The 121,896-nt window shown below is 41.7% G+C and overlaps 11 protein-coding genes across 15 annotated transcripts; 9 read left to right on the top strand and 2 right to left on the bottom strand.

The window, feature by feature from the left end:
- Positions 1–2,802: 2,802 nt before the first annotated feature.
- Positions 2,803–19,464, top strand: LOC310858118 (uncharacterized protein; the record flags this gene model as incomplete). The annotated part of the gene is made up of 8 exons (XM_083764184.1): positions 2,803–3,289; positions 3,579–3,722; positions 4,313–4,971; positions 14,703–14,840; positions 14,971–15,113; positions 15,308–15,475; positions 16,302–16,410; positions 16,751–19,464. 8 exons carry the CDS (start codon positions 2,803–2,805, stop codon positions 18,485–18,487), a joined length of 3,585 nt encoding a protein of 1,194 aa, XP_083620310.1. The 3' UTR covers positions 18,488–19,464.
- A 383-nt stretch (positions 19,465–19,847) lies between these two features.
- LOC310857507 (transmembrane protein 60-like) lies at positions 19,848–21,368 on the bottom strand. Its single transcript, XM_083763207.1, has 2 exons — positions 21,242–21,368; positions 19,848–20,999 (listed from the first exon to the last, which is right to left on the bottom strand). Exon 2 carries the CDS (start codon positions 20,920–20,922, stop codon positions 20,518–20,520), a length of 405 nt encoding a protein of 134 aa, XP_083619333.1. The 5' UTR covers positions 20,923–20,999; positions 21,242–21,368; the 3' UTR covers positions 19,848–20,517.
- Positions 21,369–22,412: 1,044 nt separating this feature from the next.
- fam185a (family with sequence similarity 185 member A) lies at positions 22,413–27,638 on the top strand. The gene is made up of 8 exons (XM_083762636.1): positions 22,413–23,050; positions 23,142–23,254; positions 23,349–23,441; positions 24,106–24,244; positions 26,189–26,230; positions 26,366–26,464; positions 26,853–26,987; positions 27,233–27,638. The coding sequence occupies exons 1-8, from the start codon at positions 22,600–22,602 to the stop codon at positions 27,343–27,345; spliced, it is 1,185 nt and encodes a 394-aa protein (XP_083618762.1). The 5' UTR covers positions 22,413–22,599; the 3' UTR covers positions 27,346–27,638.
- Positions 27,639–27,770: 132 nt separating this feature from the next.
- fbxl13 (F-box and leucine-rich repeat protein 13) lies at positions 27,771–40,859 on the bottom strand. Its single transcript, XM_083762729.1, has 14 exons — positions 40,673–40,859; positions 40,426–40,561; positions 35,281–35,333; positions 33,016–33,116; positions 32,148–32,277; positions 31,493–31,591; positions 31,100–31,220; positions 30,142–30,304; positions 29,908–30,027; positions 29,683–29,806; positions 29,486–29,566; positions 28,452–28,586; positions 28,134–28,297; positions 27,771–27,997 (listed from the first exon to the last, which is right to left on the bottom strand). The coding sequence occupies exons 1-14, from the start codon at positions 40,841–40,843 to the stop codon at positions 27,811–27,813; spliced, it is 1,785 nt and encodes a 594-aa protein (XP_083618855.1). The 5' UTR covers positions 40,844–40,859; the 3' UTR covers positions 27,771–27,810.
- LOC310857804 (leucine-rich repeat-containing protein 17-like) lies at positions 32,074–40,386 on the top strand. Of its 4 annotated transcripts, none has more exons than XM_083763698.1 (7): positions 32,074–32,207; positions 35,670–35,867; positions 36,044–36,517; positions 37,330–37,553; positions 38,269–38,424; positions 39,714–39,855; positions 39,946–40,386. In XM_083763698.1, the coding sequence occupies exons 2-7, from the start codon at positions 35,743–35,745 to the stop codon at positions 40,217–40,219; spliced, it is 1,395 nt and encodes a 464-aa protein (XP_083619824.1). In that variant the 5' UTR covers positions 32,074–32,207; positions 35,670–35,742; the 3' UTR covers positions 40,220–40,386. The 4 variants fall into 4 exon arrangements, with proteins under 4 accessions (XP_083619824.1, XP_083619823.1, XP_083619825.1 ...); XM_083763697.1 differs by having other exon boundaries at positions 32,074–32,202; positions 35,705–35,867; XM_083763699.1 differs by having other exon boundaries at positions 32,084–32,207; positions 35,705–35,867.
- Positions 40,860–44,859: 4,000 nt separating the features above from the next.
- LOC310857425 (uncharacterized protein) lies at positions 44,860–48,742 on the top strand. Its single transcript, XM_083763084.1, has 5 exons — positions 44,860–44,951; positions 45,052–45,095; positions 45,188–47,388; positions 48,536–48,577; positions 48,687–48,742. The coding sequence occupies exons 1-3, from the start codon at positions 44,935–44,937 to the stop codon at positions 47,341–47,343; spliced, it is 2,217 nt and encodes a 738-aa protein (XP_083619210.1). The 5' UTR covers positions 44,860–44,934; the 3' UTR covers positions 47,344–47,388; positions 48,536–48,577; positions 48,687–48,742.
- A 4,638-nt stretch (positions 48,743–53,380) lies between these two features.
- Positions 53,381–59,074, top strand: armc10 (armadillo repeat containing 10). The gene is made up of 6 exons (XM_083763701.1): positions 53,381–53,905; positions 54,149–54,294; positions 55,257–55,391; positions 55,503–55,679; positions 55,977–56,048; positions 56,532–59,074. Exons 1-6 carry the CDS (start codon positions 53,638–53,640, stop codon positions 56,781–56,783), a joined length of 1,050 nt encoding a protein of 349 aa, XP_083619827.1. The 5' UTR covers positions 53,381–53,637; the 3' UTR covers positions 56,784–59,074.
- A 502-nt stretch (positions 59,075–59,576) lies between these two features.
- LOC310856948 (DENN domain-containing protein 5B-like) lies at positions 59,577–86,539 on the top strand. Of its 2 annotated transcripts, none has more exons than XM_083762529.1 (21): positions 59,577–59,791; positions 65,278–65,387; positions 69,846–70,563; positions 71,255–71,442; positions 73,342–73,845; positions 74,390–74,639; positions 76,898–77,048; positions 78,496–78,586; positions 78,674–78,793; positions 78,901–79,053; positions 79,270–79,345; positions 79,443–79,518; positions 79,914–80,042; positions 80,173–80,294; positions 80,975–81,120; positions 81,405–81,523; positions 82,108–82,307; positions 82,493–82,575; positions 83,647–83,773; positions 84,175–84,349; positions 85,107–86,539. In XM_083762529.1, the coding sequence occupies exons 1-21, from the start codon at positions 59,683–59,685 to the stop codon at positions 85,288–85,290; spliced, it is 3,831 nt and encodes a 1,276-aa protein (XP_083618655.1). In that variant the 5' UTR covers positions 59,577–59,682; the 3' UTR covers positions 85,291–86,539. The 2 variants fall into 2 exon arrangements, with proteins under 2 accessions (XP_083618655.1, XP_083618656.1); XM_083762530.1 differs by having other exon boundaries at positions 74,390–74,621.
- An 843-nt stretch (positions 86,540–87,382) lies between these two features.
- Positions 87,383–96,943, top strand: LOC310857497 (SIN3-HDAC complex-associated factor-like). Its single transcript, XM_083763195.1, has 6 exons — positions 87,383–87,499; positions 89,814–89,941; positions 90,270–90,369; positions 91,406–91,529; positions 93,048–93,198; positions 94,149–96,943. The coding sequence occupies exons 2-6, from the start codon at positions 89,814–89,816 to the stop codon at positions 94,471–94,473; spliced, it is 828 nt and encodes a 275-aa protein (XP_083619321.1). The 5' UTR covers positions 87,383–87,499; the 3' UTR covers positions 94,474–96,943.
- Positions 96,944–97,542: 599 nt separating this feature from the next.
- On the top strand, positions 97,543–103,372 carry kxd1 (KxDL motif containing 1). The gene is made up of 5 exons (XM_083763069.1): positions 97,543–97,703; positions 99,315–99,422; positions 100,521–100,673; positions 101,278–101,324; positions 101,677–103,372. The coding sequence occupies exons 2-5, from the start codon at positions 99,325–99,327 to the stop codon at positions 101,931–101,933; spliced, it is 555 nt and encodes a 184-aa protein (XP_083619195.1). The 5' UTR covers positions 97,543–97,703; positions 99,315–99,324; the 3' UTR covers positions 101,934–103,372.
- Positions 103,373–106,951: 3,579 nt separating this feature from the next.
- ergic2 (ERGIC and golgi 2) lies at positions 106,952–119,178 on the top strand. The gene is made up of 13 exons (XM_083762415.1): positions 106,952–107,425; positions 108,868–108,976; positions 109,158–109,204; positions 109,972–110,039; positions 110,331–110,371; positions 110,965–111,066; positions 112,594–112,689; positions 113,216–113,271; positions 114,650–114,748; positions 116,430–116,527; positions 116,626–116,788; positions 117,504–117,583; positions 118,075–119,178. The coding sequence occupies exons 1-13, from the start codon at positions 107,320–107,322 to the stop codon at positions 118,171–118,173; spliced, it is 1,164 nt and encodes a 387-aa protein (XP_083618541.1). The 5' UTR covers positions 106,952–107,319; the 3' UTR covers positions 118,174–119,178.
- Positions 119,179–121,896: the final 2,718 nt, after the last annotated feature.

Raw genomic sequence — 121,896 nt, forward strand, 5'->3', positions numbered from 1 at the left:
GATGCACAGTAACTGTTAATGAAGTCATTAATAGTTGGCTTGTGAAAAGGTTTCTCGAGATCCATTTAATCCACAATTGCTGCACAGCACAAGCATTTCGTTTATTATGTATGCCCCATTAATACCTCACTCTTGGCTGTTCCCATTTATGGGCAACCATTTTTTTCTCTCCTTATGGTGCCCTTTTGGAAAACAGTGTTTTGAATTCCCTCAGTGAGATGCTTGGCCCGCTCTCTGTCCTACATCGTGTAAACACTGTGGTTTTTCCATTTGCACTAGAACAAACATCTGACCATCAGTCCGACTTTGTGCATTGATTTACTGGCAGACCACTCCATCTCCATCCACTTTGGGCAGAAGAGCCATTGTCGTCGGCCATGTCTGCTATATGCATAAGTGTCCCATTTCCAGTCGAACTGGAATGAATCCCCTGTCTGTCCAAAACACCATACCAGCTTAATATTGAAACCACCCTCAGACTGACTCTCTGATGGTATAAACGTACTTGTTAAATGACTATTTTTGTTGCGTCTGGGGGACATTGTAAAACTAAAAAGACCATCAACTGAATAAAAACACACGCATAGCAGTGCAGTCATGTGATCCAACACCCACCTTGTCTACTGTATGTGGGTCAGTGCTTAAGAGCCTATAAAATATAGGTCGCATTGGCTGTCTCTGTCTCTCTCACACTAAAGCTGCATGCATTGCTGTCAGGCAATTCCTTATTGTAGTACAGTAACTACATTCCATCGAAATGTGTGAGAATGCTTTCCATTGGTTAACAGACTGATAGTGAAGTTTAGAAATGAAAGGGATGGGCCAAGTGTAGCTACCTCACATCTGGGCTGGATTTTCGATGCACAGCCAACCCCAGATAACGACAGGTCAATTTGTTTCTGTTCCAAAAACCTGGACTTCATTAAGATATTGTTTAAATTTTATAGTCAAGACTTTTTGTACTGAAGAGCGGAAAATGTGTGAATGGGTTGTTTGCTTCTGTCACACTCCGGGGAGTCTTGCGTACTTTAAGGCTGGAGTAGACGGATGAGGCCCAGCCGTGCACGAAATCAATACAAAACAAAAGGGCCAGTTCCCCCCTGGAGGAAAGATTGTGGTGCATTCGAAAAATGTGTTTTGCTCTCTTCCTCTTGTAAACTAATTTGCATAAAGCATTGCAGGACCTTTCTTCAACTTTAATGTTTGATGTCCTCAGGTACCCTCACACTGACTGAATTAGTTTGGACTTTATTCATTTCCCGGCAGTGGGTCAGATATCATACATGTCATAAATAATACAGACAGTGATATTTAACCTGAAGGATTGCATGCTCACCACTGTATTACTGAATGTTCATCTACAACACCTGTTTTAGAAATATCTTTGACTACACTCAATACCAGCACTGTGTTTACCAGCATACTGTTCTTTGGCTTTTGAGATGATTTTCTTTACATTAGAGTAGCCAAAAGCATTTGTCCTATAATATTCAAGCTTTTCTAAAATATTATACATATTTGCCGTTGTTGGCTCATATTGTCTCATATTGCTGGAGCGCAAAATAGCTCTTCCTTTGATGCTGTAAACATTTTCTTTCTCTCCTTGGTGATCTGACTCTGTGTCAGTGCTCTGTGTAATATACACCTACGAACAATTTAGTGTCCCTAAAGAAATAAACATGTCTCATTTTAGAGTAACTCACTGTCAGCACGGCTGAACAGTGTGTATACTACCTCTCCAATCACTTTGGTAAATTAGGACTGCTACTTTAGTTGCTAAAAAAAAGGAGTAGCCAGATATATAAACGGATGTCTCTAGACCGAGGGAGTGCAATTAAACGGACTGTTTCAGAGAAGTGTCATTTTACACATCTTTACTGGATTTGTGTTGTTTTGTGTCATAACAAAGTCATCTAATATTAGAGAATTATAGAAGAGAAAGCTTCAGCATTGTGTTAAGATTATAAATGCATATTAGAAAAAGAAATAGTGGCAACTTGGATGAAATTTAAGTATGACTAATCAATTAAATAGAAATGTTGTGACTTGGAACTAAGGAATATGTTTAAAAAAAGGTGTGTAATATCTTTATATTTGGTTGTGCAATAGAAATGAGTCATGTCTAAGCTGACATCACCCAACATTTACGACTGTTTGGGTTTTCATAAGAGTCGTAGAACAGCTGTGTGGGTGAATATTTGTTATGTTCCATTGAGAAACGCCACTCCCTGGATTTCCACCACAATACCTCCATCTAGTGGTGTAATGTAGAAGAGCCTCGGGATATTACTTGCATAAGTCTGGTGACGCGAGGTTAGCGTATCAGTAGGCCAATGTAGGGAGGGAGCATTTAAATCAAGTAACATTTCCTACATTCCAGTAACGGCCGGTGGTCAAGTCATTTTTTCCATACAATTCACATGTATTTGAATACAATTCACATTGTCACATACATTTGAACACTCTCGTCTATCAGTAGGCTATATATATATATGTCTCTCTGTGTGTGTGTGTGTGTGTGTGTGTGTGTGTGTGTGTGTGTGTGTGTGTGTGTGTGTGTGTGTGTGTGTGTGTGTGTAAATGTAAATTGTGTGTGTGTGTGTGTGTGTATATATATATTACTACCAAGCTTGCAACAGCCCAACGCATCAATGTCAATGCCAAGTGTGTCCTGCAATAATGTAAACAATCGTGTTTACCACTTGTGATCTCCCTCCCCCATTCTGCGTCCCCAAGGCCCCGCCCCCCTCCTGCCTCTCACGCACCAGTTACGTATGACCGTAAAAAATAGAAACTTCCAAGATGGCCGAGTCCGTGGACTCCATGCATTTCGCAGCAAATAGCAAAACAAATTCTCCCAAAGCCCTGATACCTAAACGGCCACCAGAGAGCCGACCACAGTCTTCCGGTGACATTTATTCTCCACCCTCCAAGAAGGTCCGCATCGAGGAGAAAGGCTCGAAACACAAGAAAGTGAACGGGGAGGTCTGCGCAGGAGGGGAAAAACACAACGGGAAGCAGAGTTATGGAAGCCCAGCGAAATGGAGTTTCGGCCCGGCCAAGGCGAGCAACTCCGCCGCGGCGGCAGCTCCCGCTCGAAAAATCTTCAAGATCAGCAACTTCCTCGCGTCGCCTCCCAACAAAGTCAAAAGGGCTAAAGAGAAACGACACAAGGAGAAGAGCAGAGCCGCCCAGACGCAGAGTTCACCCATCGCTGCTGTGGAGAAAGTGAGCCCTGCTAGCTGCCATACAAAGACGGAGAACGGTGACGTGAAAATGTTACAGAGAGGTAGGGCAAGACAACACAACACGTTTACTCACTGCACAGACGCTGTTTGTCCATTCATTTACGATATGGGCACATTCACACGTGAAAGTTAACGCTAAAGAATAATATTAATATAGGTTATTGCATTATTTTTGTAATATTTCAAATTCATGGCCCCGTTATTTATTTTAGGCCCAAGTGGTGGCATGCACGTGCCAATGTTTGCCCATTATTATTTATGTCACCAGTATGAATGCGCAAGCAGCAACATTACCTTTTCTTACATTCTCTCTGTAACATTGCATTTCAGACCACCGTGTCAAAGACAAAGACACGGATAAGAAAAAAGAGAGGGATAAAGAGCAGTGGAAATATCATGCATTGCCACCTCAGCCACCTGTGAATGACATTGCTAGAGAAAACGGAGACGTGAGTGCTCCAACTCCAGAGAAAGGTATTTAAGGACGAAATATAACAATTATTAATCCCTTGTGCTCAAATCATTATTGATATTGCTATTATGATATAACTTTACCCTGTGTTTACATAACAAAAAAAAAAGAATGAATTGTTTTATATCCCTCTCTCCAGCAGTCATAAGTGACTGGAGTATTGTGGTGGTGTTTACCTGCAGAAATACACTGTCCCCACTCTGTATTTTGGTGTTTTCATTGTTTGTTTTGGTAGACAGGGATGTTTTGGGGCTACCAAAACAAACCGTGAAAACACCCAAACAGCGTGGGAAATGTGTTTTCTGCAAGTAAACGTCAACACAACACAGTGAAGACACTACTAAAGTGGCTGATAACTGCTTCTATAGACTATACTTTTAGAGGGAAAAGATGGGTACAAATGTATATTGTTTTGTTATGTAATCACAGGGCAAAGGTACATGGTGTACCATTAATGATCTTATTGTCAAATCCAGTAAACTCTTAGAAGCCACTTGCTTTACATGGCTGCATTCAGAGTTTTCTAATTGATCAAATTAGGGGGAAAAAGTTAATATATCCCTTTTTAAAATTATGTATCTTTTACCTGCAGAGCCAAAGGAGATGACTATTACTGGTTCAAAGGAAGAACTTCTGCTGAAGAAACTGAAAAAGAAGAAGAAAAAGAAGCACAAAGATGGGGAGAGAGAGAAGGAGAGACGTAGCCGGCCCAAGATGCATCATCGCTCAAGCCAGACAGTGTGCTCAGGTGTATCTCTGGACTTCCCTGACTTCCTCAGCAAAATCAACGGCGGGAGCAACAGCAGCCTCCTCCAGCCATCAGCAGCACCACACCAGGAGTATCAAGAGTCTCCCTTTTCTTCCTCCATGGCCAGGGAGAGGCTGGGCTACAGCTCCCCTATCCACTGCGCCCTATCGCCAGGATTGGCGGGTCTGGAATTTGGCCGTCTAATCCACATTGAACAGCATGCTAACGGAGGAGCATCGGTAGCACACGCCTACACTGAGCAGCTCTCCAGTCTATCTCCAGCCGAGATGCAGCGGTTCGCTGAGGAGTTTGTGGCCCTGTCGTTCCTCGAGAACGAGAACCAGGCGGCGCACTACGTAATGGGGATCATCCACGGAGCGGCCTCCTACCTCCCAGACTTCCTGGACTACTTTTCCTGCAAGTTCCCCAATTCACCAGTGAAGGTGGAGGTGATCGGGAAGAAGGACATAGAGACGACGACCATGGCCAACTTCTACACTCAGGTGAGAAACTGAGAAATGTTTATTTCTTCTCAAGATAGGATTTGAAAGTTGGAAATCATGCAGATGTCCACCACCACAGGGTGCAACACACATCGTCTCAGTGCATTAGTGGTGCATTAGTCACTCTACTTCAGCTCAGCTCATGAAAGTCACACATTGGTAATTTTTTTATGTAAGCTTAACGGCATCTCAGATTTAGTCATTTAACATATCCTTATGGTCAGGATGCATGTTTCTATTAAACGGTTCGGTTGCATAAAGACCCACCTCCGCCTGTCTCTGATTGGCCTACCTAACACTGACTGAACATTTGCCTCTAGTCATGTGTCACATTCTACGAGGATAGCAGCACTGCCGGCTTTCCTCTGGTGGAAAATAGTGCTCGGAACTGTATAGGGGGAGACGATAATGTACGATTCTATCCCTATCGGTACGTAACTCTAATGGTGGTGAGTTGGCTCTAACGGCCATCGCAACGCTCAGCACAGCGAGTGGGCACTGGGGGGGACAAAAACTATGCCCTAAACCTAACCTTAATCCCAATAAAATGTGAGACGAATTTTAGATAAGATACCGTAGCATCGTCGGTAATAATAATAACTTTATTTATATAGCACTTTTCTGGACAAAGTCACAAAGTGCTGTACAACAAATTCACAGGAAAATCGAACACATTTAAATGGATGCATCATAGCAAATCAAGAACTTACAGCCAGCTGGCCTACAGTAGAAAGCATATTTAAAGAAACAATATAAAAACAACAACAATGTAATAGATAAAAATACCGACAGAGTTCAGTGAACAAACATTCAACAGGGCTGGGGGGGAATGCTTTTCTGAACAAGTACGTTTTGAGAAGAGTTTTAAAAGATGCAATGGTATCTGCTTGTCGGATGGTTTTGGGTGTTCCAAATTTTAGGGGCATGGACAGAGAAGGCTCGTTCTCCCTTGTTTAAGCGATGGTAGAGGGATTTGATCCCGGGCACTAGGATTGGAAGTCGAATGCTTAACGGCGCACGCCACAGCCAATCAGAGGTAGGCAGGGGTGGGGCTTGCGGCCAGGATAGGGTTGTCAAAAAACATATAATCTTAATATAATCTTGTTTTAAAGTTCATAATATACCTTTTTGAACAAATAGCCTATTTGTACATTCCTTTACTCCATTGAAACCAAAGTATATATAAAACTCGCAGCGGAAATGAAAGTATTATGCGAGAGACTGTGACTTGTCTGAATAGAGATATTGGTTGAAGTCTTATTGTTTGACTGTACCAATAAAGTATTTTTACTGTTAGGTGTTTGGGCTCTACCTCTTTCAAGTTAAGCCTTTTTAGCCCAACACCCATAGTTTCCTTGGAAGTCCTACTGTGTAACATTTATTTCAGTATCCGTTTGGTTACAGTACACCTCTTGTAATGCCGTTGTCATTACAGCTTATGTCTATACGTAAGTGCTGCTCAAAATGAAATTATGCAGGGCCCTAGCGTCTGAGGTTATTTTGGAATGTAACACATCAAAAACGTTATTTATAACGTTATAACTGCAAAATACACAAATAAAACATGTTCATCAGGTATTATTATAATATAAGGAGGAAGAACTTGTTCCAAAAAGTGCACAGTGTTTGTTAAAATCATGCTTTTATGTGGACACGCCCACCAGTTCATTAAGTATGCCTGGTTTAATACAAGTTAATACACCATTGCACATAAAAACGACTCCAGGGTGTCTAATGAAGTACTGTCACCTCATAGACACATGAAAAAATACAAAAATTGTGGCACTCCATCTTTAAGCGTCTGGGGCAGACACCTAAACACAAAATAGTGTTTAGTTGTGAGAAGTTGTCAAAAAACAGATTTATTTAGGATGTTGTGAAAAATAACATCTCCAAAATGTAATGTGCACATTCTAAAGGGGCATTGGGCAGTAGTCTCTCAAAACAAAACAATATGCAAAAGCAGAAAACCGTGTAGGTAACAGGAGTACACACTAGATGTTTTGATACTCAGACCAGTCTCAGATATCAGTCTTAATTTCTTTTCCACCAATGGTCAATCAAGACACAAGTTTACTTCTGTCTGAAGATAGTCTTTCATCTCCTCTGTGCTGCAGCATCTCCCACTTAATTCTGTGGAAACCAGGTTTTCTCATTTTCTTTAAAGGTTTCATGACATTCATTTTCTTTTAGGTTTTATGACCTCAATTACATCCAAAAAACCTGAACTTTGAACATTCAGTGGAAAATTCCATATTATATGGGATTTTCTGTATCTTACATCACAAACAGCAGGAAACTCAAAGCACCTGTTTGAGCCAGAAAACCCCACACCACAGAAAATCTACTGAATGTTAAAAGTTCAGGTTTTTTGGGTGCAATTGATATTGACCTCAGAAAACCTATTGTTTTTGCAACCGAACACGCATCAAAGATCATCAGGATTCGAACCCTTGACACGCTGTCAGGCTGGATTACCAGCCTGGGTGCCCGGACCGCTAGGCCGGCCTGGAAACCAGCTTTTCAGCAGCATGGCAATCTCCTTCTCCTTTGCAGTTTCTTCAGCTAGGGCTTCACGGGTGCCTCTGGTTGTAGGAGACCATTTAAAAAAACTGCTTGTGATTGGTTGTCATTGGGGTAGAGAGCGCTCTGCTGTGTTCATCTTGACCGTACGCAAGTAAATTTAACACTAACACTAACCTCAGTCTTTTACCTCATATCAGTTGTAACTGGCAGAACATATCAGTTGTAACCGGCAGAACAGATTGGTTGTTGGAAAAATAGTGGCGGCATCAGGAGTCGAACCCTGGCCAGTGGGTTGAAAGTCGAAGTAATAGTGACTACTAGACTGGTGAGGTGGCTGCCGAAATTGGGATTAGTGACTAGAAGGTGAGAAAGCACATTGTTAGCTACTACTAGTAGCCGACAGGGTAAAATGAGCGCTCCCTTAGAAATTGTCTCCTATGAATACAATATTAGCCGTAATAGCCTACATAGAGCAAAAACCCATGCCAGATCTTTAAGAGCGACTCTGATTCAGATTTTGTGGGTTCCCTAACCACTGATAAACTATTTTGACCAATATGTTATCAAAGTGCAAAATCTGTTAGTAATTTGTTTCAAAAATAGAAAATAACAAAATAGCCAAAATACAATACAAGCTTGTGACCTTTGGAAGGTGTAGATCAGCTATTTTTGAATATTTTTTAAAACATTTCTGCTGCATAATTGCAGATACAGATACTTGTCTGAATGTCTGATATATTGGCCAGATCCTTGGTTGGCCTCTACTGTATTGTATAGGCCATCAAAATTGTATTCAGAAATGTGAGCTTCTGAAATGAAACGACAACTAAACGTTATCCAGATATATTATATATATAATGCTGGTCATCATCAGTCCCGCCTATTTATTTGCATATTTTATTTTTGGCTGTCATCTGTAAAGGCCAGGAGACGTCTTTCCAAATTTGCCAGTAATAGTATAGTTGCAGACAGGGAAGTGTTGTCCTTTTCAGACAGTAGTTCAGTCAGAGTTATCATGGGTTTCAGCTTGGTGTGTGTGTGTGTGTGTGTGTGTGTGTGTGTGTGTGTGTGTGAGATATCCAGTGTACTGCTCTTGTTCTTCTTTGTAAAGTTTAGGTCAGAAAGGACTGGTAACAAATAGGCCATCATTACTCCAATATTGAATAGTGGAGACCTCCTGAATCAGCTGCAGTTTTTTTTGCTTTATATATATGTGTGTAATACTGTAATCCTACGATTTTGAAACCATTATTCACCCGGTGCCAATTGCCTAAACCGTAACCCTGGGCCGGGCGTCAACTTGGGGAGAGCCCCGAACTGAACTGAGCTCATGCTTCCTTCGATGCATGAGGAGTGAGCAGGCCGCTTCTTATCACCTGATGGGTGAGTTTCCCCGGTAGGACGTAGCATGTGGAAGGAACACGTTATTCCAACCAGCTCCTTTCCTCTCCATTAGGCTGACCAGGTAGTATAGAAGATCAGGATTACTGCATGTTTTTACGAGGGTACCTACCCTAGGGCCTAGGGGACATGGGGAGAACATGCAACAAACTCCACACAGAAATCTAGGCAGGGCTTTAAACTGACAATGTGACATAATATGCAAGTTACTATGTAACTTCAATGTCCTACCCTGGATTTGAAACCCGGTCCCCAATGCAAGTGCTGACATTTTGTACCACTGAGCTAATGGAGCCTGCCTGCCTGCTTGCTCAGGGAAGAAATTTAATTTTGACCTTCAGGCAGTACGACTAATAAACAAGAGTAGTAAGTAGTCAAACTAGACCACAGGATATACATTAGAAGAGCAGGGAGACCAAATACGGTGAATTACCACCACCCCAATTGTGCAACTTGTATTGTATACCTTGTATACCTTTTAGCAAAATAAGATTTATTCCCCCCAAAAGTTACATAGTGCAAAGTACTCGACCCATTAAAACCAGGAACGAAAGCATCTGTGTCATTTTAGATTTTGGCATTGGCTATTAAAAAATAGTAGATATAAATACAAGTGGGAGAACTAACTGATTTAGAAGGGGTTGTAGAATGTGTGTGCACCCTAGACCTCCTAATATCATAATTTTGGGGGGAAAATGAAAAACATCTTTCTTAAACTACTACCCAAAGTCCTGTATTTTAGTTTATTATAGTGTTAAGAAACGGTTTAATTGCATGGTACGGTAAGACTACTAGACTAGGCAAGTTTTGTAATTTATATAGCATTTTGATATTTCAACAAGGCAATTCAAAGTACTTTACATTAAGAGCAGAAAAAATTACTAGGTTAAAAGAAAAGGTAATTTACAGTGGTAAAGAAATGATTAAAAATCCTCAGTAAAAGGCAAACAGAGATGTCTTCAGTTTGTTTTGAAAGAACAGAGTTGTTAGCAGACGGTAGTGCAGACCTGCATTTTTCTGGGAGTTCTGGATAGGATGTCTTGTTCAATCCCCACATCAGGTATTTTTGTCTCTGACCTGTCTTAGTGATAACCTCACAAGATCAGAAATTTATTCTGTCCCATAACCATTCAGTGCTTTGCAATTGCAAGCCGACAGTGGTATTGTGAAATATTGTTTGACAGATTGAGCAGTGTAAAGATCTGGGAATTGGAGTGATATAATCCATGGTACTAGAAAGTACTCAAGCATTAGTGTTCTGAATCAACGGCAGCTGTCTGATCAGTTTTTAGGGAGACCTGAAAGAACAGCGTTAAGAGTTGTCCAGTCTACTGAAGACGAATACATGGACACGTTGGCAGCGAGCTGTCAGTCAGCAAACTGTCCTGATATGTAGCATCTGCCTTGTCTTTACGACATACCCTGAACCAAATTAAGTAATGAATAACTAATGAGAGGTGGAAAGGAATTACTCCGCTTCATGAAGCTACAACACAAACGCACGTGCACACAATCTCCTGCACAAACACTACGCCCTCCCTTAAATATAGGACATTCTTTCAGTAAAAACAACCACCAGAGATGAGGGTCTCATACTGTTTGACTCTTTGAAGTTTGAACCATGCTGAAATATTAAATATGAAGTGACAAACTATTCTCAAATAATTATATTAATATTACTTTTTTTTTTACGGTGGCAGTGTGCGGGTCTCTCCTCCTTCCTTAAAACGTTTGCTGTTCTGCCAGAACCTATACGCACCTGCTATAAAATTGAACCGGGTGTGCGGAAGTCATCTCTCGAATATAGATTTTTGACAAAATTATATATATATATATATATATATTATAAAGACGCATACTTCGTACTACATACACTAAAAAGAAAAGAAAAGACATCTATCTCACTTCCACCTCAACTAATTAACCTAAAGGGATATTTCACGTTCAAACATATTTGGGGTCATTTTAACTACTCTGGCTTTTGTGAGCACCCCAGACCGTTTTTAAGTTGCTTGATTTAGTATTTAGATATTTGATATATATATTTGATCAGACACGCCCCCTTCCTATAAACCCATTGTAACTTGGAACTCCATTTTAACCATGATAGATGGTATTATTACATGGCTTGGTTGAATGCTTGATTCTGATTGGTCAATCACCGAATTCAGCGGTTATTTCTGGATAATGACCACTCCGCTCTATAACAGACCAATGCATAATCAAACCCTCGAGCACCCTCCGCTTCGCGTCCATGGTTAAACCCCCCTATCGGTGAATTATCTCCCGACAATGACCACCTAGGCAGATATTATCCCCTACATAATTGATAGATGTAATAATTTAACTCTTTGGGTGTAACCAATTTACTTTTGTATCCTCTTGGCGTTACAAAAACACCCAAGACAGCTCTGTTAAGAGCCACCTGCTCATTATGTTGAACATAATTCCTGCTATCCAATCTATGTTGTGTGTGGCAGCAAACATCAGTGCAACATCGTGCCGTAGTCGTGTCTTTGCATTGACTTTGTAAGCACGACGTACAAACAAATGTTATTTCTCAGTGAACACACCTTTAGATTTAGCCTTCCTCCAACAACACACTGTCTTGCAGGGAAGTTAAAGGTTTTATGACATTCATTTTCATTTATTTTTGAGTGGTGCAACCACTTCTACATCCAGCTTGCAATGTCCGTGTACCTGTGTACCTGTAACTATGAGCACGAGTATGTGACTTATTTATACCAGTAGGGGGCGCCAGAAACAGAGAGAGGGTAGGTGCTGTGTCTCTAATGAGAGAGAGAGAGAGAGAGAGAGAGAGTTCACACGTGTGTGATTTTTCTTTTTCTTTTAGGTTTTATGACCTCAATTACACCCAAAAAACCTGAACTTTGAACATTCAGTGGATTTTCTGTGGTCTGAAGTTTTCTTTGGGGTTTTTTGGGCCTTTTGAGCTACAATGAAAACAGGCAACACAGTGAAACAGTGACATCTGCTGGCAAATCCCATTGACATATATGGGATTTGCAGTAAGTGATGTCACTTACTGCCGGCAAATCAGAGCACCTGTTTGAGCCAGAAAACCCCAGATCACAGAAAATGTTTTTTGGGTGCAATTGAGATTAGAAAACCTAAGAAAAACAAGAACAATTCCAAAACCTTTTTTTTAATGTCACAATCCCTTTAAGATAATGACTTCAAGTCATAAATGGTTTGTGTTGCATCTAAGTGATATGACATGGAGAGGCACAAGAAACAATGTTAAAGCAATAATTCATCCAGCGAGGATGAGTTTCACAAGACTGTTTGTAACACACACTCTAGGAATTTAATTGAAGGAACTATGTATATTCCGTAAATAATTGTAATGTTAGATTAGATGTGTTCAGTTTTTCACCAATGTACATGGCCAGGTAATGTTTTGCTCAGGTTAGTTATCCTGTGTATTGAGTGTTGCAAAACCTCCTCAATAAAGGGGAGAAGAGGAAAGAGTTCTCAACGGGCCTGAAAATTAAAATACGAGTGAGTTTAAAACTGAGCCTAATCATAACATTAAATTAGGAGCCCAGCAGGTGTTGACACTTGACACTAAGGGTTGCCCACCTGCATCTGTCAGGTAAATAAAACTTTCGGGCAGGTGGAGTTTGCTTTCAGGTTTCCCGACCGGGCAGGTGCTCGTTTGCAAGGGGGCATAACTGTCTATAAACAAAAAGATATCTGTATAAACACCAGAACGTAGTAGCGCTCTGTCTTCTGGTCTGTGGACTGTAAAATTAGAGCACTGTTTTACCTATGTGCTGTTTTCACTGTTGCTACACTTAAAAATATAAAATAACAAGTGTGAACCCATAGTCATATTCATAGTAGGTATCTGGCATAAACATGTAGGTACATTTTTATCGCACGACCCCAGAAAGTAAAAAGAAAAAAAAGTTTTGAATTTAACGGTAACAAAATGTACATAATTTGGATGATATATATGTGGCACTGGACATGACCTTTTGGCAAGTAGAACATGACCAGTACATGCCCGACAGGCAAGTGCCACCAGCGTATCACTATAATGCGTATGTCAAAACTGATTCATTAACTAATTCTTGGAGCTGCTTGTAGCAGAACTTCAATATAAGACTGAATTAGCTGGTACTATGTTGGTCTCTCAAGCCAGACAACTATTTTAGAGTCAACTATGTAATGTTATCATTTGCAATTTCTGTCATTCTGAAAATATCTTTTAAAATATCTCAAAACTATATTATTTTCAAATTTCCATTTCTGCTAAGCAGCAAGCCATTTATGCTTTGACTAATTCGATTTATAGTAGGAATTATTATTATTTGCGACTGCAAAGACAAAATGAAGGTAGGGGGGAATCGGACATCTGCTTTACAGCACTCATGATCCATTTTAGTGCTACTCTTGTACAGATTGATTGATGGGAGCTTTTGATGGAAAATTGTGTGATGCAACTGTCTGTCTCGAGAGACTATTACTAATACCATGAGAATCATATAGTGTCAATGCAGGTTTTGTTTTGAAGTTCACCTACTGGGAAGTCCATGAACGCTATTCATTGAGTGGTCTATTTACATTGTGTTTGATTTATGTAACTCAAACTACTTTTAGACCTGGTTTGTCTGTTTACTTAAAACATTCACTCGTTGCTTGCACTTCAGGGTCCGACAATAAGGATTGCTCGATTGCCCTGGGCATGTAAAAGGCGAGCACCTGCGGGCAATTAAAACCTGTCCAGACATGCCTGTACGGCCAACAATTTGGTGCAATGTTTTGTTTCTCATCCTTGATTTCACTCTCTCTGTCTCTGTAAGTGTCCAACTGTCCCATGTGTCTGTCTGTCTTGCTCTCTCACACCTGTATGCATGTGTGACTGTGAATGAGCCCACTGCAGTGTGCAGAGCTTTAATAAGTTTGATTGGTTTGACCTACTTTACAGAGACCACCAGCTTAGTCCAAAGTGTGCTGTGCTGCACAACACAAATCTTAAAACATACTCAACGTAATGTTGAGTATGTTTTAAGAGGAAGCTAAGTATTGATAGTTTGTCTGAGGATTTTTATCCTTTGACAAACTATCAATACTTATCTGCCTCCACGAAACACTAATGTTGTGTGAATTCACTAATGTTCCTCTAATGTTGTCATTTATCCTACTTTCAGGCCGCTGAATGTTTTATTCAACATAACGTACAGTACTTTGAATTAACTTGCGAGGGCTTTTAAAATGATGCAATTATTTGGGAATCGGTTTAATCTTCCCAACATTGTCTGTGTCAAATCAGAAATGCACATCCTGTAACTACTGCTATATAAGCACAATTTAATTTATAACATTAAAACTTAGCCAAGTAGTATTCATTTCTGTCATGTACAATAATGCATAGATGAGGTTGTAGAATAGGCGTACTTGGAGAGATGGCAAAACACTGAATTGTAAGAGTCTAGGAAGGGTAGAACAAATCACACTTGTGTGAAGTGAGGGGCACTCTTATCATCATACATCATCACATTCTGTGCTCAGCCAATCGAATCATCACAAAATGTGGTACACATTCCGTGCTCAGCCAATCAAATCATCACTATTTTGTACACACAAACACACAACACTGGCCAATCAAATCATCACAAATGTGGTACCCAACAAACACACAAAGCTGTGTATAGTTAGGGCTAGTGCCCCTCAAAAATAGAGACCTCCACAAAACATTTGTTATAATTTATTTTTGCCCTACCCGTTAATTAGGTGTTATTATTTTGCCTGAGCTGTCTGCTGTGATCCTGCTACAGGTCAAGAGGACATATTCCCAGGGAACGTACCGTGCCGGGGCCATGCGGCAGGTCAGCCTGGTAGGGGCTGTGGACGAGGAGGTGGGGGACTACTTCCCAGAGTTCATACACATGCTGGCGGATTCTCCCTTTCTGGAGGTTAGTGGATTTTATGCATATAACATAATTATGTACATGTGCTCATATTCTGTAGCAGGTGGATGTGTTAATGTCTTTTGTGATCATTCATTATTATTTGACCATGAATATTTTCGGTGTGTTTGCGTAGCGGACCCTGCCATGGGGGACGTTCTCCAACTTGCGGATGCAAAGCCCCACCGAGAGTGACGATGGCCCCATCATGTGGGTCAGACCAGGTGAACAGATGATCCCCATGGCAGATATGCCAAAATCTCCCTTCAAAAGAAAAAGGTGGGTTTTGAATGGTTTCTTTATGCTATCTTTCATTTTTATTTGCTGTTATTTGCTTGTTTTTAATGCTACTACTATTTCTATTTTAGTTTTCAGTTCTGCTATTTTAGCAATTTTTGAAAGTTGAAAGTGGGTGTTATTTTTTCTCTTTGCACCCATCACATTCCTGAACACAATTGATGAATGTATTGCAGGTCCACTAATGAGATAAAGAACCTACAGTACCTGCCTAGAGCCAGTGAGCCCAGGGAGATGCTGTTTGAAGACCGGACGCGAGCCCATGCTGACCACATTGGTCAGGGGTTCGAGAGACAAACCACTGCCGCCGTTGGTGTGCTGAAGGCTGTACGCTACGGAGAAGGGTGGGTGTACAATGACAGTCTAATCTTCCATTATTTGTTTAATATAGAATAATATTAATTAATTAATATATCGCTTATACCCAACGGGTATCCAGTACAGTCCCCATAATCCATCTCGCCCCCGATTTATTCCGCCGACCACTCGGTGCCGCGGTTCTTGTATTCTTTATTTTGTTTTACTGGGAATAAGGTTAGAAAGGTTAGGATTAGGCGGGGTTAAGTTTAGGTATAGGGTAAGGTATATGCATAGTTTTACTGAAGTTAGGAATAGGGTTAGGTGTAACCGTTTAAGCATAATTTACTTGGGTTACTTTAGGAATACCAGCACACAGTTCGCCGGCTGTGAGCCCGGGCGGGGTTGGTAAATGGGCGACACTCTGGTATTCACCCAAAGTTGCCTTACTTGGGGGGGAGGAGAAAACAAGAAAAGAAGAACAACTTTATTAGGAAAAAATAATCATTTAAAGGGTACACTAGAAGGTTCTGTATTTGCAAGAATCTGGCAATACAATCCATAATTTATGACGATACAGTGTTTACAATTCAATATATTGTGATATTGTAAGCAAATTCAAAATTTAGGATAACTCATAGTATAAATAACACACCATCTGCATCAAATCTGAGTAAAAAAAGTTTATGCAATTAGAACATGCATTTGTATTTATCACAGCGCCTGGTGCTTTTTGTGCAATCTGTTCAAAGGAAATTAGTTCTATGAACATTTGCCTACCATATATCGGTACATTTTTGTTTTTGTTTTTGAGAATGAATACTGTATCGCAAAACGTATACATTCACACATTGGGCCTCTGTCTTTTTACAGTGGTATTCCCTCACGGATCACCAAAGATGTTGTATGTTTCCACGCTGGAGATTTCCCAGATGTGGTCATGAGGCTCCAGCTGGACCTCCACGAACCCCCGCTGTCACAGGTGAGTGACAACACCATTGAAATCTTCAATCTGGAACTTGATGTTTCATTTGGTACTGTTTGTGGAACTTGATCCTCTACTGTTATTAGGAACTCATGTAGGGATATACCAGTAATTCTTAAGGCTTTTGCACACCATGTCCACTGTTTCAAGCAAAAATCATCCAGATAATCATTCAGATACCTACTGTATACCTGATTTAAAAAGGCCAGCAGGGAGCTTGAAATAGAATCCCACTTGGACATGTTCCAGTATTCCACTCCTTTCACATTTACCATTGTCCGTCTGTTGTTACCGAGGTGATTGAATTTCCCTGTGCCTCCCACCACTCCCTTCACAGTGCGTGCAGTGGATTGACGATGCCAAGCTGAACCAGCTGAGGAGGGAGGGGATCCGCTACGCACGTATCCAGCTCTATCACGACGACATCTACTTCATCCCCCGGGGAGTGGTCCACCAGTTCAAAACGGTGTCGGCCGTCTGCAGCCTGGCCTGGCATGTCCGCCTTAAACAGTACCATCAACAGGAGGAGATGGAGGAGGAGGAAGAAGAAGAAGACGAAGACGACGAAGAGGGAGAGGGGAGGTGCATGCCTACACACACGCCAGTTCAAGTCAAAGAGGAAGATGAGGACGAGCATCCCATTCCATCTGGAATGAGTGAGTGTAACAGTCCCGCTGAGAAGCCACTGAAGGTGATAGACGTGGAAGCTGAGGTGCCGTACTCGCCAGGGCCGACGCCGACATGCAAGGACGAAGACCTGGAGGAGGTGGTGGTGACAGAGACGGAAGCAATGGACTCGTCACCTACAGAGTCTCTGACCTGCCCCAAAACTGAGCCGAATGATCCACCTGCAGAGATCAAGGCCGAGGAGGGAGAAAGTAAGGCAGCGAGAGATGGTGGCACAGGTCCCCATCAGACACCATATAAAGGGGACGAGGAGGAAGCTGGAGACAGCAGTGTTTCCTCAAAGACCCCACAGCACTTAAGGAAAGATTATGATGTGGACGAGAGGCCACAGAAGACAGCCGCACAGGGCCAGGGCCCTAAAGAAAAAACAAAAGACATTGGCGTTTCGGCTGTATACACAACAATCCCAATCAAGAAGGAAAAGGAGAAAAGCAGAGGGAGGGACAGGGAGAAAGATGACAAAGAAAGGGCCAAAGAGCGAGAGAAGAAGGAGGAGAGGAGTAGAGATAAGGAGAAGGAAAAGAAGGACAAGGGGAGAGAGAAAGAGAGAATTAGAGAGCGGGAAAAAGCCAAGGCAGAAGGTGGGAAAGAGGGAGAGCGGGAAAAAGCCAAGGCAGAAGGTGGGAAAGAGGGCGGTCTAACGACACTTACCAGGAAGAAGGAGGATGAGGACAGGTCAAGAGAGGGCAGCAAAGCTCCACTGCCTGCTCAGCGAGAGGAGAAGGGTGTCAGGGAGGCAGAGGTGCCACCTCAAATAAAGCGAGAGAAGGAGCATGACAAAGACAGGGGTGGCATACAGGCAGCGTCTCACACAAGGCATGATCGAGAGGAAATAAGAGAGTCTGGTGTGCATAAACACAAGTCGTTGCACAGGAAGAAAGACAAGAGTGGCCATAGAGAGGCCAAAGAGAGCAACATATCATCCGTACATTTGTCACACACCAAATTGGGGCGAGAAGATGGGAAGGCTGGTGCTCAAAAACACATGCATGCTGTTGTTAAAAAGGAAGGAAAGAGGGAGAAAGACGTGAGCTTCAAGGAAGAGAGGAAGAAGTTGAACACTACCACAGGCTCTGCTCCCCCAGAACACAAACCTCCAAGGACGCTCATCCCCTTTGACCTCTTTAAGCCAATGGACATTCACCAAACTCTGTCTCACTCCTTCACAGACAGTAGATTTAAGACTCACCATCACAGTGAATCCAGAGGCACATCTTCAAAGTCTGGGTCTGACAGCCGGACAATAGTGCCCTCCAAAGGACCAAAAGTAAAGGACACCATGCAGACAAAGCCTGTAATGTCTGTACAGGACACACGACCACAGCACTCATTAAAACACCAACTTAAACCACACACACCCCAAGCGCAGAAAGACTTTTTAATATGAATGTCTAGATGTGTAGTCTTCTTTCTACTGTACAACTTACGTTCAGGTTATGTTGCAATATTTGGAAAATGCATCCTTATTTCACAATATTGGTTTCACTTTCAAGCATTGACTTTTTAATATAGCTCCCCATTGTATTACTTGGCATTACACCAACAGAGCCATGTTATTTCAGTGGTATCATGAACAGAGGATGTGCTTTCAAAGTATTTCAACTACACCTATGTAAGAATGTAAGCTAAGTAGCTCACTTCACGTTTGTTAGAGAATGTACGTAGGCTGTATATCAAACCTGTTATGTGACCCGTGTGTCAGTGCCTGTGCACTACTTAGCTACGCTCTTAAAGCACCTATTTTAGGTACTCTACTAGTCAATCTGAAAACAACCCTTCTTACTCCACGTATATAGGAATGACCTCCATTCATTGTTAGGAACATGATAGCAAGTTGTTGCTGTCCAAAGGAAATGCTCTTTTTTGCTATATTGCTTTAATCTATCCTGGTTTATAATTTGATTATCACTTCAAGGTTGGAGCAAATGGTTGTTTTCAGATTTGACTGAAGCCTAATTTATACTATGACAGCACGACTGTTGCTTGCCGCTAACTGATTTTCAAGCAATAAAACATGTATTGCCTGAAAGTCAGTTATTGCGAGTGACACTGTTGCACAACAAAGTATAATGAAGCTTTAATTTGACTCACACAGGGCTGTAAATGATACTGTATGTACTGAAACTGTACAGTATAGATGTATTAGCACCAATGTGAGAAAATGTAAACAGAAATTGCATATATTTTTTGTAAGACGAGTTTTATTTTCCATAGAACTTATTTATATCATTTACTGTCTGTTTTTATTTGAAAGCAACTTATGTGAGAATTTTGCTGTAAATACATTTTATTTCTTAAGATAAGACTTGGTAGTGTGATTTATACTCTGATCAGAACCTCCCAATAAATGGTTCGTAATATTGACTTGGCTTTCTCATGAGTCTTATATTTATCCTCGCTAGGTTTAAATTTGTTTATTTGCAAATGTATTCATTTAGACTTAGAGGAATACAAAGTGCTTGCAGCTCGTTATAATGGGGGTGGTGGGGGTTAATGCTGCAGAGAAAATTCAGTTTTCACTGATGGCTGTTCAGATGGTTCTAATGAGCGCTTTGGGGGGAGCAGTAAGGAGTCACGTGTCTTGCTCAGACACCTCGCAGGGGGTGGGGGGGCAAAAATCAAACCAAAGACCTTCTGATTCCCTTGCTACCTGTTTTGCTATGGCCATCGCACATGCTGGGACCAGGGACCTTATGAAAAAAGGCGGCGATCCGAACACTCAAAGGTAAAAATGAGGAGAGGGTGGATAAAATCAAGGTACTTTATTTAGAAAAGTTAAAAACAGCCAACATGTTTCGACTCACAGGAGTCTTCATCAGGGCAGGTATGCTGAGACCTTATGTTTCCGAGGCGGCATACCGGTATGTACCCATTCAACTAGTCGCCCCATAATGAGATCAAAGAAGATTCCTTCCAAGGATGTAAACATTATATTTTACAGAAGGCATATGAGGAATCAAGGTAGCATTGTGCATTTGCATTCTAACTTTGCCACTGACATGGATCTTTTAAAATGCATGAACACAAAAGCCACAAAACAAAGGCATGAGGTCAATTGTATTCATGCTTGTGAAGCCTATGTTATGTGTCACAGGACTCATGTTTACAGTATTGTAGATTGTTTTTCACGCCCTCTTATTCACCACTCTTCCACTCACTAAAGACATTTGAGCAACATACAGAATGAGCTGACTATGATCTGAAGATAAAGATGACATGTTGGTGCACTTGAAAAAGCCTTCATTAGAACTACCGTAAGTTCCAAAGGTATTGCATAAAGGTGTGTATACAATCAGTACCCCGTTGTGATAACAGAAAAACTTCTTTGCCTCCATTTACATTCAAAACTCAGCCCAGTCTCACAACCCCAGCTCCTTCCTTCTCTTGGGTGGTCATTGTCCCAGCTTCATTTTCAGTTCAATCCCTCCTGTAGCGGAATACATTGTGACCCAGCTCTACCAGCGCCCCGACCAGCAGAGCCCAGAGAGGGACACAGACCACGCTGAGCCACATGTCTGTGAGCTTCTCCAGACGCAAACACAGTGTCAAGCAGAAGCCCAGCTTCAGCAGCAGAGCTATGAGGTACCACACCCTCCGCCCCAGGTCATGGTGGCCGTCTCGCAGGTTGACGCTGGACTTACAGCGCCCTGCCATCTTCACCACCAGCATGAGGATGAGAACTGTGTCAAATGTCCAGACGGGGAGAAAGATAAGGAACCAGTTCCACTGGATCTTGGAGTCCAGCTTGAGGACCAACATGATGAGAAAAATTAGGAGGAAAATCCAAGAGAGGAGGACTCGCTGGACCAGAGACATTTTCATCTAAAGTCTGGTAAACATCTGGTTCCAGGCAGGGTATCTCAACTTCTCAAGGAGTCGGGATGAACTGGAGGTGGTGCCTAACACAACAAACACACAATGTCACCATAGCATTAACTACTAACTTCTCTCAGGTGACGTAATCGTGTAAACGGGCAAAAGGCTGCAGTACAAACATATATATACACTCGATAGACACAACGAATAGTATGGTTACATGCAATGGATGAGGTTTTTCTGTGTGAGATTTTACTTGTAGACGAAAATAGCGAGACTAGAAAACAAATATAAGTTACTATATTAAACAAATATTATGTTTTACCACGCTCACGGAACAGGCCAATGTGTGTATGCGAAAACTCCGTTTTAAATCATCAGCCACGCTACTTAACGAGGATACAAATGATGTCGACTTTGTTTTGTTTTCGCCCTGGCATTCACAATGACGTCAGACAACAACTTCCGTAAACGGTAAAAGTGCAAACAGTGACGCTTTCACTTCCGTTTTGTCAAAACAAAAGCACAGGTTTGACCCAGAGCCATAAGTAAGATAGCCATAAGTAAGATGGCTCTGGTTTGACCAATGTGATCCCCTGACCCGATCATGTGTTGCTAAGCGATCTCAAAAGCTGACTATTTTGAAGACAACAGCAAATGGCCACAGTATGGTTGCAACCACTACTTCCTGACCTAAAGCCTAGCTTACCATTTTCAAATAGTTATAGTTTATTATTATTTTACAAAAAAATATGTATCATTTGTTACATTTTGGACAACATTGTCAATTTAAAATCGAGGTGCCCAGATCATTGTGCCCAGTCTTGCCCAGCTGTATCCGCACGTTGTGGGATTCTTGCAACAGTTTGGGTTTGTTTGCTCTTGCTGTAGTTGTTGATCTGGAACGCTCTCAATTTCAACCTGACCCGGGAGAGAGATGGGATGGCCTTATTAAACCTGCATTCCCCGGGCCTAATACAAGTGGTGTGGTTTAAAGCGTATGAAGAATATTCTAACACTTTATCTCCGAATTAAATTAATTCGAAAGAATCGCAACTTTTGCTTAAGACGGTCAGCGATAGATTTTCGTTGGTGTCGTTCGAAACAGAATTAAGAATTAAAAACAAGACGCACCGCGACCTTAGAGTATATAAGGTCGCAGTGCGTCTTGTTTTGAATTCGTAATTCTGTTTCGAACACACCAACGAAAATCTAGAATCAGGTTATATTTTCGTTTTAAATACCTATTTCTAAGTTTTTAATTAACAATTTCTAAACAGTATTCAGAAGTTTACAATTTATATATTTGACAAACAGTTTTCAGAACACCAAACAGTATTCTGAATAGGCCTACTGTTTAAATGGCCGTAAAATACACGGACCGAAAAAACTCACAGTTACAAGACTCCAATTCCCAACATTCTGTTCGAAGCGTGTCGGACTCCGGCTGCGTGACGTGCGTGTTGATTGGAGGAGACAGTGGAGACACAAGTAATGGCTGCGACTTTGAAGATTACCTAAATACATTTGTCTATTTCCCATAATAAGGTTATTGTCCTCTGATAAAGAATGTGTCTTGTTTACTAAAGTATTTTGTTTTCCACGACAGATGGGGCTAGTTTTCCACTAGCCGACGGAAATGTACATGCTTTATAATAATACTGTTTACCAAAGGTGTCCGTGATGTTCTGGGGTTCAGTTGCGTGTCAGCGTGCATCATGTGTTGGACTTCTTCTGCGCTGGCAGTCATTAACAGCACGGCAACAAACACCTTCAAGGCCGTGGTCCTTAACAACGTTACGGAATGTATCAGCATCTCCCTGTGTGAAGTCAGAGGCTCCAACAACAACAACCAACACCAAGGAGGCAGAGAAGACTCTGAAGCAGTGGGATTTTGCCGTTGACCCGTTCAGCGTAGTGCGCGCACACCTGGGTTGCAACATAGCAGTGTCCCCATTGGATCCACTTGCATTCCCTGAGGCGGACCGAGCCTTTATTACAGTCCACGGTGACAACCAGGGTGTTCTCCTAGACTTCCAAGTCCAGTATGATGAACAAAACAAAGAGCTGTCGGTGTTGGCTGAAAGGGCCAGCAGCGACCTGTCTGTACTACTGACTGCACCCACCAAAAGTAGTAAGTATAGGCATCACACACTGTGTTTGGAAAGGCACGCATCAGATAACTCAACTGCTAGTAATATTAAAGCTGTGTATTTGTGTGCCAGATCTCTACATCACCACCAAAGGAAAGGGCAATGTGCACGTCCAGAAAATGGAGTGTGCTGACGTCTGTAAGCTGCAAACAGAGAAGGGCAACTGTGTGCTACACTCGGTCAAGGTAGACGTAAAAGAAAATAATTACAATCCTTGCAATAACTAGTCAACATTGAAATGTCCTAATGCTGAACTGAGTGTTGTTTGTCACATCATAGGGTCACCACATTGAGGTGCTGTCTCACGGAGGAAATGTGACTGGTATGGGCACCATCTATGGCAATGTGGACATCTTTACATCAGGAAATGGTGTAAGTCAAAGTTACATTACTTGACTCGTTTACAAATTACAGGCTAGTCTGCTCTTTCAGTCAGCAGTCATTAGGGGGCAGTGCTAGCCTATATTATTTTAAGAGAGTATTATGTATGTATTATGTAGTTGCAACTTGTTTTCACAAATTATAGTACATTCCCGGCCGGGTCATACCAAAGACTGTAAAAATGGGACCCAATGCCTCCCTGCTTGGCACTCAGCTTCAAGGGTTGGATTGGTTTTTTTTAGATCAACTACAAATGATTCCCAAGTGTGGAACGGCTGCGGCACACCACTCCAAGAGATGGGTCAAATGCGCTTATCCGCTTATCCGTAGTCAGGTCGCGGGGGCAACAGCTCCACCAGAGAGCTCCAGACTTCCCTCTCCAGAGCAACATTAGTGACTTCCTCCTGGGGGATCCCGAGACGTTCCTAGGCCAGTGAGTTGATGTAATCCCTCCATCTGTGCCTTGGTCTGCCCCGGGGTCTCCTCCCAGTGGGACGTGTGACAAATACTACGACTTTGACACTTAAGAGAGACAGGAGATTGAGTGAAATTGTTTACGTTGACTGTATTCTCTTCTACAAACATTAGCACCTTGGTGGTTATTGTAGAACTTTTTCAGTGCCATTTAGTAATCCATCTGTCTGCACTTTTGTAGGCAGTGGACGTGAAGAAGCTCCAAGGAACCATAATGAATGTGTCAACAGAACATGGCCCTCTAAAAGTCAAAGCCATCTATGCTGAGTCCACCTCTGTCACATCCTCCACTGGGAGAGTAGAGCTGGGTCACGTACATGGTAAGCTAAACCAGGGGTGGGCAACTTTGAAGATGGAGAGGGTCTAGTTCCACACTCACTCCAGAGGGAAACACTGCATAATACTGTTGTAGCTAAAATAGCTGATCTAGTGCGACGTGTTTTGAGCTTGTAGATCTGCTATTGTTGCTATATTTGAGATGAAATCCTGATTGTTTTTGCTATTTTTGAATTGGAATCCTGAAAAGTAAAATGTTTATTTAATTTCAAATGCATTTATGTCAACTTTATGAACTTAATTGCAAATTCAATGGACCAAAAAAGACAATACTTTTTAAATACTAGTCATTAAGCTACTAATATAGACTGGTCATGTTTGCATGTTTGGAATTGTAACGGCTGAAATCAATAATATATCAGTATTCCGATATTGACCTGCATTAAGTGAAGGTGGGGCCGCAAATGTGCCAGATCAATCTCCCCAGAGATTTATATTTTCCGATGGCAGATTTGTCTGGTTTCCACTTTCCAGGCTTTGGCCACCAGTTGCCCACGTATGAGCTAAACAACGTTACCATCATCATTTTAACCACATGCATGGACAAGCAATCCTTCTGTCATTATAATCTAAGATGGGGTGAGGAAGATTTCAAGTGTAAAAACATTCATCAGATGCATTGAAAGAATCCTATTTAATTTGAACCAGGAGATGGTTCAGAGTGACATACATTAACTATCTTGTGTCTCCACTCCAGTAATCTTGCTTACTGTAAATCGCTCTGGATTAATAGCGTCTGCTAAATTGTAAATTGTTTGTGCTTTTGTAGTTTTGTTCTGGGTGTACTACACACAACAACATACATTATATTCAATTAAAGTTGAATTAATTTGAGGTTATGTATTGTAGGTCAACAATCTTCCACAAGTGCTTTTTTGGTTCTGTGTGTCACAAAAGCCTAGCGGTCCAGGCGCTGTTCATGACGACCTTTACAATTACAATTTAGGCATTTAGCAGACGCTCTTAATCTAGAGCGATTTACAATAAGCAAGAACAAAAAAAATGGTAATACATCATGAATCCTACGTAAGCTTAAGAATCTAAAAGTGGGCCCAGGCCGTAGCGTAACGGTCTGGGCACCGGACTGGTAATCCAGTCGCAGTGTGCCGCGGGTTCGACTCCCGGACCCGACACGGCCTTTACTGCATGTCATCCCCCCATCTCTCTCCCGTTTCCTGTCAGCCTACTGTCTGTCCCTTCAAAAATCAATAAAAGGCGTAAGCCGCAAAAAAATATCTTAAAAAAAAAAAAAAAAGAATCTAAAAGTGCAATATCTATCTAAGGAAACTACCGGTATGTGTATACACTATAGAGTGCGTTTTCAGACTGCGGCGGAAGATTGGGAGTGAATCTGCAGTTCTGATTGTAATGGGAAGTGCAGACCTTTGCTGTATGTCTCTCTGTCTCTTCCTCCGTCTTTCCTATCCGTCTTCACTTGAACCTATCAATAAAGGCAGAAAAGCCCCCCCCCCCCCCCCCCCCCCGTAAAAGAAAGACACTAACCATTCCAAAAAAGGCAGATTGGGCCAAAACATCATGGCTTTGAATAAACAAGATACAGTATATATTTTATTATTTTAATAGTAAAAGTGTCACGCCTATTTTTGGATCAAGAAGAGAACGGAATTGAATGCTAGTGTGATGCCAAGATAAGAAGATGAATCATCCACAGAGAATTTTGACTTATTCCTGACATACTGTACAATATACGGTCCCCTCTCTTCCCAGAGGGCATGGAAACAATTACCCTGTTAGCTTCAATATGGAAGGTTTAAGAAAGTTAGACAAGTCTGCACATACAAAGTGTGTTGGCGCCCACCGCCCATCTATAGGGAGCTGAAAAGTACAGTACAGTATGTACGCAACATTGACAGCTTGTCACAGTAACACTGTCGAACACTCACTTTTTCCCTTGGTTTTATTATCAGGTAATGCCACTGTGAAAAACATCTCTGGAGATGTAATTGTAGGTAAGCAAGTGTGTTATTCAATTCACAAACATTGGTTATATACAGTAAAACAACTGAATAACAAGGCACAATGAACTGTGTATTTCATCTTAATCACAAAGACAAAAGTACCAGAGGCTTGCTTTGCCATTTCAGATGGTTCAAATCATGGCTGTCTAAAGGTTTCCTCAAAGAGTGGAGACATTGATATATACGTTGGCGACAGTGGCAGTGCTGACCTTCACAGTCAAGAAGGTAAACAGATTGAAAAGTTCAGTTGTACATTATATTAAAAACATTTAATCGCTTTTAATTTTTTTTGGATATTAGTAACTGATACACAAATCACGTTAGGTTAGGTAACTTTGTATAATCACAGACTAACCCAATTATATGAATCCTGTTTTTTGCACCTCCGTAAAAATTTAAAATTGAATTGAATTCATCCAACTGATGAATTGAATTGAAATTGTATCTTATGCCATTACCACACTGTAATATTGGGAATAAACTACAGCTATGAATGAGTATACAAAACGAGTATGAGTCATATATCTCAGACTCAACTGCCTTGGTCCAAAACTATTTCTTACTCTTTAATTGATGTTTCTCCATTGTCTTTTTACAAACTCATTCTCCCTAGGGACAGTGTGTATACGTGTACCCTCATCTATAAGAGCCAGAGTGGAGCTGAGTGGAGCATCGGTGGACATCAGCCCAGAGGTCATCCTACAGAGCACGGAGCACAACACAACTGACAGCCAAACCACAGTCACTGGTTAGTCTTCATTTGTCATTAGACGCTATCCTAAAACGCTGTGTAACTACTATTAATAACCACAACAATCTGGTGTCCCTAATATTTGGACAATTCTACAAGCTTACAACGTGGAGTGCCTATTTTTGCTATTTTTGAAGTAGGGCTTGAGTGGCTATACTGTCAACAAGTGATGCAAAAGTGGCATCCAGCACCACGATTTAACTGTCTTTCATTACTCTTGTCTATTACCCCCTTATTCTCAGGCCATGTGAATAGCAAGCCCCAGGTGGACCAGTGGATTAAGGCTCAGGCAGACCAAGGCCCCATCAAGCTGAAGACACAAAGCTGGTTTGAATCCCTGAAGCTCGGGAGCTGAGTCCTGAATGAAGTGTTTTATGGAAGGTTGTAAAAGCTCTTAGTTTGTTTGCAGGAGCTTTAATTCTGTGAATGAACTAGGTTCTGGACTATGTTCTTCCAAACTTAAGTTTGTGCTTGCCGGGAATATTATACACGCTTCATCTGTCTCAAAAACTAAGCATAGTTCATTTGTCTCTGCATGCCTAAATGCAGGGACTGCTATAAGTTACTGTGATGACAAAATGGTTATGTAAAGTATGTATTGTGTATATGTGTACTGAATATGATGTAATACAGAAATACCTCAACTCTGATGACCGTATCTAATTGGATATAAAACAGAACAATTCTGCTAACCACGGCAAGATGATTCTTTGAAATGATGGGGTCATGGGCATCACTTCATGTTATGTACAATATGTACCGGTATGTATTATTATAAAGCCATGTGTGAGGAGTTTCGAGGGTCAGTCTTAATCTCTCTTCAGTTCCTGCTCTTATTGTCGCTGAGCGCTCGCTCCCCATCCTCCTCCCAGGTGTCATCAGTCTTGTCGGCCATTCTTATTGAATGCGCCATCTGGCCCATGTTGTTGTATCCAAACCAATAGGGAGGGTCATCACTGCTGTGCTCCCAGTGCTGCACACGTGGCTGCAGCCTCAAGGCCGCCAGCCTGATGGAACACATATGTGCATTTATCACAAACAAGCCTCCACTGCAGTGCACCAGAAGCACATGCTGCATGTAGTTCAATTAAGTAAAAAAGTAAAAAATGCATTTTTGCATGCAGTGTACAGTGTGTTGCATACTTGGAGATGCCAGTGCAGTAGGCCATCGTGATGAAGCGGAGGGGAGGGCAGTTCCTCTCAAGGTATCGTAACGTGCGGTCGGTGAGAAGCACACAGCCGCTCACGTCCAACTCTCGCAGGTAGTGCAGCCCAGATGTCAGGTACTGCATCGCTACATCTGTCATCTGGTAAAACGTGGCGTGGAATGAAATGGGGGGGGGGGGGGGGGGGGGGGGGGGGGGAGGGGGTTGGGAGCACAGAGCACATAGCACATAGAAGTCTGAAGATTCACTGAACTGACACTTCAAATAACTTAAAACTGATGTATTTGTGTTTTACCTTGGGACAACCCGACATTTGTAGTGTGACTAAACCTCTGCAGTAGAAGGAGAGAATTTTGATGGCCTGGTCAGACAGCGCTACGCAGTGAGACACATCAAGGTGTTCCAGACCTTTCACTTGCTTGCAGAACATCTCAGAGAAAAATACGTAAATGGTGATTGTAATAACAGATGAGAGATGATCAAACAAGAGACGGCAATGCACAGCATATAAGCCCTCTTGTTGTTGTTTGACATATTATGTTCATGACTCATAGAAGAATTATAAAGGACTCCCACCACTCCAGCAATGTAATGTTTTGCTGCGGTCAGGCAAACGCCTACACTGCCAGCGACTCAGTTTTCCCTAAATCTATTAGAGCTCTGAACAAGGACCCAGCTGTCTTTAACCTATAATTACACACTCACCAACAGCACCTTTTTGCCGGTTTGTTTGTTTTGGACACATTAATAAATGTGTATATCTTTATACAACAGTTTTTTGATCGTATCTATCTAGCTCAGGATTGCATTAGCTCACAAGTGTACTTACTGCTATTTGCACTACTACTTTGGTCATCCTGCTGCATGAATGTATATTATGTATATGTTTACTTTAGTTGCTTATTATCCCTGCCAGATTCTGTCCAAACCTCTGTACATCCTCTGATCTTTCATATTAGGTTTATGGTTATTTGCACACACACAAGGAAAGTATACAGGCTGACAATTATTACATAAAGTATGCAGAAGAGGTATGAAACCTAATTGGTTAACCCAATTTGTGTGTGTGTGATCTATGAAAAATTGTAAACTAAAGGAATCAAAGGACAATAAAAGAGAAAAACAGTCTGGCAGAGTCTGTCACTGCTGCACATGCATTAAATAAAGTCTTTGAATCTCAAATCTTGGCACCGTGTCTGACCTTTGACGTTTTTACGTCTCTGGAATACGAGTGTATGCTAATTATAACAAACTAAGACCAAATGAGCACACTCATGTAAAAGATACAAATATGACTCACTTGGAGTGTCAATATAGCTAGAATTGTACCTCTATGCCAATGTCAGTAATATTGGCACACTCGGCGAGAACCATCTTCTTCAAGTGAATTCCTTCCAGTGCACTCAGTCCCTAAACAGGCAAAGAGTATTCGCTAAAAAGGTGCACACTGTCATTTTACAAAGAGAATTATTTTCAATCAGATGTTTACAGTGCACTTGTGAGCACACATAGCTTACACACACTACCTGATCTTGGATATTACATCCGCTGATGTCAAGAGAGGTGATGGAGCTGCCACTCAGCCACTCTAGGGTATTGTCACTCAGGCTCTCACAATAGCTCACATTGAGCTGGTACAGCTTAGATAACCTGGTGATGAATTGGTCACACACACAGCACTCAGTATCTTTGCACAGCAGACCATGGTGCAAGGTGTGTGTGTGCGTGTGTGCGTGCTCGCAGACAAATACCTCTGGGCAATCCTCTTGACAGAGATGTCATTGATGCGGCTGCAGTGACTCGCGTTCAGCTCTCGCAATTTAGTTGCCGAGGCGCCTTCAGTCAGGTAGCGCATCCCCACATCTCCTACCCTTAAACAATAAACATTCATTTGCGAAAGAATAATGCCAAAGAGTGGGGTTTCTTATTTATCATTCACAGTGCTGCATCATCAAAGGGTAAATGTCAATATGTCATAAACATACCTGCTGCAATGTGAGATGTCCAGGTACTGCAGGTTCTTCAGTGTGCTCATGGATTTGAGGCTGGCGTCGGTCATCCTGGGGCAGTCTGCGGCGTGGAGCCTTCGGAGTCCCTGTGAGCTACGACAAAGGGCCTTCCAACTGACATCCGTCATGTGGTCATTGCCTGCCGCAGAAATAGGTATTCATATGTTTCAATGCTAGCACTGAGATTTGGTTCAAATGTAAGTGCACTATAGATAAAATGTTTTTAAAAGATTATATTGATCGTTCAGAAAAGTAATTAGGTATGCTTAAGCTACTTATGCTTGTGAATAAACATGCTCTGACTATATAATATAAAGTCCCCCCCCCCCCCTCCTTGAAATAGCATAAATTATGATCATATCCTACTCTGGTTTTGCATAACCAAGTGCAGTACAATACCCCTTTTTACATACAGTACATACATAAACTATTGTCCAATTTTTAACACATCTATTGACTTTAATTTGTCTACTTTTGAGGGGATAAACATAGATTACATACAGTGTACGTACACACACACACACACACACACACTCAAACTGTTCCAAATAGGCCAGTCAATCTAAGCTAAAAAGGGGAGTGACCCAAAATAAATTGCAATAGTAATCTTTCAAGGTTTTTTATGATCCTTAAAAATAGATTATTATATACATTTTGGATCATGGTAAACTCAGGGGTTGAATGTTGCGTACCATTGAAAACCTATATAAGGCAAACATTTCACTTTTGAATTATGCTTTAATAGCATGTGACATGTCAAACTAGGGGTTATTCATGATTCTGAACCCATTCTGAACCCATTCTCAATCTTAGATTGAGTGGCCTAAAAGGCCAAGCCTCTGCTCTTAGAAGACGACAGCACACACGAGAGGAGTTAGGGTACTTAAGTGGGGATAGGTTTTGGAATGTGAATAACAGGTCATAGTTGTCTCACCCTCTGTGCTGAATATTCTCAGTTTGGCCACTTCAGCGATGGCTTTGAATGCATCGTCTGACAGATGAGGAGTGTCTAGCAGTGAGACAGCAGACAAATAGCGGCACTTGGCAACCAGTGCCTGTTGAAAAAGATAGGATTCAGATTAACGTCTTCTTTTATTGTAACATTGAATTGGTATTTTAACAAACTATTATTTCCAAGTAGGCAATATCATTATTCTAAAGAGTAGTCTCTGTTGAACATTCCAGAGTGGATACATTATGCAATAGCATGTTTACGTGAGGACAATCTTAAACCACTTACTCCCTAAATACTTTGTTGTAAGGCAAAAATACAGTGTATTTAGAAATTGCTTTATGTGGTTATGGATACAGGTGAGAACATCCTTACCATGACACATTTATCTGACAGGGTGGGCATATCATTGATCACAATATGTTTGAGTGAAGTGCATCCAGCTGAGATATATCTGAAACCATCCACCGTCATCTGGGGAAAAGAGGAAACCAGGCAAGAATGTGGAGTTGAAATCTAAACTATTTCTCTGGTTACAGTTTGTCTTTATTTCATCACTTTATCATGGCCAGCAGAGTGAAACCACACCACCTGGAACCAAACCAACACTCACTCCAGGGACGATATATGTTTATAAAAGTTGCGGTGGATGTGTGGGATGTTATGTAGTGTGCACGTGGTGGGTGGGTGGGTGTTGGTTTGGTGTGTATAATCTAAGCCCTCCTCTTGGCTACAGTCCCCTTTTTTGCTCTCTCTCTCTCTCTCTCTCTCTCTCTCTCTCTCTCTCTCTCTGCACAACTTCCAGAGCTCCTCTGACTAAACAGAGTTTGAGCACTGTACGGCACTGACCTGTGTACAGTAAGAGACCAGAAGGCCTAACCAGTCCAAGTAGAGGCGAGTGACTCAACTTATCCCAGGGAAACTGAATACTCGGCTTGTTGGGAAAGGCAAAAAAAAAAGCAGGGACCTGACTACAGCTGCAACTCATGTGGAGAGAACATATAAGACGAAGAGGAGCAGACCCACTGACCTGAGTGCAGCCGGAGAGGTCGAGGTGGACGAGATTGTGACATCCCTTCCCTGTGGTAAGGTACTGTAAGCCTTTATCAGTGAATTGGTAGCAGTAGGCCAGACTCAGGTACTGCAAGCTGAGACAGATCCTGGAAATCCAGCAATAGCATTAGTAATACGGTAAATAAAAGACCAAATGTTTTCAGTTGTTCTAAGATATTTTCTGGAAAAAGGATTTTAGATGGGCATGTACTCTGGAAGAGAAGAGGTGACAGTATCTATAAAGGAATGAAAATGCTTTCAAATTCTTGTCCTGTAATATGAATTTCTCTTTGAAGAGCATTAAGAATAACTATAAGAGAACCAACACGAAGAAAGAAAAAGTTAATAACTTCAGGTGACCACTGGTGCAGACATGCATTGTTATGAGAATATTTTGAATTTTGAATTAATGCTAAAATGCCCTGGGGAAAAATGGGATAACATGGTGGTCTCAATCGTGGTCTGCTATTGTAGTCACCCTCACTTTCTGGGTGTTACTGTAGATCCAACCCTTTTAAGTTAAAAGGGTTGGTGTTGGTGAAACATTCTGCTAGGTTCGAACATGTTTGAATATGTCTAACATGCCCAAAATAGGGACGTCAGGTTCAAAGTGGTTAATCACATAATGGCACTATAGGCAGCAAGCATTCGTTTCTGACATGAAATACAAGTTGAAACAGAAACAGTGTCTTTTCTGGGAACACGATAGCAGGAGGCCAATGAAAAGGGGCAATTTGGTTCAGTTGGGTGGGCTTAGAGACAATAGAAAAATGATAAAAACCAAAAAGTCTAGAGGTTGGCAACAATGAGGTCTAATGTCAGATCCTTAGACTGCAGAGATTTACCTGGACAGCTCTCTCAGACCTCGGTTTGTCACATGTGTGCACGAGAGGTTCAGGTAGAGCAGGTTGGGACACCCTTCAAGAATTCTCTGGACCATCATATCCTATTAGACAAGGCATGGACGTCATGTTTGTAACCACAATAGACGGTATAAACCACAGTGGGTACAAATAATTGGTACAAAAGTTCATTACATTGAATGGAACTCCCTGGTATTGAGCTACCTTTTGAGAATTGATTGATTGATTAAAATATTTATTAACAGTTTGTAGAATTACAGTATATTTCAAGCACAAACTCAATACAAAGACTGTTAACTGTGAGTGGACGACCCAATTAAGCATTACACTTGTTTACAACAGGGTCCACATTGTTCAATTCATCAAAACATTTAGAGACATACAATTAGACACTTCTATGTAGTTAAAGACCAGAACAGGAATTCATCATATAGGAAGCAAAAAGGGAAAACATACATATACAGTGAGGGGAAAGGGGGGGGGGGGGGATTCAGATTTTACAGAGGCCAGTTTCGAATTGCAGCCATCCGTAGGTGCCCTTTGAGAGCGGTTTTGAAGGAGTCAAGGGATTCACAAGTCTTAATGACTGTTGGTAGGGCGTTCCACATTTTGGTGACATAGGAGCGAAAATCATTTAGTCCCTTGTTTGTGCCGAATCTGGGTTGTACATGGTTTGTTGGACTTCGTTTACATTAAGGAAGTACTTAGACAGGTACATGGGTATCTTGGTGGTGTATCGAATCTTGTGGACCAGACCCATTGCAAGATGCTGTACTCTGTCGTCGACCCTAAGCCATCCCAGCCTGTCAAAGTGGGCAGGGGTGAGGTGGGTTCGGGGGGTGAGGCCAAGAAGGAGCCTGACCAGTTTGTTTTGGGAGGTCTGGAGCCTTGTTTTAAGGGCCTTTGAGGTGCTGTGGTACCAAGAGGTGGATGCATAGTCAAAGAAACCTTGTACAAGGGCTCCTGTTAAGGTCTTCAAGGTGTTTTTGTTGACCAGTGAGGAGATCCTGTAAAGGAATCTTGTTCTTTGATTTACTTTTTTGATTACGTTGGTGGCCATTTTATCACCGGAAAGATTGGCCTGGTAATTTCATCTTTTCGTGTGATTATATTGTCACCCACTCTAACCAAGAAGCCATCTGCCTTGCTGAGATTACTATTAGATCCGAAGAGAATGGATTAAGTTTTTCCCAGGTGTAAGGATAGTTTGTTATCAGCGAGCCAGGTACAGATTCTACCGAGTTCAGAGCTGAGGGTCTTTTCAACCTGCAGTTTGTTCCTGTCCGAGACCAGCAGTGCTGAGTCATCTGCGAACAGGAACAAGTTGCAGTCACAAGCTGATGTCATGTCGTTAACATATATTAGGAACAGTAAAGGCCCTAGTATGCTTCCTTGTGGGACACCACAGCTCACTGGGAGGGGGGGGGGGGGGACAGTGTTCCGTTCACCTCCACCATCTGTTCTCTCCCCTCCAGGTAGGATTGCATCCAGCTCACTGATGTGCTATCAAAACCAATAGCTTGTTAACCAGTATGGAGTGGTTCACGGTGTCAAAAGCCTTTTGGAGGTCCAGCATGACCATGCCGCAGTATTTTACAGCATCCACCTCGTGTTTGATGTGGTCGCTCAAATAGAGGAGGCATGTGTCAGTGGAGTGGGATGTTCTGAAACCAGATTGGAACTCGTACAACAATTTATTAGTGGCAAGATACTTTTCAACCTGTTCATAGACTATTTTTTCCATCACTTTTGAGATGGAAATAGGGCGGTAGTTGCCGGGTTCTAATTTACTCCCTTTTTTGTACAGGGGGGTTACTTTGGCCAGTTTAAAATCTTGGGGGACCTGTCCCTGTTTGATGGAGAGGTTTACTATGTGGGTGTTGACTGGAGCTATGGAAATGGCTGAGTCTCTGAGAAATTTGGAGGGAATATTGTCATGGCCAGTGGCCTTGTGGGGTTGGAGGGCACTCAGTTTTTTAAGTACCTCCTCAGTTGTTACCATTGCCATTTTAAAATCATCTTTACAAACACCTAGGTTTTTGTAGAAGGCTTTGATGTGCTCTACACCAAAACGCCCAGAGTGGGAGGGCAGTTTGTTAAATGATGGTAGGCGTACTATAAAAAACCAGATTACTAAGAGCCACGTGTCAGGATTTCACATGTGGTCTTAATTTGTACTGTATCACCAAGCATACACAGGCATGTGATTATAGGCATTGTCAGTAATGTGTGCAGTGATTCACTTACAGTGATATTGGAGCATTCTGAGAGGTTGAGCTCCTGTAGATTTCTGCACTTACCTATGACAGAGTAAGAGGAAGAAAAGGGGAGAGAGAGAGAAGCAGAAAGTGAGAGTGGGATTAGTAGCCTATACTTTTAAGTATGACAAATTATGTGTTAGTGTATAGCACATGACAATGTAATACATTTAGCTTCACAGCTATGATTTAGTGCTCTTAAATAGCCTTCCAGGTCAGATGATAAGGAATGTAGCCTTGTGGCTTTTAGGCTGCACATCAAAACAATGTGTACATTCTGGAACATTCTTATATAACATGCTGTCTGCAGCAGCAGCAGCTGTGTCTCATCAACAATAACACTGTTAACCCGTGACCCCTTTTGCTTCTGTTTCCAAGTCTATTTTCCTAACAGTCCTTTCCAAAATCTCCAGCTCTTCCCATTGAAAGGAGAATAGCAGCTGACCTCAGAATGCACATGAAATCCTCCTTATTGGCACTCTTTTTCCTGCTCCTGCTTCCTCCATCCACCCAGATCAAAAGAGGAGGGAGGGGCAAAGGGCTCAAAGGAGCCAGGCATGGCCTCACCAGAGACAGGTAAAGTCTAATTGAAACCCAATTTATACTTCGTTGAATCATCGTACACAAATTTGATATTACTTTGTAAGAGTTTACTGTTGAGTCTGAATCTATGTACTGTTCAATCTAAATTATTTGACACCATTATTTTGTTCTCACAACTATAGTAAGAAATGTTTTTCATGTCATAACAGGGTAAGAGGTAGTGGGCGCCATGGCAGATCAGGCCCAACCAGACGGCTGCCTGCCTGCTCGGAGTCCAGAGACTCCACCGGTGTCTTTGTGGACTGCCAGGGTCAACGCATTGTCGCCATCCCTGCCTCAGACTCCTGGTCCCAGAAACCCAGCCACCTGCTTTTAGCCCGCAACCGGATAAAGGTCCTTCACGACGGGGCCTTTGTCGGCTACGAGGGCTTAAAGAGCCTGGACCTGCAGCAGAACCACATCTCTGTGGTGGAGGAAGGGGCCTTCCAGGGCCTGACCCACCTCACCACCCTGCTGATGCAGCACAACAAACTGAGCACGCTGAGCGAGGAGGCTCTCATCCCCATGCCAAACCTGCGCTACCTCCGCATCTACGATAATCCCTGGAATTGCCTCTGCACGATGGACAGTCTCATACGCACCCTACAGGTCCCGAGCAACCGCAACCTAGGAAATCATGCCAGGTGAATGATTTGGTCAACTTGGTACAGACAGCAATCCATTATTCTACTGGGAAACATGTTCTTTAAAGGATCGTACTGGTGGTCTGGCATGGTTAGCCCATTGACTATGACTCATGGCATACAGTATTACTGTCAACCCTTTTCCGCATACTGTGGTTTGTGATTTGAAAAGTGTGGCTGAAAATATTCCCTCGAGCTAATAAGATTTATGAACTAAATTAAAACATCCAGAAAATGATGTTTAGCCAACACTGACTTGATTATTCAGGAAAGTTTTGCAATGTTTAATGACTATATGAATTAAAAGTAAACAAACAGAATCTAAAAATAAAGGGTTTACTATATGTCGAAGTTGTGAATAGACAACAAAATGGCCAGTATGGTTCTTTAAATGGTAAATGGTGCATTTATATAGCGCCTTTATCCAAGGTGCTTTACAGAGAGTGTGCATTACATTCACCCATTCACACACACATATACCGATGGCAGCGGAAACCATGCAAGGCACCAACCTGCACATCAGGAGCAATTAGGGGTTCAGAGTCTTGCTCAAGGACACTTCGACACTAACTCTGGGGGAGCCCAGGTTCGAACTGGCAACCTTGCTGCAACCTTGCGGTTACCATCTGGCCACTCTACCCCTGACCCACCACCGCCCCGTTCTTTAAGACAAGTTCCTTGGAAATATGTATTGCAAACAATACACCCACCAAGACAGAATCCCATTTTCCTCATGTGTCACATGATTTCCTCGTGTATCTTATGAGATGCACAAGGATGACACTGTGACTGATTATCATTTCATCTGCCAGGTGTGCAGAACCACTCAGGCTGAAAAGCAGGAAGCTGAAGCAGGTCGACCCTGAGCATCTGTGCCGCAAGCCAGACCCCGCCAGCGATGCCCAGGGCGATGAAACAGAGCCGGTTTTGGGACCTCTGGACCTCCTTCCAATTCCAATCCGCACCAAGCCAGATGCCACCACCTCCTGCCACACATACCTCTTCCCCCGACCACGTCTGGACTGCAGAAACAGAGGTTGGTTCGCAAGCGGCAGTGTAATGTGCATGCATTAGTGTGCAGGTGTCGAACATGTGTTTGTACGTCTTGGGCTCTGTTTCAAAAAACGCGTACATGATTAAATATCCCAGCAGTCACCCCACTGGAATGACAAACCCTCCACTTATTTTAGAGGGTTGTCAGAGGCAGACTCATAGCTGGCAGACAAAGACTGTTCGTTTGACAGCATTTTCCAATTTATTGCTATGAAGTGTCATGCTTCATTTATCATGATCAATCATGATATGGACTTATGGACGGTAGTTGAAATAACACTGAGGATTTTGCTGTGTACGCTCTTCGTTTCTCATGATAAATAAGCTATTGGTCAAATAAAGTTCTCACCAGCATGTGAAGTACATCTGGTAAACTAAACTGCCTAACTAACTATCTGTTAGATTGCTATAATGCAAGAGTATTGGCTGAGCGGGCCTGGATGTACAGTAAGTATGCAAGGTATGAGCTTGAATCTGGCCCAGTGCCAGTTTTCCAGTTGCTGTTCCTGCCAAAGAGCCTAGGGGATGTCAAACTGTTATGTGCTGAACTGTCTTCGACTATATTGTCCCAAGAACACTGTCATACAGATGGAAAATGCAACAACGCTAATTACGCAATAAATATTAGAACCACAAATGACAAATGAACAAAAGCAACGTGGTAGTGTGATTCCTTTCCCTCTCACTCTTCTCTCCAGGTCTAACAGAGGTTCCTACAGGTATTCTAGATGATATTGTTGAAATGGACCTGTCCCATAACAGCATCAATCACCTCAGAGCCAGAGATTTCAAGGAAGCCAGGAGTCTGAGGACACTCAACCTCAGCAACAACAACCTGACGCGCATTGACACAGGTATGCAAGTTTGCGTGCGCACGCTTTCGGGTTCCCCTTCGAGGAGGGAGAGAGAAAGGTGGAATAGAGTTCAGTACAATAACCTATATGTTTTCTATTCATAATACTGTAAAATGTAGCCTGCTTGGGTTTATACTGTGTTTGAAAAGTATGCGTTGTCTTTTCAAATTGACAAAAACAAAAGACTGTCAAGTTTCAACATCATGTGATGCATGAGTCAATGCCAGAACTTCATGGGACGTTTCTGGGAAGGAATGTCTCAAAGTGACAGTGACAGAAAAACACATGTTTACAATTACTCGCCTAAGGGCGAGAAGCATGCATCCGCCTCGTTGGCGGCAGACTGCTGGGCGAGCTCTGGCGCTTTGGCATGGGGGGTTAGATCAACATGGAATGAATTCTGTACTGGACATATAAGGAGCATGTCTTGAGTGTACAGGGTTTGATGAGGTCAGATCAACATATGGAATGTCAGAACAGGTCAGCTCCATATATGGAGATCTAAGGGTGGTAGCTGGTACATTCTCTTGAGTGTACAGGGTTTGATGAGGGCCGGGCCTTAATCTTCAGGTCTGTTGAGAACTGTAGTTTTTGCCGCCTGCCGGGCACGGCTGCATTAATAACTTTGACCCGTCTAGAGTTTGAATGGACAGGTATCAGTCAAAAGGGAGACATCGAAGAGGAAGGATGTCACATGATGTCACGAGACCTGGGCACCATATATGGGGGAATTCCCATGTATGGGGACTGACGGGAAATGTACGATTTCATAGTAAATGCGACCTGTGGTCGCAACTACTACTACTACAGTACTTTGGGACGAGAAGCGGGCAATTAAGGTCGCGTGCAAGCATCCGCCTGGGTGACGGCAGACTGCTGGGCGAGCACTGGCACTTTGGCATGGGGGGTCAGAAACTCAAAAGGGAGACATCGAAGAGGAAGGACAGGAAGGATCAACATACGGAATGTCAGAACAGATCAGAGAAGGGTTTGAGGTTTGAGGTCAGATCCATATATGCAGATCCAGGTGATGATCCAGTCTTCTATCCAGGGTTTGATGATATATGGTGGTGTGACGTGTCACAAGACGTGAGGGATTGACGGCCATATGTGGTGGCGTGACGTGTCACGAGGCGTGAGGTACTGGCGGCCATATATGGAGGCATGACGGACAGATCGACAGACTTACAGGTTTTTCAGGTTTTCATAGTAATCTGCGCAACGAAATGGCTTTATATACACCCTGTACTCACGCTTACTCCTCTATTTTCACTTCCCCTCTACTCCAGGCTCCCTGTCCGGCCTCCTGCATTTGCGTGATCTAGACCTGTCTGAAAACAGTCTGCACTCTTTCCAGTATGGGGTTCTAGAAGATCTTTACTTCCTGTCCAAGCTCAAGTTGGAAGGAAACCCCTGGGTGTGTGACTACAGGTGGGTTCCACTGCTTATAAAGATCCATTAAGGTTATGACACAAATATAAACACATAATGATTTTTTTTTAAATATGATTATATTCGCAGCATTCACTACATGGTGTACTGGCTGCGCCTGCACCCGGGAGTGTCCCACTCTGGCCTGCTGTGCCGCTCCCCTGTTGAGTACGCTGGAGAGAGTGTGGAGGAATATGTGCATTCCTACAACAGAGAATGCCCCAGACAGCGTGGCCAGACAGACCCAAGTGAGACGGACCCTGAACTCTGGGACACGGCTATGGAAGCACAGGGAGAGCTGGAGGAAGAACTGGAGCCGGGTCACTTGAGAATGCCCCAGAAGTACCAGATCATCAGGCTATGAACTTAAAAAAGGCTCTTCATTTTCCTTTTTCACATTCACGGAAAAGCAGTCTGTATCAGATGGAGAAACTAACTTTTTCTGTATTTTTGTGTGTTGTATTTTTCATAAAAATATTAAGAATATATAAACTTTTGTACTCTTAGATGATGATATTTTAGTGTGTTCTCATTTTAAATATCACAGGTACAGTGCCAGAATGCACTTACTGATGCATGAAAAGCTGGTCCACTTTAAAGATGTGCATCCACGCATGTTGAGATGGATCACAAATGGACGGTACTGCTGTAGAATCTGTTTCACTATGATGTCTGTAATCCAGTCTTTCTCCACGGAAAAGTTGATCTGAAAGGCCCAAAATGTACAAATTATTTTGTTTGTTGTTTTGTTTGAAAAATAATATTATATTACAAAAACAATTAATTATCAGTTAAATACTACAAGCATGATACAGACCCGACTCCACAGTGAGCCTGACTGAATGACTGCTTTCCATTTGCAACACACTTCAGCACAGTTCATCTGGTCTTTCAAGTCAAGACACTGAAAGACCTGAAGACAAATAGACATGCAACATGTTGAGAGGACTGATGAGTGGAGATGTACATTTTGGAATGCTTTATACATCAGTAAAAGAGGATACCCTGCTGATTGTCATTATTTTTTCACAAGACAGAACCCAGTCAACAGTATACTATTACTGTACCTACAAAAACATGTACAGTACTGTTAAAAACAATTATAGTGACAATTTGAACAAGATTTGTCTTGATTTAGACAGATGGTCGTCATTGCCCAACTCTCTTCGAGCTCGAATATCAATCATAAAGATGAATGTCCTTCCTAGGGTTAATTTTGTGATTTCTATGCTCCCACTGCCACCGCCAGCACAGTATTGGACTAAGATTCATTCTGCTATATCTAAATTTGTGTGGAATAGGAAACGCCCACGTCTCAAACTTTCCTTGTTACAGCGGACCAGAGCTGATGGCGGTCTCTCGTTGCCTAACTTCAAATTATATTATTGGGCTTTCACTCTTCGCCCCCTTTTAAGATATTTCGACTCAACTATAAAGGTTTGTTGGCGAGAGCTTGAGGAGAGTTTGGTTCATCCTGTTGAATTGAGAGATCTGATCTATTCAAACATAACGAATAATCAATGCAAAGTTCGCTTTGGGCCAATAATTTTCATTTAGTAACAGTGTGGAGAGCGGCTGAAAAATTGCGCAAGTTTGATTTGAAATGGAATTCGTTTTCCCCAGTGTTCAACAATGATGGTTTGCTTTTGGACAATCGTCCTATTCGTTTTCCCAGATGGAGTTCCAAAGGGATTCATACTTTGGGTGATTTATTTGATGTTAATGGTTTACGTTCTTTCCAGAATTTATGTGATATTTTTAACTTGCCTGGTAACTCTTTTTTTTTCTATTTACAATTGAGAACTGCCATGAGGACATATGGGGTGCCATGGCAGACCCCCCTTGCAATGCACCCTTTGCATAGACCTATCTGTGATATTGGGTCAAGAGGTTTTGTTTCCGTATTGTATGATTATTTATTAGAATCTAGTTATGGGACCTTGCTTGTCGATACTGTATGGAGGAATGACATACCAAATCTAGATCCAGATTGGAGCTGGGATACAGTGTGGTCTAATGTTGTCCTGTCTTCTAGGAATCCTGATCATCAACAAATTCATCTAAATTTTGTTCATAGGACATACTTAACCCCCCGTAGATTGTGTGCTATGCGGATTTTAAATAATCACAACTGCACTTTCTGCACTTCAAACACCATAGGTACATTCTTTCATATGGTGTGGGAGTGTCCGACAAAAAAAACAAAAACAAAACATGTACAGTATGTTAGAAGTATGTACCGGTAGTATTGTCTACTCTAGACTATATCCACCAAGAAAGTACACTACAAATCAGAGCCTGAGGTAGTGCTGATATGGACCCCTAATGTAGTAATATTAAGATTTACATGTAGAATTAGAATCACAGGTTTACATGTGTAAAGAAGTGGGTGACGTTATTCTTTGTATGTAAGGGTTGTGGAGCTATTGTGTGCTAAACATTTGCAGTCCATATGGCTGGAAAACCAAGTCCAGATGAATTGATGGTCCCTTGGGAATGTCTGTGAATGTCTGGCTAGCCTAAAAGAGGCACCTAGCCACCAATAACAAAAAGGGCTGGGCTGATTGGCCCCTCAGCCACCGCCCTGCTGTACCCACTGCATACAGTACCCTGCCAACTCCATTGGTACAAAGAGCCACTTTCTCTCTCCAAACATAGTAATAGTAAGGGGATATATTCATTAGGAGAGGTGTTTGATGAAAACAGCAGAACAATCAATGACATGATGATAAGATGACTATGCAAGAACATTGTAAACCCACTGAAACAAACAGGGTGTTAAGACAGACTGGTGTAACAACACTTAAGGTACAACCCTCTCTGGAATCTTAAACATAGGCTACTGGAAGATGTTAAGTATAATACCACTGGCAGTCAGTGGCAGTAATCAAGCAGTGAAATCAGATATTATTTCTCCTTAAACAACCCTGCAAACAATCATCTAATCAACAGGTGAGTCATCCAAAGCAATTCTAAAGTCATTATTTGTATGTAGTATGCACTAAACTACAAGGGCAAGTATTGCTTCATAAACAGAACCTTTACATTACAATAATAATGGATAATAGGCCATAATGGACCACATGATAGACTACAACTGACTTAGTCCAATTGACCTTAAATGGACATGGTGCATATTTTCAGCAAAGTCCACTTGAAGTTTTGTGCAATATGTATGACCTAATGTATACATGCCTGAAGTCTTATTGAGCTCAAGTAAACAGCACAGCTTTAAATCCATGGCCATCTCTGTGTGATTGAACTAAACTGTCTCATGGGAAACAAGCAATAAGGGAAATGTGGGCGAGGGGCTACCTTTAGCAAAAGCTTGCTTGGGAGCATGGAAAGTCCTTCCCCAGTCTGATGTTCGTTGCTGTCCATTTCAAATAAATCCAAGTCCAACTTCTGGTTGAGGACACACTTAACAAGCACAAGCAAAAACATACAATATACTGTACATACCGGTACACCACAGTACACAACTTCTAAAAGGGCATATTGTATGAGAATGGCATACCTCAATGTACTCTTTGGTCTTCTTTGACTCCTGTACAATGTGGCACCATGAAACTATAATAGGTTTAAGGTGGACGTGTCTTAAGACCGTTCGAAGCTTCTCAATGGCAGCTAAATTGAAAAAAATTATCCCAAACTGTGATGTCATTCCAAAAGTTACACTACACATTGAATGAAATTGCAGTAGCACAGAATTCTGCCACAAATCTCTTACATTTTGGATGAGAATATATGCCAAACTGTCTACCTACCAGCCTGTGATGTCTTGTGAAATTGTAGCCAGTTCAACCATTTGATGAATGCCACCTTCTGCTGTTTCCTCTCATAGTGCCTCTGTGCTATCTCCATCTTCACATCCAGCTTTAAGCCATCACTCTTCTTCTTGGCAGTGAGCCTCTTCCATCCTCTGTCCCCTCCCACAAACAGAGCTCATTATTAATTCAGTCAACAGCGAAGCTGGTAACCTGTTGGGGAACTCAATTTGACTAGACCGGAATGTTGAATAAAATAAAATAAAATCTGCAAGAATTTACAGGTAGCCTATTATATGTTACAAGATTATATCAAAGCAATTATTAATCCTATTAATGGAATTAGCTGTTTAGATATCCAAATTCAATGTGCTTAGTAGCTGACAAACAAGACCTTGACAAATAGCCATGATAGTGATATGGGTCTCGACACAAAGCAACAGAGGAGGTGAAAGGGAATCTGTAGGATAGAGTGACCACCCTAACCCTCCAGCTTGTTAACCAGCGATCCAGAGACAATGCACTGGACTTTCATTATCATGAGTCAAATTTCTACTCAGCATGAATACTATAGTTTAGTCTCTCCTGATAATAGCTTATGTGTTTATAATTCTTTTTAAACATTTACAGTTTTTGTTGGACTGCTTTTTCTATTGTGAAAGGTTACTTCAAAATGCATTAACTCTAAAAATGACAAGGTAGTCCCAATAGACTACCCCCCCCCAAAAGAAGATTTATTCACATGAATCTGATTTACACAGCTGTTGTGACATAATGGAAAAATGTAACACCAACTAATCAAACATCTGAACCATCCAAGAAACATATTTATGCTTGCAGCTTGCATCTGCAAATCAAGTTTTGTATGACAAATGAGTGAGATAGTTATAAATGACAAGTTATGGCAGAGGCATTTTACCATGTTTACTATCAGGACTATCCTCGCCTATTAAAATATTGTGATGATCTCAACCTGTCATGTATGTCAACTTGTTTAGGTTCTACTTGGGCACCTGTGCTTTTGTAATTAGATTGATCTTCACGCCCAGCCACAGCTGACATTAATCAGCTCAGCTGAGCTCACAGCAACAGCAAGCACTGGGTTGAGGTTTACTATCCTTTGATTCCTTGCTCATATTTTCTTATGATTCCTCCCCTCACAGAGAGGCACATACAGTATTTTTTTTCCTCTGAGCACAGCCATGCTGTTCCAAAGAAATGAGAAATAGAGTGACCACCAGTGTCTGAGCTGTTAGTTTGAGTCTGGAGCTTGCTGGTGGGAGTGGGTGCTGTGGAGTGTGGCCTCATTACTATGGCTCTTCCTTTTGGGTGAGTGGATGATAGTTAGATTCCTGTGCATGCATGGCAGATGATGGCACATTGTTGGCAAGAGTTTTCAATTTCATTCTCTACCTGTAAACATTTTCAGGGTTTCTTGGCTGTTATGGGGCTGCATTTGTTGTGTTCAAAAAGGTAGGAATTTCAGATCTCAAATGATACAATTACACATTCCATTGATTTGAACAATAACACATTTAATTTGATTATAAATTGTCTGTTTTTAGGATACAATATTGTACATGGATATCCTCTTGGTGCGGATGACTCCAACAGTAAAGGGTGGGTGTATGCCCCACTACAACAGTTATATACTGAAGTATCTTCAAACGTCCCTATGCAAGGTTCCCCCCATAACTCCAGGGAGGAGTTTAATGCCCCAGAAGATAAATTAAAGCAATTGTATGTGACCTCCACTGAACCTGTGGTAAGAAAACCTGCATATGGAAGTACTAGCCATGATGTTAAACGGCCCCTTCATGGTTTTATGCAACGACAGAAAACAAATGCAGATGCGATGGGTATCCGTTTTCCAACAATAAGAGACTTTAAACTATTTGTGGACTCTATGAAGAACACTTTCCTGAGGCCAGAAAGTTCTGTGAAAGTACATTTTCAAACAGCCCGGGACATGATAGAAAATGAAAGACTTTTGAACACTCAACAAGCTAGCAACGAGTTCCAAGCTGGTGGTGGGCCTTATTCTAGTAAAGAAAACCCTGACCAAAATAAAGTCGTTCCAGAACAGGACTGGAATGAAGTTGAACCTGTGGATATGGTGTCTGAAGAGACTGAATGGGCCATCGTCTATAAGCCTAGTGAAGGCGCATCTATTAATGCGAACCCTCAAACCATCTCTACTCAAAGTCTCATCTCCAGCACTAGTGATTATGATACTCAACAACTGTTTGGCAGAGGGCCTGATCCTGGACCCCATTTAGCAAGAAAGGAATATGCCCCTAGTTATTACGCAAGTAAACCATTCGGCAGAGTGTCTGTAACTTATCCAAGATCAATTCTGTCTAGTGTGTCTTCTGCACAGGATCCTTCTTTTAGTGGCCATGTGGACAAACACCAGGTTAACACTTTGAGTGTCTCTGATGGTTTCAGTCGCCCTGTAAGTGAATCCTCTTTGGAACTTGACTCTGAGTCAAATATCCAACAGTCAAACTATGCATCTCCTTCCAGCAGTTTTGAAAGCCAAAGTAAACAAATGGCGCAACAGACCGAAAGCAATACAAATCAAAATGGTTACATCACCTCTGCACAAAAGCCCTCAAGTTATTCTGTTGAAAATAATCATCCATCAAGTTATTGGTTTCAGGTCAAACCACACGGTCATCTCTCCATCCCAAATCTACTGCCCAGGGGAATGGGGAAAGCAACCTCATCATCTCAGAAATATCAACCCCCCCCGGACAAGGAGACGGTAGACATCCAGTGGGGCATGTCAGGTGGTTTTGATTCAAGCTCAGGCCAGGCATCACCTCAGAGTAGCAGTGGCTATGTGAGTTTTCAAACTCCTCCAATTAATTCAGCTAATGTGCCAAAGATAGACCAATATAATGAGTTGGCTATCCTCAATCCCAGAAACGATGAAAGTTACCCATTAAATAACAATTTAGTCTATAGACATGTCACTGATCCTGCTGATTATCAGAAGAAAGTCTCATCTATAAAGCAGCCAGTCAAAGCACATGTTGGCAATGTGAAACAAACTACCTCTCTCTTCGGCCAGAGGGGCCAAGATGGCTACCTGGGTGACCAAAGAATCCATCCTGTTCATCCATCCATCACTACTGCACAGGAAATGGGTCAGCAGAAACCGGACAACTCACTGCAGAAACGCATCAGCCAGGAACCAAGACCAAGATCCATGACAAACAAAAGCAGTATCCAGAAGCCTTTTATATCTAATATGCTGCCAAATACACTGCAGCCTGGTATACCCAGTGTCTCAAGACAAAATGAAGTTGGTTCTCAAGAGAGTGGTGGATTTGTAAATGTAGCCAGCATGAACCCTATTCCACCTGTCAACCTGTTTCTACCTGTACCAGCCAAAAGTCAAGGAAAAATGCCCCCCTCCATGCTGCAGAATCAGGCCATCATCAGAGCCTATAGACCTTCTCCAAAGCTGTTTGAATACAAACATTTTTATTCTAGTCCTGTTCAGGATGGTGCTCGTCATCAAAGTGATAAATATTCAAGTTCTCAAAGGCTTAATTCTCCATATGACCCATATATGCCCAATTATGTGGTCCAGTCCAGAGGCAACTATGCAAGGGGCAAAGTGTCTTTCTCTCAAACCCGCTACAGCCAACTGCACCTATCTGATAATAAGGCTACAAATGACGAATGGAAACCTGCCCAGAGGTCATCGTAGAAATAACACAAGATCCCATTATGTGACAGCCTAGGATCTCAAAAGGTAATTCCTTTTTAAACAGTTAATATACCGGTAACCTAAGATAGAATTATGTACTGTAGTAACCCTCCTGAATTGTCTGTGAACACTGCTGGACATTCCACTTTTTTCTTCATTTGAACACTGCTGACTATACCATTCCTTAAGCCCAAACCACACCAATGCAACTTAAGGTTGACCTAAAACAGTTTTATTGCAAGGAGTTGCAACTGGTGTGGTTTGGTAGCTGCAATCTGTAAATTTCATATCCTACCCGGGATTGGAACCCCAACTTCTACCACTCTTTAAAGACATAATTTTTGCTTGGTCAGGGAATATTACACTTATGAGTTCCAGGCAGAAGTAGGGGTCCAAGGCACCAGGGCCTACATTTATCAATAACTGTGGGGAACCGACCTACAAAACCACTGCTAGTTATATTGGGTAGTATTCTCTCTCTCACACTCACACACACTGTAACATAACATGTTACAGTGGACACCATTGAACATTTAAAATTATGTTTTATGTAATTGGCACCAAAGGGAAAGTGTACAAGACGCTGGTGAGACCAGCTATGTTTTATGGTTTAGAGACAGTCGCACTGAGGAAAAGACAGGAAGCAGAGCTGGATGTAGCAGAGACTAATGTTGAGGTTCTCTCTGGGAGTAAGGATGGATAGGATCAGGAACGAGTACATCAGAGGGACAGCGCATGTCAGATGTTTTGGAGATAAAGCCAGAGAGGCCAGACTGAGATGGTTTGGACATGTACAGAGTGATGGTTTGGACATGTACAGAGTGAGTATATCGGTAGGAGGATGTTGAGGTTGGAACTGGAGGGACCAAAGAAGATTTATGGATGTAGTGAAAGAGGACATGAAGTTAGTTGGTGTGAGAGAAGAGGAGGCAGAGAACAGGGTGAGATGGAGGCAGATGATTCGCTGGGGCGACCCCTGAAGGGAAAATCAGAACGGAAAAGAAGATGATGTAATATATTGGAACATATCATTTCAGCCACATCGGGAGTTTGGGAGGAAGTTGTCTCAAACTGTACCTGAATCATAACATGACCATTTGAGGCAACAATAAGCTAAAGCCAGATTGTATCAAGTAGAGGTTTTTAATATTGTAACTATCTGTAGTGCATTTAATCCCTTTTTTATTTTTAGGTCAGCTGAGCCGGTGATTGACATACTCTCCTTTGTGTTTAGGTAAGTATTGCCATATTACAAATTAAATTACCATTATACATTTTGATAACTAGTTCTGAACATGTATAGTGTGTGAGCCATGACTAATATATTTTTATTCTTTCAATAGGAGCTGTTGCTACATCTTCTGGAGTGAATATTGTACCTTGTCTTTCTGCTCTAACCATAACTAATCAATAAAGGAATTACAGATGTGTTTTTCAAATCCTGTGTCATGACTTTATCACTCAAATAGCTACTGATTAAATATTTCAGTTTCAAAGTTTCTGGCATAGGTCCCTAAGGGTCAGGGTGCCTGTTTGGGGGGTAGCATAGCGTACCTCCACGTGCGTTATACCCCCTAGTGAGGCCTTTCACTGTCAGGTGAAAAGAAGGTGGTTGGCTTGATGGCTCAGGTATATCAGAGGAGACTCATGGAAGGATCAGAGAAGCAATGAATTGGAATTGGCTTACTAAATTGGGAATATGAAGGGGAGAAGAAATATGTTTTGCCTTTTACAGTATATGCAAATGGTACATCTCAGATTTTGTTATATCTGCTTTAATAATTCTGTTATTTATTTTACTTTAGAAAGATACAAGATTAATGTCATTATGTATGCCTGCCCCTGAGATTTCTGCCACTGAAAATTTGAATAAAAAGATTTTGAAAAGAAGAAAGTCACTGTTTTTAATTAAGGTCTGTATACGTTCCAGAAGCATTTGGACAGTGATTCTGTTGCATAGTCTATCCAAATGACAAAACAGGAAATATTTGTTCTAACTCGGATCAAAGAAAGATCAAACAGTCTGGTGACTTTGTAGTCATTCTGTCAGTTCTTTTCCTTTTTATTTTGCCAAAACAACGCCACTGTACAACTGCTTGTGGCTGTCATTCCTCTTCTCAAATTCTATGAAAGAAGAATTAATTCACCAAGATGTCAATCATGGGCTTTACTGCAGGCCTACCTGAAGCAAGAATTTAGTGCATTTCTTCTGTAACAGGAGTAGGCTTTCTCAAACCGATTATAGGGCAGCTGGAAGAGAATATGGAATAACATTGTAAAGGGCACCAAAACAACCATTCTAGCCACATTTCTATTTGGACGTATTCTGGGATTTACACAGTAAAATCCCCAGTGTACCTTAGAGTTAGACTGTACACTTAACAGGTCCATTTACATGTGTATACTTCTACGTTCTACCCCAGATTTGAGGCCCGGGTGATGTTTTTCTGAGCTAAATGAAGCCTGCCTGCTTTCTCTAGGGAGAAATTAAAATTTGACCTTCAGGTCAAAATTCATGTCAAACGAGAAACGGGGTCGTGTCCAATGTAGACACGGGATCTAAATGTCTCAATAGTGTCACCTATGCCGGGAATCCAGCCTGACGGCGTGTCGTGGGTTTGAGTCCCGAGCCCGTCGGCCTTTGCTGCATGTCTTCCCTCATCTCTCTCCCCCTTTCCTGTCCAAAACATTACTGTACCCTATCAATTAAGGCAAAAAGTCAAAAAAATAAAGAAGAGCAGGGATGCTAAATACAACCATGCCAATTGTATTTATATTAGCCCTACATTATACCACATAGATTGGACAAAAAAACATAATAGAGCTTTAAATTAACACTAAGGATTTTACTGTGTGTAAGTTGACTTGACTTGTGATCGCATGTGAGCATGGTCGAACCATACTTTACCTCATCTTGCTCCACAATGATGGTGTCCACAGTGCTTTTTTCCATGGAGGTTATGTGTTCTGCATCATCAACAAATTTTTGCCTCAAAATCGAATTAAAATAATTAAAGGTAAAGAAAAAAATAATTAGCCTTTGGCACACTGGCAGTCGGTATACAACAATCAAAACATCATTACATAAAATACACAAATGCATTAAAATACTATATGCATTCCCATAATGCATCAACATTTGATGGGATGTAGGGATTAGGTGGTGGAGCTATTTATATTAAACATTTTCTTATTTAAAATGTCCACTGCAGTTGGCACAAACGACGTCTTGTAACCCTTCTGTTACTGTTCAATTATATAAATGTAAATGGTTACATCCTCTGACCTGTACCTGTTTATTATTTTCCTGCAAGTGATATCTAGGAGGACACCATAAAGTTAGTAAATTATAAAAAGAAATGTGCTAAAACGTGTGCTAGAACTCTCAACTGTTCATTATGATTGCCATTATCAGTGTCAGAAATTATGTGCATAATAAGACATTTGCAATAACGTAAAACATATAAACATCATGCATGCAATGAATATATTCAGTTCCTGAATCAGTGCTTCCTGGAAATATAAACGTCTGGGTTTCCGAGGCTGGTGCTTTAAAAACTTGACAAAGTGGGCCACCAAGTGTCCAATTAGGGAATTTCACATGTTGCACCTACCAGTCAATGGAGTCCACATTCAGATGTCCCTGAAAGGCCATAAGTTGACTTTCAAGAACACGTAATGGGTCTTCGGGACAGGATAGGGAAGAAGCCGCCAATAAGGCCTGTTGACAGAACAGAAAACACTGTAGTTGTAGCGAGTTGACACTTGACAGACACATTAGCACAGAGAACGTTAACGTTTTGTAAACTTAAGTTACTTTGGCTATCTATATAGTTACCTCATATATCTGTGGCAAGAACTGTATGTACTCTCTCGGAGCAGACTCTGTGTTTTGTAAAGATGCCATATTATGCAATGATGAAAGGAGAATATCCAGGTATACAAAAATAAATGATGGCAATTATTCAAAGATAGCCTAACTTTAGCCTACGAACTGTCAGCTCATAGTTTACTGTTGCCTGGTAACTACCGGTACACCCCCCCTCCGAAAACATGTTGGCCAACTAAGATGTTCCAAGGGATATTTAATAAAGTAGAGGTCCGGAGGAAACATCATAAGTCCAAAATCATTTTTCAGGAAATGAAAAATATAAAATTTTAAGGAAATGAATAAAACTTTTTTAAACGATGCAATACTGCCTCATCAAAGTTGGTGTTGTGACATTAGATATTGTCAATAACTTGCCTAGGTTCCATCCTGGAGGCCAATCTTTCCGGTGATAAAATGGCCACCAACGTAATCAAAAAAGTCAATCAAAGAACAAGATTCCTTTACAGGATCTCCTCACTGGTCAGCAAAAACACCTTGAAGACCTTAACAGGAGCCCTCGTACAAGGTTTCTTTGACTATGCATCCACCTCTTGGTACCACAGCACCTCAAAGGCCCTTAAAACAAGGCTCCAGACCTCCCAAAACAAACTGGTCAGGCTCCTACTTGGCCTCACCCCCCGAACCCACCTCACCCCTGCCCACTTTGACAGGCTGGGATGGCTTAGGGTCGACGACAGAGTACAGCATCTTGCAATGGGTCTGGTCCACAAGATTCGTTACACCACCAAGATACCCATGTACCTGTCTAAATACTTCCTTAATGTAAACGAAGTCCACACCCACAACACCAGAGGGAGTGCAACAAACCATGTACAACCCAGATTCGGCACAAACAAGGGACTAAATTATTTTCGCTCCTATGCCACCAAAATGTGGAACGCCCTACCAACAGTCATTAAGACATGTGAATCCCTTGACTCCTTCAAAACCGCTCTCAAAGGGCACCTACGGATGGCTGCAATTCGAAACTGGCCTCTGTAAAATCTGAATCACCCCACCCCCCACCCCCCCATTTCCCCTCACTGTATATGTATCTTTTCCCTTTTTGCTTCCTATATGATGAATTCCTGTTCTGTTCTTTAGCTACATAGAAATGTCTATTTGTATGTCTCTAAATGTTTTGATGAATTGAACAATGTGGACCCTGTTGTAAACAAGTGTAATGCTTAATTGGGTCGTCCACTCATAGTTAACAGTCTTTGTAATGAGTTTGTGCTTGAAATGTACTGTAAATTCTGCAAACTGTTAATAAATATTTCAATCAATCAATCAATCAATCAATCAATAGGAGAGAGGTGGTGGAGTTAGCTGTTTTAGCAAACAGTTTGAGGGTCCAATGGAGTTCTGAGGTTTTGTCCAAAGCTTTTTTTACTACTTTCCATTGGTTCAATATGTTCGAAACAACACACAGACGTAAAGGGTGTTCAATAGCACTGATTTATGGAAAAAAATCAAGAACCTCAAAAATGGAATTATGAGTTTTCCTTCGGACAGAGACGATTATATATATATATATATATATATATATATATATATATATATATATATATATAAATGCGCCACATCTCTGATCTGTAATCCAGGCTCTGGACAGAGGCCCTAGAGTCTTTTTTCTTCTTCTTCTTTTTTGAGGCCCTAGATCTCCATATATGGAGCTGGCCTGTTATGACATCACAATATGTTCTGATATCTGCATAGACTCCAGACTCTAGACTGTACAGTACAGAGTGACTAGTACAGTATGGTACCATTCCAGTACAGTACCATACAGTGCAGTACAGTATGGCACAGTACAGACTAGTAGCCTACAGTACAGTACAGTTCAGTACAGTACAGTACGGTTCAGTAAGTAGGCTACAACAGTACAGTACAGTGAGTAGGCCTACACTCCAATGCAGTGTGCCCTGTCAGCATGGCAACAGTCATAAACACACACACACACACACACACACACACACACACACACACACACACACACACACATTGACCACTACAGCGTCAGCAGCAATGTTAGTACAGCGTAGTACAGTACAATACTAGTCTTTCCAGCCTGTGGGATTCAGCCAACTCTGTGAAACTTTTGGTCGGCCACTGTATCAGCGCAGCTCAGCTGCCTCACTGTCTGCTTGGGAGTTGGGACCAAAACGGAGCATAAAGTGTTGTTGACAACTCTTGCTAGTCGTGTTGTTGAAAGTGAGCTTATGACAGTGTCAAAATGCGTCTGGTTGGGTTAGAACGATTTTTGCTCGAATATTCTCAACGCTAGCGAATTAGAAGCCCGGGGTGGTCGTATTAGAAAGGGCATTTGATTCACAAGGTTGAAACAGGTTTAAACATTTGTTGATCCAGCTAGCTAGTTACTATAGCTAGCATCAGCTGGGTACCAGACATCACGCAGCAGCATGGGTGATGGCGGTGTCACTCCCAAGCTGGGAAATATGAAGACGCTGCTTGGGATCGTAGCCGGGGCTGGAGCCTCCTATGGGATCTATAAACTGATCAGTGGAGAGAACTTCAGGAACAAGAAGAACGCTGCCAATGAAAGTCGGGCTGTCAAAAGTAGCCAACCCGGCGAAGTAACCTTACTACCCGGGACCCTGTTGGCCAAAGTGTCGGGTCTGGAGATGGTTCGTCCCCGTGGGGGTGACAGTCCCGAGGACGTTTCATCTAGTACGTATAGCTTAATAATATCTCTACTCTAGCAAGATGACGTTATTATAAAGTGTCAGGTTTTCAAAGTTGGTCTCTCACAGCTATGGGCTGAATTGAATTCACAATCCAATCCGTGTTTTGTTTTGATTGATTGAAATGTCTATTTCACAGTATGTAGAATGGTTACATTTCAAACGAAATTTCAACGACATTGTTCACATTCGTCATCATGTAGAATAAATATATGATTTTGTTCTATAGGTGACATCATCTCAAAGACACCCGGGAGCCTGGAATCACAGCATCTGAAAATGTTGTTGTCACTTCTTCAGTCCAGCAGTAATCCATCTGACACAGCTCAGATCCTACTTACCTTAGGGAACAGTGCTGCCTTTACTGTAAACCAGGTATATTCAATCTTTGCCCTATCAACAAGAACAACGGACTGAACAAAAATGTGAAGGATTGAATAAAAATCATATCCGTGTGAAGTGAGGGGGGCTCTTATCATCTTATGATCTTACAACATCGAGGAGGGAATTCGTATTAGCTTGGAGCAGCTATAAATGTTAGTTTATTCAATGGTCATCTAATCCATGTCTATTCACTTATAAGAACAATTATTTTTTCAGGTGATGTAATGATGTAAAAAAAAAACTGTCAAAACAAACATTAAGTTCTCTTTATTGTTAATGGGATTTAATGTTTGTGTTAGGGACAAAACAAACATTAATTTCAATTCTCTTCATTGTCAATGGTGTTTTAAAAAAACACTAAACTGCCTCCAATTCTCTAAACTGCCTCCCCTGGCCAGCCGGGGCGCCTGATGCAGGGGAAATGAACATGTTCCTTCCACGGCGTGTCCAACCAGGGAAACTCCTCCCTGTCAGGTGAAAAGAAGCAGCTTGGACTCCTCATGCATAGAAGGAAGCATGAGGTCAGTCCGCTGCCCCCCCCCAGGTTGATGGAGGGTGTGTAGAGCCCAGGATCACATTAGATAATTGACACAGGGGTGAAAAATGGGTTACAAAATCTTGGGATAAAGAAATATTAAAAAATGCATTCAATACTAAAAACAAACATTAACCCTGTATATAGGACGGGCGCCCCTCAAAAATGTAGTCCAGTCAACCCCCATCCGTATGCGTAGCAGTGCTTCTGTAAGATTGCTTTGGGAAAACATGGTACTGGCTGAACAACCGCTTTGTAAGCGGTTGTTTTGTAGTTGTACCAGTTATTTGTGCTATTTAACTCCACTATTTCCCTTATAATCCTTCCTAACTGATGCATATACATTTGAGTTTTGACATATGTGTGTGACACAGCTTTGTTACTCCCAAAATGTTATTCTGCTCTGCTCCTCACTCAGGATCTCATCCGAGAATTTGGAGGTCTTCACGTCATTGCTGGCTTCCTTTCAGATCCCATGCCGGAAGTTAGAGTACAAACTCTGAACGCCTTGAATAATTTGAGCATGAATATTCAAAACCAAGACCACCTGAAGGTGATTGTGGTTATCACATTGAATGGTGCCACTTGAATTCTGGTATATCCAGCCATTTATGCATTCAAACATGTTAGACACGACAGGCTCATGATCTCTTGCCTTTTGCAGGTTTATGTACCACAAGTGCTGGAGCTGATCGAGATGTCTCCAGTGAATTCTGAACTTCAGCTAGCAGCCCTTCGGCTGCTGACCAACCTTTCTGTCACAGACAATTACCATCACCTGCTGAAGGGATCAGTCACTCTTTTACTTTCTCTGCTCATTGTGAGCAGTGAGGCGTTACAGGTTAGTTGGCCCCTTCCCTTTTTTCATCATACCTGACCTGTGGATGTTTACTTTAACCCTGGCATCCCTATTATTTTGGTCATGTCATAGGTGAAAATTAAAAAAAAACATACATTCATAAATTTTTGAGAAAATGTAAATAAATGTAAAAAATATCGAACATGGGTATTTTCACATGGTTTACGTGGTTAAAAGGTACCTCATATATCATAATCTATAATGAATCACACCTGTTCTGAGACAATTGGTAAAAACTTCCCAATAATCTGTTGGTAATTACAATGGTTTGCTTTTCAGATTCAAGCTTTGAAAGTCCTTGTAAATTTATCATCTAATCCAGATATGATGGATGACATTGTACAAGCTCAGGTAGGATTTATTTTTCCCTAAATTAACAACATGCTGATGAATGTTTTAGTTTTGTTTTATTTTTTTGATAGTTTGTAGTAAATCCAAGTAAGCTTTCATCAAACCAGAAATGTCCTTATGACTTTTGTTCTGAAGTTATTTGATCTTGTGTATTGCTCACCATTAGTAACCGTATTTAAGCAATAATACTGGAGTAGTATTGTCATTGTGATTATATCACGGCTGCTACCTGCTGCTATCTGTTGGCATGACTTGGAGTGCCTTAAATGCATGTAGTCATGGTATAATTTATATATCACAGGCTGTTGTGTAATTCAGTTGCCAGTGATTAGCAGCCAGATTCACCCTCAATTTTAATAAAGCATAGCAGTGTCTTATTGTGATTATAATGGAAATATAATGGGGAGTTCCAGTATAATTTGGAAGTATTTTAAAATTAGTTGTGAGCTACTAGAACTTCCTTTTCCTGTATTCTTGTCTCAGGTGCCATCCTCCGTTGTACTCCTGTTCGATGCACGGACAACCTCATCCGTGCTTCTGCGGTTGCTTAATTTTGCAAGTAACTTGAAGGCCTGGAGGCCCTCTGCCCAGGTGGCTGATGAACTGAGGAGGAAACGGGACTGTCTGTTTCGGGTTCTGCTAGATGAGTCCTCCCCACTCCACAGCAGGCTGGTCCAGCTGCTCTCACACCCTGATGGGGAGGTCCAGGCCCAGGTGGCCTGTATTTTGGCATAGAAAGGCAGAGCAGCGGGAGGGCTTTGCTTCCACAACTTTTACTCGGATGCCCTCCTTTCCCAGAGCTTTATGACGCACCATCACTCACCTAGGGCTGGGCAATATGGTCAAAATATAATGTCATTATATAAAACATTGATCGATATATTGGGGGGATGACTTGGTATTTACACATTATTATTATAATTAAATTTTTTGTAGCTTCATTTCATACAGTGAGAGAGAGACAGGGAAGACGTGAGAGAGAAGGTGGGTAATGACATGCAGCAAAGTAGTGGGTTGTACCCAGATTAGACTGGGGTAAATTGCTGGAAGGACTATACGCTCTGTCTGCAAAACAGCAACAATGATTCGCCATGCAACTCCTGTCCTTGCAACATGGGCGTTCCACACCCCCACAGGGAGTGCAGTGCCCGGCATCGAGTCGGTTGGACCCACGGTTGTCCACAAACACCACAAAATGCTCTGGTCAGTCTCTGCCAGTGGGCCAAATTAGCCCAATGTCCAGCCTCTGCCTTAGCCAATTGATTGCCATGGCAACCCCACACCTGCCAATTGATTACTTAACCAGTCCACTTTTCACAGTCAATTTGCACTCTTTAGACACAGGCACACAGACAGATACAGAGATCTCCATGACAGACAGATACAGAGATCTCCATGTGGGACACAGACAGACAGTTAAAATAGATGCTATGACAATGGGTATTGCATACTACAGAGATCTCCATATAGGGCACAAAAGGGACACAGACATCATTCCCAAGTAGGCCAGAGGCCGACGGGCACGTACAGGTCTAGTCACTGTAATGCAGCCTTTAACCAGACGATATCTAGTCTCATGTCACAATATCTATATAATATTGATTGCCTAGCCCTAGCATTAACCATAGTTCTGTCAGCATTAACCTGAAAGCACCCCTCTATTATTTTCAGTTTTTCAGCTCTATACTGCAATGCAAACTGCAAACGGAAGTAAGGAAGGCACGCTGCCACTGGCCATAGCGGCCAATCTCAGCGTGTCTACCAACGTCCCCTTCTGTGACCCACGTGGAAGTTGGGTTAGCTTCTGCGTGCGTCCTGTGAGATACAGATGGCCCAGAGCCGAAGGAGACATCTACTTTTCTTTGTCTATGGTGGCAACGGCGTGGCATTTCTTTAACTTAATAGCAAGATGTCCAACATGTGAACATGGTCTACTGACCATCTTTGACAAATACTACATTTTGCGTGCAAAGTGCTACATTTCCTAATCATCCCTGCCTCCAAATCCTCAAGATCTCTAGGTTAAGGTGAGGTTGAGTAATTTCTCCTGTCTCTCACTCAACACTTTTGTGAGAATTGACCTACTGCTGCTGCCTGTTTGTCAGATGCAGTTGTCCTGCAATGTTCCACTGTGCCATCTTTGCCTGCAAAGGCATCAAGAGAAATACTTCAACCCAAACCCACTGCCAAAAATGGAATGAGAAGTGGTCACTACAACCTGTACAAAAGCTTCCAATTGAATATGCCTGGTCTGAAGAGTCATTCTGCTAGAAAGATGGTTTCTTACTGCACATACCTTTGAGACGGATGCACAGCTCCAGTGCTCATACTTTGTGTTGGGCTGAAAACGCTGGTCCATACCGATAAGGATAACCTATAGCATTTATACACTGGATTCTGTTTTGTTTCTTTGTCACTACAAATTTGACAAAAGATAATGCATGCACCTTTACCAAAGCACTGAATAACAGTGACGCACACATTTCACATGTGTGATATTTATTCTTCCTTTGGAAATATATCTTTGTTTTCATGGCAAATTACTGAGATCTAGTCACATCCCAGGCTTGTGTACTGCCCTGCTGTCATGAGATGGTAAATGACAGAACCACATGTTGCCTAGCTGGAGAACTGGAGCTGTGGACCCACACTGCTGCCTTGATATATACTGTACACTAGATTGTTTACAGAATGTGGTGGGGTGTGGGGCCTGTCAAACCTCTTGTTTGCATGTAAAATATAAATATTTGTGTTTTGAATGGGTTTTCTTTTAAAGTGGCCATTTTATGACATGATGAGCCAGTCCAGGTGTATGTAAATGCTGCACAATTTTGATGTATGGACACTTAATGGACCTGAATCCAACTTCTCAGGCATATGTTAAACCAAGACAGATATGGTAGGGGGGGGCATTTACTTACGTAGTCGTAGCTTATATTGAATATTTATTTTTATTTGAGTTTGTTGCTCTAGGAAGGCAATACATACCTGTATATTTGTTTTGTCTGCTTGTTCAATAAAAATATTCTGTTTTATTATTTCACTTGTGTCATTTGGCCTACATTATATATATTATTGTCTCCTTTTATCTTTAGGTTCTAAAAATCTTACAATCATGAAATATGAATAGTTAGAATTTGGTTTCTGTCGGGGTTACATAACTGGAGAAATGGGAACAAATATAAGTGAGCCTATTTGGTATCATATCATGTCTCTTTCTTTAACTTACAAATAGATTACACTTCCACATCAATATGGGATAAAAACACAGACGGATGATACGGAAATGGAAAATATATAGAAAATCGAGACACTGGATTAAATCACTTGTAATGACTGTCTCACACACTGTCACACAAACACGCACAGCCCTACAGCCTCCTCCCCCTTAGAACAAATGCTGACCAAGATAGCCTACACAACTACTACAACACAGCACAATCACTCCACTGAGCAGCGCAAGTGCAAGCTGACAGCGAACCATCCATCGCGGCGTGCCGTCACTGCCGTGGTGGGGTAAGACGTAAAGTAAAAGGACCAGTGGTAATTTTTTCACACCACACCACCAACAGCTATGATGATCATCCACAGTGTGAAGTAGAAGTGAACCGATCGACCCTGTGTAACAACAACGATGAACGGAATTGCCACGGCCACGGGATCGGCTTCATGTCGCTTCGCCCACTATTTTGTTGTGTGCGGAGTAGATACGGAGACTGGACTTGAACCCGATGATTTAGCAGGTAAACTCTGACTGAAATAAACAAACAGCAAAACGCACCGAGAAAATCAATGTAGAACATGTCCGTTTGCTTACTAAGGCTGATGACATAATATTTTTGATATAGGCCTAATAACAGATTTGGGGATGGGAAAGCGTTTATTGTTTATTGGGGACCGTGTTAGATGGCTTACTGTCTTTAATATAGAATCATATTATTTATAACGTCGACTCGGCTACATGGGGAAATCGAAATGTTCATGATTATTGTTGTTTGATAATAATCAATCAACGTAGGACTATGCACCTTGTTGTTTATTACTTGCATTGGTTTTTCTATAGTGTCGATGAATGTAATTGAATGTTATGTTTGTGATTTTTTACTCAAGACATTTTTTATTCTAGCTTGTGGCATTGCATTGGATCAAGATTGTCATTAGTGTCATATTTATTTTATCGAGTCTGATATGCAAATGTCAGACTCGATAAAATAAATCTATTGTTTCTTCATGTTCAAGCTCTCAAGAAAACAGAAGAGTCCTGTTCACTGATGTGATTCTCCATATAACACATGAAGCTGCTGGACTGTGTGTGTGTGTGTGTGTGTGTGTGTGTGTGTGTGTGTGTGTGTGTGTGTGTGTGTGTGTGTGTGTGTGTGTGCGCGCGCGCGCGCCGTGCTTGTGATATCTCAGATTAGACCCTTCCAGACCTCAAAAAGCAACCATAATCTATATTAAATCAGAGCCTGGATGGTCCTATTTTATCATCTGTCTGTGACAGAGAGAGCACCATGATATGTCCCAAAATGACTTTAAAGTCACACAAACCAGTGCTCAATGACTGCATGTCAATGAGGAGGTCTAAGCTAAGGCTGTACTGGTGGCATTGGTTTCGTGTTACCACAGTGATGATGACATACACACAATGACGTGTCCTTTTGTTAGTCTGTGTGATGGATTGTATTGTTACAACAGACATCATCATAATGGCTCGCTTTCTGTCTCAGCCGTCAGTTGCAAAAAGGGACATGTCTTTGTTTACGCCAGGATAAAGCGGGAGGGTGCTGAGGAGAGATTCACGTGTGTGTGTGTGTGTGTGTGTGTGTGTGTGTGTGTGTGTGTGTGTGTGTGTGTGTGTGTGTGTGTGTGTGTGTGTGTGTGTGTGTGTGTGTGTGTGTGTGTGTGTGTGTGTGTGTGTGTGTGTGTGTGTGTGTGAGAACCATATCAGCAGCGTACTGTGGTTGTCTCAGTCTCTGCTACCGTATCCCTGTTTAAGATGTGAGTCATGGATCTCCCATCACAATAGTCACACCCTGTATTCTGACAAGGAGTAGGAAGGCGCTGTGTTCTCTCAGCAGAAGATTGTCTCCTTATGTAGAGCACATCCTCCCCTCTGGGACGTGGTGTGGTGTCACAGGGGGCGTCACACCATGTCTTTTTTAGGATGACACCTACATTGGATGTTAAAGGGCACAACGGAGTATAATATAAATATGGGTGTCTTGGTCTTTTATTTAACAAACTCTGTCCTTCTGATACTTAATTGTTTTGCCAAAATGGATGTGCATTGCATCTCCTATTGTGAACTGGTGTTTATTTAACCTACCATTGAGAGGACAGTGAAAGGTAGCTTCTTGCAGAGTTTGACACGGACTCTAGTTGGAATATTTAAGCTCCACCAATCTGCTTATGTAACAGCAGGTCATCTCATCTCCACTGCAGCAGGGGGCTGCTCTTTTCACTGTGTGTGTGTGTGTGTGTCACATTGTGTATTTGTGATAGCTATTGTTTCTGGATTATTGTCTTCAGTCGCCTGTACATTTGAACAATAAACTGTGTGCGAGGGTGCGCGCACGTGTGTGTACGTGGTGTGCATGTGTATTTGATGAATGATTGCCGAGAGACAATCTGCTCTTGTTGGCTTCTCAATAGATGCCACTGTGTTTTCTGCAGAAAATTTCACATGACGATCTCTGTTGGAATACTGGCCTGCCCAGGGCTTCAGGCCTGGCTCAGGCCAGATGACTGTCACAGGGGATGATATCATCTGTGAAGGGTAGAATCCCAGAAACAGTTTACCCACATGAACCCTAGCCCCTATTTTAGGCATGTCACAATAGGCGAACATTCTGCAAACATAGGTAAAGAGATTTAGTGATTTAGTGTGAGAGGGGGAGAACTAGACCGTTTTGGATCAAGGATCCTGGTCAACAAATTATATATTGCTGTCGTAGCGGTCCGGGCACCTAGGCTACACTGCAGCCTTCGAGTTAGAGACTTCGGTTTGAGTCCCGATCCCGACAGCCCTTGCTGCATTTCACTCCCCATCTCTCCCATTTCCTGTCAGCCTCCTGTCCTATAATGGCATAAAGATAAAGATCTATTGGTTTTAATCAAGGCAAGACAACTGCTTCCTCACTGCATAATGTATTAGGAGTTTTTCTAAGATGGCTTAATTGTCTTATTTGAAGTATAAATGTGTCTTACTTGAAATACCCTGCTACAAACTGCTTACTAAACATAGGTTCTATCACCAGGTTACAAGGGACAACATTTTTGTGAATTTCCCTCATTGGATACTCACAATTCATGATGCCAAGATATGGGGCTTCCAGTTGGCTGAGCCAAGTGATCCACTTCCCAATTGAATGCCAGTTGGCACTGGCTGTCATTTTAATTTCTCTATGTTGCTGTATCTCTCTGGCCCGTCTAATGATGTGATTGAATGTGATGGAAGGGTTCACAGATTTGACCTCTATGCCTGTTCAATCATTAATGTGGGCCTGTTTTTAGGGACTGACATTAATTTCTCTGAAGCTCTCACCATGCAAAGCTCTATAAAACTCATTTAGTGTTTGTTGCTCCACAGCCTACTGTACCTTGATGTAGATTTACAGGACGCAGTTATGACAAGGCTCTCACAATAACATGATATGAGGAGCAATCTAAGAAATGGACAAATCCCCAAACTGAGAAGGTTGGTGAATGAAATGCACATTATCAAGCATATTGTATAAAGGTGCTATATAAATGCACCATTTACCTCATGCAGAGCGCTCAGTGTCCTTTTGCACAGTAGATCTGTGTGGTAGTAGGTACTAAAGTGAAATCCTGCATGCATAATGGTAGTGACAATATGATAATTCCAGCCTAACTGGAACAACCAATTAAGCTTTGAATAACCAAAACAGAAACAGTCCACATCCCCCCTCCCTCTTTGTCTGTTCGTAAAGCATGAAAGAAGGTAGGGAGCAGAATAGACAGGGTGGGAAGAAGGGAGGGCTTTAAATGGGTCAGCTGATGAAATTTACGATGAAGCAGTCAATTGACGCGTTTCCGCCCGACCGCCGTCCTCAACAACCATGGTAACACAGCGGAAATGGCTGCCATGGCAACTACAGTAGATGTCTTTTACTGAGGTCAATCTCTCTGTTTCACCCGTGTGCCTTTGCAACATTTCAGCTTGGCTAGTCATCATTGAATAAACCCTCAACTGTGACTGTCTGTGAAATCTGGATGTCACATGGTGTCACGTATCACTTCCCCTGTCTCTTAAGAACACACTAAGCTTCTCTCTGCTACCCACTCGTCTGGCACCCTTTCACTGTATGAGATTTCAAATCACTTGTGTGCTGAATGTACAGCTTCATTTGCGGTTTGCTGTGCGTCATCAGTGGCAGGTGGATATTGCTAAATAGATTGCATGCCATGTACGTCAAAGTAGAGTGGATAATTTCTTCTGTAGCACCTTTTCCTTACCACGTGTGATTATGACAGCTATGTCAACCATAGATGTTCAACAGTGAGGATCTGCAAAATGCAGCTACATTAACTGAGGAATACAGAAAGCAACACAAGTACAAGACCATCCCCTTAGAAATGGCAAACATATATATTATTTTTCACTTTTCCAAAAAACAGCAAAAAAAAAGGAAAAATACACACAAAGAGCTTAATTTTTCATATATTACAATACACAATAAAAACAATGTTTGAAATTCTGCTTAATACATGCAATACTTGCAATGGGCTGGAGGAAGTGATCCCACTTTTCCCATTTGTTTTAATAGAACTTGTCCTCTTGTAGTCAAAGAATGAATGTTAGTTTTTCCATGATGTATATTTGAATTGGCAAACATTGAGTATCTTATTTACATATTCACACAGATTGTCTTATCTACATTCTTACAACTGACCATGTTCATGAGTGGGAAGTCGGCAGGGGAGGCATTCTCTGTCGCTGCACTAGCGACTCATGCACACTGGTCAGGCAGTGAGTGGAACTGAGAAGTGTTGCGTCGTTATGGTTTGAGAGTTATCTGATAGTCCAATAAACAGGCTGTAAACATAAGTCATGGAATAATAAGAACTGGCATATTTTAATTGCCCGGGATCCCAAAATGAATGGTCCATGTGATATGCATATGAACAGCAAAGACATAGATGAAAGCAAATATGACCTGTTACATCACAAATCAGATTGTTCGATCATATCAATCCGTTGGTCGGGCGCCCCTTGAAGCAGGCCAGAGGGGTCGTCTGTCCTGGAGAGCTCTGACGTGTCTCTACTTTTTCAGACACTATAGAAATCTTTCTGTCTCTCTGTGACCTTGCTTGAGCACAGCTGGGTTAACTGCTTAAAAGGTCTGCTTTATCCCATCAGAAGAACAGTGTGTTCCTCTGCAGGTGTTGTATCCTCCTGGTAAAACTCCTCAGTCCTCACTGTCAGGTGAGACACGTGTAGGTACACCCTCCACAAGACCATCAGTATGGGTTGGCACTTGGCAGTGACGGGGAATAGACACTATACGCACAGGAACTGGCACACTCACGAGGGATTCGAGGGAATGAAATTAGATTTATTTCATGACTTTAGTGCAAATTTAGTTATCTTATGTTATAATTGTAATAATCTCATAGTCTCCCTCCAGAACACAATGTTCACTATGATGATGAAGTTTTGTTTTGATTCACTCCTAGAAGATGAAAGGGCTTCCTACAGCAAAATGATGGCAATGGGGGTGCTGTGTTGGCCTCTCTAGTAGTCTATTTCTATGTTAATTAGTTGAGTTACATAACTCCTGTGAGCTCTTCCCTCTCCCTTTGCTGCAGAATTGTCCCTACAGTCACTCTCACCTCTGTATTGCTGACAACACAGAGAAGCTGGTGTCAGACAAGGCTGTGCTGTCCTTTCCATGAATCAAAGCACTGTCTGTCTGTCTGTCTGTCTGTCTGTCTGTCTGTCTGTCTGTCTGTCTGTCTGTCTGTCTGTCTGTCTGTCTGTCTGTCTGTCTGTCTGTCTGTCTGTCTGTCTGTCCCATCTGCCCTCTAATGTCCTCTCGTCATGAATTCTGTTTTCTGAAGTGATAAATGAAGGACATATTGCTCCATGGTAATATGACACCATGCTCTCTCTCGCTCTCTCGCTCTCTCGCTCTCTCTCGCTCTCTCTCTCTCTCTCTCTCTCTCTCTCTCTCTCTCTCTCCTTAAAACTGTCCTCTTCTCTCAGGGGAAGGCTTTGAGCAGAGTCCCATCCGAAGATCCTTTAAGTCGAAAGTGTTGGTGCATTATCCTGAGAGTACAGACAGGAACCCCTTCAATAAACATGCTGTTAACATGGTGAGATACTAACTGGACTTTCTGTTATCCTGACAGATGACACCTTTTTGCCAAAGAAAATATGTTAATGACGGTTAGAAGATTTAGAACACTTTCCTGGGGGTCTTTATGTGTGTAATATGTGTTTTTAGAAATTTTAGATTTTTGCAGTGAGCCCAGTGTCTCTGATGTCATAGACACTGGGCTCACTTACTTCCTGGACTACATGTTGTCTCAGCGTATATATCTATTCTCCCTCCCAAAAAAGGATGAAATTTTTTATTCCGGTACCTGCTCTCCTGTGTCTACTGTCTACTGCTCCTGCTGAAACCATCAGTTTGTTCTCTTGTTCATCAATGTGTTGCTTATGAAAGGGCGCTTTAGCCCCTGCCTTTTTGACCTTTTTGGAGAAAAGTACCCTCTCTGTTCTGAGGCTCTGACCGTCATCAGTGCAATGAGTACATCTGCACCAAATCGTTCTTAATTGAGCACGGTGCTGTGCAGGTGTGCACAGTGCGCACACTCAGAATTATAGCAGATCTACAAGCTCACAACGCGTCGCAGGCGACGCATTGTGAGCTTGGAGAGCGGCTATTTTGGGTGTGCAGTACCGCCGCCGTGCAACGAAGTTGAAGTATACTCAATCAAAACTAAAATGAGCACATGAGATTAATTCATTTCGCGTGGAGAGCTACACTGCTGCAGTGCGCACACAACCCAAACGAGTGAAGTGAACCGGTCCGAGACAGATAGTATAACACTTACAGTCACATACATGACATGACATACTGTTATAATTTGTTACGACTCACACAGGAAAGGGGGACAACTTAACCTCTCTCTCTCTCTCTCTCTCTCATAACGAGCGACCTGCGCTGGGTTTTTCATAAAGTAGTCCAGTGTCAACACCAGGAAGTGACGGCCTTCCGGCAGAATGGTACAAGGCTTTTAAAGAGGAAATAACGCCACTTCTATTAGCCTCTTTCAACTGGACCCTTAAGAACACAGCTATCCCTCCATCGTGGGATCAAGCCTTGATTTCAGTAATACTAAAAGAGGGCAAAGACAAAGAACAGTGCGCCTCGTATAGACCAATTTCTATTTTGAATCAAGACTATAAACTTTATGCCGCCATCATTGCTAGGAGGCTCAATTCATTTATCACAGACCTGATTGACGAAGATCAAGCAGGCTTTGTCCTGGGGAGACAAGCTCAGGACAACATTAGACGCACCCTTCATGTTCTCAATCATGTTGAAACGAGACAAACCAAGCTGTTGTTGACAAGCCTCGACCAAGAGAAAGCGTTCGACTGTGTATCGTGGTCCTTCCTGTTTCAAGTACTGGAGCGAATGGGTTTTTCTAAGGAATCAGTTAATTGTATAAGGGCACTCTACTCTAAACCAGTTGCTAGAATAAGGGTAAATGGACGTCTCACAGATGGCATCACGCTGGAACGTGGAACGAGACAAGGTTGCCCGCTGTCCGCAGTTCTGTTCGCGATTTTTATAGAACCCTTAGCCCAGGCCATTAGAGAACATAAAAGTATAGAAGGTGTTGTCATAAAGGGAATAGAACACAAACTGGCTTTATATGCAGACGATGTACTTTGTTACTTAACTAATCCCGAACAGTCCCTCCCACATCTCTTCGACCTTCTTAAAAGATATTCAGGCTATAAGTTAAATGTTAAAAAAACACAGGTTTTAGCCTACAATTTTGCTCCAAGAGCTAATACAGTACAAAACTTCCCCTTTAACTGGAATTTAAAAGCCATAAAATATCTAGGGGTTTGGATAACAAAAAATTTGATAACTTGTATGACAAAAACTTCAATCCTATCAACTCCAAAATAAAAAAATGACCTTACCCGCTGGACTGTGCTCCCTTTAACCCTGAGTTCAAGAATCGAAACTATCAAGATGAATATCCTACCAAGACTCTTATATCTCTTCATGTCTCTACCTGTTAATGTTCCATTTAAACAATTCAATGAGTGGGATAAGTTAAAGGTATATTCAGTGATTTCACACAAAAAACCCTGTAGGTTTCGTTTTTGGCTGGGACCCAGCCTTTCGTCCAATCAGGATAGAGAGTCAAAAACGAAACCTAAGGTTTTTTGACCCCCAGGGGTTAACTGGGGACAGGGAGGAACTCCTTATATGGTCAGCACACTCTATAGTAGGGAGGATTATCACAACAAAACAAAAAAAAAGTGATATTTGAATTAAGTGAAATCACTGAATATACCTTTAATTTCACGATTCATTTGGAATGGCAGAAAACCAAGAATTAAATACACAATATTACAGCTAAGTAAGGAAAAGGGTGGCATGTCACTACCGAATCTTAGAGACTATTTCTATGCAGCACAACTTAGATTTGTTGCTTTATGGTGTGGCAACGACTCAGACGCCAAATGGAAAAGCATAGAACTAAGTGAACAGGATATCCCAATACAAGACATGTTAGGTAACCAAAGCCAGTTTAGATAAACTAGATCCAATCACATCTTTCACACTACAAACATGGCACACCCTCGTCAAACAACTAAAAATAGAAAAGCAATCAAAAATACTGAGATGGGTTGCCTTTGATACGGCATTTAAGCCAGCGATACTAGATCAGAGGTTTAAGTTTTGGTTCTCCAATCATGACATCACATCCTACTATAAGCTTATGGAAGAAAACCGGTTACAGAGCTTTCAGAAACTGAGAGATACATATTATCTAGAAAAGGAAGATTTCTTTAGATATCTCCAACTACGTCACTATTTCAATCAAGAAATTCAGAACCGTGAACCACAAATGAATCAAAGTAAACGTATTAATTTAATTGCTCAGGCTCATACGAAAGGAACAAAGAGAATAGTATCAAAATTATACAAAAGTATTTCAGACTCCAGAAAACATACAACCGATTACATCAAAGAGAAATGGGAGAAAGAACTGAATGCCCAAATCACAAGTGAACAATGGTTAAATATTTGCAGAACACAACACACAACTTCAAGTTCCAACACCTGGCGTGAATTCTGCTGGAAAAACACCTCCCGCTTTTTTCACTCCAAAACTTAAATCAAAACAGCTTGGAATATCCCAGTTGTGCTGGAGAAACTGTGGAGAGGTAGATGTAAATCACTATCATGTTTTCTGGGGTTGCTCTGAAATTCTCACCTTTTGGAAAAATGTCACAGAGAAATTACAGGAGATTCTGGGCTTTCAAATGTTAGATTCTTGTTTGATGCTATATTTGGGAGATTTACCAGATGAAATTATGGGAAGTGACAGATATCTGATGAAAATCTTTCTGGCTGCAGGGAAGAAAGCCATTACTCGGAAATGGCTACAGGTAGATCCTCCTTCCATAGATGAATGGTTCCAGATAGTCTCAGAAATATTCGACATGGAGAGAATGACTGCTAATTTGAGATTGAAGAGAGTCTTTTGAAAACAAATGGGAAAAAAGGTTTGATTATACAACTGAACAACAGGTGAGCTAGGAAACAGAATGTTTGGCTTTTATTTTATTTTTGCTTTGTTTTTTGTTATTTTTCTCTGAATGTAAACAAAAGATATGATCCTTGAATCCTTGACACAAATATTCATGTTTATTATACATAGATGCTTATATTTCTAGATCTACTGTTTTTAGTTGAGTTGGCAACACATAATGTAATGTAATGTTCAATTGTTTGTCTTTTTGCTTTCTGTATGTCCTTGTATGTCTATTTCTGTTCATGAAAAATTTATAAAATTTAAGTAAAAAAAAAGAAAAAGTAGTCCAGTGTCATTTCACAATTTTCACAAACTTTCTGACTGACAGGAATGCGATTATGCAATCCTTAATTTAGCAAAGCAAGCAACTGCTCATTTTACTTTGATTCACATTAATTTGGGCTACAGGGCAGACTGGTTGGGTCATTTCCTCGTGTTTAAAATTAGATATTCCTCAAAATCTGGGTAGAAATGTAAAATAAAAATTAAGATACCTTTTCAGATTCCAGCCCCTGCCCTTCAAATTACCTCTGCACGTCCCTGCCCCCTCCCCGCTCTCTCTCTCCAAAGCAATTGAATGGACTAGACTTGCTGGGTGTTGAAAAGCCGGTCTTTAGGCTACTTTTTGTTTTCGCGGGCCGTGGGGCGGGCGGGTCGTTGATTAATATATTGTTTTGCGGGGCAGGTTGGTGCGGGCTGGCTCCCGTGGTGGGGCGGGGGGGCGGGTTATGAAAAACAAAAACGGCACACGCATCACTAATGGAGACACTCAAGTTCTTCGCTTGAGGTTTTTATTAGTCTCATATGAATTTGACTTTGATGACCTGATTATGGTAACCCCCATTATTAAATCTCAACTTTGGAAGTGTTATCCAAAGGGTTGGCCATTGAGGACATTCTCAGGGGTTAACATTCTGTCTCCTCATCTACCTCTACCATTATCCCTCCGTCTCTCCTTGCCCCATACCACTCTCTCCTCAGTTGTGCATGCCAAGGGGCCTGGGCTTTCGCACACAGGCAGACGGCCTCGAACCTCAGTTCCACTCATTCACCATCGCCTCCGACGACGGTACACGCTCCTACGGCTTCGTTCACACCTTCTACGAGGAAGTGACGAACGCCCAGGTCATCACCGCCATGCAGACACTCCACCAGATGCATCACGTGGAGCACCACTCATCTGCTTCCTCCTCTCCCTCATCCTCCTCCTCCTCCTCGTCAGCCTCGTCCCCATCCACCTGCAGCATGGACTCTCTGGTGAGCAGCCTAGACGAGTCGGACACTGAGTCTCTGCCGGGAACGCCCGTCTGCCTCGGCTGCGCGGGCTCCTTTGACCCGGCGCGGGACACCCTGTACGTGTCCAAAGCCCTCTGCCTTCTCACGCCGCTGCCCTTCCTGCAAGCCGCCCGGCAGTTCCTGCGGCAGCTCCACCAGGCGGTCGCCTCGCACACGGCCCCCCCGCTCCCGCTGGAGAGTTACATCCACAACATCCTGTACGAGGTGCCCTTGCCTCCGCCTGGCAGGTCCCTGAGGTTCCACGGCGTCCAGGGACCCATTGTGTGCCAGCGGCCCGGCCCGGGAGAACTCCCCCTGGGCGACTATCCCCTCGGGGAGGCCTTCTCCCTGCTGGGCGTGGACAACATGGTGCAGCTCCTCACCTGCGTACTGCTGGAGATGCAGGTCCTGCTCTACTCTCACGGTAACGCCATCCTGGTGTCCCAAATTATTCATCATCATACATCATCTGGTTAAATTTACGTCATATTTGGCGGACATTTGACTTAATTTGTCCTTTTATTGTCAATGGCAAATATTGAGACGTGTGGGGACAAAAGCTGTATATAGCACCCCTCAAAGACACAACTACTGTTGAGCAGTTCATTAATATTCATCAAACTCATTCTAACTTTACTCGACCGCAGCTGTTAATCTTAACAGCTGGTGGTCCCCTGCGGATGCTTACTCCTACTCTCTGTGTCAGCACAATTAGAATCTCTACTGTAACTATTTGTGCAAATCCTTTAAAAAACATTTAGAATAGCATCTATGTTAGAGTGGACTATATGCTGTGTTCACACGGGTAGATGCAAAAGATGCAAAGATACACAGTGTATTTGTAGCTGTTGTAGCTTTTGCAGCAGCTACAAGCATCAGATTTGCTTCATAGTTTCACGTCTCTGACTTCCATTGACAATGAAAGGTCGACTGTGAACGCAACATAAGAACTGTCTCACGAGGCTTGCGCACCAACAGACTGTCTGTTCCCTAGGCCAGGAGGTCTGGGGCTGCTGTATGCTGTTTTTCTGTTGCTGATTCTTCCTCAATAAATTGCCAACCTTCACCCTGTTTAGATATTCATATTTCCATTATACCGTCCCTAATCTTCCCAGACTACCAGCGTTTGATGACGGTGGCTGAAGGCATCAGCACCTTGCTGTTCCCGTTCCAGTGGCAACACATCTACCTGCCCATCCTGCCTCCTCCGTTACACCACCTCCTGGATGCCCCGGTGCCGTTCTTCATGGGTATCCAGCGGAGGGACGGGACTCAGCGGTCATCCCTCAACCTGCCCCATGAGGTACAGAGCACACCAAAGGCAATGTGTAGCCTCTACTGCAGGGGTACCCAAAAGCTAGATCGTGATCTACCAGTAGATCACAAAGACTGTGCAGGTAGACCACATGACATGCCCCTGAAAATATATATAATTTAAAATATGAAAATTATTTTGGCGACTAATATTAAGGCGACTTGATTGATTGACAAAAAAGATCCTGTCAGCTCAAACCCGCACCTTCAGGAGTGTTGCTCACAAATGTTAGTAGTGTGACAAAGTTATACAGTGTATATTTTTTTAAACCCTACCAATTCCAATTCCATCCAAGTGTGTTTGTCTTTGCCTCCGGGGGCTTTAAAACTATTTTCAACTATGGTATGTATATATATATATTTTGGTGGGTAGATCTTGTTGAGCTGGTCATTTTTCTCAAGTCGAAAAAGTATGGGCACCCCTGCTCTACTGCATCAATAGATTACTGAACATTTTGCTCAACGCGCATGCACTGTAACATTTACAGCAGGGTATAAACATGGATGCTGTATTCTGTAGCCTCGGTTGTTAATCTCTTCCATTCTGTGCACATGCTAATATGCCCCCTGGCTCCGGCCTGGCAGCTCCTCTGAGCTCCTTCCTCTTCCGCAAATCCAACCCTCCATACACACTGAAAGATCACGCCGTACTGCATGAGCATCGGCACTTTGATGCAGTGCTGCCCCAGAAAAGAGCCAGTAGAAGGAATACAAAGTACAAAGTGAAAAGAAAACCCACTAAGCATTACGTGGGAAAGGGGGGGGAAAGCTGACGATGTGAATTATTAATGTGAATTAAAAATCTCAACCTATTTCTGGATGTTGTGTAAGATGATACTTGGGACCTTAATTTGCAATAGCAAGCATCAAGTTAGCAAAGGGATATTAATCATATGATACTATGTGAGACTTAACTATTTACAGGCAAAGCAGTGTATGTTCCAGTGTTAATTGACCTTTTTTACGGTCTAAGTAGGATTTTTATTGCACCTGTCCATCTCCGTAGGTGTGCAAAAGGTCTTTGTTCTTCCAAATACAAATTGAAGAAGATTCTATAATGTTGGAGAGGGAAGGAGGAGGCAGCAGAATGCTAGCGGATGTGTGGGACCTGGGTTGGTGCACTGCATGTCTGTTGCTGTGCTGTGTCCACCTTTCACCACATGTCCCCAGAGGCAATGAACTGGCTGTCAGAGGTCACCACTGAAGGTTGTCAGTGCTGACCATGCTTTTCTCCACTGCTGCTTGGAAATGCAGATTTATCTTTGCAATGCAGTGTTCAGCAGCTTTTCAAGTTTAGCTTTTGCACTCTTTTGCCATTTGTTTGCCAATGTGCAGGTCCAAACTAAAGCAGTCACCTTTGCAGTCTCCAGTGTTTGTGATTACAGTGATAGTTTACTGATCTACTAATCCCTCCTGTAGTAATATGTCAGTCTCTCCAAGGGGTGTGTTGTGGTTAAATGCCAAGAAGCCATTAATGTCATGTAAATCTCCCTCTCTGGTCTTAATTTGATGTCTCTACACTTGGCCATAATGCTGTCAGAGCTTCCTCACTTGATTAATAAGAGGTTTTCTTGTGTAAGCCACTAAGCCATTAACTGCGTTTTGATTATCTGTTCCAGGAACCAATTGAAAAGTGGTTTCAGGGTGTTGCATAATTGCAAAGTGGCTGTTTTGATTTCCCAAACAGTGGGTTTTATGGGCCCCCTTATTTTTTGTTTCCTATATTTAGTTTTTAATTATTATTATTTGAAAACATTGAAATTTAAACTTTTTCCCTCAACATCGATTATTCTTTAGTAAAATGAATGATGTGTGAATGTAAATGAATGCTGAGGATTTTACTGTGTGCATTTCTGACCCTCCTCGGTTCTCTCCTCCTCTCTCCCAGGCCAACCTGTGCTTCGTCGACATCGACAACCAGCACGTTGACATTCCGGAGGACGTTCCTTCGTTCCCAGACCAGACGGAGCTCATCCAGGAGCTGAGCGAGGTGCTGCTGCGCTTCGGCCTCCGAGCGCAAGGCGGAACGACCACGGAGCCGGACGCCGCTCCTCCTCGCCTCAGCAGCCTGGTCTTGGAGGACCTCATGGAGGACAGACGGAACGGGAACCTTGGCGGGGAAGAGCTGGCCGCCCTGGAGAGACTGCAGGCGCTGGCGCGGAGGTGCGGCACGGAGAAGGTGGCGGACGGAGTGAGGACACTGGGGCGTGTTTCTGCAGAGGTGGAGGAGGAGGAGGCGCTGCGATGTGCCAAGCTGAACGTGCAACTCAGGGAGGTGTTTGTGGGCCGCTTCACTGCCATCTTTGGCCGATATGAGGAGTATGTCATTCACAACGCTCTCGATCTAGACTCCTGGCTGAGCAACCGAGAGGGCACATGCAGTTTTGACAAGGTATTGAAATTCATCCATGCCTACTTATAAGCCACTGTACTGTACGCCTATTATAAATAATTTGAACCCTGGCATCCCTTTTCTGGACCTAACAGGTGAACATCTGGTTAAACGCATGTTGGCTATTGTTGGTGAAAAGATTTGGTGTTGAGAGAAAAAAGCAGGGGGCCAATTATAGACCCCTGGGTGACGCAAAGTATACATGGTTTATGTGGTTAAACTATACTCTATTCCTTAACAAAACGTACAAAACTAGACCTGTGCACCGTAGGCCGGTGCCCAACGATTGGAACGATGAAAGTTGAAAACAATTCAAATTGGGAATGTACATACCCCACCCGTATAAAATATCTGTTATATCCGTTGTCATAGCAACTGGTCTAACCATCTGTCTGTGTCCCTTTTGTGCCCATACATGGAGACCTCTGTAGGTGTCTGTCTGCCTAATGACTGTGAAAAGTGAAATAATCAAATGGCAGGTGTGGGATAGTGTTTCAACAATTCTTGTTGTGTATGATATTTTTGTTATTGTTCTGTGTTTCAGGGTTCCTTCCTCTCGGCCCAGCCTGAGCCCCACATGCACTTCCTCTCCCAGTTCCTGGAGACCGCCATGTTCTCATCCTTCGTGGACGGGAAGGTGTTGTCTCGCTGGGCGGACAGAGAGCCCCTACAGCAGCTGTTTGACAACCGTCTGGAGAGAGAGCGCCTGTACCACACGGACGAGGAGGATAGCCGCAGCTGTCGCTATACCAAGTGCACCATGATCTATGAGTCAGGTGGGGGAGGTGGAAAAAGTACAGTACTCTAATGTTTTTTACTTAAAAGTAGCATTAACACAGGACTTTTGTTACATTACAAGACTTTTGTTACAAGGAAAAGTGCAAAGTTATTGTCATCAAAATATACTCATTACACAGCATGATCCACAAGTTATTTTGAAGCTCACGTGTTGTGAGCTTGTAGATCAGCTATTTTCAGCATAAAATACAGTAGAGGTGTTTTCACTGTTGTTTTGGTTGCCCAAAAATGTCCCCAACTACCAAATAAAAACAGTTAAAAGTTAAAACACCTCTATACAGCGAGAGTGCAATGTGTTTCTGCGGGTAAACACCACCACACTACTCCAGTGGCTGATAACGGCTTGAGAGGAATTATGTGTAAACATATATGTTATTTAAACACAGGGCACAAAGTTAAATAATATGCCTTTAAGTAAACTTTTCTTAAATTTATTTTCTAGTAAATGTACTTAGTTACTTTTTCTGGGTGGGTGGGTAGGTGGGTGGGTGGGTGTATGTTTACAAACAATGGGAGATAGATTAGAGTTCCTTCTACTCACTGAAAAGGTGTGCTTTGTATAGTAATAAATGGCTTTGTGTTGCTAGAATGTCTGTAAAATGATATTCCCCTGCTCGACAGATTTCTGGAACAGTAGGGAAGGGCTTTCTTACAGAAAAATGCCACTTCTTCCTGAAAAAAATGGAATGCCATGCATTCCATTTCCATTTCTCCCTAGGAAATATTGTCCTCCTAATCCTCCTTCTATGGTCTTTGTCTGGAAAGGCAGTGTCTGTGTCATTATGAAACAGACACCGACACTGTCACAGGATAACATGTAAGAGGATACAAAATGAGGTTATTGACTATAATGACTTGCTGTTATGTATGCGTTGCCCATGTTTCAAGGCCAAAGTGATGTAACTTGAATGTTGTGGCACATGTTAAAATCTAATCTCAGTGTATGACAAACGTGATTTAAACGAGTCAAGGACAACAATGATGTTTACTTTTTGAGGGGCAATTTGACTTTGTCATCGAATCAATTCAAACCTGGTGGACTTTGAGAAATGTCAATGTTACGATCAGAGTCAGAGTCAGATTTAGTTGAAATCTGCAACTCCATTTTCTATTGATTACTTAACCACTTTATACGTAATCGTACAGTGGTGATTCACAGCTAAAATAGTCGATTAATTTCTGCTGTTTTTTTTTAAACGTTTTATAACGTTTTATACGTTTTGAGGGAAAGTTCCTTGAGTTCAGTTGACATGGTTCAGTAAAGTGGGGTAGATGGGGAGAATTAGGGATGAAAAAGGGAGAGGGGGATAATAAACAGTACATGATGAGAGGGGAACTACATTGTGTGCTATAATTAATGCCTCCAACTCTGCTTTGAAGTCTGACCAAACTCACATGACTCCAACTCACTGTAACTTGATTGTTTTACCTCATTTTACCGGTATTTTCCTCTCCATTGTATTTTTCCTCTCCATTTGTGTATATATGTAAATATGTTAGTTATTTTGTGTCTCATTTGTAATTCATCCTGTGCTGCTGTGCTGACTCAGTAGCCTGGTTAATAAACCAGACCGAATCAGCCGTTGGCAAAAATAAATTGCCTGCTGGCGGATTACGGTCTGGAGAGGCTCAATTGTACGCCCATTTCCTACACCAGAGAAATGGGGCGGCCAATCGGGACACGGTATGCAATATGGGCGGGCTTTGGTACAGTGACTTTCAATGCTTGAGACCTTTGACTGACAGTAGCTCTGACCAATTGCGTCAAAGAGAAAATGAAATCCAAGCTGAGCCTCCCCAGACTAATATCCCGCGGTCTGTGCGATATTAGTCTGGTTTATTAACCAGGCTACTGACTCAGTGCTTATCCCTCTTCCCAAGCAGACTGAAAAAAGTTTGAGTTATTTTAGCAAAATTAAATATCAATCAAATCAAAAGTCAATGTTTTATTTTTAATTATTCATCTACAAAGGGTTTTATTGATTGATAAATTGATTGTGTACTTTATTAGCAGTTTGCAAAAAGAAAAAGCACAGGAAAGTACAGTTCAATACCCGGTCTGCTAAGAGGATTTTAAACCCAAGAAAGCACTATGGCTTGTTTCCATTGGGGTCCTTATCGGTGTGAAATGAACACTGTGGTGTACACAGTAGAACGTACCATACAGACATATCACGACTATCAACAAAAAAATATTTTTTGCATATCATTCCATGGATATCCATTTCTATATACTCTTATTCTGTGTCTCCAGCTCAGGCCATTGAGCGCAGACTGCTGAAGGCGGACCACACAGCCATTCACCCCCACCTACTGGACATGAGGATTGGCCAGGGTCGACACCAGCAGGGTTACTTCCCTAAGCTGCAGGCTGATGTGCTTGCACAGGCACATGGCACCAACAAGTGAGACCACCATTGTTCATAGTTTTTTTTTTTTTTTTTTTAAGATATTTTTTTGCGGCTTACGCCTTTTATTGATTTTTTAAGGGACAGATAGTAGGCTGACAGGAAACGGGAGAGAGATGGGGGGATGACATGCGGTAAAGGCCGTGTCGGGTTCGGGAGTCGAACCCGCGGCACACCGCGACTGGATCACCAGTCCGGTGCCCAGACCGTTACGCTACGGCCTGGGCCCCATTGTTCATAGTTAATGGGAAATTGCCTGCATTTCTATAGCGCCTTTATCCAAAGTGCTGTACAATTTTGAGTTACATTAATTGATTCGTGCACACATTCACAATGGCGGCGTCATGCACGGCACCGACCTGCTCTTTGGGAGCAGTTACAGTAAGTGCACAGTGTCTATACTCAATTACATTTTTACATGATGATGGGCATTGAACCAGAACCTTTCAGTTCCCAGAAGGCCACTCCTAGCTCCTGAAGTGAACTCTTCAGCATTGTATTACATTAGTAGCAACGGTAATTCATTCCTGTATTGACTACACAAGCGCCATAAATAGACAAACATATGTTTTATTTATTTATTCATTGATTGATTGAATACTTTATTAACATGATTATTAATTATACAATATACAGTAGTCAAAGGTTATTATAAACGGATGAAACTATAGTATAATACGCACATCTTAGTGGAGGTGCTGGGTTCAAAAAGTGACATAGGAAAAGAGCAGGGAACCCGCACACTCATATGCTCCAAAAGATAAATTTATTGACGACGTTTCGAGTCAAGGCTCTTCATCTGGTCAGCATATGAGTGTGCAGTGAAAGGGGGGGATTGGGGGCAGATGATGTTCACTCTTATTTTGAGGACAGAAATCGTTTACTTTATTTTTTTTATTTTTAATTTTTTTATTAGATGCAGTTGTGAACAATAGCCAAGTAAGATAAGATACATATCCATTGGCCAATCAAATGGTTCACTGCAGCTCAACAGTCAGTGTGAGGGGTGGTCAGGAGATATCTGTGAGCTCTGCGTTCAAAGGCTTGAAGACCATTGTCTGTGATGGAGTCCACTACATGCTCTGGTAGGCTGCTCTGGTAGCCTACCAGTGTGTTATTTGTACTGTAGAGCAGGGGTTCTCAATGTTTTTGGCTGGGGACCCCCCCCCCCTCCCCACCCCCAATACAAACTGACTTAAAAAATAACCTTGATATTAGAGAAAGTATATCATAAATGAATACTGAAACCAGACATAATCATTAAGGAAAGTTTATGCATGTACTATGTGTACTATGTAAACTCTTAATTTCCATTTTCCAGCCATTCAGTTGCAATTTCTTTTAAATAATAATAATTTGGGGACCCCCCCCAAAATAATTTGGCAACCCCCGGGTTGAGAACCCCTGAGTCTAGAACACTGAATTTTGCATTGACATTGAACAGGTGGTCCGGTCGTGTCACAGCATCACGCAGGTCTGACCCCAAGAAACCAGCAACCATTGAAGCCTCAGGACTGGAAAATGAACAAAGACTGGTCAGTGGACGACGTACAAAGTGTACACACACACACGCACACGCACACGCCAATGCCATGTTTAACCATTGGTTTATTATCTTATAGAAGCATACGTTTTGGAGGAAGAACTTCCGTCAGTCCAAGCTGCTTGACCCCTCAACTTCAGCTGTCACTCAAACCCACCGTGAATTTGTGGATGGGCTGTTGAGCGAATGCCGTCTGAAGGTAAGTGATCCTGCTTCCCTCAGCTCACTGTCTCTGACAAAGTTAAACAACCTGTGTGTGTTCGTCTTTGTGCCTATGCTAAATAATGTTGTTTTGTGTATTTGCAGACCAAACGGATGTTAATGGAGAGGATGGGGAAGGAGAGTGTGGAATTAGGTCAGGGAGAAGCCAGTATCACAGGCCTGCAGGAGAACACACTTATCCATAGTCTGTGTGACCTACTGGAGAGAACCTGGGGCCATGGACTGCAGCTAAAACAGGTCAGACACACACACACACACACACACACACACACACACACACGGCAATTCTCACAATTTGATATGCATCACCAGCCTAAATAACTTACAAACATGTGTGTTCCTACAGCATGTAAACGGTTTAATATCACACACGTGGTGAATGGGCCAAAATGTTGAATTGTTGGAATATGTTACTTGTTGAATTCACTCAGTAGATTGTTCGTTTTTAAACAGGGCAAGTCGGCTTTCTGGTCTCACCTGCTTCACTACCAGGCTGCCCAGAAGACAGAGTCACTCATGGAGTCTCCAGGTCAGAGCAGAGCCATGCTGTTCCCTGTTTTCTACAGACCATTGGTCTCAATGGCTGACTGTTCATACGTTGTCATAAAACCTGTCTCCCTGGTTAGTGTCCGCTGGGTTGGAACACAAGAGGCTTGATGAGGGAACTCTGGTCCTGAAGGGATCCTTGATGCAAGATATGAGGTAATGAGAGTACTCTGTCTGACCTTGTAGTGTGGTAATTTAGATCATGGTGTGACCAAAGGATTTGAAGGGCATGCAGGGAGGCTATGTGGGAGTATGAAAACTAAATACATTCAATAGGATTAAAAGTTTATTAAGGCAAACATTTTGCATTGTAAATACCAGATGAGCAGAAAAAGAATGGGAACTGCAACTTTCAGATAAAGATTTATTGAGGCTTTGTCGATGGTCAACATGAACATTCAAATGAATAATGGTTTATATATGATTTATTTGGCACCTTCTAGCAGAACCTCTGCTCTGAATTGTTTGTGTGATGTCCATAAGAAAAGCTTATTAGATTAGTGTTATATTAATGTATTTTCGCTCATATTAACCTATGCTTGTCGTACCAGGTTTGTTCAGACAATGAGTGAGGGTCTGTCTGATGTGGGACAGGCCCGGGCATGGATCCATTTGGCACTGGAAAAGAAACAGCTGTCGCAGCACCTCAAAGAGCTGCTTTCAAACCAGGAGCTGCTCAGGTAGGAGTCATGCCACAATTAACATGAGTATGTGGACAGATTAGACGGTAGATGCCATGTGCAATGGGTCTTGAATCCTTTCCCTGCTTTTTGCTCTTCTATAAACTCTACTCGTTGTTTCCCCTGACAGACAGCTGTATAAGCCCCATGCATTCCTGTTGTGTGAGGAAGAGAGAGAGCAGTTCTTGTTCCATCTGCTCTCTCTCAATACTGTGGATTATCTCTGCTTCACACGTGTCTTCACCTCCATCAGTAAGTCCTGTTCACTTATAGAGGAGTGAGGTTGGTGCATTCATACATGTCAGACATTGTCTATTCACAGCTTTGGCCATATATTCTACATATGCACAGACCATTTTCCTGTTCATGAATCATGCCTCAATATTTAAACTTGGTTAACATCATTAAAATGTTTAATAATGGAGTCGATGTTGGCTAAACCTCACTGATGGGATAAGAAATGCAGTGGCATATTGTGTATGGGAATACGTACTGTATCTCAAACAAAGTTTCAAGTCTCTGCAAATTGATTTTCATAGCGATGAAGATTCACTGTGTTCCATGCAGTCCAATGGCTTCCTCCATAATCAAACCACGGTATATGCTTTAGGAAAATGGTTGACCGCAATGTCAAGTCAAGTATACTGTCGGCATCAGTTGTACTCAATGGGCTGAACATTCCAGACCGTCAGCATGGTCCTTTAGGGATACAGGGTGAGCATAAAATGATGGGTTGCCACATAACATCCATGGTGGATTTTCACACAGACCTCTCAGACTTACCCATTTGATACACAAGCTTAACCCAAGAATGTGAAAATCCTATTCACAGTGCTCAGCAGTTCAGTTGAGGGATGACTTTTTCTTCCTGTCAAAAGGAACAGGGAATATTCTATTCAATGAGATGCTCTTGACCTGCTGTTTTTGTCCAGGTATTCCATACCGTGTCGTCATAATACCCATGAAGAAGCTCAGCATTGCGATGACAACCGTGAATCCTTGGGTGTGTGTGTCAGGGGAGCTGGGTGATTCAGGAGTCAGACAGATCACCAAGAACACACAAGAGATCTTTTTCCAGGTCACTATATATATATATCTAGTGTATTTATTTATATAACTATGTCTACAGCATGATTTATACTTTGTCATAATGATGTTGTGCACTGATAACGGCAGATCTACAAGCTCACAACATGTTGCAATCCAATCTGCTGTTTTTCGGTGTGCGACACCATGATACGACAGAATAATTTAGGCATATGGTAAACATACACAGAAAATATATAACATTGTTAAAAAACCTAGCAAATCTAGCATGTGAAAGAACTTCTTTGAATGAATGCCGGTGTGTGTGTGTTTCAGTGTAAGAACCTCGGCAGACTGAGCACTCTGCAGTTGGGACAGGAGAACTCTGGCCTGCTGGCCAAGTGTCTGGTTGACTGTGTCATGGTGTACAATGAGATCACTGGACACACCTACAGGTGAGATTCAGGGGTGCAACCGTTAATCTAACTAACGGATCAATTTAATTGAAATGAACATTTTCTGCCCTAAATGTCAAAACTTGGGATGCCAGGTTGAAAGTGGTTTAAAGCATGGACAATTATGGAATGATGGATGAATCGAGTCTAATGATTATCCAAAAATAATTATAGCAGGGAAGCAGGCAAATATGCAATTAGTGTGACAGGCCTAGTTGCTCAGGACACAAAGGCCAAATGCTAAAAAGTGTTCTTGCTGAACTTGACTGTTTCCATCAGGATTTTAAAAAGCTAACGTGGCATGAAAATACATACAGGAACATCAGTTCTTGAATCACCAAGGTTATTATTAAAGCACAGCTCAAGACCCACTTCTACACTCTCACTAAAAATCTGAAGTTCTTTCTATTTGCCAAGTATATTTGCACATGATAAACAGGATTTTGTGAAATTGGTGCTTCACGTGAATACAATAGCGGCAATTATATCTATCTATCCATCCACACACACACACACACACACACACACACGATAAAAAATAAAATAAAATAAAATGTATTATAAGATCTGTCTTTTCCTTTTAGGTTCCCATGTGGGCGCTGGCTGGGTAAAGGCGTTGGAGACGGAAGCTTAGAAAGGGTCCTGATAGGCCAGCTGGTGACACCAGGTGCAGAGGAAGATGGTGCGAGGTGGTCAGGGACACCCCCAGAGTTGGGCTCACCGCTACAGAGCGGTCCTGGACGAACAGTCCTGGGAACACTTGGATCGCTTGGTGGCCGGAGCAGTATGTATTGACGGAACCAAACTAATCCTTTAGCGCACAATAGCTAACCTACTTTTGGGTGTCCTTGCTACAATGACAGATTTTCCTCCAATATCACCTTTCTTTTTGCTCACCTTTGTCCTCCATTCACTTGCTTCTTTTGTTTCTGTCCTCGCCTGTCTTCTTTTACCTGCTCTTTTTCTAAGGAATGACGTCTGTTGAAGTACAAGAGGACATGAGGGAGGCAGCAAATAACCTCGTCAAACACTTTCACAAACAAGAACAAGAGGTATGTATATGTGGCATCATGTTTTTTGTATGTGTGTGTGTTTGTTTGTGATGCATCCTCCAAGTATCTCATCACTCATTCACAAAGAGATAAACATGGGATGAAATTAGATCCCTGAGGTGGGGCATACAGTATGATCTTTAGGGTCGCTTCATTATGGCAAAAAAATCATAATATTGAGACCATGATTAGCTAAAGGATTGCACGGCATTTTTAACACAAGACAAAACACGAGCATCATTACATAACCGTATGCAACGCAATAATCCTTTTATCTCGATTATCTTGTTTTCATAATCGCTGTAAGCGTAAGTTATAATTTTTTTTTTTTTTTTATGTGATTCATTGAGCCGCCCCACTTTGAACCCTCACTAGCAGCATCATTATAGTATGTATACCTCCAGGGGGCTACTACCTCCTGTTCAGCAGTCTGCGTCTGGTCTCTGTTGTGTCTGCGTCTAGATAGATCTTTAATCAGCATACTTTATTAGCCTAATTAATGTACAGTGCAGAGTGACCAACCAACCAAAAACTCTGTTTGCGGCACTGAACGCAACTTAAAACCACGGGGAGATGGTTAATGGGTCATTATTGCCTATGTGCAGGCAATTCAAGTGAAAATAATTATGTTTTTATAGGCTCTATTTAGACCACCCCCAAGGCAATGCCAGTGCCATAGAATTGTTTAACATGCAGGTCTCTACTAGGCTGGCACAGCTTTTTCAATTTATTTTCGATCGGGTTCAAAGAGCCTTGGTGCTTTTAGAGGTTTAGTCTTTTGACCACTCATTCAGTATTAGAATGTATTAACCACTTTCATCCTGGGTTTGAAAGTTCCTATTTTGTGAACTCAAAGATTTTCAAGAACAAACAAAACAAAACAAAAACTCAATGATTTTTCAAAAGAATTGTGAAAATAGCTCATCTAGAAGCTCACATCAAGCTTGTAGATTGGTTATTTTAGCAATTTGTCATACGACGAAGTGTATATACTAGGGTTTAAGTGGTTATTTAGATGCATACGTAGCTTCTTATTAATCCCTGCCACCTTCCATTGTTTTCCTCTGCCAGAGAGGAAACCTCACAGTGTTGCTGTGTGGTGAGGGAGGGCTGGTGCTTTCCTTGGAACAGTTCCTCCTTCATGGATTCAAGTCCAACAGACTCTTCCAGAGGAATGTGTTCGTATGGGATTTTGTGGGTAAGTAGCGTGTGTGCGTGCATGCATGCTTGCCTTGCATGCTTGTGAGCGTGTGTGTTTGCAAAATGTATCTGTGACTGTGAGCCCTGAAAGATGTTGTTGCACTTCTCTACTCTCTTTCTGCTTTTTATGAACTGTCCCCATCTAGTGGCAGAAAAGATGTATTTCACAATAACACAATAAAACATAATGTTGCATGGAATGGTGAATCCCTTTTTATAAACATGTTACATGTGGTAATCTAAAGTGCCCCTGTTAATGCTTTAAAGTTTAGAGACTGTATACTTTCTTTTCTCTTTTAAACCTTTGCTTTGTCCTTCATCAATAACATTGATGAGCTGAGTTTGCTCTTATAGTTCCCACTGAGTTGTACAATCTGACAGCGGTTGATCTTCCAACAGAGAAGGCAGTGGTTTCCATGGAGACCGCTGATCAGATGGGGGACTTGCGGGGATCAACGGAACCCGTGAGCCTGTCTTGTGACTCACTGTGTCACTATGTCAGTGCAATCAACGCTTCACCACGCAACATCGGGAAGGAAGGCAAATTCCAGCTGCTTGTGTGCCTAGGTGTCCGGTGAGGATTCTGGATTCTTTAATTAGGTTCTCATTTTGGATTTGAAGTACACAATGTTTACTAAAATGGAAAATGAAATGCTTTCAATAATGAATAATATTACAGCATTTATATAATGTAGTGCTTTGCTTTTCTGCATTCAAAGTGGGTTAAAGCCTTAACTAGTCTAATCTGAGGTGTGATGGCCCCCTGCTGGCTGTATTATGTCATGTATGTAACGGGCACACTTTCCTTTCCCTGGAGCCCTGAATAGGTGCCATACAGCAGAACTGCTTCTCTGATGTCCTTTCAAATTGACCCATTTATATCACACACTGTTATTATGGGGCCAGGCTTTAGCTGCTGCAATGAAAGGCAATACAATACTATGATGGTATGTAATGGTGAAATTAATGTCAATCAACCATGCAGTTGGGGATGAGTATTTTTGCGATACAGTGGGGTAAGGTGAGTGAGTTCATTATAAACACATTAATTGCTTGCTCTGTAGAGAAACCCAAGACTTGCTACCGTCCTTTTAGCAGGTCATAGCTTGCAGTTATCAGTTTACAGCCAGACCCAGTCAAGGAAATTGTTACTGAAACCTGAAAAAGAACAGCACAATTCATTGTGGTTGAGTGCTTGGTCAGGAGAAAGTACACAACCCTGGTCATTATGTTGCAGGCAACTTGCTCACCCCATGTCTTGTGAGTCTTGTAATATGAACCTTCATTAATCATTTATGGGACCATTATTGTCGACCTGTTTGAATTGGCAGGGGCCGGCTGCTCTCCCAGTGGCTCCTCCTGCTGGCAGAATGTGCCCTGACACCACGGACGTATGAGGAGGGAGCGCTGATTCGGGACCGTGCAGCTGTTCACTCCCTCTCCCGCATCCTGCACACACTCCATGACTTCACCATCACCTTGGAGACAGCCCTGGTCAAAGGGGTTGACCTCTAACCCTGCCAAATGGACATTATGAGATGTGGAGTTTGACTCCTCCTTCACAACCTTCTGCAAGAACACTGAAGGGTGAGCCTCAAGAGAGTTGAATGACCTTCTTTCCATGGGAAGGAAAAGGAAGTATATTCAGACAACTGAGAAAGACCCATGGCTTGCACATTCAGAATAAAGACTTTATTGTGGAAAAGACGATGGACTGGATGAACATAATGAAGTATTGAGGAGTATGGCAATTCCTTATCCCAAGAGCTGTTCAAAACATATTGCCTTGTACACTGAAGTAACTGTCCTATATATTTGCTTAAGGAAATATTGTATGATTTTCTTATGCCTGTTTACACTGTGATATTCTGTTTCCTCAAGGAGAAAGTGGGAACCATCTCTCATCGCCCATCTATAGTAGATATTTTCACAGTTCGCCCCATGACCTTGGCACTAGAACCACTGTAACTCTCTTCTCCTGTTGCTGTAATGCTTGCACTTCAATTTTCAACTTAGTACAGTACATGCATGGCCAAATCTTTTTTGTCTCAAGGTGTTGTGATCTCATTAACTATAGATGCGGGACTCCAGGCGCGCGCGCGCACACACACACACACACACACACACACACACACACACACACACACACACACACACACACACACACACACACACACACACACACACACACACACACACACACACACACACACACACACACACACACACTATATGTCTAAATAAAGGATGGATTACCATCTTTTGGGGTCGTATACAGGGTTATGCCTATTTTGCAGTTGAAATGCTACTGGAAAAATACTGAAACCAAATGTGTGTCCTAACTGTCAGCTAAATTATTTGTATTGCTTCGTTAAACAAAAGCTTTTTTTTCTCTGTGGTTTTTATTTTGTTGTATGGCATTACGAATTTATGAAATATTTAAGTATAGTGACATTTTGTTCATGGCGGTGTAAAACATATTGCACATTGTGCTGAAATTGTGGATTGTCATGTTTGTTTAATTGTGCAGTTGTCTTTGTGATACTGAGACAAAATAAGTTTAGATTCCTGAAGATGCTGTGTATTATGTTGATGTTGCATTTAGTTTTGTGAACTATGGAATTATTTTCTCCCGCACTGTCCTACAGTACTCTCTAACCTGCAATGACCAAGCCTCTATTATAATTTTGAGTATAAATTAGAGTACGGTAAGCAATAATGAATTGTTTCCATATTTATGAAATGTGTTGTTAAAAATAAAGTTGACATTGACATAACCCAGACCTTTTCTTTTGTGCAACCTTACAAGCCTATGTATTTAAAAAATTAAACGTCAATTACAGGTGCTCTGCTAGTAATCAGATTACGACTTGCATATTATGCTTTAGATGAGTTTGGCATCCCATAACTCGACATGCTGGTGTAAAACAAAACAAACATTAAATTATCTTTATTGTTAATGGCATTTAATGTTTGTGTTGGGGACAAGATTACGTACATTTTCCCTTCATTGTCAATGGTGTTTTTAAAACAAACATTGAACTAAAAACAAACATTAAACCTGTATATGGAGGAGGAGGGGCCCTCAAAAATACAAGTCTTCAGAATTAAGTAGAGTGATTGACTATAACCTTATTTTTTTAACACGGCAGTGGAGTGGAAGTGTTTTTAATGTGTTATACTGTGATGTTTTTTTGTGTTTAACACACTCATGCGGCATGCCTAGCCTACTGCTGCCCAGTGCCTAGCCCTAGACGTCCGAGACGCGGTCGGTGACGGTCACTCAAATGAAATGAACAATGCTCATTTGGCCTCCTCCAGACAGGAGGCCATCTGGCGTCCTATAGTAAAAAGGACAGGCTCCACCTTCTTGCTTACATTCTCCAATGTGCCATAGCAACCAATGGCAACCAGGGCCGAGCCCCCTGTTCCCGCGCAATGTTCCCATCCTTATATGGCCAGCAGAGTGCAGACGCACTAGTACGTCAGCGCTTTATGTAAATGCGTTTGATTGAAGAAAAAGAAAAAGCCCGAGCTCTACTCTGAAATGGAGGCGTGGGTACGGCGCATGCGCACTAGATCCACAACTATCCAGTCCCGTCTGCAAGGGAGACATCAACAAGAGAGAGAGAGAGCGGGTTTCTGATGCGGGTTGATTTTCATAATAGTTACATTGTAACGACGAGTTTAACAGGATTATCACTTTGTATCAACTTGGAACAAGGTAAGCGATATGCGTGGCGTTCATTTTTGAATTGGGAATTTGCGTTGAAAATGTGCGGGGTTGAAGAAGCCGCATGATTGTAATTCGGTAATTCAAAACAAGCTTCGAGTTGTCTCTGAGAACAATTGCTTATTTTGGGGCCTACTGCAGGGCAAACTGGATAAAATAACTTGGAACTAAAGGCAACCCTTTGGCCACTTTTTTATCTAAGAGGGCATGTATTGCAAAACCTAATTTAGGAGCCGCCGAATAGCATAGCTGAGGAAATAGTGTGTTAATTCATTGTGCAAAGGTTTTGTCAAGAATGTTATTATTTGGTTTGCAAAGTGCATTTGGATGCTGGAGAGACAGGTCTTTTCCTCACGCCTCCATTGGGTGTTTTTACGCCTCGATGTTAATGTTTAGGTAGAAATCTGTAGGCCTACTCTTATTTAAAAAATCTGTCCAAGTTGCAGTAACAACCTAGAGATGTAGGACTTCTAAGTAACGATCCTAAATAAACAAGTTGGATCTCTCACGCCCACCCGTGCTAGAGAGGTGCGCTTGAGCACGCTGCTCCAGTGCTCCTGTCAACATAAATAACATCGCAAGATCACTCGTCATTCGTATCGTTTTCCGCAACATCGGCTGAATGAATACAACAGTAACAACACTCGCCCTTTCAACATTTAGCCGAGACTTTGAACCGCAAAGTAAGTAAGTCGGTGCTTTAAACTTGGTGCGCGTGTAGTTGTAGGTGGACTGTTGCAGTGACGCGACTCTCCATTCCAATAACAAAGAGTAAAGATCAAATTACACGATGGATGGTCTTTAACGAATTCCCCCTCAACCCCCTCCGGCTTTTTTTGAGAGATTCTTTGTTCTCGCACCACTTTGTACATATAATTTGGTCTCGGCAGCGGAATAAAGTTGCCGCTGCAGCTCAGTTTGCAGGCGTGCAGCGTCGACCAGAGGACGGTCGGCATCATAAAATGGGTGCGCATGAAGCAGCGTGCCATGCTTTCCTGGCGAAAGTGGGCGGTGAAGATCGATGTTACACTTTTCTCTCGATGGAAACTCATGCTTTAACGAAGCGGCCGCGTGCAAATGTCACCTCCGTCATATTGTGTGTCCATTTCCCCGTCACTTTCGTGGCGATTTTTGACTTTTAACTTTATTCCTGCGTGTTTTGCGGAAAATCGCATCACACACCCCTTTGCACGACACCGCCGCCGCCGCCTTTGAAGTGTGTGTTGCCATGTTGAGTGACGTCACGTACTGTATTCTACCGTGTGGCTCTGCACTGTCCGGGCCGATAGGCTTGGAGTTCTGCTTCGATGATAGGCTTGATAGCTGAGCTACAAGCGCTCAGCGCGTCGCAGCGCGCCGCTGTTGTGAGCTTGAAGATCGTCCTTTTTTCTCTAGCCGCGCAACACCGATGTACGAGGAAGTACAAATCAGACTAGTCTGGGGGCGCGGCTCGCCGTTTTGCCGCAGTTGAGGAACACATGTGCCGCGAACATTTCCTTTTGCCTAGCAACAAAATAATTCATAATAACCAGTTCACCCAATACACCTCGAGCTAATTCTCCACGTTGGAATTCCTCATTTTGCATGTCTATATCTGCAACAAGACCAGCTCACAAGTGCCCTTTTAATACCCCGTCCCCATAACAAGTAATGCATAGTTTATAACACGCGTCTATGTTTGTGACATATTAGTACAAACAGTGTCACCAACATGAAGAGCGCAACATGGTGACATGATCTGTCTGGCGCGTGGTCTGTGACTGTTGACCTAGTTCCCTCATTTGGGTCAAGAGTAGCAGGGATACAAGATGCTCTATATGGTGCGTTTTTTGATTGATTGCTTATAATACGGTAATACTGCAGTCAACCACTATTACACAACTATAGGTTCATTAATAATGGAAGTTTTAAAGTCGTAAATGAAAATATACCATCTCTAAAAATGAATCCTAACCTGCACAGCTCAGCTGTTGATAAGTGTACTTTTTTGGCCTCTAGTCATATTTGTAGTACCATATTTTTGAGGAGCGCTAGCCCCTCCTATGCCCAGCTTTCCGGGTTTGTGTAAACACAAACATTGGCTTGTGATTGTCTGATCACCCCATAGCGATGATTTGATTGGCTGAGCAAAGTACATATTGAAGATAAAAGTGAGGGCGGAAAGTGAAGACGGAAAAGTGAGGATGCAAATTGTGATTGGCTAGAATGAGATAATGTATGATGATGAAAGGGCCCCTCACTTCACACAGGTGTGATTTTTATGAAGCTATGCTGAATATCTTTTCTCGTTGTGATTTGTGTGCAGATGTTTGGTTTTCACAAGCCCAAGATGTACAGGAGTCTGGATGGCTGTTGCATCTGCCGTGCTAAGTCTTCCAGCTCGCGCTTCACAGACAGCAAGAGATATGAGAAAGACTTCACAAGCTGTTTCGGGTGAGAAACAGGACTGTGGGTGTGGTAAAACATCAATGTGTACTAGAGTATATGTCACATGTTACATAGTATTAAACCTGTATTTTCCTCATATGGTATATGCAATAATGCACCCACACAAGACGTTCTTTAGGCTACGGTCACACCTAACTTTGTGTCTGCCTGTGACCAGCTCTTTGCAATGGTTTTCAACAGGAACAGAGCGTTTTCACAAAACGCTCGGTTCCCATTGAAAACCATTGCAAAAAGACGGCCACATGGGCAGAATCAAAGTTAGGTGTGATTCATGGTACCCATTGTTCTGACATACATTTCCCTAATTTTAAAGGTTGTGTGAAATTCGATCTGGGGAGATTTGTAATGCTTGTGTCCTCCTGGTGAAGAGATGGAAAAAACTCCCTGTGGGATCCAAGAAGAACTGGAATCATGTAAGTGACTTCGGGTTTATTTATTAAAGATGGAGTTGCCACGATTTTTTTCCACCCTAAAACATGATAATCAGGTATTATTAAAATATAAGGTGGAAGAACTCTTTCCAAAAAGTGTACAGTATTTGTTAAAATCATGCTTTTAAGTGGACACGCCCACCAGTTCATTAAGTATGCCTGGTTTGCCTGGTGGGTGGTGATGGGCGGTGATCCACCTGAACTGAAGCCGCACCCACAGCTGTAGTTGTATGATAAAGAAGGAGGGGTTAGGAGAGGGGCTGATAGTGTGATGTCACTATATTGCTGTTTACTTCATTGGCCCGTTTGACTGTCAAGGGTTCAGCCTCCAGGAAGAAACCCTAAATACAAAGTTAATACACCATTGCGCATAAAAACAACTCCAGGGTGTCTAATGAAGTACTGTCATCTCATAGACACATGAAAAACTGGAAAAATAAAAAAAATTGTGGCACTCCATCTATAAGTATTAAGTATAAATGTATACTTGAGGGCTGGGCCGGCCAAGCAGTCCAGGCACCTAGGCTGGTAATCCAGCCTGACCGTAGGTTCGAGTCCCGATCCAGACGACCTTTGCTGCGTCCCCCCCCCCATCTCTCTCCCCCTTTCCTGTCAAAAACTACTGTTGATCTATCAATACTACTGTTAATCTATCAATAAAGGCAAAAAGACCCAAAAATATCTTTAAAAAACAAACACAGGAAACCGTATAATTTGTTGACCGGGGTCCCCCAGGGATCTATACTTGGTCTCCTCTTTTTTCCCCTTTACACCAAATGTCTTCACTGAAAGTAGCAGCTCTACAAACTCACCTGTTAGCTTGCAGATGGTCTATTTTCAACGAATGTTTGTCTATTTTGACATGCCCAGAGGAACGCCAGGGTTAAAAAAACTGAAAACTAATTGTATTAGGCTGTATCTCCAGCTTTAAATGAGTTTTTATTACGTCTCAGTGGAATAGTGTGGCTATTGTACTTTCTCTGGTAATTATAAAACCCCTCCTTTTCTCTCGTTGCAGGTGGTTGATGCGAGAGGGGGTCCAAGCCTAAAGATAACCTCTAGGCCAAAGAAGATTAAATCTCTCTCCAAGAAAGCGAAGCCAAGCCAGATCAGCAGACTGCAAAAAGAACTCAAGAGAAACAGTTAGTTCTGCATTTTATATGTATAATTATTTACATTTATTTTTTAAACTTTTGGCGGAGAAAATTGTTTTGATTACACCTTTTTTATGGTTCCATTTGGCTATATTTGTACACAGTTAAAGGAGCTGTAATTCATATGTTTTTGTTTAAATAATATGTTTATATTGTGATATACATATTCCTCCATATTCTCTATATTCATTGCTATAAATCACTTTAGTAAACAGAAAATATATGTTCAGGTGGGTTACACATTTGATTCAATCAGGAGAGAGAACCCACAAGGATAATGTATCACCTTATGCCAATTTTGTCTGCTCATTTATTTGTTTAATCGCCATCTTTCTTGATTGGATGAAATTGTTATCTGACCTGAAATAGTATTTTCTGTAAGCTAAAGAGACTCTGACTAAACACACTATCATTTATTGCTATGGGAATATAGAGCTATTTAACACTAAAAATCACACTTGCACAAATTAATACGAAGGAGCTCTTTGCAGGGTATATTTGATGGTGTCTATTACAGTATCATGACTAGAAGCTCTAGTGCCATGGGGGAGAGAAAAAAAAAAGTGTAACATAGAAAGCCGTTGCGTGGGTGGTCCTAATGGGTAAAAGAGGTGGCTGAAATGTGCCTGAATAATGCATTTTATATTAACTGTACAATATGTGAAAACATAGACTAGACCTAGCTCTGGTCCATAGCCTTCTACTGCTTCGATTCTGCCCTGCAGTAAGGCTATGTGACTATCAGTATTAAATCTCAAATCGAAATCAGACCAGCCTCTCCTCTTTTGTGGAAATCTCACCAATATACTCACCAATAAAAAGACGGGTTGTGTCAATAAAAAGCCTACTTTCCTTAGTGGACGCACTCTGAGCCCCCCACCACACGTATAAACTGTACTTTTTGGCCAGAAAGGGATTTTTTTTCACTGGGGGAAAAATATTCTCTATGAGGCAGTTCTCTGGGCAATATCGGTAGAGGGCGTAGCGGAGTAACTAAAAGTATTTTTTTTCTGGTGGAAACTAAATCCCTTTTGGCCAAAAAGTACCGTTTATACGTGTGGTGGGGGGCTCAGAGTGCGTCCACTAAGGAAAGTAGGCTTTCTATTGACACAACCCGTCTTTTTATTGGTGAGTAGGTCAAACGTTCGTGAGATTTCCACAAAAGAGGAGAGGCTGGTCTGATTTCGATTTGAGATTTAATACGGATAGTCACATAGCCTTACTGCAGGGCAGAATCGAAGCAGTAGAAGGCTATGGACCAGAGCTAGCCTAGACCCAAGGCAGTACTTGGATAGTCTGGGGCATGTTGGGAGGCAAGTGGAGTAAGCTCAATCCTAGGCTAGCAAACAGATACCACGTCGACCCTATTCTGATTCGGGTTCAGTGGATATGCTCTTTGCAGGATATATTTGATGGTGTCTATCATACTGATATGAGTAAACTTGACGACTGGGCACCTAACTATACCTTGAGTAGATCCTATCTATACTGTGTTTTGTCCGTTAGATTCAGATGCCCACAGCACCACCTCCAGTACATCTCCAGCTCAGTCTCCCAGCTACAGCAACCTGTCAGATGAAGGATCAGACACTGAGATCAGGCGTGGATCCAGCCGCACTCCTGTCTTCTCCTTCCTGGACCTCACCTACTGGAAGAGGTAAATTAGCTCACCCACATCTGTAGATGCAAGCATGCCTAATAATGGGTCAGCACCAATGGTGAAGTAATCTGTAATGCATTATAAACATTAGTTATAAATGTAAAATTATACTTTTAAGCAATCATGAATACTATGGATAACATTCAAACGCTTTATAACAATAACACTCTGTCGAGTGCATACTTGCTTGTTGCACACTAGTAGGCCATAATAGTGCGCAAGCAGAGCGTGCAAGTACTTTCGACCGCTACAAACTGTCAAATCTCAGTAATGACTACTTGTGCCTGATACGGCAGTGGTGCCAGATTACATACATGTATACATAGGAGCATTACCTTTAATCCTCCCAACACTAAAACATATCGTCATTACGTCACCATCGAAAACCAATTACACTCTGGCATTGGGTCCTTTAATCCACATATATTTTACGTCATCATTGAGAGCTAGTTATACATATACTATGTATATATATATGTAATTTGTAAGTTGATTAGCGGTATACTGTGGTTACTTTGCGCCGTACGCACCATCCCAGCTGTCCCGCCACTTTTGATGCGTATGCACCGCCCCAGCAAATTGTGCCTGATACAGCAGTGGTGCCAGATTACATACATGTATTTGTATACATAGGAGCATTACCTTTAATCCTCCCAACACTAAAACATATCGTCATTACGTCACCATCGAAAACCAATTACACTCTGGCATTGCATGGGTCCTTTAATCCACATATTTTTTACGTCATCATTGAGAGCTAGTACATACACATACTATACATATACACACCATGTAATCTGGCACCACTGCCGTATCAGGCACAATTTGCTCGGACGGTGCATAGTACGCATCAAAAGTGGCGGGACGGCTGGGACGGTGCATACGAGTCCCGGGCGAAACTAGTACTTGCGCTTGTGTTTGTAACTATCCCACGTCTCATTGTCCAGACAAAAGGTGTGCTGTGGAATCATTTACAAGGGGCGCTTTGGAGAAGTGCTCATTGATCCCCATCTATTCAAGCCCTGCTGCCGCAAGCAGCGGCAACAGCGGCAGGATGAAGAGGAGGGATATGAGGAAGAGGATGACGAGGAGGAAGAGGAGGTGGAGGTGGAAGAGGGGCCCGTGGGAGAAGAGGTGCAAATTGAGGAGGTGGCGAACGAGGAGAATTCCCAGACGGAAGCGGAGGTGAAGGAAAGGGCAGCCTGTGAGGAGAGCACTGAGGTTCCTCAGTTGCGTGTTGCCATGGCGACGACTCCTTCCATTGAGTGGTGACACTGGTTCCTTGCACATCTTAGAGCAGGGGTCTTCAATAGGGGGTCCGGGACAACTAGGGGGTCCTCAGAACTACACTTCAGGGGGGTGTCAAGTCCTTTCTTTTTCTTATTACATTAACCACTCGAACCCTAGCATCCCTATTCTGGGGAGAACTTTATCCAAAAATAGCAGGTCTACAAGCACACAACGCCTCACGCTGTTGTAGTTCAGCTCTTTTTGGCAAAGAGGTTTGGTGCAGAGTACAAAAAGAGTAGTACTGAGCCAAAGGTCAAGTTTACAAGGTATTGATGGTTTAAGTGGTTAAATGTCTGATATACATGAATCCTACATGAAAGCTATCTATGAAATCTATGAAAAAGTTTAAATTTGCAACACAATTTGATACAATATGTAGTGGTGGTCACTGCTTCATCTCTCTCGGCTAATGGGTCCTTGGCCTGAAAAACGTTGAAGATCCCTGTCTTAGATGAAGTCTTTTGGGTGTTTTCAATTTTCAAGCACTTAACAGAAAAGAAGTCACCTCAGGTTGCCTTCAAGCAAAGAGCAGCTGAAACTCCTTTTGTCTTCTACCTTGATAACTTATGAATTCTATGTTTTTCATCCGTGTCATGTTTTTTGTATTTAATATTCTTTCTGTCCTGACAGTTGAGCACCATCCGTGGCGTTTTGATTTACTTCAGATAAAATGCTGGAAGTCCAGTTTGCTGGTACAGTGAAACGATTTCTACTCCAAAATGCTCTATATCTCTTTAGGTGGAAAAAAGGGGGGGAAAAAGAAAAAAAAGTACTATATTTTTGGGTGAAGTAAGATGAGTTTTACTATCTTTTAGTACGTTTTTATGGTAGATAGCTCATTTTGGAATGAACCTCCTCTTTTCATATCATTTAAACACTTTTCAGATCACAGACCTAGTAGCCTTTGTATTTGTACCTGTCCAATAATTACATTGACACTGTATAGTATGTTACAGTAGCTATACTGGATTAGCCTGTATGTATGTGAATATGTGGGTCCATTTAAATAAGGCCTATTCACAGCACCAACAGCAAATACACCAGCCTTAAGTATGTGTTATAGACATTGCTAGTGTTAATTATGGAACTGGTATTAAAGCCTGATTTATTTGTCTCTGTACGACAGGGTTGCTGGCCGAAAATAGCAGATCTAGAAGCTCACAATGTGTAGCAGATGCATTTTGATGCGTTCAGAACTTGATCTGCTATTTCTAGTGAGTGCCACTGTCATATGACAGTCACATATAAATTAAGAATAAGGAACAATAAGGGACGATGGGTATATTTATTGTGGCCTCAGCAACAGTGCATTTTGCATGAATGGCAACAAAGCCCTCTCATCGAAAAGACCCAAGTGATCGATGCATGAGTCTACTAAATTGCATGGCCTTATAAAATAATTGTAAAATTTATTTTTATTTTTTAGATCCAGTTCGCTGAAAATGTAAAATATTTTTTTATGTAAAAACAAAAGGGGAAAAAAGAGAAAGAAAATGGACAAATACAAAAAAGTGTCTTTACATCACAATACAGCACAATACAACAGTAAAACATACCGGTTGGTCTATAACCATTCAGCAATATTAATCAGTGATTCATGTCATTCCCGGCTTAGTAGTTGGTAAAAGATTTTATACAAGCTAAAACACTATGCCATTGCCTCTTATATACCACAAGGGTGTTGTGATATATTACTTACTTACTAATATTACTTTATTTATCACATGAAAGCCAAAGCACATTTAAATTCACCCAATGTCAAATCAATGCAGATTTTTATGGACAATTGTGCACGTCCAAGGTCATTTCTATATGTACGTATTTTATGGTATTTTAAAAAGAACACTAATATGGAATTTCATACATGTAATGCTGTAGTTGGAAGGGAGGGGGGGTGTTATGTATATATGGGGTGGGGTGAGGGGTACGACCCCTATATTGGGTCCCATTATTTATTTATTTCATATTTATTTGTATCACTGCATCCCCCTGTTAGAAGTGTAATACTATGAACTCTGTTAATCTTTTTCCAATAGGATGGTTTTTGTACATCAGTAATTTAAACTGAATGTAATTCTCACGAGGACAGTGTTTAGTACTGCCTCCGATTGACAGTTAATATTTGTGAAATGTTGGTTAAGTATTTATTTACCTTCTGAGCTGAGTTGTGTGCGGCCTAACTTATTCCGATATCATCATTTTTTTTATCTATTATGTAGGTAGACTAAGAAGTAGACTATGAATGACCAAACTTTACTTTGTCCCCTTTACCTTTAGCGTAATGATGTCACAGGATGATGTAGAGTAGCTGCTGTCTTATAGGCATTTTAGTGCTTCTTGCATGTATTGTAGCTATGCATATTTACGCTTACAAGTTAGACAAATCAGTTTTGTATTTTTTTATACATCATGTAATTTTTTTACTTGTCCCTTAATAAAATAGTTTTTGTGACATGTGTCATTTATTGAACTTATTGGGAAGGTGGATAAATATAATATAAATGTATTCTGTCATACTGTAATGTAGGCCTGCCCTATTTTAGTTTTAAAATGTTAAGTTATCACGTTTTACTGGAACAGGGAACACAAGGCACAGATGTTACACATTGATTGTGTAGGCTAGTTGTAATTTAGCCATGGTCCAGTGCGTTAGCGAGTCTCACTAGTGAAAGACTCGCTAATGCACTGCCTGGACCAGGGATAGTTTTAATTGTAGGCTATTGCTTTGACAATTATAATTATTTTAGATTCTTATTCTGCTGGAATGTGTATTATCTTCTGTTAGAAGTTCTGCTCTGTTATTTCGTTATCCTATTATCCTCATATGCTTTTAAAATGTACATGTGTGTGTTTTATTTTATGCTTGTTGAAAGTGCTACAGGTCTACAAATAGTTATTTTTATTATTATTTATCATCATCATTTATAGTTGATTTATTTGCAACACTACGCTGCTCACTAGCGATCCTAGGTTTGGAACGCAGCCACTTCAACCGGAAGTGGATGTCATGTGATGAGACCATTTTAATAAACACGGAAGTATTTATAATTTCTAGTTTTGCTGCAGCTTTGATCCTAGGCTTATATCCAGCATCATTCTATACTTATATCTTATATGCTACAGTTTTGGTATTTGGGATTCATGCGTATTGCGTAGGCATATGCTATAAAATTATATAGTGTGACAGAAAAAGCGACCGTCGAAGCTGTAAGGTAAAAAGGCTAATTTCGTTTTCTGGATGCATAGCAATCTTTCAGAATGCGACATTATGAAAGATCTAGTTGCCGAAGCGGTTTTAGCATGCATGCTTTATATTGTGTATTTTCAAAATGACAAATTACTCACTGATCAAGGTAGCCCACCAAGCAGAACCCAATGGTACTGAAGTTTCTGACATTTTTGACGACACAGACCATGGGGTCCTGTTCCAGCAGTGACCAGTATCCTGCCACCTGGTACGCGGACATAATAAAACATAAACACCGTGTTTACGGCCTGTCTGCGCTCTTTGACGACTTTTTTTCGTGTGAGGGCTTCTGAATCTGTGAACTATAAGTACCTATACATGCCGCTGCGAATATCTCCTGTGGCGCGGAAGCCATTAAGTATTTTGTTTGACCGATTTGGTCGCTTTGATTCTTCTCTTCCTTCCTTATTTATTGACACCTCATTGTACCGCCTATCTGGCTAGCTAGTGGCGCTATAGCTATGACAGAGCAGATCAGAGGCAGGGACGTAGCCGCACAAGCCAACCGCACACCGGGAGGCGGTACAATAAACGGTAAACAAACAAGAAGAAATAAAGCGACCAAATCGGTCAAACAAAGTACTTAACGGCTTCCGCGCCACAGGAGATATTCGCAGCGGTTTGTATAGGTACTCATAGTTCACGATTTCAGAAGCCCTCAAAGGAAAACAGGCCGTCAAACGGCGCAGATATGATGTTAGTGAGCATATTTATGTCCGCGTTCCAAAATTCCCATACGAAAATATGAACAGGGACCCTACACAAAGCGACATCACCCAGTAGCCATGGGGTCCTATTCCACCTCTACCCTGCCACCAGGTACGGAAACATAAATAAACATAAATACGTCGTTTCTGCGCCGTTTGAGGGCTTCTGTTTGTTTCAGTTATTCTGAATGTGTGAACTATAAGTACCTATAAATACCCCTGCGAATTCTCCTGTGCCGCGGAAGCCGTTAAGTATTTTTATTCTTTGTTTGACCGATTTGGTCGCTTTGATACTTCTCTAAAGCCCTCAAACAGCGCAGAAACCACGTTACCGAAGGTATTTATGTCTGCGTTCCAACATTTCCATACGAAAACACATCACCGCACAGGGACCCTACGGGTCAGCCCGGTTCGGTTCGGATTGGGCTGACCCAGGGGGTTCCGAGAGGGGCTACATACATACATACGTATACACACACACCTAGCCCCTCTCGGAACCCCCTGGGTCAGCTCGATCTATCGTGCCGAACCGAACCATGGGGTCCCTGTTCGTTAATGTGTTTTCAGAATCACTCAAACGCTGCAGAAACGCCGTTTCCGAAGGTATTTATGTTTATTTATGTTTGTGTACCAGGTAGCAGGTTAGCGGTGGAATAGGACCCCATGGTGTGGGTCTAAAAAATGTCAGAAACTTCACTACCATTGGGTTCTGACTTGTGGGGCTAATACACACCGCAACTGGTTCTGACCCACATCAAGTGACCTTTTGACCAATGTGGCCCAAAATGAGTTCGACACCCCTGCTCAGAGCTGCTGTAATTAAAAAGCTATGGACCAGAGCTACTAAAAAACTAAACTTGCACTTGCAGCATTTTCATCATGGTGGAGCCCACAGCATCTGGACAGTTCTGTAACAGGATGCTCAGCATGGTGAACTCAGAAGATGTTAATGCCATCATCCAGGCCCAGAGACATATGTGAGTACTGTTAATTCTTAGCCCTATAACGGCTCTTGTTGTTTCATACAGTATAAGTATTTCACATACAAGAGCCATAGAACGGTCTGCTTAACTTCTGTTCGGGTTCCAAATTGGTGGCCTAAATGTGATAAATGCTCCGTTTGTACTCGCCCATTAAATAATTCCAAAGATGTCCTCTAATTTTATATCCATGTGAAAGTTCTGGCACAAAACGTGTATTTAGTCAATTATCTTCACTTTTTCACGAGATGCACACGGACGTCTTTCTCTCCGGGCAAAGGGGCCCGGAATGATCGCTGGACTGATTTTACGAATACGTCCTGTTTACAGCAGACGTCATAGTCGACCATATTTCACTCCACGTCTTTGGAATTATTTAATGGGTGAGTACAAACGGAGCATTTATCACATTTAGGCCGCCAATTTGGAACCCGAACAGAAGTTAAGCAGACCGTTCTATGCCTCTGATACATGAAAATTTACGAAGTTAATTAAATGATCACAGGCGTTCTAGGTCTATGTTAATTCTTTGCTGTGACAATATCACTTACACTCTGCAGAAAAGGACAATTTAATCTTGGTCGGTTCACGTGTATCCTGAGGACTTTAACATTCTTTTTATGTTTAACCCTTATATCCAGAGCCTAAAATCAACTTTACACCCCGAGAAGCACCTTAATTGTCTGTTATCGTCTGTTGGGTGGAAACCTTGTGTCAAAAACGCTTAATGTTCTTTGAAAAAAGAATCTGTGTTCAATGGATCCAAGTACACATAGTTATTATTTAGTCACGATGTTGTTAATACTTTTCAATGGCTCAATATTTATAAAACCTTAAGACAGACTTTAATGTTCATTAAAATTAGGCATCTATGCATCTACAACCTCACACCGAGTTGCATCACAGCAAGAGATTGTAGATCGGCTATTTGTGCTACCTTTGTGTGACACTGTAGTATGTTTGACAAAGTAGGTCATTAATTTACGCAAAAACATAAAAAGTTGAATGATGGAGATGCAGGGTTTCTTCCCACCACGACATTATGATCATCTTTCTATTAATTAACACTTTTCTGAATCGTTCTAATAAAAACAGGCTGGACCGGTTTGAGAAAACCAATGAAATGCTGATAAACTTCAATGGACTGTCCAGTGTGCGGCTACAGCAGATGAATGAACACTTTTTGCTCCACACTCGAACCCTTGTGGAGATGAAGAAAGATTTGGACAGCATTTTCAGAAGAATCAGGTCTGGTGCACCTATAAACACAAAGAAACCTGTTACCCATGTTCAACATCATCTTCATGTAAATTATTTCACATTATAAGATGGTACCATTTTTGTCCACTCACCTTGCATCTCCGAGTGACAGTTCAGAAACCTGCCTACCAATATCAATCAATCAATGCGGATTCCAAACGAATAGAAACTACAGCAGTATGCTAAAATAGAAGCCATTGTTCTGCAATGCAAGGAAAAAAAAGGATTCGGGGCGCCTGCTGGCCAAGTGGTCCAGGCGCATACCACATATAGGCTTTGGCCTGACAGCACGTCATGTGTTCGAGTCCCGTTCATGACTCCCCTTCTCTCTCTCCCTCTTTCCTGTCTATCTTCACTTGATACTATCAATAAAGCCAAAAACAAATCTAAAAAAAAACAAGGAAAAAAAAGGGGGAAAGGTTTAAAATCGTTTTAAATTACCAAACTTGCCTAGTGATGAGCAAGGTTTCTGACTGCACAACCCAACTTCAGACGTAAAATGAAGATAAGGTTGAAAATGGGTGACGTTCTCCTTAGCATCTGTATGCAATCACCTCTTCTCGCCATTCTGACAAATTGTGTTTTCCTTTAGGACACTGAAGGGGAAGATTTCTAAGCAGTACCCAGATGCTTTTAGCAGTAAGTGTGCTTAATTATCATATCGTCACTGACGGGTGGAAACCTTGATATGTCCAAAACTGTTATTTCAGGAAATGGCTGATCCAATGGATCCAGTTTTGTTTAGTCACAAGCTCTTGCTAATACTTTTCATTGGTTCAAAATGTATAAAAAGTCACAAAAATAGCAGATCTACATGTTTACGTGTTGAAGTTGTGAACTTGTACAGTAGAAGTGCTATTTTAGCTACTATTGTGACAAAGCCAATCATTTACGGAACAACATAAAAAGTTGAAGTATGATGATATCTTACCCACTTGAAGTGCATCAGTCTTCTAAGTCTAAATAGAGATCGTTTCTCCATTTTGGTCAGATATCCACGAGTCACCCATCCTGGAGGATGACGATGATGAGTTTGACCCTATGCCCCCGAGCATTGCCACGACGATTGCCACGGCCACCTCGGAGCAGAGTACAGAGTCCTGTGACACCAGTCCGGATGTGGTGTCCCCCACCGTCAGCCCATGCTCTGAAGACCTCTCTCAGGAGCCACCCGACACACCCACATTCGATGTCCCAGAGACAGATGTGCTGAGGCATGAGGGCCCTGACTCAGTCCCTGCAGAATAACGTCTGAGTTATACCTAGTTGCTGGGTGCTGCACAACGAAAATGGCAGATCTGCAAGCTCACAATGCTTGGTGAGCTTGTAGATTGTCGTAAAACAGACTGCTATTTTTGGTGTATGACCCCTACTTGCAACACAAGTATCCCCCGTCTCATTTTTCTAAATAATGCACTGTGTGGTGCCTGATGAAAATGAACAATGATGCGTGGACATGGCATTTCCCACAGTCCCAAAAAACGGAACTCCAAAGCTAACTATTTATAAGTCAGAGGTCACTTTGTATATTTTATTGTATTGCTGTGTAGATACAACTGAGAGGCTGTTCCTTTTTTTTGTGAGTGATATTTGAGTTTTTCTGTTAACAGTAATACTGGACATCCCATTGTGAACGAACTTGTTTCTGGAGCGCGCAAGTACACTACTAACTAATGTCTATTACAACTGGTGGAACTGCGCAGCCTGGTATTCCTAATTTAACCAAGTAAATGATGCTTAAACGGTTTTAATCCTAACCTTATTCCAAACCTTAACCTCAGTAAAAGTATGCCTAAACCTAACCCTATTCCTAAACTTAACCCCAGTAAAACTATGCCTAACCCTAAACGTATTTTTAACCTTATTCTCAGTTAAACAAAATAAACAATACAAGAACCGCCGCACCGAGCGGTCGGCGTGAGGTCGATGGAAAAAAGCTGGTGCGAGATGGAATTGGGGCGACCGTACCTGTTACCATCACAATAAGGAACCCTAACATGCATACATACAGTACATACATGGTATCAAGTACGGTCGCCCCTAAACCATCTTGCCCCTCGATTTTTCCGCCGACCTCATGCCGACCGCTCGGTGCTGTGGTTCTTGTATTCTTTATTTTGTTTTACTGAGAATATTGGTCAGAAATATGTTTAGGGTTAGGCATAGTTTTACTGGGGTTAAGTTTAGGAATAGGGTTAGATTTAGGCATAGTTTTACTGAGGTTAAGGTTAGGAATAAGTTTAGGTTTAACCGTTTAAACATAATTTACTTAGGTTACTGTGTGTGTGTGTGTGTGACGTGTGTCTTAACCCCACCATCGCATGAGTAAGTAGAGAGGGCTGCTCAGTGGAGTGCATATCTCTGCCAGCGATTCCCTGACGTTATATTGATCATGACTTTTATTATTGACGTATTTGGGCAAGAAGATCAGTCACGTGGTCAATTCACAAAATATGAAAAATATTCACACAATATTGCAGTGGCTTGGGAATTGGAAGCGTCCCAGTTCCATCTCCCCTGGCTCCTGCCGGCGTGTCGAAGTGTCCTTGACAACTGTACCCCCAACTGCTCCAGATGAGCAGGTTGGTGCCTTGCATGGTTTCTTCTTCTTCTGCTGTCTGTCTGTGTGAATGTAATCCACATTGTATGATGTAACGCACTTTGGGTAATAGGGATGGCACTAAATAAATGCACCATTTACAATTCACCATTAGTCATAAATCTTCAGGGATTTACATCCTTGACCTACTGTACTGGCAAGTCTGGCAAGCACGCACAAGAAATATGGCACCGATCGACAGAAATGTAATATAAATCTGTAAAGTCTAACTGAATATCTGACATGCTGCAATTTGGTGGCCAAAGGTTGGCATTCAAAGATACATGCAAGCTCAACTTTGTACACCTACTTTGTTTTTGTTTAATAATAGTGTTACGGTTTTCCTAACCACCACTCGCATCAGACACCTTTTGAAAAATTGGAAATTGTTTTGTTAATGCCAATGAGATGTCACAGATTTAGCTCTTGTTGCACTATATACAAGAATTAAGTTGTATAATACTAGCCTGGTTTCCAGCCCATAGACCCAATATAATACAGTTTGTTACATGTTTTCTTTACCCAAAACTTTTGTCCACCAATATCTATACAATATAGGCCTACAGGACCCGAGTAACTCATCTGTTACAGACTGTTGTAGTCAATGACTTGGAGATTCCAACAAATTTTCCTACCCAGTCAGCACCAGATAAATTGTGTAGACCCAGGAAAATTGTGTAGGCCCAGGAAGAATGTCATTTTTTGCCCCATCTGACACAAGCGCTGATGAAACCAGACTCTTCAATGGTGTGTTCTCTTTGAACAGATTGCCTCCACAGTGCAACTCAATCAATTTACATTGCTTGAGAGCATTTTCTCTTGACCTCAATGAAATCTCTCCTGAGAGCTGATAATGTTCTTTCCTTGAAGACCTGGAAGCTGTTGAGGTACTGATTCACTAGACCAGAAAGATGAGGTGTGGTAGTGACTAGTCGGTCCAGAGCTACTGAGTCCAACCATCCCACCATGTCCCTTTAGCTTCTTGATTTCCTGCTCAAGGGCTTGATCTGTGAAGAGATGAGTGAACGGTATCTCTGACTTTGCCACCACAAATTCACCTGACTTCAGTGCGTTCCATGTTTCTGGGTCATCCTGTTCAAGAGTGTTCATTTGGGCATCAGTCGAGCATATTTAAGGTGATCACGACCAAAGAAATACTTGATGAGTTCCTCTAAGGATGACAAGTAGCCCTCCCAGTCACCTGACCGACGGCGACAACAGAAAGACAAAGAGAAAAGAGAAAGACAGCAGCAGCCTGGCTGATCTTGGCCGTACTTTATTTAGCAGCAATATTTGCTACACTTGGGTCTGAGGCACCTTACTTTGAAAATAGCTGATCTACAAGCTCAAACTACAACCTTGTAGATCAGCTATTGTTGGCTAAAGTTCTCCTTGGAAAAGGGATGCTATGGTTCAAGTGGTTTAATGTAAAAAAAAGAAAAAAGTTCCTATCCCACAATGATTTGGTGGGCCCATGTATAGTAACTCTGAGGACCCCCTAGGGGTCATGGGCCCCCTGTGAAAGACCCCTGGTATTGGCTACTACTATTTCTTTATATCAGAGCCCAGCTACAAATACTTTTATGCTTCATTTATGATCTAATTTGACAATATTCTGGAGCAGGAGCAGAGCAAGGAATGTAATGAGAACTGGGATAGGCCCAGGGGTCAGTCCGGGAGGTCCCAAGTAGGGTGGCCAGACGCCCGGTTTCACGCCGGACAGTCCGGTTTTAGACCCACCTGTCCTCCTCCCACCTCAACCTCTGGCCGGACACATAATTGTCTTTTGTCGGTTTTTTGTGATATACAGTGCTTGTGTCATTTACTGTCATTTACGTCGTCTGCCTGGGTATTAAAATCTTATTAATTAAAAGAGAGGCGAGTGGAGACGTTCAGAGTGTTGCCATGTCCGCTTAATTATAAGCGACTTTGGGCTTGTTTTATATAATAGGCTACTAAGCCTAGTTCTATTCAGATTTTACAGAGGCCAGTTTCGAATTGCAGCCACCCGTAGGTGCCCTTTGAGAGCGGTTTTGAAGGAGTCAAGGGATTCACATGTCTTAATGACTGTTGGTAGGGCGTTCCACATTTTGGTGGCATAGGAGCGAAAAGAATTTAGTCCCTTGTTTGTGCCGAATCTGGGTTGTACATGGTTTGTTGCACTCCCTCTGGTGTTGTGGGTGTGGACTTCGTTTACATTAAGGAAGTATTTAGACAGGTACATGGGTATCTTGGTGGTGTAACGAATCTTGTGGACCAGACCCATTGCAAGATGCTGTACTCTGTCGTCGACCCTAAGCCATCCCAGCCTGTCAAAGTGGGCAGGGGTGAGGTGGGTTCGGGGGGTGAGGCCAAGTAGTAGCCTGACCAGTTTGTTTTGGGAGGTCTGGAGCCTTGTTTTAAGGGCCTTTGAGGTGCTGTGGTACCAAGAGGTGGATGCATAGTCAAAGAAACCTTGTATGAGGGCTCCTGTTAAGGTCTTCAAGGTGTTTTTGCTGACCAGTGAGGAGATCCTGTAAAGGAATCTTGTTCTTTGATTGACTTTTTTGATTACGTTGGTGGCCATTTTATCACCGGAAAGATTGGCCTCCAGGATGAAACCTAGGTAGGTAATTTGATCTTTTCGTGTGATAATATTGTCACCCAATAGCTTTAAGCTTGTTAACCAGTATGGAGTGGTTCACGGTGTCAAAAGCCTTTTGGAGGTCCAGCATGACCATGCCGCAGTATTTTCCAGCGTCCACCTCGTGTTTGATGTGGTCGCTCAAATAGAGGAGGCATGTGTCAGTGGAGTGGGATGTTCTGAAACCAATCACTTTAGTATAGTTAATGCAGAGATAAACAAACCAAATATGCCGAAATGAAAAACTACATTTAATGAGCAATGGAGCAAGGAACTCGACATCATAAAGAAAGGGAGGCTGTGTGAACATATAGGCTACTGGCATCATTCTATGTCCCACACCGATGACCATAAAACTGTATAAAAAACCCACAAGAAAGAGATTAAACATAAAACATATCTAAACATGAAATAAAATAAATTGATTATAAAATGAATGGCCTTTGTGGTACCCTATAATTTAAAAATGTTAATTGAATTAGCAAATATATGTTCTCTGTGGACATAATGCTGGAGATGATGGTGGTGAAAATCAGGTGCAATAGTAGTAGTAATAATATTATTAATATATGGGGGGGGGTGGGAGTGGGGGGGGGGTCGGGGGAGCGAGCCCCGCAAAAGTGTCCTCTTTCTGAGGTCTTGCAGGTGGCCACCCTAGTCCCAGGTGAGGAGAAACCCCTACCAAAAGTCAAAAAATATTTTTTTGACCACTTTAAAAGTTTAAGAAATCAACTCAGAATGTTTTAAAACATACTAAACAATTCTAATATTATAAAAATCGGACATTAACTGGCTGGCATACTGTTCTGGGAGGTCCCAAATAGATGACCCCCCCAGAAACGGGGTGGGGGTCGGGAAAACTTGAACCCCATCAATTTTAGCACAAAAATCCTACGGGAGCTGTTTTTTTTTACACCTGATCGTACCACACTAGTAGCCTGAACAGTTTGTTTTGGGAAGTTTGAGCCTAGTTTTAGTAGCCAGGAGGGGGCGCTAAGTGAACATGGAAGCGGTTTGAAACCAGATCCGTGGGTCAAAGTTGACACTACCACAACAAGATAAGAAGCAAATATTCGAATGAAGTTAGCCTGCTGTTCTGTAGCCGGTGGATTTCAGATGTTATTCCATGTAATCAATCGTGGAATAAACAGTCTCCAAAGGATTAAACGTTTGTCTGAGCGTTATACCATACAAAGTTATCTCTAATGTACGTACTTTCATCTGCCATATGGTTTGTTTAAAAGGCTAATTTGGTTAGCACTTATGGGCGACGTCAGCATGGAAGTAGAATGATGGCAAACAACAAAACTATGGTGTTAGAAATGAGTCGTCATACAAAATAAAATAGTCAGCCCGGTGTAGCGTTGCCAAAATTCACGTTTAATGAGAGATCATCATCCACTGTTGTCAATATGAGGAGACTGACCAAGAAGAAAGCTCTGAGTTTAGTTAAAGAGCTGGATGCATTCCCCAAGGTTCCTGACAGCTACGTGGAGACCTCCGCAGCAGGGGGTACAGGTAACAACTATTCTAAACAGTTACAGCACCTTTCCAAAAAAATATATCACGGGAAAGTTTGTTTGTTTCCATAATTCCATTAAAAAAGTTTAACTTTCATAGATTATAGATTCAATGCACACAACTTAAATGATTTCAAGTATTTATTGGTGTATCTGATTCTTTACAAATTGTTTTTGGCTTCCAGCTCATAAAACCCACTAAAACAGAATTTCCAAAAATGTGAATACTGTGAAGAAATCACCATTTACTCCTCAGTTTTTGCAGAGAATGAATGTTTTAATATGAATGCCATATTCAGAAATGAGGATCACATCTAATCAATGAAAATATGGTACTTTCAAAACAGAAATGTCAATCTTCAATACTTGGTTGGGAAATGGGAATACCTTTGCCTTCATCACTGCCTCGATACGCTGTGGCATTGAGGCAATCAGCCTGTGGCATTGCCCGGGAGTTATGGAAGCCCAGTAAAGTGTGCATTTAGTTTGGGAATCAAGGTTCAAGGGTTTGGAGGAAGAGAATCCAAGCTGCTTGAGGTCCAGTGTGAAATATCCACAGTCAGTCATGATTTGGGGTGCAACAGTCTACCAGAATGTTTTAGAGGACTTCATGATTCCTTCTGCTGAGGATCTGTATGGAGATGCAGATTTCATCTTCCAGCAGGACCTGGCCCCTGCCTATACCGCCAGAAGCACCACAACCTGGTTTGATGCCCATGCCATCACAGTGCTTGACTGGCCACTGTGGCCAGCCAACTCGCCAGACTTAAACTCCATTGAGAATCTATGGGGTATTCTCAAGAGGAAAATGAGGGGCACCAGACCCAAAAACAAAGAAGATAGCAAGCATCAAGGAAACCTGGGCTTCCATAACTCCTGGGCAATGCCACAGGCTGATTTGCCTCAATGCCACGGCGTATCGAGGCAGTGATGAAGGCAAAGGGATTCCAAACCAAGTATTGAAGATTAACATTTCTGTTTTGAAAGTACCATATTCACATTCATGCTCTGCAAAAACTGAGGAGTAAATGGTGATTTCTTCACAGTATTCTAATTTTCTGAAATTCTGTTTTATGAGCTGGAAGCCAAAAATGTGTAAAGATAAACAAATAAATACTTGAATTCATTTGCGTTGTGTGCACTGAATCTATAATATATGAAAGTTAAACTTTTTGAATGGAATTAGTCTGGGTTTCGATGGGCGCTGATAGCCGTCGTTTGTTTTACCGGCTACTACTAGTAGGGTGCGGTTATATAACGTCACAAAAACTATGATAAACCTAACCTAACCTCACAAAAACTATGCCTAACCTCAGTAAAACTATATACCTAAACCTAATACTTACTTGTAAAACAAGCGCTCCCTCATCGACTCCCAGGCTCTGCAAAAAAGATTTTATTAAACTCGATGTAAAATGCCATGTTGTGTTTTCTCTCCAGTGTCTTTGATCGCATTCACTTTCATGGCTGTTCTGGCCTTCTTGGAATTCTTTGTGTACAGAGACACATGGATGAATTATGAATATGAGGTGGACAAAGATTATAGCAGGTAAACAGAATTGCTCGTGAGTCGTGATCTGTTTTTGCTTTACACAATAGCACTTACCGGTGGTATGCTTGTGGTGGTTACACATCTGTATAGACTAGACTGGAATGGGAAGGAACTTGAATTAATGGTGTATTTAAGTTTAAGTTTTTCCAACCTAATTATATTTCACTTGCCTTCACAGTAAACTAAGAATAAACCTTGACATCACAGTTGCCATGAAATGCCAATGTAAGTGGATTTTAAGGATTTTCTTTATAACTGCCTATAATATAGGCAGGATACTGTATCCCATTAGCTGCAAATTATTGTTACATTAAACCATAAACTCGCCAACATTTCAGCTGTAAGGCAAGCTTGAATTAGGCTATCCTCTTTCAATCTGCAAAGCATTTGTTTAGTTTTGCACAAAACACACCTACATTTGGCCATAGCCAAATGTGCTGACCTCAACACATTTTGTGCTGACATCATCACATTTGTGATGACGGCAATGGCTGTTTTTAGGCCAAGGAGTGTTTTTTGTGCAAAACAAATGCTTGGAATGGATTCCGAATAATGAAAACCACCTAGTTTGACATTACACAATTGTCACATTCTACTTAAAGCATGATGAAATTTGGGAAATTTTGCCTTACATTGGTTGTTTATGGTCTGGTATATAAAAATGGCCATAACTTGTTTTCGCGATGTTTTCGGCAGAGCAGGCCTCTCATTCTGTGGACCTTAATGACCAAGTGAATAGAGACACAAATAAAAAGTACGGCACGACATCACAGGTTAATCCTTAACCGTTGAGCTTTTGGGCCTGTGGCTGCCCGGCTAACAGTGGATTGTTATGAAACAAATGCTTTGCACATTGAAAGAGGATAATTGAAGCTTGTCTTACAGCTGCAATGTTGGGGAGTTAATTTAATACAAGTAGGACAGACTTTTCAATTTACATTGTTGTCATACCTCGCTCAGCTATACGACACTTTGTTTGTGGCTGAATGCAGTTGTAGGGGCCGATGTCCTTGATCTGGCAGAGACCATGGTAGCATCCGATGGTATAGAATATGAACCAGTGAGTATGCCTTTTGTGCACTGATTGTATGCACCCTCTAATAGATTAATTTATACATGTCTCTCTATTCTGAGCTGGGAAAATATTCAGTGTAAATAGCAGATATACTAGCTCATAACATGTCGTGAGCTTGTAGATCTTCAATTATTAATTATACCGTAAGAGATTTTGTGTTGAAGAAAAATGAGAGACTAGAGTAAAACAGTGCAACCAAACATACCACACCAGCGTTTGTAGTACCATGTAGTATGCATTTCTGGATTTAAATGATGTGATTTTCTTTTTTTTTAGGCCCATTATGAGCTTTCACCTCAGCAAAAATTTTGGCACAAGTAAGACATTCTCGTTTACTTTCTTTAGAGATGTATCCATGGTAAGAATCTGCAAGGTCAAGAGAGTTTTCCTCAGTGTGAAAAGCAATTAGTGAGTGAAGGGTGCCTAAATTGAAAATGCCACTTTATTTATTTAATTGCTTCTTTTGGCCTACTGGCCGGGAATAAGAATATGTTTCTTTTTGTTTTGTTTGTTTGTTTTCTAATCGAATCCTGGAAGACACAATGAGGAGACACATTTCATATAATGTGCAAATGTACAGTGACAAAGAGTACCACAAAGGAGGGGGAAGTATCCTCTCTCTGAGCCTTCACCCCGTGTCCCACTAATTCTTATACCAGTTGGCCGTGCCTCCCCTTTCCTCTGGCCCCCACACCCACCTCCTAGGTGGATAGTCTGGTAACGGCGGTTACTCCATGGTGGGAAATAAATATTTCCACGAGTGCAAGAAAGCCATGAGAGACACCACCAAGCACGCTAAAGCGTGCACGTTGCGAAGTTCGGTAGAGCCGATTCGGCCCCGTTCAAGTTATATGGGCAGAATAGTAACTGGTATAAGAATAACTTATTCGCCCCTGTCCTTCACTGTTAGGACCCTGCTGCACATCCAAGAGCGTTTAAGAGAAGAACACTCACTGCAGAATGTTCTCTTCAAGACCACCATGAAAGGATCTCCTACTGCTCTGCCTCCCAGGTTTGTGTGTTGTCTCCGCCAGGCCGAAAGACATTGGCCGAGACTGTTTTTCACCCTGTCCGTCCGTCCGTCCGTCCGTCCGTGTGTGTTTGTGTTTGTGTCCATCTGTGAACAGCTAATCTCCAGCCACCGTTGGCTTGATCACAGCGAAACTGTGAGCACACACTCCCTGGATGCCAGAGCATTCTTTCTTTCACATGGACCTGTTATAGAGCCACCAGGAGGCAGATCTTTTGACTATAGTACTCCTACAGATTTATTCCAAACATCACGCAAATCTGTGAGATTATATTCAGCTATAGTGTAGATTTTAGTCTTACACAAACATTGAATTCCCATTGACAATGAATGGAGAATTTACATCATATGTAGACGAGCAAATTGGCTATTTTTGTCCTAAACAAAGTTCCCATATTGTCAATTCCCATTGACAATAAATGGATGATGTACGATGATAAGAGCGCCCCTCACTTTACACGGGTGTGATTTTTCACAGATTCCATCTTGAATGGCAAAATCTTGTGCTCTGAGGAGACCTTTTTCTAGTTGAGTTCCGCTAAAGCAGGGATTCTCAACCTTTCTGAGGTGTGCTGGCCCCTCCTATATACAGCTTTTGTCCCCAAGTTTCAATATTTGCCATTGACAATGAAAGGAGAAATTAGGTCAAATGTCTGCTAATTCTTGTCCCCACACGTCTCATATTTGCCATTGACAATGAAAGGAGAAATTAGGTAAAATGTCCACCAAATATGTAAATCTAACCAACCAATCACATAAATTCAGTTGTTCATGAGATGATGTATAGTGATAAGAGCACCCCTCACATCACACGGGTGTGATTTTTTGACAAGACTATTATATCCATGGGACCCCAATCTACACTGTTAATATTTAACTTTGAGAGTGTACAGTGAGTGTACACATGGTTGTAGCCCAGTCGGGCCCATATTGGTCCCTGGCATAGTATTAAAAGGATAGAGACTGAACTGGCGCGAAGCTCCGCCCCCTCCGCTATTCATGTCAGTGGAAGTTGCTCAGTGGCGTTTTGAAGCCACCGGAGGGTCTATTTCCGCCTTTTTGGGCGCACTTCTGCATTTGACCTCCAAATTTTGGAGGTCAAATGCGGAAGTGCAACCGAGCAACCGAGCTCAATGTTAAACCGGGCTCAGATCGTTGAACCAATAAGATCCACCGCCTGTTTTAAACTAGCAACCTGCCCTTCTAGACCATGAAATCATACAGGCTGGCCAGGCCAGAGACCAATCTGTGATGTTATGATATATGACACCATTACCATACTACTACGTGATATGATGCCTCGACACACACACACACACACACACACACACACACACACACACACACACACACACACACACACACACACACACACACACACACACACACACACACACATACATATACATATACACATATACATACACACACATATACAAACACTTTGGAATTTGTAGATTTAAGATGAACGTCTTGGTAACTTTTACTTCCTGTTATTGTTTCTCCCAGAGAGGATAACCCCAGTCAGCCGCTGGAGGCCTGCAGAATACACGGTCACATTTATGTCAACAAGGTTGCCGGAAACTTCCACATCACTGTGGGAAAGTATGTATCTACAGTATATCAGTATAATTAAGTTCATCAAATTAATATAGGTACTACTAAATGCATTTGAATGTATTTTAAATGTTACGCTGAATAATAATTGTTAATATCCTAATCCCTTTATTAATAAACTTGTGACTATTATGTGCTATTTGAGTGATGAGGTTTACAGTATACTACTGGTGAGAGTGCAGATATTCAATGTCATCATCAAAGTTTCCCACCCCTGATCTATATATAATAGTCAAACTCTTGAGAAGCATACTGTATCTCTGAAACCAAGCCGTAGCGAATGGAAAACAAATTTAAACCTGTAAAATATGTTACACAGCACCGCACGCACGGTTGATTGAATATTGATTGAGTACTTTATTAGACAGAAATGTAAACGGCACGAGGTTCAGCCAGACATTTGAGCTAATAAAGGATAACACAAACAAACATTAGTTGTAATGGAAAAGAGCCGAAATTGAATGTGTGTTGTAAACTTTCCAGAGCTTGACCTCTGACTTTTTTACCCCACCAGAGCTATCCCACATCCCAGAGGCCACGCCCACCTGGCAGCACTTGTTAATCATGAGAGTGAGTTGATTGATTGATTAATATTAACAGTTTGCAAAAGGTACAGTTATACAATAATGCCCAGAGGGCTTGTTTCCATTTCCTAGGGCCCTAGGTGATGCTTAAAGGTGCACTAAGTCATATTATTTCGTTAATATAACTATTAAATATCTATATTCTGTTAGTAATCAATGCTATATAGAGTAGGCTAAAGCAAGCAATGAACTCTGGGTTATTACTACCTCATGCGCAGGCCCCAAATTAGGCTCTGAGAACCTTATCTGAACAAATGTGTTTGTTCAGTAACAAGGGACCCTCTAAACTCTAAACAGAACCTTATCTGAACAAATGTGTTTGTTCAGTAACAAGGGACCCTCTAAACTCTAAACAGAACCTTATCTGAACAAATGTTTTTGTTCAGTAACAAGGGACCCTCTAAACTCTAAACAGAACCTTATCTGAACAAATGTGTTTGTTCAGTAACAAGGGACCCTCTAAATGTGTTTGTTCAGTAACAAGGGACCCTCTAAATGTGTTTGTTCAGTAACAAGGGACCCTCTAAATGTGTTTGTTCAGTAACAAGGGACCCTCTAAATGTGTTTGTTCAGTAACAAGGGACCCTCTAAACTCTAAACGGAACCTTATCTGAACAAATGTGTTTGTTCAGTAACAAGGGACCCTCTAAATGTGTTTGTTCAGTAACAAGGGACCCTCTAAATGTGTTTGTTCAGTAACAAGGGACCCTCTAACTGTGTTTGTTCAGTAACAAGGGACCCTCTAAATGTGTTTGTTCAGTAACAAGGGACCCTCTAAATGTGTTTGTTCAGTAACAAGGGACCCTCTAAATGTGTTTGTTCAGTAACAAGGGACTCTCTAAATGTGTTTGTTCAGTAACAAGGGACCCTCTAAATGTGTTTGTTCAGTAACAAGGGACCCTCTAAATGTGTTTGTTCAGTAACAAGGGACCCTCTAAACTCTAAACAGAAATTACATTTTGCAAGAGAACTCATACAGGATACTGACGCAAATAAATTAACAGGGAACTCAATTGGCAACCCACCTGAAAATCTTTTTTAAGATTTATTTTTGGGCTTTTATGCCTTTATTGATAAGACTGAGAGGAATAGGGAGAGAGATGGGGAGGAAAGATCGTCGGGATCGCAACACCTACAACATGCTGTCAGGCTAGCATTGCAGCCTAGGGTCTCCGGACCACCCGCCTGAAAATGTATTTTCTGTTTTATTAAAGAGAAGGGGAAACCCCTGTTACTGAGCATCAAGAGATTTAAGTTTTTTACACAATGTGTTGTGAGCGCGTAGATTTGATCTTTGGCATCTGACTCGTGAACTATAAATCAGGTTTAACACATTTAAATTGTTGTGACATCTTGTATTATAGCCTATAACTTCTCTCACCGTATCGATCACCTGTCGTTTGGAGAGAAGCTTCCTGGGATCATCAACCCACTGGATGGGACAGAGAAAGTCTCCAATGACCGTAGGTTTACTTTATCAAATTTTAAATGAGCACTCTGTCAAATATATATGTTGACAAATTTGTTCTTGCTTACTGTAAATTGCTCTGGATTAAGAGCGTCTGCTAAATGCCTAAATTGTATATCAAAATAGCGCTAAAAGTGGTTCTTTGTAATCATATGGGAATCTATTGTACTTTTGTCTATAGCACCTTTTGTCAATGGTGCTATATCAAACCAGTAGACATGCCTTAGCTAAGTAGAGAACCTGGAACCATGCAGGGGCTAAAACAGGTTCTTTGTTCAACAGCGGTGCTATATACTGTACATCTCAACCATCCCAAATGCTGAATAGCCCCCCAAAACCTTGTGTGTATCCTTTGGCAAGCAGAAATCTTGGCTTTCGTTTCTTCCCTTTTTAGATGACTGAACCTTTCTTATGCCTATGGCTATGCAGCATGAAGGCATTCGCTTCAAAACTAGATTTTTGTGTGAACATTAGTTGCCTGTTAGTTTAGATCTTCAAGCTAATTATCTTGTGTCTTGATGTTGCCAGGAAGCTGATTAAGGTCACATTCTCACCTAATACTTCGGTAGGACTCGATGCGAATGGGCGGAGAAGTTGCGATTCTTGATATTTAATTTGCTGCGGTTTGCCTTCACACTGGCTGTGTGACTGTGTCAAGCGCAGCAAGGAAACGAAGCAGGGAATTTTATCAATGTGTTCAATTCATAAAATACACAGTGAAAGCTATGGTGTTCAAAAATATACTTCGAGTAATAGTCCATAATGCTTTGGTGCACTGCTCCTCCTTGTGGATAGGGGGAGAGCTATTTTACTGAGACAACATGTAGTCCAGGAAGTAAGTGAGCCCAGTGTCCATGACATCAGAGACACTGGGCTCACTGCTAAAATCCAAAATATCTAAAACCACATAGTACACACAAAAAGACCCACAGGAAAGTGTTCTAAATCTTCTAAACGTCATTAACATATATTTTTTTGCAAAAAGGGTGAAATTTCCCTTTAATGATAGTGGATTTTAGATTTGTGTTTTAACCCTTGGAATGCCAGTCCCAATTTTTTTGTTTGGGTAACAAATTGGCATATTTTTAATTCATCGTTTTAACATGCAAGAAAGATCTGGTGGATTGAAGAGATGTTTTTTTTTCTTCATTCATTGCAAATGTATTCTCTCGATTCGCCACCAGATGGCGGGAAAGCACCATCATGCTGATTTTGGCTAAAATAGACGGATCTTCCTAAGTCACTTCCGGTTGAACGATCAACAACATCCTGTAGTATTTTGACCCTAGTCAATAGCTTGGCTGGTCCGGATTGCTAAGCTAATGCTATATTTTTCATAACTAAGTCAAATTAACCTCAAATCAACCCCAAAAGATCGCAAAATATAAAAAAAATTACAGCGACGCACATGGAGACGGCGCGCGTGCACGATAGCGCACGATCACGCGGATTTCGGCCGTTTTTTGGTAAATTACATCCAACATTAGTGATATTAGCGAAAAAATATTATTTTTTGCTCTTTTGACCCCGTGATAACTGATATTGATTGTCATTCCGTTTTTTCCGTTAACGGGAGGTTTAGATTTTTCGATTAAGTCCGTTTTTTCCGTGAATTGTAGGCCAAGGGTTAAGATGAAGTGACTAACCAGCAGCATATATAATACCTCTCTCTCCAGATAACCACATGTTCCAGTACTTCATCACCATAGTGCCCACAAAACTGAACACCTACCAGATCGCAGCAGACACACACCAGTACTCAGTCACTGAGCGGGTATGTTTAGGTTTCAGTAGTCTGTATCTGTATGCATCAGAATATCTTGGTGTACTTGCACTTGTGTATTTAAGTGCACTGTCTGTTCTCTTATGTAGGAGCGGGTAATAAACCATGCTGCAGGCAGCCATGGAGTGTCAGGGATCTTCATGAAGTATGACATCAGCTCCCTGATGGTTAAAATCACAGAGCAGCACATGCCACTGTGGAAGTTTTTCATCAGACTCTGCGGCATTGTTGGAGGCATTTTCTCCACAACAGGTTGAGAAACTCTCACACACAAACATTGGTTTTGCAAACGTTTGCAAATGGGACATTGCATTGACTTACATTCAGTCCATTTCTCTTTACCCTAACCATGGCAATGCTAGGTATGAAACTGCAGTACAATCAAATTGGGCCACCAAGTTTTGTCCCCAATTATGCGTCCCTAATTAATGAACAAATTTGTCCCAAAATGTGGACTATTTTAAGAAAACACACACGCACACACGGGCCATATAGCACATACCCAGGTACCATAATATGTATAGAGTTGAGTTGTATAACTTATTAAAATATTTCTTATCACACATTATCCCTTGCAAGGCCTTCTGTTTTAATGGCGTTGCATCTGTTAATGTAATGTTGTTTGCCTAAACATATATTTTCCCTAATCTTTTGGGTCTGCTCTATACATACAACAAATGTCCAATTCACTGTACAAAAAGAGACTAAGTGAAAAAATAGTACCCCCCTTATAATAAATACTGGCAAACCACCAGTCATTTGAACAAAATGGACACTGGCAAATGCCAGCAGCTGGCATACAGTCTGATGGGAAAGTCTCTCAAACAAAAGAGGGAGATGGTGAATTTCCCAATATTAGGGCTGACATTTCCCATGCACAACAAGGACAATCAATCTGGTATTTATAGAGGTACATGAAATTGAAAATGCCTGTTGCATGAAAAGGCCTTTCTTTATTTTCTGACAGGCATGCTTCATGGGATGGTAGGCTTCATAGTGGATGTTATTTGCTGTCGCTTCCAGTTGGGAGTTCACAGACAAAGGGAGGTGAGTCAACGATGCAACTTTTTATGAAAACACACAGATGTGGGCATGGAGTATTCCATTCCAATTGAAAAGCAACTTGGGACTTTATGTTCTATATTAAATGATAAAACTAAAGAGAATGTCTGTTTAAGCTGCATTAACCATGTTTTGGGCAAACTTTCAAGAACATTATAGCTGATCTACAAGCTCAACATGTGAGTTTGTACTGTATATATATTGGCTATTTCAGCAATTTATACAGCAATAAGGAAGTATATACCGTTTCTGTCAGGCAGAAACGTCATATCTCCATATTCCAACTTTTGATGTTTTTTTTTAAATTAATGCTCTACTTCACCATACAAGAACTCTACTTGCTTGTAGATCAGCTATTGTCACATTTTTTAATCGTTTTTAGAATTATAATAAAGGAACGGTTTTAGACTTCTCACCCGATAGCAACGGAATGAGTGGTTTAATACCTAATGGTTCCTTATGTTTGGCTGTTTCAGGAAGGCCTCCTGGATGGACAGAACAATGGAGAGAACAACGAACAGAACAATGGACCTGCAGATTTGACAGGAAATCACACTCTGGAGGCTGAATCATGAAAACGTTTTTCATGGCTTTCAATGACATAGTCCAAATTGTTTAGATTGGTGCAGCAGACTGCAGGGAAGATCATAGGGGTAAGACAACTCCCCTCTCTGCAGTCTATTTATGAGCAGGCTACATTAAGACAGGCTCAAAACAGTGTCAGTGATGTTACCCATGTTTTAAAATTGAAATGAAGTACATCAGGTTTAAAAGAACGTTTGTACCAGCGTCAACTAAAATGTTGAACGAAGCTCTGAAACAGCATTGACTACGGGTGGTTAGATTAACCATATTGTGTTAGTATGTTGTATGTTGTTTTTCATGGTTTGACTAAAAAAGATGTATGTTGTTTTTCATGGTTTTTGCAGGTGGTAAAAATAGAGAAATGATGAAAAACGACATAGTATGTCGTTTTTAGTATGTCAGAATACAGAATAATAAAAATGCCCCTTTAAAAACACTGATGCTACAAGCAAACACCAACGCTGTGAGGTCTGGGTCCTCCCAGACTCAGCCCTTCTCCTGTCCCGAGTGCCTCTACGCCTTCACATCTCAGGACGTCCTCCACAAACACATGAATAGGAGTCACACCTATTGAGAGACCTACTGCCAGTTTTTCATGGTTTTCGACGATAAAAATATGATGAGACAAATGAAAATCATGAAAAACGACATACTATAGTAAGTACAGGGGCATTCAACTAGATTAGGCCGGGGGCCACAACTGTAGAATCATTGTGTGCGGGGTGGCTCGCACAATTAATGTAATACATTTGTGCACAGTATGAACACAGGGTGGTATATGTATATGCTACCTTAAAATCGATGTAGACCTATTTGACAGTGCATAAACATAATTGACATTGACATTACGAGCGTCAACGAACACCAGCTGGAAACACGCACACCAGCACTGCAGTACTCTAGTCTAAGGTGATTGGTGTCTCTTGTTTCTCTCCAAAAGCCCTTGAATATGTTTTTTTTCATGGTTTTCGACTATTAAAAAAAAAAGATGTCTGTCGTTTTTCATGGTTGTTGCCAATGAAATAGAGAAATTAGGTTTTTCATGGTTTGATGATGCAAAAAAATATGAAAATCATGTTTTTCATCCTTTAAAAAAAATCGTCAAACCATGAAAAACAATATCACAATTTATCATTGCTTTTATCGTCAAACCATTGAAAATGACATTGTAGTAAAAATAAAATGACAAAAAATAGTATGTCAATTTTCATGAAAAAATTATGGAAAAAAAAAAAAACTATTGGAAATGCATTGAGGCGGCCATAACACAGGAAACACAGGACACAAGTGTGTCTTGCGCCCCCCTGGGCGTGTTCCTGGGGGTCTGGATGTTCCAGAGACCACCACATGGTTAATCTCTCATTTCTCTACCGCTTCGGACGTGGGGCGGCTCGCCGGAACCAGGCCTGCACCCTGGCCATGGTCCTGTGGGTCTGGAACTTCCGGGGGCCCCACACGGAGTTGCACTACTCAATTCACACGGGTGTGATTTTCATAATTCAGCTTATACTGTGGACACATTCTGGAACTTTTGTAGTTTTTGAGTTATTTAACTTAAACGCCCAATGAATTCTGAATGGCAATAGCACTTGGCATGCTACTAGTCCTACATAAAACCCCATTCAAACCTATTTAGGTTCATCTTATGGTGGACTTGTTTGCCTGAAAAGGAATCTTTGAAAGGTTTCATAGTTTTAGAAATGTAGTGCTTTCAAATTTGAGAAATGTATAATGGGGCTCAATGGCAGCTCTATGGCACCAAAAAGTAACTTTAACCTAGAAACTCCATTCACACTTTCTATAATTCAGCTTACTGTGGGCACACATGCTGGAACCTTTTACTACAGTGGGGAGGATATAAAGAAATGATGAAAAACGGCGTGCTATAGTATGCAGTACGATATGGGCTATAGCCCATGGTCCAAAATGATGAAAAACGAGGATAAAAAAAAAAACAATGGGCTATAACCCATCGTTTTTTTAATTTTTTTCAAATCCTCAAAAATGATGAAAGACGGCGTGCTATAGTATGCCGTACGATATGGGCTATAGCCCATGGTCCAAAATGATGAAAAACGAGGATAAAAATAAATCTAAAAAACAATGGGCTATAACCCATCGTTTTTTTATTTTTTTCATATCCTCAAAAATGATGAAAAACGGGGTGCTATAGTATGCCGTACGATATGGGCTATAGCCCATGGTCCAAAATGATGAAAAACAAGGATAAAAAAGATATTCAAAAATTCAAAAAAACAATGGGCTATAACCCATCGTTTTTTTCATTTTTTTCAAATCCTCAAAAATTAAGAAAAACGGCGTGCTATAGTATGCCGTACGATATGGGCTAGAGCCCATGGTCCAAAATGATGAAAAACGAGGATAAAAAAGAAAATCAAAAATTAAAAAAAACGATGGGCCCATCGTTTTTTTCATTTTTTCATTTTTTTCAAATCCTCAAAAATGATGAAAAACGGCATGCTACAGTATAGTATGCCGTACGATATGGGCTATAGCCCATATCCTCGCGGTGTATAGGGAATGAGAATGGGTGTTGCGGAGGATGAGAGCATTCCTCTCATCCTCCGCAACACAATGCATTCTCTATGGCAATAGCACAAACTTTGGCATGCTACTAGGCCTACATACTTACACCTAGCAACCCCATTCTAGCCTACTTAGGTTCATCTTACGGTGGACATGTTTGCCTGAAAAGGAATCTTTGAAATGTTTCATAGTTTTAGAAACATAGTGCTTTCAAATTTACAATGGGGCTCAATGGCAAAAATGATGAAAAACGGCGTGCTATAGTATGCCGTACGATATGGGCTATAGCCCATGGTCCAAAATTATGAAAAACGAGCATAAAAAAAAATAATCAAAAATTACAAAAAACAATGGGCTATAACCCATCGTTTTTTTCATTTTTTTCAAATCCTCAAAAATTAAGAAAAACGGCGTGCTATAGTATGCCGTACGATATGGGCTATAGCCCATGGTCCAAAATGATGAAAAACGAGAAGAAAAAAAAAAAAAAAAAAAACGATGGGCTATAACCCATCGTTTTTTTAATTTTTACATTTTTTTCAAATCCTCAAAAATGATGAAAAACGGCGTGCTATAGTATAGTATGCCGTACGATATGGGCTATAGCCCATATCCTCGTGGTGTATAGCGGTGTATGAGAATGGGTGTTGCGGAGGATGAGAGCATTCCTCTCATCCTCCGCAACACAATGCATTCTCTATGGCAATAGCACAAACTTTGGCATGCTACTAGGCCTACATACTTACACCTAGCAACCCCATTCTAGCCTACTTAGGTTCATCTTACGGTGGACATGTTTGCCTGAAAAGGAATCTTTGAAATGTTTCATAGTTTTAGAAATATAGTGCTTTCAAATTTGAGACATTTAACATGGGGCTCAATGGCAGCTCTATAGGCACGTCAAAAGTCACTTTCACCTAGAAACTCCATTCACACTTTTTATTATTCAGCTTACTGTGGAGACACATGCTGGAACTTATTTTTATTTTTATGGTTTGTAGTTTATGAGTTATTTAACTTAAACGCCCAATGCATTCTCTATGGCAATAGCACAAACTTTGGCATGCTACTAGTCCTACATACTTACACCTAGCAACCCCATTCTAGCCCACTTAGGTTCATCTTACGGTGTACATGTTTGCCTGAAAAGGAATCTTTGAAATGTT

This window comes from Protomyctophum parallelum (genome assembly GCF_964188405.1).
Source record: "Protomyctophum parallelum genome assembly, chromosome: 4".
NCBI classification, from domain to species: Eukaryota; Metazoa; Chordata; class Actinopteri; order Myctophiformes; family Myctophidae; genus Protomyctophum; species Protomyctophum parallelum.

What these genes read in the sequence shown, in the direction of transcription:
- LOC310857507 (XM_083763207.1), bottom strand. Translation starts at nt 20,922, where the DNA reads ATGAAAATGTCTCTGGTCCAGCGAGTCCTCCTCTCTTGGATTTTCCTC.
- fam185a (XM_083762636.1), top strand. Translation starts at nt 22,600, where the DNA reads ATGTTCTGGGGTTCAGTTGCGTGTCAGCGTGCATCATGTGTTGGACTT. An exon ending in GACTGCACCCACCAAAAGTA is followed by an intron (nt 23,051 to 23,141) that starts GTAAGTATAGGC and finishes TTTGTGTGCCAG; the next exon opens with ATCTCTACATCACCACCAAA. An exon ending in GTGTGCTACACTCGGTCAAG is followed by an intron (nt 23,255 to 23,348) that starts GTAGACGTAAAA and finishes GTCACATCATAG; the next exon opens with GGTCACCACATTGAGGTGCT.
- LOC310857804 (XM_083763698.1), top strand. Translation starts at nt 35,743, where the DNA reads ATGCACATGAAATCCTCCTTATTGGCACTCTTTTTCCTGCTCCTGCTT. An exon ending in CCTGACGCGCATTGACACAG is followed by an intron (nt 38,425 to 39,713) that starts GTATGCAAGTTT and finishes CCTCTACTCCAG; the next exon opens with GCTCCCTGTCCGGCCTCCTG. An exon ending in CCCTGGGTGTGTGACTACAG is followed by an intron (nt 39,856 to 39,945) that starts GTGGGTTCCACT and finishes TTATATTCGCAG; the next exon opens with CATTCACTACATGGTGTACT.
- fbxl13 (XM_083762729.1), bottom strand. Translation starts at nt 40,843, where the DNA reads ATGTATAAAGCATTCCAAAATGTACATCTCCACTCATCAGTCCTCTCA. An exon ending in GACATCTCACATTGCAGCAG is followed by an intron (nt 30,028 to 30,141) that starts GTATGTTTATGA and finishes TTATTGTTTAAG; the next exon opens with GGTAGGAGATGTGGGGATGC. An exon ending in GTCAAGAGGATTGCCCAGAG is followed by an intron (nt 29,807 to 29,907) that starts GTATTTGTCTGC and finishes ATTCATCACCAG; the next exon opens with GTTATCTAAGCTGTACCAGC.
- LOC310857425 (XM_083763084.1), top strand. An exon ending in CATTTGTTGTGTTCAAAAAG is followed by an intron (nt 45,096 to 45,187) that starts GTAGGAATTTCA and finishes GTCTGTTTTTAG; the next exon opens with GATACAATATTGTACATGGA.
- armc10 (XM_083763701.1), top strand. Translation starts at nt 53,638, where the DNA reads ATGGGTGATGGCGGTGTCACTCCCAAGCTGGGAAATATGAAGACGCTG. An exon ending in CTGCCTTTACTGTAAACCAG is followed by an intron (nt 54,295 to 55,256) that starts GTATATTCAATC and finishes CTCCTCACTCAG; the next exon opens with GATCTCATCCGAGAATTTGG. An exon ending in ATGACATTGTACAAGCTCAG is followed by an intron (nt 56,049 to 56,531) that starts GTAGGATTTATT and finishes TTCTTGTCTCAG; the next exon opens with GTGCCATCCTCCGTTGTACT.
- LOC310856948 (XM_083762529.1), top strand. Translation starts at nt 59,683, where the DNA reads ATGAACGGAATTGCCACGGCCACGGGATCGGCTTCATGTCGCTTCGCC. An exon ending in CAGGCACATGGCACCAACAA is followed by an intron (nt 77,049 to 78,495) that starts GTGAGACCACCA and finishes GACATTGAACAG; the next exon opens with GTGGTCCGGTCGTGTCACAG. An exon ending in TGAGCGAATGCCGTCTGAAG is followed by an intron (nt 78,794 to 78,900) that starts GTAAGTGATCCT and finishes GTGTATTTGCAG; the next exon opens with ACCAAACGGATGTTAATGGA.
- LOC310857497 (XM_083763195.1), top strand. Translation starts at nt 89,814, where the DNA reads ATGTTTGGTTTTCACAAGCCCAAGATGTACAGGAGTCTGGATGGCTGT. An exon ending in GACTTCACAAGCTGTTTCGG is followed by an intron (nt 89,942 to 90,269) that starts GTGAGAAACAGG and finishes CTAATTTTAAAG; the next exon opens with GTTGTGTGAAATTCGATCTG. An exon ending in AAAAGAACTCAAGAGAAACA is followed by an intron (nt 91,530 to 93,047) that starts GTTAGTTCTGCA and finishes TTTGTCCGTTAG; the next exon opens with ATTCAGATGCCCACAGCACC.
- kxd1 (XM_083763069.1), top strand. Translation starts at nt 99,325, where the DNA reads ATGGTGGAGCCCACAGCATCTGGACAGTTCTGTAACAGGATGCTCAGC. An exon ending in ATCCAGGCCCAGAGACATAT is followed by an intron (nt 99,423 to 100,520) that starts GTGAGTACTGTT and finishes TAATAAAAACAG; the next exon opens with GCTGGACCGGTTTGAGAAAA. An exon ending in AGCATTTTCAGAAGAATCAG is followed by an intron (nt 100,674 to 101,277) that starts GTCTGGTGCACC and finishes GTTTTCCTTTAG; the next exon opens with GACACTGAAGGGGAAGATTT.
- ergic2 (XM_083762415.1), top strand. Translation starts at nt 107,320, where the DNA reads ATGAGGAGACTGACCAAGAAGAAAGCTCTGAGTTTAGTTAAAGAGCTG. An exon ending in GTGGACAAAGATTATAGCAG is followed by an intron (nt 108,977 to 109,157) that starts GTAAACAGAATT and finishes TTGCCTTCACAG; the next exon opens with TAAACTAAGAATAAACCTTG. An exon ending in TTCCACATCACTGTGGGAAA is followed by an intron (nt 112,690 to 113,215) that starts GTATGTATCTAC and finishes TTACCCCACCAG; the next exon opens with AGCTATCCCACATCCCAGAG.